This window comes from Anabrus simplex, chromosome 1, assembly GCF_040414725.1.
Source record: "Anabrus simplex isolate iqAnaSimp1 chromosome 1, ASM4041472v1, whole genome shotgun sequence".
Lineage (NCBI taxonomy): Eukaryota > Metazoa > Arthropoda > Insecta > Orthoptera > Tettigoniidae > Anabrus > Anabrus simplex.
Genome location: NC_090265.1, coordinates 810,223,773 through 810,367,951, shown reverse-complemented (window position 1 = coordinate 810,367,951; position 144,179 = coordinate 810,223,773). Strand labels below are relative to the sequence as shown.

General features: G+C 38.8%; 1 protein-coding gene across 2 annotated transcripts; it reads left to right on the top strand.

Annotated features, from left to right (window-relative positions):
* Positions 1–26,642: 26,642 nt before the first annotated feature.
* Caf1-55 (chromatin assembly factor 1 p55 subunit) lies at positions 26,643–143,105 on the top strand. Of its 2 annotated transcripts, none has more exons than XM_067146902.2 (10): positions 26,643–26,739; positions 53,610–53,757; positions 70,739–70,884; positions 75,902–76,106; positions 90,698–90,875; positions 98,714–98,908; positions 115,043–115,120; positions 120,606–120,740; positions 131,944–132,042; positions 141,762–143,105. In XM_067146902.2, the coding sequence occupies exons 1-10, from the start codon at positions 26,721–26,723 to the stop codon at positions 141,840–141,842; spliced, it is 1,284 nt and encodes a 427-aa protein (XP_067003003.1). In that variant the 5' UTR covers positions 26,643–26,720; the 3' UTR covers positions 141,843–143,105. The 2 variants fall into 2 exon arrangements, with proteins under 2 accessions (XP_067003003.1, XP_067002993.1); XM_067146892.2 differs by having other exon boundaries at positions 53,607–53,757.
* The last annotated feature ends 1,074 nt before the right edge of the window (positions 143,106–144,179 follow it).

Sequence of the window (144,179 nt, the reverse complement as noted above, 5' to 3'; positions counted from 1 at the left end):
GAGGAGGTAGAGTAGGCTCTGAGGGTAGTGTGAATTTAAGAAGTTGGTATATAGTTTATCGTTGATGGGTGAAATGCAGGGGCGGTGCGTGGTATTGTTGCAGGTTTGCACAACTCCCAATAATTTTACGCTTGATTTGTCGTCTTTTCTTCCTATTTTGCAGTTTAATAAACCTAACATGTACTCTAAAATGTGTTAAAACCAAGCACCTTTTATCGTTCGATGTACTAATACTTCGTAACGAACCATTAAACTCCGCCGTCTTTAAATCAAACTCAGGGGGTTGACTTTCCTACGCCAAACTCCCTAGCGCACAGCGCGCCGCTATTTAGTTTCAGCAGGGTCGAGCCTAAGCCTGTATACGATGTATAGCATCAGGTAGCAAGCCCGCCAGTATCGGTCCTAGGGAGTTGCATGAGACCAGCAAGTCCCCTATCGAAAAACAACTCCAAATGTCCCCGTTAGACTGCACCACTCTGCAGAGATGACTTCATCCCTGCTTTCTCTCCACTCGCAACGGTAATTTCTTTTCCACGCCACTAGGGTAAGGGTAAGCTGCACCGCACCATTCACAATGTTACCAACATTGGTAATTCATGGGCAATCATAACCTTTTATTAAATCCCAAAATTTGTTTTGAGGATATACTTTCGGAGGAAACGTTTTCTCATCAGCATAACTTCATGTTATGCATTTGCCAACCGTAAAACGAGCTTTGTGCCAACATTGTCACATGTTGGTAAACGGCTGGACTATTGCGACATGGAGTTGTTTGTGTTTATGTAGACGTTATGTTTACATTTATCACGTGCAGGCCTTGGCGTGTTTTCAGGTGATTGAGTATTTTGGTTCTAGATAATTTTTCTGTGCGTTATTATTAAAACTGATGGATTCTAAATTGTGAGTAAGAGTTCGTCACAAAGCTGCCGGTGTTTGTGTAGTTTAGTTTCAACAAATAGTGTATACGGTTTTGGACAAACTGAAACTACGCCATGAACTATCGTCCATCTATTTAGCACAAGAAAGCAAAGCAAAGTCACCTACGTACAGGCCATGAAAGCCCTTGTAGGAGTGGAAGGAAAATGCTTCCACCATTGTTAACCTCGGCACATGATGGGGTAGAGTGGTTAGCTCTACGCCTGGCCACCTTTGCCCCTAGAAATTAACCTGGTACTCATTTCTGGTGTAGGCTGAGTGAACCTCAGGGCCATGTGCACGCCCGGAAGAGGAAATCTCGTTTCTTAAAGTTTACTACTTCCTGACGGGGATTCGAACCCACGTCCTTCCGGGCGAACCGAGCACGCCTTTACCGCCTCGGCCAGACAGCCCCTATTTAGCACAAGAATTCAGATCATTGTCGGGTCCTGTTAGTTTAGCAGAGTTTATAATAACCAACAACCTGGAGAGGACGTTCACTGAACTGAGTGCTTGAAACTGCTGAAGTTTAATTTTACAATCTCTATGACGTCTGTCGAAGCAGAAATATATTTTTCTACTTTGAATAAAATAAAAACTTCCTTAAGGAACTCTATGACCCAGGAAAGATTGTCGGCCTTGGCGATGCTTTCTATAGAAAGAGATCTGCTGATGGAAATCGCGGACTTCAATCAACGGGTGACTGACAAGTTTGCATCAATGAAAAACAGGAGGGCGAATTTTCAATTCAAGTGAGATAAGAATAACTGTAGTTATATTCTTATTTCCTGTGTTTTAATTGCTGGATATGTATTTCAATTTTAATATGAATGCAGTTCATTACATACGGATACTAGGGATTCTTGTTATTTCTATTAGATTCTCATTTAAAATTGCAACATTGAACATGTTGGTGCAACACCCAGCCTCAGATACGACCAGCCGCCACTGGTGAAATGACGCTTAGTGGGAAGGTAGTAAGAAAGTTGTGAGAAGACTGAGTGAACTAACTGACTTGGAATGGAAAACTGTTTGTTTGTGTGTAAGTGAGGTTTGGGAAATAATTTGGGGGTTCAAGGGTATATGTGTGAGGAGGGAGGATAAAGAAGGTGTATGTAATAGTAATTAAGGTAGATTAAGTGCGGCTGTAGTTAAGGAGAAAATATTGGCAGTATGGAAACTGTGAAAGTATGTAATGATGTCTTTAAAAAAGTTAAATTGCTTTAGGTGTGTTGATGAGGGATGTAAAATGATTGATAGTTGATGTTTAAGTCTTAAGTTTAATAAGATGGAAAGAGCTGGGAAACGTCTGAGTGAACAAACTGTTTGGGTAAGAAAATTATTTGATGTGTGTAAGTGTGGTGCTGTAGATTATTGGTTTGTTTAGGTGGAAGCCATAAGATAACAAGATGAGAATAACTGTGAGAAGACTGAGTGAACGTATTGACTTGGAATGGAAAACTTTTTGCATGTGTATAAGAGCGGTGTGGTAGAATAAGGGTTTTTGTTTAGGAGTATATGTGTTGTAAGTGTTTTGGAATAGATAATTATGATAGTTGAAGTGGGTAGCGTAGTACAGTAAAATGGGTTGGTAGTAACATGAAAATTGTGAAAGTATGTGATGGAGAGTTAAAAAAGATAAACTGTTATATTAATGTAGCATGCAGCTCGCGGGAATAGCGTGAGAGAGGTGAGCGTGACGTATCAAGGGAAGAGGGAGGGGTGGGGACCTGACACATCCCAAGGAAGTTAGGCTTGAGCATGTCTGCACGTGAAGGAAAAGGAGAGTGAAGGAAGTGCGTTGACAATGGATCAGAGTAGGTGTGACGTACACATCGGAAGAGTGTGGCAGGCCGCGTGTTGGGTCTGGTTTCCGCCACAGGTGGCTTGCCACGGAAGATAGGGAAGGAACACTTTGTCAGCAAGTGTCGGTGAGATATGATATCCGATTTCACGTGGTGAGGCTGCTGGCTGCGTAAACGGTTTAGTGGGCTAGTGTTCCATACCGGGGATGACGCAGCGACCAGCCTATTAAATTTTTAGGTGGTGGGTAGGTGTAGGTGATTAGGGTAGTTTGTAGTGCGGTGGCATCCTGCATGTGTGCTGGCTATCCGCGCACGTGTAGGATGATACTGAGTAGATGTAGAGGTAGTTAATTTAGTTAAATAATTTTAAGAGAGATGTAGTGGCAATTTTTGTTTCCTTCTATCTTTATTACCTGTAAGCCGATGGTGTATACTAAGGTCGGCAATAAAGATATGTATGTATGTATGTATGTATGTATGTATGTATGTATGTATGTATGTATGTATGTATGTATGTATATTCGTAATCCATTTCTCCCTTAATGTTTTATTTCGTAGGAAAATTAACAATAATTGTATGAGAGGCATTGCCATAGTTAGACTAAAACCTGGTCAACCTGGTGCACTCATGTTCTTTAATGGGTAAGAACAAGAACAAAACAAGCACATTCTCACATTACTGCGTATATTTACAGATCCTATTGCCATCTCAGTCTAAATCAAGCTAGTGAAGGAAGCGAATGTGCTGAGTGGAGTGTGCAGAACAAGGGATAGTGTGGAGCAGTACCGAGCAGTGATAGGGAGGTGGTTATGGAGAATGAAATGGAAAAAACTGAGAAGAGAGAGCACACGAGTGACTTATGGAAGATAGGAGAGATGGTGCTGGTGGCTGTGCTAGTTACAACGCTGTTAGTTATTGGGTACGTGGACTTAATCCCGGCCGGAATATTAACGGCGATATGAGCTGCGGCGACATGGAGGCGATTAAAGGAAAATTCAGAGTGGACGTGAAGTGTGTTTGTACAACAGAACAACTAAATCAGATTTTTCAGAACCAGTCAAAGAAATTTGAAGAGGTGGAGAGATGGATAAAGGACAAAACTGAAGAGGTAGCAGCAAAGACGGGAAATGATGAAGAAGAAATAAGGAAACTGAGAGAAAAAGTAAAAAAAAAATCTGGAAGAAGAGGTAACGAAACTGAAGAAAGTAGAGGCGATCTGTGGTCAGGAACGTGTCAAGAAATGTATTTTTATATAAAATTTATATAAAGAAGCTAAAGTTGAACTCATATACAAGGTGGTCGAAGTAATTCAGACTAAAATGAAGATCAACTTTAGTGAAGTGGATATTGACGATGTGGAAAGTGCTGGAAAATAAGAGGGAGAAGGCTATCAGAGTGAAGTTGATATCAACTCTGATGGCGGAAATTATCGTAAGAAATGCGAACAATCTTCAAGGCGAGAAATTATGGGTGAGAAGAGATATTGGAAGTGAAGTCAGTAAGTGCTTAAATACTTCAAGATCTCATCTATGTAAAGCAAGAAGTAAACGGCTCAGAGCGCATATCAGGGGACAGCAGTTCATAGTTTCAAACGGAAAGTGGGTAAGGCGTTGGTCGGTGGAGAAGTTGCCGGTGATTGACGAAAACCTAAAATGAAAAGAAAACAGGCTAGGCGACTGGAAGACAGAAGAGTAAGCAGCGCCGGACAATGAGGCAAGTAAAGAAGGCACGTCAGATGTCAGGGTACCGATCAGTCCAGCGAGCAGTGGGGAAGCTGAAATGGGGAGTCAGCAAGTGCCAGCAGAAGTTGACTCACAAAATCCGGGAAGTTCAAACGTAAGTAGGCAAGTGTTCATAAATAACAAGGAGCACGCGAGGAAGTAAAAGGTCGAGACGCCCTGAATAGAGGGAGAAGTTTAAATTTAAAAGACTTATGGGGCAAGAAACGTAGGCTTGCAGAAGAAAAGGATGACAGATTGCGCTCCAAAGGACAAAAGAAGGATGAAATGGGAAGCAAAAATAAGGGTGATAACCGGGAGGGACGGGAGGGTAAGTCATAGCTAGACTGGAAAATAGGGTTTATAAACTTTGAAGGGTTTCTAAATAAGCTAGGTAATGAGGCAGTTATTACAACGGTAGAAAGCTTTGACATTGCTCTACTAGAGACGTGGCTTGAATTGTGGAAAGAGATAAAATGGAAAGGGTATGAGGTAAAGTATAAATCCAGAAGGAAAAGAGAGGAAAGGGGAGATTTCCTGGAGGAGTAGCACTATTGCTACAAGAAGAGATTAGTGAGCTAGTAGAAGTAATTGAAAACCAGATGGAGGAAGTAATTTGGGCCAGGTTTATTAGGGGGAAGGGATAAGGGAGCGAAAGGAAGATATGTTTGGCCTTTGCTTACTGCCACCCGCAGAACTCTGCTTACGCGAACGAAAAATTTCTATGAGGAATTAGTGCTAGAAACGAGTACCATGAGGGAAATTTGATGAAGATGGAATGTTGTTATTTGGGAACTGGAATGCCAGAATAGGAGAACTGTGCCCTGTTTACAGTAAAGAAAACGAGATGACGATGAGGTTAAGAAGGCGAAATCCAGATAAAGAAAGGAATAGGTATGGATCAAAACTGTTGGAGCTATGTGCCACAGGCAAATTTTATATTTTTGAATGCATGATGGGAAGGAGATTGGTGGGGGCGGGGGTAAGCTGACATTCATTACTGGACAGGGGGTAGTGTGATTGATTTAATATTGTGTTCAGAGGACATGCTAGAGCATATCAAGAAGATGCAGGTTGGAGACTGGGCTCAGTCCCATCATGCACCAGTATGGGTAATGATAGACAGAAGCGAGGGAAAAATAGAGGTGGGAGGTAAAGGGATGCATGGGGAAGGGCACTAGCTGTACTAAATGCAGGTGGACGGAAAAGACAGAACAGGAGCTAAAAGCCCTTTTAGAGAAGGAGCTGGATATAATTAGGTGTGGACGGGAAGAGGCCTTAAGAGAAGGTAATACTGATATAGCGCTAGAGTTAATCGAATACCCAATAAAAAGGGTAGCACAGGCGAATAGATTACCTAGGAGGTGGAAGAAGAATGAAGAGGGCTGGTACAACAATAAAAGGTAAAGAAAAAATAAAATTAGTGATGTTGGCGCTAAAAGAGTTTAGGAAGAAGGCAGGGTGCCAAAAAAGAATGGCGTTCTGTAACCTAAAAAAGAATAAATTAAAAATTGCAGAGAGAAAGAGAATATGGATGAGAGAGCAAGTAAAGTTAATAAACAAGGAGTGCACGATGAAACAATTGGATAGGGTATTGGACAGAATTAATAACATTAATAAGGGAGGGAAAAGGGTTAGCAAACCGATTGTAGCAGACGACCAATGGTTTGATTATTTCCGGGAGCTGTTCGGGTGTGAAGACAAATGGAACAAGGTAGAAAGTGAAATGACAGGAGGGAAAAAATTAGAGGTTCAAATCCAGGAACTTGATAAAGAGATTTCAAGGGATGAAGTTATAAGGGTGCTGAGTAATCTTAAGGGTAAATCAGCGGAATGATGTAATGGTATAAGTAACGTTTTGGGAAGAAATACGCAAACATGAGCAGATAGCAGAAGTTATAGTTAAACATTTTAACAGGATTTTTGGACGAGGGAATTGCCAAAAAGAGTGGGAAGTTGGTGTAATATGCCCTATTTATAAAAAGAAATGTTGCAGAAAACTACCAAAGAACTATAGTGGAATAACACTGCTGGATTCGCTGAGTAAGTTCTACACAGGGGTATTGGTGAACAGGTCGATTGGGCCGAGATGCAGTCGATATTGTCAATCTATCAAGGGGGTTTTGAAGATGACGTAGAACAACAGATAGTATAATGGCCGTCAAGGTGATCACAGAAAAATATGTGGATAGGAAAGGGGGTAAAGTGTACTTAGCTGCAACAGATTTTGAGAAAGCATTTGATACGGTTAGTAGAGGACCTCTATTAGAAACATTAGGGAAGGTAGGGGTATCTAGGAAAGTCATCAAAGCGATTCAAGCGTTATATAGCACGGTTAGATTGGAGGAAATCTGATGAGCAGCCAAATAGAATGTAAGGTGCGACTGAAGCAGTGTTGTAAGTTATCTCCCATATTATTTCTTCCGTTCATTAACGACATCCTCTAGGATCATTATGGAAATAACTGGGCAGTGCCAGCGGTAAATGCGTTGGAGATTCGAGGTATGACATTAAACAATTGAACATCAACCTTTTAAGAATTCCAGGAGGCAAGCGGCCCCCTTGAACCCCCTCCTTGCGTGCGCCCATGACCGATGATGTGATCCTTCTAGCCCTGTCAGGGGGAAGTTTATAGAAAAGCCTCAACATGGTTGAGGAGTTTGCAAGGAAATGGTCCCTAAAATTAATGGAAGTAAGTCGAATGTGATGGTAGTAAGTAAAATTAGGAGAAGGAAGAATGAAATGATATGGGTGGTACAGGGAGTGAAGATTGAAGAAGTAATCAAACTAGAATATTTGGGAGTAATTATAAACAAGAGAGGAGGCTGGGTGTACCAAATTAAGAGGGCGGAATGGAAGGGGGTCGCAGCACTCTCGGTGGTCAACATCCTAGAATCAAAATTCCCTGGTATAAATTACAGTTTGAGAGCTTGGTTTTAAAAACTTTGGTGCTAGGCAGAGTCTTGTACGAGGTGCAACTATGGCGTTTAGATGACGAAAAAGACATGTTGAAACGAATTATATCCAGATTCAGCAAAACAATAATGCAATAACCATAGTGCACGTCTAATGCCGGTGCATTACTAATGTTTGTGGAGTGTATCGAAGCAAGTTGTGTTAAAAGAGTACTAAAATACTGGATGTGACTTAAAATAGGAGCAGTGGGTGTTTTTTTCAAGCAGCGTATCTCCAACAGTTGAAGCATATGTGTACGGGATGTTGGCTTACAAAAGTTAAAGCGTATTTGGATAGGATTGGTATGGGGTATATTTGGAAGATAGTGTGGTACGCGAAGGAGAACAGTAGACTGAGAAAGATTGTAGGGAGAGTTAATGACATCCAAACGCAGCGCCTGATAGAGGAAGCTAGGGAGAAGTGTTCCCTTAGCCTGTACAATGAAGGCACCAAAGTTGCAAGGGTAAGCATGATTAATGTAAACAGTTTGTTAAGAATGAAGTCATGTTTTCCAGTGTTGACTTAGTTAAATGTAACAAATGTAAGCACACAGAAAATACAATGTAAATTATAACACTATAAACATACCTGTAAAAACACACTAACATACAAAGAATGACATGTTTCGTTCTACAAACACATCCTCAGATTCTATCAAATCACTATAAAAACAATCTTATATACGTACAGTATTGTTTACGTGGCATAAACTTGTCAGTGATAGAGAGTTTAGTGATAACATGAAACAGTAATGACAAATAAAAAATAAATATATATACAAGTATTAATACAGTGAAAACTTACGTACTTATCTAGACTGCCGATGTTAAGTCCGTTGTCACCAAATACTATTTCAGTACTGTGGTCATGGAAAGTTTTTGGTGAGGCACGCTGCGCGTGGAGAGGGAAGGGCAAGAATGGGAGGGGCCTTGTAGAGCGATGTGGATCTCTCCTATTGGATTATTGAATCGAGTATACTGTACAGTGGAGAGGGGAGGGAGAAGAGGGGCGGAGCGGCTGCAGCGCTGTGGAACCGTCCATCAACATTGGAGAGGGGAGAGAGGTTATTGACCTACTCCATGTTAAATGTACTTTCATGTAATATGGATGAATGCAAAATTAAAAATGTAGGTGAATAAAGTAAGGAACGGTATTATTATTATTATTATTATTATTATTATTATTATTATTATTATTATTATTATTATTATTATTATTATTATTATTATTACAAAAGCAATTTAATGAGTAGGTATTGTCAGATATTATGTGAGTAGAGCGAATAGGGGGAATTATTTAAATGTATATGCTCATTCAGGTTATTTGCATTAGCATTTTTGGGACGTAAATTTATATTGCTTCTTTTATATTCAAAGATTTACTTTTATTTTCGAAGTGTAAAATTTTTAGATCAGTGTTGATGTCTGTGAAATGGTGTGAACAGTCGTATATGTGCTCCCCGAAGGCTGAATGCCGATTATATCTGATCGCGTTTTTGTGTTCTTTGTATCTTGTATGGAAATTACGTTTTGTTTGACCTATGTATGTGGCGTAGCAGTTAGGTTCTTGGCACTTGAGTTCATATGCTCCTGACTTTGAGAAAGGGTCCTTTTTGTCTGGGTTGCATCTGCTGATGTGTCTCTGTAGTGTGTTATTCGTTCAAAAGGCTACTTTTAAACCGTGTTTCTTGAAAATGTTAGCTACTTTGTATATGTTATTGTTAACATAGTTGAGCACGTAGATTTCTTTGTCATGTGTGGTGCTTTCCCGACGACTTTTCTTATGTTTATTTAACAGTTTATCTACTGTGCCTGGAGGATGGTTGTTTTCTTTTGCGATTTGTTTAATGATTTGCATCTCTTCATCGAAATCCGTTGTGCTCATTGGTATGGTAATAGCTCTATGTATCATTGTATTCAGTCCTGCTATTTTGTGTGTATATGGGTGGTTCGAGTTGTTGTCAATAGTGTGCGACGTTTGAGTGGGCTTTCTGTATACACTGACTGACAGAGCAAATGCAACACCAAGAAGGAGTGGTCAGAACTTTATGCCAATTGCAGGGTAGACTGACGTCACTGAGGTATGCTCATGATGTGAAATGCGCCGCTGTGCTGCGCACGTAGCGAACGATAAATGGGACACGGCGTTGGCGAATGGCCCACTTCGTACCGTGATTTCTCAGCCGACAGTCATTGTAGAACGTGTTGTCGTGTGCCACAGGACACGTGTATAGCTAAGAATGCCAGCCCGCCGTCAACGGAGGCATTTCCAGCAGACAGACGACTTTACGAGGGGTATGGTGATCGGCCTGAGAAGGGCAGGTTGGTCGCTTCGTCAAATCGCAGCCGATACCCATAGGGATGTGTCCACGGTGCAGCGCCTGTGGCGAAGATGGTTGGCGCAGGGACATGTGGCACGTGCGAGGGGTCCAGGCGCAGCCCGAGTGACGTCAGCACGCGAGGATCGGCGCATCCGCCGCCAAGCGGTGGCAGCCCCGCACGCCACGTCAACCGCCATTCTTCAGCATGTGCAAGACACCCTGGCTGTTCCAATATCGACCAGAACAATTTCCCGTCGATTGCTTGAAGGAGGCCTGCACTCCCGGCGCCCGCTCAGAAGACTACCATTGACTCCACAGCATAGACGTGCACGCCTGGCATGGTGCCGGGCTAGAGCGACTTGGATGAGGGAATGGCGGAACGTCGTGTTCTCCGATGAGTCACGCTTCTGTTCTGTCAGTGATAGTCACCGCAGACGAGTGTGGCGTCGGCGTGGAGAAAGGTCAAATCCGGCAGTAACTGTGGAGCGCCCTACCGCTAGACAACGCGGCATCATGGTTTGGGGCGCTATTGCGTATGATTCCACGTCACCTCTAGTGCGTATTCAAGGCACGTTAAATGCCCACCGCTACGTGCAGCATGTGCTATGCCCGGTGGCACTCCCGTACCTTCAGAGGCTGCCCAATGCTCTGTTTCAGCAGGATAATGCCTGCCCACACACTGCTCGCATCTCCCAACAGGCTCTACGAGGTGTACAGATGCTTCCGTGGCCAGCGTACTCTCCGGATCTCTCACCAATCGAACACGTGTGGGATCTCATTGGACGCCGTTTGCAAACTCTGCCCCAGCCTCGTACGGACGACCAACTGTGGCAAATGGTTGACAGAGAATGGAGAACCATCCCTCAGGACACCATCCGCACTCTTATTGACTCTGTACCTCGACGTGTTTCTGCGTGCATCGCCGCTCGCGGTGGTCCTACATCCTACTGAGTCGATGCCGTGCGCATTGTGTAACCTGCATATCGGTTTGAAATAAACATCATTTATTCTTCCGTGCCGACTCTGTTTTTTCCCCAACTTTCATCCCTTTCGAAGCCCTCCTGCTTGGTGTTGCATTTGCTCTGTCAGTCAGTGTACTTTGTAAGCTAGGTTGTCATTATTCCTGTTGATTGTGATGTCTAAATAGTTTATTTTCTTGTTATTTTCTGGCTCCATTGTGAAGCTGATGGATTTGTGTAATGAATTTATAGTGTTTAATAACTGGTGTGCATTAGTGATGTCATTATCATATATGCATATGACGTCATCCACGAATCTGCTCCAATGTAAGTTTCCTTTTGACAGCTGGCCCATTAAGAAGATGTTTTCAAAATTATTCAGAAAAATGTTTGCTATTATACCTGATAACGGTGAGCCCATGGCTAATCCTTCTTTTTGGCCTTAGAATTTGTCGTTGAATGCAAAGCAATTTTGGTGTATTGTTGTTCTAAGAAGGTTAATCATTTCTTTGGTTTCTTGTAGGGAGGTGTTTTCTTTAAGAATGTTTTCGATAATATTAATGGATTCATCTATTAGTATGTTGGTGTACATGATAGTGATGTCAAAGGATATCATACGTGTGCTCTCTGTTACGGTATTTTAAGTTTATTTAGTTCTTTAATTAGTTCTAGTCTGTTTTTAAATTGATCTGTCTTCTTTAATTGAAATTTTCTCTTTTAGAATTAGGTTAAGTTGTTTTCTTAAATTGTAACTTGGCGCATCTTTAAAATTTACTATTGCTCTAATGCGACACGGCTCTTTGTGTATTTTGGGCAGGGTTCTTACAGTCGAGCCGCTGGCTGTCCGGCCCTGACGTTTCTCAGACAGTGTTGCCGATTTTGAACCATACGATATAAACAAACATACACACCTAAAATATTTCACGTATACGTAGATCAGATTCTGTGTTAATGCGACGGAAATGCGTACGGAAATGTGCGAAAATTGCCTCTAATATATTGAAAACCAACACTGGTGTAATCATAATAATAAAACGTTCCAATTAAAATTAACTGCACTCCAAAACAGCGTAAATATAACAAAACATTACAGTCGAAGTTATGCATATTCCAAGAACAGCGTAAAGATAATAACAAAGCACTGCAGTCAAAATTAAGCACACTCAGAGAATAGAATAACCGTAACTCAAAAACAGTAGGCTATAGACTTAATATAAAATAACAACATTAAAACCGAACTGTGTGAATAGTATCACCGTAATTTTAATAAGTCAGAATTTAAAAAAAAACTGAAAATAGTATCAACGTGGCGATAAAAACGTCGCTGTTACAATAAAACTTCAACATGCTCATAGAATAGTAGTGCCGAAATAATAAAATATTGTAATGAAATGAAACAAATTATATACTCACAGGGACTAATCCAAAGGGAATACGCCACACTCTCCGAAAATATCGGTGTCTTCTTCCTTGTCACTAATGTCACTGGAGTCACTGCTATCATCCTCACCCAGGGAAATAATAAGTTCTTCCACTCGACAATCAACAATTCCATCAGCTTCATTTGCCTTGTGTAAATCTTCCCAGGTGTGACTCACAACACTTTTCCGCTTATCCGCGGTAACAAGTTTGACTACCTCGTGCACTAAGCGTTCAACATCAGTCAGACGGGAAGATTTGTTATTTTCGGCAACATATCCTTTAACTTGTGCCCAAATTAAGTCGATTGGATTAAAGTGGCTGTGGTAAGGAGGAAGCCTAATTACCCTATGACCCTGAGCCGTAGCGATGGAGTCCACTTCGTAGGTGCAAAATCTAGGCTTATGGAGTTTTACACTTTGTAGCAGCTCCGCCTTTGTCATTTCTGCAGATATCCCCGGTACATTATTTCCCACCAACCACTGAAGAATGATATATTTTCTGTCTTTCATCGTCGGTGCTTTGTTTAGTTGCACAGAGTGATAGGGGGCATTGTCCATAATAATTACGGAATTGGGACTTATGTTTGGTAGCAAAGAATTTTTAAACCACGTTGTGAAAGTTATCCCATTCATTTCTTCGTGATGATCACGAGTGCTCTTTGATCTGAAAAGAAGCATAGCTCCCGGAACAAATCCATTAATGCCACCTGCATGAAGCAAAATAAGCCTACTTCCCTTCCCAATGGGTGCTTTGAAAGTCCCTGCTACAGTTTCATCTGTCCAGGCCACCGTTTTAGAATGTCCGGCATTTACCCACGTTTCATCTAACCACACCACTCTATCAGGACTAATCTTCAGAATTTTCATCAAAAATCTACCTAGGCATGCTACAATTTCACTTCTCTCCATCGCAGCTTTTCTCCCTGAAAATTTCTTCCAACGAAAGCCAAGTTCTCTCAGTATTTTACTTAAACTGGTCTTTCCTCCACTGAATAAGCGAGATTCTTTCAAATAATCAAGTAATTTATCACGCGTGGGAAATTCCCTCCTCTTATAATAACTATAAATATGTTGCCTTATCTCATCCTTTTGAAATGCATCTAGTGATGTCTTGGGACAATTTCTTGATCTTCGTTTTTCAGGAGTACGCAGCACTTCAGAGGGTGTATTAAGCAAAGACTTTAATATTACTTATCTAGACTCACAGAGCGCGCTGATACTAAGCGGAATATTGAACACTTTCGCGCATCGCCATGTTGCGGGCGCTTCAGCTTCGAATGCATGGCTAGCACGTGATAATGTTTACAGACCCTTGCATGTTTTCGATTTGAATCATGCCTGTAAGTGGATCTGGTTTAGTATTATATGTGTCGGAGTGAAAATATATTGTCAAATATTTTCAAGGAGTGTGGGAGCTGATACATTACGTTAGTTAAATTGATCGGCAATATTAGGCCTAAAGTTAGGCATTACCTGTGGAATGGAAAGATAATTCACGAGGGTGAATTCGTGTGCAGCCTTCATTTGTACAGACTGCTATCAGAAGGGATCTGGTATTTCTTTTCACATGTGAGTAGGAATTGAACTGTTAAAACGTAACTTTCATTTACCATAATCGAGAACTAAACAGGTTATAGGTGGTTGATTCAGAGAACGCATGGACATGAAATTTAGAATATTTAGGCTTCTTTTTCTTGTTTGCGTTTTTCCAATCCATCAGGGATAGTTGTTTAGAACTTAAAAAGCTGTTCTGAAAAAGACTACATATTTTTCATACAAACTGTGTAGCGGTAATACAAATTTGTTAAACCTGGGCCTAGAATCCGTAAGATATGATTGATACAACTTGATAAAACCTTCTAATATTAGGGTAAGGTACCGTATTGCTTCAAATTATCAATTATCTGAAAAATACTTTTTTAGTATCCTATGTCTTAATTTCTCCAATTTTTCCCACTTGCTTTGTAATAAAAGAATACAATTGTTAATACGCTATTCCAGAAAAATCTGACAATATAAAGTCTAAACAAAGCTCACTACAATCTTGTCAATCCTAGTCTGCATTACAAAACGCTAATCAAATTAACTTTTCACTATGATATTAATCATTTTTGTTTGTAAGTGCTTTACTTTCAATTTCATTTTATTTTCTTTCTGGTGTAAATCATGGTGCTCATATTAGAGAAAAATCAGAACGCATTTCAATTTTTATGTGCTCAGAGAATGTTAATTCAGAATGAGTTTGTAAAAGCAGTAATTTTTAAGAAGATAATATTATGAGGAGGGTTTTACATCTTAAATTAGAACATTCTTACTTAAGCCTAACCGGGCGAGTTGGCCGTGCGGTTAGGACCGCGCAGCTGTGAGCTTGCATCCGGGATATAGTGGGTTCGAACCCCACTGTCGGCAGCCCTGAAGATGGTTTTCCGTTGTTTCCCATGTTCACACCAGGCAAATGCTGGGGCTGTACTTCCTTCCCATTCCTAGGCTTTTCCTATCCTATCGTCACCATAAGACCTATCTGTGCCGGTGCGACGTACAGCAAATTGTAAAAAATAAAACTTAAGCCTAAACCACGCAGAGAAACTCAAACTAAACCTAGACATTAATTTCATTTTAAGAAATACACAATAGAAGACTAGCATCAGTGTAACGAATATCAGGCAGCATTTACCTAAATCCAAATCACACAAACATGATAATTTAACTTCTACTCATCCAATTACGTTATTTCATATGCAAACCAAACCAAACCAAAAAAATCCAAACCAAACCAAACCCCATGGCACAATAGGCCGAAAGGCCATGGCCTACCAAGCGACCGCTGCTCAGCTTGAAGGCCTGCAGATTACGAGGTGCCATGTGGTCAACACGACGAATCCTCTCGGCCGCATGCCACCGTCAGATAGCTCAGCAATTGTAATCACGTATGCTGAGTGGACCTCGAGCCAGCACACAGATACAGGTACAAATCTCTGACCTGGCCGGGGATTTAACCCGGAGTCTCCGGGTAAGAAGTAGACACGCTACCCCTGCACCGCAGAGCAGGCATTTCATATTCAGAAAATTAAAAAAAATACATGTATCTGATTGTTTTAGAAAGATTTCTGCAGTCATGTACTTTTTTAAACAGTCTGTTCAGATAATTGAGTAAAATTTGCTGTAATGACTTCTCTGAGAGAAATCATAAGCTATGTACCTTTCATAGAAAGATTTATTTCACAGGTTTCCTTTTTGTTGATATTGAAGATTATTGTTATCGGTACAGGAGAGTGTAAATATTTAATGTACGTGTTCTCCAGTCTGCTGAGAGACAGGTATTTTTTATCTCACGATGTGTAATCATACTTAAGTTGTAGACCGCTTTTTGAACACGTCTTCATATTTTCAATAAAGCTAAATAATTGTTGATCCTAGGTTTCTCAAGAGATTACCACGTGATTCTCGTCCTTCGAGTCTGGCCTTCTTGCCAGACGTACAATGTTCAAACACATCAGTTATAAACATGACCCTTATATTAAAGTGAGCGACATGATCATTTTCGAGGTACCGGTAGTGTATTTTTTGTAGTAGTGTATTTTTCAGTCTAATTTAGTCTGATAAAGGTTTCTTTTTTTTTAGGTGCGCCACCTATAGGCTATCCAAAGCATTTGTGTAGATTGTTCAGTTTTTATACAGAAGTATATTTTAATATTACCACAGTCTTGATATTATGCATATTTATTGCGTGTGTACACGGTAGTCGGTGTAGGTTGCCATTAATTTTATAAGGCGAATGTTTCCATGTGTGCGAAATGTAAGTTAAAGCATGAGTTCCATATGACCTCCGCGTCAAGCTGAGGAGCGCCCGCAACATGGCGGTACGCGCAAGGACATGTCTTCCCCAGCCACACGCTTCTGCGCAGCCAGCGGTGTGGGGCCTTGGTATTAAGATCCACTGGACACTTTTCTTTCATTCTTTCTTTCTTTCTTTCTTTCTTTCTTTCTTTCTTTCTTTCTTTCTTTCGTAACACTTTTCACAGTTGTCCTACCTACTTTTAAAGCGTCACAAACTCGATCCACCACTTTTGTAACAGGAAGTAAAGGAGAGTGCATATAAGTCTCTGGTAAGACCCCAACTAGAGTATGGTTCCAGTGTATGGGACCCTCACCAGGATTACCTGATTCAAGAACTGGAAAAAATCCAAAGAATAGCAGCTCGATTTGTTCTGGGTGATTTCCGACAAAAGAGTAGCGTTACAAAAATGTTGCAATGTTTGGGTTGGGAAGAATTGAGAGAAAGAAGAAGAGCTGCTCGACTAAGTGGTATGTTCCGAGCTGTCAGCGGAAAGATGGCGTGGAAAGACATTAGTAGACGAATAGGTTTGAATGGCATCTATAAAAGTAGGAAAGATCACAATATGAAGATAAAGTTGGAATTCAAGAGGACAAACTGGGGCAAATATTCATTTATAGGAAGGGGAGTTAGGGATTGGAATAACTTACCAAGGGAGATGTTCAATAAATTTCCAATTTCTTTGAAATCATTTCGGAAAAGACTAGGAAAGCAACAGATAGGGAATCTGCCACCTGGGCGACTGCCCTAAATGCAGATCAGTATTGATTGAGTAAAATCAGTATTGATTGAGGAAGAAGAGGCCCACCGTTATCACGCTCTTTCTCAAAATATTCACGTAGCCGGTATATAAATTCATGGCTTTGGCTTTTATAACAACTGATTTCTTTCTTAGTCGTTTTCGATGATCCACTGGCCATGTCACAATAACAAAAACAAACGGCTTACAACACACAGTGAACGCATACACTTCATGCAGGCTAGCGAGCAACTGAGGCCACGTGTTTCTCTTCAAAGAAGTGGCATCACCGCACTAGCAGTACAAGAGAGTCATGGCGACATGAACGGTGATTGGTGTTTGCTGTTAAATCTTAAATCTGGCGCGCCAGTGACGTCAGTCATTGCAAACCGTGACGATTATTCTACCACTAGCAGAACTCTTAGTATTCTTTGTGGTAACATAACTTTAATTAAAACAATAATATCAAATCGACGAGGGATGTAGGTTTCAATGATTTAATATTAAAATCATATGGCATATTGTAAATTTATAATAGTGTTTTCAAGGTTATATGTATAGTTTCAAATCGCCGCAGGTTGGCAATACTCTTTTCTACTCTTATTTTTTCTTTTCATCACAATCTGTCAAGGCCGGACAGCCAGCGGCTGGACTGTAGTGTGGGGAGTTTAGGATTTTTGATGGTGAGGCTTTCTTTTTCTTGTTTTGTGAAAATGAAGTCTGTTTCCTTGATAGCTTGCTTTATTTGGTTTTGAAATTTATTTGTAGGGTCGCGTTGCAATCCTTGAATACCGTTATTGTTGATAAATTCTATTGTTTTTTCTATGTATTCATCTTTATGAGTAACAACAAACTCGCGAATTTTCACCCTATATTAATTAACAGATTAGACACTACCTTTTCAAAGAATGAAATAAATCTGCTAGAGAAAGGTCTCGAATTCAACTGCCAGGAACGTCATAAGGAAAACAACATAAAACAGCTCATCACTGAGGTAGAAATTGCTTGCGACAAAATACCATCTCCACAGAGAGAAATAATAAAAAAACGTAGCCACCAACGAAGCCCTAAAAATAATCGCCCATGAAAATTCCACCAAACAACCGAATTACGCCACTCAATACTCGGCATTGAAAGCAAATAAGAACAAAATTAAAAACGACAACCTTATCATCACGAAAACGAAAACAGTCATGATGAAGAAAGACGGCTATTCGATTCGTCATCTTCGAATGATCGAGAGTGGCATTAAGGTCTGAAGATTGGAGTCGGCCTTGGTTCTGCGAACAAACTTTAAATCAGTACCAATAAAGCTACGTAGACAGAATACAATTCAAATTATGAAAAGAAGTTTCATACTAAGTTTTACATAAGCACAGTTTGGAAGAACTTCATCCAGGTTTGTACAAAAGCCTTTCAAAATATTTATGTGTTAAAAGAGGCAGAATTGATACTGTACTTAATAACTTTTGGAAATCTGGTTCTCGTTCAAAAGAAAACCGATGAGGAGACTATAAATCAGAGAAGTATAGTAATAAAAAGGAGAATGTTTTTTATGTTTAGAAGGGATGTAAAATGTGAAGGTTCACATTACTGTAGAGGTGCTATTGGTAGACAGTATTTAAGATCAAAGCTCAGTATCAACGAACTACATGCAATGTATAATGCTATGAACCTCGATGACTTAACCCTTTGGCACTCAGCGCGCCGATCTATCGGCGCGAGAGGTTATGGCGAAAACGCTCACTGCGCCGATACGTCGGCTCTGTCTTATTTACGGATTTTGGTCATTTGCGTAGCCGTTAAATCGTAACAGTTGATCGTGACGGTAACTTAAAGCATTGAATTTGCGTTTAACTCAACAGATATATCCACCAGCCCTACAAAATATTTTTATTTCCGACAAATGAAATCTGTTGACCGTGAATGTTTATGTTGTGGTTATTTGAAGTTGTTATTGCGTGGATCTGTTTTGATTGGCTTATGAATACAACAAGTTGATCTTGCTATGAGTTTTGTTTATAGTTTATTTCGTTTCTTTGGTATATCGTGTGTTCGATGTACTTCGTAAACTACAATTTAGTCCTTTTCATAACTCCGTTGTTGCACGTGCTTGCGTCATCTTCTTATCGTAATGGCTAGGCCATATTCAAGGCCGAATGAGGTCGATATCCTTGAAGTTTCAGATGATTTAGACAGTAGCAATGACCTTATTTTGCCGAAAGTGATTCCCGTTATGTGGGAAGTGACACTCTCGTAACTGCTCACCGTGCATCGGACCGCGAGGACCTGACATCGATGACCGTTACATGTACACTGAATAACTTTGTGCAATGCTTCATGAGTGAATTGCAGCACACACATCATATTGATATCAAATTATTCAGAATTAAATGTTCTTTCATTCAAGTCTAAGAGTAAAGAAGGAAGACGCAACAATGTCTAATTTTTCTGTCATTGAAAACAATAATTTATTTTTTAAATTTAATTTTCGAAATTTAATATTTTTTTTTGGGCTTAACCAATAACAATACGTCCAAAGTATATTCATTTTTGAAATGCTACTAGTTTCTTGTATTAGTGTGATTAATTTTATTTTAATGTGTGTTAAACTCTTTACGTGTTGAATTTTTGTAATTTGCTTTGAAAAATCACAAAAATTAGTCTGAGTGTCTTCGAGCAAACACCTGCATATAGGCTGAGTGCCAAAGGGTTAAACGTAAAGCGCAAATATTTTTTCAAGGTATTCAGTTCAAACTTCAATTTAGGGTTTGGTCATCCCGTAACAGATGCTTGCTCTGTTAGATCTGAAAATAAAAAGTGAGGTAAATGAATATTAAAAGGCAAACTGTGTTTCGACTGCCAAAAAATCTGCAAATGCCTAAAATTCCTGATCAGTCCTGCTACTATAACAGGCAGCTGTACGGTACCTGTATAATTTTACTATATCTATGTGTTTTTCTAAGGATCCAGTATCAAAAAATAGATTTCGTTATACATGGACGGAGTATGAGTTCATAAGCGATCTTATGAAATAAGCTTCAGCCTTGTTCCATAGACTTTCAAACTCAAACTTTGTAGGTAAATCTGTAGTTCGATGGGTGCAGTGGACAAAATAAGAACACCTCGGTTCTGACAGCTTGTTCAGTTTGGTCTGTGCAATGTGCTCCTGCAAATGTAACTAGTGTAGATCTTCTTTTCCCAGTAACTGGCCATTCATTCATACCACCTGTCCGAGTGTTTGGCAATATTGAAAAGAAACTGAGAACCATGGAATGTATTCTAACCCCTGAGCTGTATCGCGAGGTAATAGCACATCATGCTTTTATTTTTTTGATTGTTGCTTTACGTCGCACAGTGTGCCGAATCCCCGATCTAGGTGGAAAAAATTAATAACGTCGTTAATAGTCCTGGGATCCTATTAAAAGTTGGCACTATACCGTTTTCGAGGTCGCTGAATTCATATCTGACATCGTCTAAAGTGTACGATGTTCGGGGGTAAATATATAGGGGTGAGGGGCAAGGGGAGATTTAAAAAATGACCGAAAGCAACAAAAGAATCGTCCATTTACGGGAGTAAAACACGATTTGGATGTGTATATTATAGTTTATAACAGTGGTAAACATACTATTTAAAACTGGATAAAATATGAATAACAATGAGAATTTCAGTCCAGTATTCTTGTTACACCTTATTTGAGGGAATAGACGAAGGCATTGTATGTAAATTCTTCCAAATTGAAAACGTATTTTAAATACGTAGTTTTAGTAAAACACACCTTACACACGAAAACAATATTATATATATTATATTTCCATATAAAAAAGGTTAAGATTACACTCAGAAACATTTCATAAAAAACGTGAAAGGATCATATTACAGTATTTGCAAGTAATTGTCTCATCAATCTCATCCTGTTCATAATAACAACATGTCCAATGTCCAATCGTCCCCTGATTCGTCTGTAGAGTCCAGAGAATCGTAGTCGTTGCTATACTGGTCTTCTTCATTTGGTGTGAAAGGATCTTGGGAGTCAGTAAGTAAATAGCTTCCATAGGTAGATTACCAGGAGTTTTACGTGGCATTGTTCGGTACTTGTTTATTAAGGGATTTGATGTAATCAACAACATCTTAAGCTGCTACATTTTAGAGTATGAAGTTCACGAAACCTCCGACAATCTTTATTTCTAGCTTCTTGAGCTTCTTCAGATAAAGTTCCTATTGGCACAAGAAAATGTTTAATTACTTGAGTAATGTGTACTAATATGGTATGCACAGTTACGGGCATATAATTTCATGGATATAGTTTGACATACAAAGCCGCAGTTTGCGCACGAAATTCTTTGAATTTATTCACATTTATTGCAGATCCATAAGAAAGAGCAGCTAGTAATACACGATATCTTTTTATTAAGCCTTCATCTTTTCCCGCTTGATCGAAAAGAATCTTCAGCAGCAAACGCGACTTCCTCCAAACTACGCGATTCAGTAATATCACAAACATTTTGCTTCTTCATCTTTATGGAAGAGTCCTTAAATTCCTTAGGGTGACGGCCGGCTTTGTTAGGTACACAACTTGTTTTTGGATCATACGCTGGATCAATGTCGTCTTGTTCACTTAACACGATGAAATCCGTCACATTTCCCTAATCACCGAATTTTTCTCGGAATCGTTGTTCTCTTCTTCCTGCACTCTCCCATTTTTGTTGATATTACGGGATATCAATTTAATTTTGTTTCTTAGCTCCAGAAATTGAGTGTCAGTAAGATTTGTAGGCTCTAATTTATCCATAACATATTGCAATATGATTTCTAAATGCCCCTTTTTACGACAGGACCGCCACGCGTTGAAATATTCTTCTCGCGGTAACGCCCACATAGTCACTGAAAATAAGGAAATAAACCATCATGCACATTCGTGCGCAACCAAACCACTACAGATCCTGAATCTACATTAAATTTCCCATCGAATGACGTTTAAAGTAAAGTGGCACTATGAGGCACTCATAAAGTTTTTTTCAAGCAAATCGTAAAAACAATCTAATTTTCTACAACTGCTTCCTTTTACAACGCACTTTAAAGAACTTGTTTACTGCAGAACGCTTGTATTATGCTTAAAATGAGAACACATACCTCTTTTCACTATTCCATGAACCACAGAATACAACACCTCGTTGAACTTACTAGAAACACAACGTTCGGTTCTCTCCGACACCTCCTATCAACTGAGTTGATAACTGCAAGGAAGATGTTTCAGCACCTGTCCCCTCCATCCTACGTACCAGAAAGCGAAAAGAAAGACTGAAGGTCAACACCTGGTTTGTTTACTATCGAATGAGCCAGGTTGCGCTTTGATTGGCGACAGTGAATTTTTTCCACCTAGATATGGGATTCGACACACTGTGCGTCGCGCCGACACAGATAGGTCTTATGGCGACGATGGGACAGGGAAGGGCTGGGAGTGGGAAGGAAGCGGCCGTGGCCTTAATTAAGGTACAGCCCCAACATTTGCCTGGTGTGAAAATGGGAAACCACGGAAAACCATTTTCAGGGCTGCCGACAGTTGGGTTCGAACCTGCTATCTCCCGAATACTGGATACTGGCCGCACTTAAGCGACTGTAGATATTGAGCTCGGTAGCACATCATGGAACAGTCATTAAAATGGGAGAAGACTGAGATGTTGCAAACTGGAAAAGTTATGCGCAAGGTCTTACGAAATGCATCAGCTAGTTTCATTTTAAAATCACTGAGTACAAAAGAATTTTCATTAAAAGACTTGGAAAGACAGATGTTCCTGTTAAAGGCGAGCCTGTCTACTACACTGACGTAGGTATTTTTAAGACAGTTACGAAGAAGAATCGATATCTGAGAGAATTCAATCCATTCATCGTACAAAAGTTCTCAAATAAAGTAAATTGAGAGAAAATATTGCGTTGTTGCTAAAACATTTTGGTGGTGGATGGGAGCTCAATGACGAACTTAGGTACTACAAAGATTTGTGTTCTAGGAACACTTTAAATATGAGTGAAGAAAGTGAAGATGTTGGCGAGGACTTGTGTACACAAACGACCGAAACACCGGATTTTGTGGTTTAATGTGTAATTGCTCTTCTATATTTGTAAAATGAAGTTAATTTTGTAGGCCTATAACTTAAAATACAGTTAATTAAATCGCCTTTTAGAATGTATAGTCTTATGTCGCTTGTTTAATAATTTCCCTGGGGGTCGAAGGGGTGGTGTGTGGACCTGTGGGTTCATTTCTTGTTGGTGGAAGGGTACTAATAAAGCACAGAAAATGCAATTTATTCTAAGTCCGATACATTCACGTCCACGTCTTGCCCCTGGGAAACTGCGTGCACACGGCTAAGTCATGTAAGGACGAAGAAGCGAATTCCCGACGCTTCAAATATGGGACGCACTAGCTAAGAGAGACAACTCCGAAAGAAAACATCGGTCCTCCAGGATTGCTGGGCTTGTTGTTGGTCTGACAACCCAATCTGTAAAAAAAAAAACTCTCGTTACGAAATCTGAAGAAATAGCCGGCCTGGCCTTTTTACGACGACCTCTCAAACGTGTAAAGGACTTGATAATTGGTTTGTGGCAAGTTTTAAATCCTTACCAAGCTGGAAACCTAAGAAAGTTGCTCGATCAGCCGGATGATTATCGACTAGACATTACTGCTATTCAAGAAGTGAGATGGATTGGTGAAGGAGTGATACAGATAAAAATCATATAGTGTTCTATAGTTGCCACATAAATGATCACACGCTTGTTACTGGGTTTGCTGTCAATAAGCAGATAAAACATCTTATCATGGATTTTCGGGCAAAATCGCATAGATTGTGCAGACTTACAATTAGAGGGAAGTTCTTCAATTACAGTCTTATCTGTGCACATGCTCCAAATGAAGAGAAGAGCGACGAAGTTAGATCCATTTTACGATGAATTGGATGGAATTTATGTGTGCCCAAGAGCAGACTGTAAAACATTCTTCGGGGATTTGAATGGGAATATAGGAAAGGAAGACGAATACAGACCTTTTATTGGAAAATACAGCTTGCATGATATTACTAATGATATTGGAAACAGGCTTATACATTTTGCATCCTCGAGAAATATGGCAGTGGGAAATACAATTTTTAACCACAAGGGCATACATAAAATGACATGGAAGTCTCCAGATGGAAGTACTTTTGACCAAATTGACCACCTTCTAATAGAAGCAAGACACTACTCTTACTTAATGGATGTTAGAAGTTATAGGGGGGCCAATATTGACTCTGACCACAACCCTGTATTAAGAACTATTGGAAGTCGAATATCAAATGCAAGAAAGGTACGTGGATCTAATGCAAGAACGTTAAACAGTGCTGGGCTGAAGGAACCCGAAACTGCTTTCAGATATGCTAGCTTGTTTAATGAGGCCCTGACCGTTTAGCCTAATAGTGAGAGTATTGATGAAATCTGGAATAAAAAGACGCACTATTAAAAACTGCAAATTAAATTTTAAGTAGGGAAGAGAAAGTCTGGCACAACAGTTGATTTGATGAAGAGTGTGCACGGGCAACAACCTTACAAAATGAAGCATACAAGAGAACGCAACAGAGCAACCACACCCGAAAAGCAGTGGAAGAGTATAGAACTTCCAGAAGAGAAGTGATTGCACAAGAAAAAGAGACAGTATGAGAGGAAGGAATTAGAAAAATTGAGTGAAAATGACTGGAGAAGAATTTGTTAAACACTTTCACAAACTAGTTGCCAAGATATAGGTAGCTGAAACAGTCCCTGATGAATGGAATGTAGGTATCTCCTACCCGATACGTAAGAAAGGTGATATCATGATGTGTTCTAACTATAGAGGTATATGCTTATTATCCATTGCTTAATAAATATTTTCCAATATTCTCTTTTGCTGATTGGTACCTTACCTTAAAAATGCGGTTGGTGACTATCAATGCGGATTTCGCCAAGGAAGATCTACTATTGATCAGATCTTCGCAATCCACCAGATACTTGAAAAATGTAAAGAATTTGGAATTGATACACACCGTCTCTTCATTGACTTCAGTTCAGCCTATTACAGCATTGATAGAAGTAATTTCTATGTAGGAATGGAAGAGTTTGAGATCCCTAAGAAATTGAAAGCTACTATGGAAAATACTCGGAATCAAATTAAGATCCAGGTTATGTTATCAAGTGCTATAACGACCAAGAACGGAGTTAGGCAAGGAGATTCATTATCATGCCTTTTGTTCAATATAGTTTTGGAGAAAGTTTTCAGAGATGCGAGTATCAACACCATCTTATATAAATCAGTTCAAATTTTGGCATATGCAGATGATATTGATTTAATCGCAAGAACACTAAGAGCATTGAACTATGCTTTCACAAGCCTCGGAAAAGCAGCAAGAAAGATGAATTTACAGATTAATAAAGGAAAAACTAAGCACATGCCCGTAACCCGGAAAAACTACCCTAGTGGGTCTACTTCCATAGTAATTAGCTCGTATAATTTTGATGTTGTGTGGGGCTTTACCTACCTTGGAACAGAAGTTCATTCCAAGAACAATGTTAGTTCTGAAATCCAAAAACGTGTAATGTCTGCTAACAAGTGCTATCATGGCCTCAGAGTACATCTGAAGTCTAAGCTGCTGTTCAGGAAAACTAAAGTCCTGAAGTATATATTTTTAGTGAAGCCTGTATTAATATATGCTGCTGTGACCTGGACACTCTCAAAGTCTGATGAAAGACAGCTCGGTATATTTGTAAGAAGGATTTTTGAGGCAAATTTTTGGGCCAGTGGAACAAAATAGTGTCTCGAGAAGAATATGTAATCATGAATTGTATAATTTATATAACGAATTAAACAGTGTTAACTACATAAAGGTCAGAAGGTTGGTGTGGGCAAGACATATGCTGCGTGCTAACGACAGAATTATAAAAAACATATTTAAGTTAATGCAGTGCCAGAAGGAATCAGAAAAGTTGGCAGAGCAAAGTTAAGGTGGGACGAAGGGGTGAGAGGGAATGTAAAGATAATTGGAATCAAGAATATTGGAGGAGCTCTGCACTTAACAGGAAAGAACGGGGAAAACTACTTCAGAAGGCCAAGGCCCACAAAGGGTTGTCGCGCCAGTGTTGATGATGATGATGATGAATCATTTCCCTATAAGCCTTTAGTGGTTTTGATTCTGAACTTTACTAAAAAATCATAGCACACCGATCCATATCAACAATGCCACAGCAAACTTAGCAATGCCAATTTTATAATGCAATATATAATGAATAACATTTTATCTACGACAATAAGATCTGTAGTAAAACATCTGGGAGTAATATTTGTTATGAAAGTTGATTACCGTAATCATAAATTCACTGCAACTATGCAAAATAGTTTTTTTTGCCTCTGCTGAACATTTCAGCAAAATGGAGTTGGTTATGTTATGACACATACCAAATGTCATTCTCCGCCTTCTGTTTGTACGGTATTGTAATATATTTTTTGGATCTTTTGCAGGTCCTTTGGTTACTGTTCATTTTATGGAATTTCTGTTACTATCTGTAAATTATTTATTTATTCTCGATCCATAAAATAGTCCGATTTCTGAGTTCCCGTTTTCGTTTTGTAACACGTAATATTAACAAAATTATTTTCGTGGAGTTCTTGTTAAAGAAGTTTTACATGGATACCTTAACTAATTTCTCAAACATATATCTCCCTTCCTAATAAATGTTGAATTTTTTAAGCAAATGCTAAAGTTGAAAGGCTATTGTGTCTATATATTCTGCTGTTATGTCTTGTCTTGTTCTAAAGTAATTTTGTAATTTCATGCTGCTTGAGAAGATTTTATTGTTGAGCCATTGCCATCTAGTTAAGTTAAATACGGATACCGAAAGTAATTTTAACTCCAGCGTGTCTATTGCTTGTTTTTTGTTTATGCTTTGTAGCAACCTTGCTACTTGTCTGTTGTGAAAGCACTCCGATGAGCTTTGGCGCGAGGAATACTGAAGTGTTGGAGGAATTAGTTTGAAGTTTATTTGTGACTTGAATATGGGCGACAAGGATGGAGGTAATTCATTATTGATGATTATGTTATTACTGTTAATTCGGAGTAACCGAATATTGCTGACCACTTGTTCCTGTTATTATTGGTGGGTGTCTAATAGGACGCCGCTTTTTAGTCACGAGAGCAGGCCGGTAATTGTCTTCTTGCCGCGCGCTTGTAGCACACTTGCGGTCCATTACAAGTGATTTGGAGAGAGCGAGGTTTGTTATATGTGACGTACACGGAGCAACTTCTACTTTGTAATTTTAATTTTTTGTTGTTACCTAGATGAAAATTGTTATATGGCATAGTACAAGTTAAGGGCTAGATACTGAAGGTAGTTCTGACGTTTACATTTTTGTCGGTTTTCCGCAGGAGGGAAAGTTCGGTTTGCGAATTCTGTAGTAGTTTTCTTAAGTCTCGTGTTTTCAGTACCAGAACTGGTCAATATCATTGGTCAGTTCATGGTCCGTAGAGGGAAAAGGTGTGCTGTTTTAAAATGATCTTGTGAGTCTGTGGATGACTGGATTAGTTTAATTTAACCTCGTTAAAGTGAATTAATCAGAAGATTACTTATTAATGTTATGAACTTTTGAATTGTGTAAAAGAAAAAGTCTTAAGTGGAAAACTGTAGGTGTGAGTATTCATTTCCTCTTTAAGCTCAGGTTTGTATTAGTGATAAACATCGTGCCTTCATGGGCACCAGTGTACCCAGTACCACTGCTACCTCTGATGCCATACCAAGGCACTAGTGCTGCTGTACTACCAAGTACCCCGTCTCGGAGTAGCCCAACCCAGATCTCCACGGTTAATTTAGCACTTTTAGGGAAGTAGAGTAGACTTATTGGTGTGTTATAATGGTTAATGGTTGTGAATAGGTCGCTGCACAGTTTTGTCTAGTTCCTTCACAACCAGAACTATTGGACTTGCTTTAAAATTTCATCCATTTATTTAATCAAAAGACACTAGGAAGTATTTACATCCTGAGGGAAATAACCCCTCAAGGCCCAGTTTCACATTTATCTGCCATCTCTTATAGCTACCAAGCGAGTTGGCCATACGGTTAGAGTTGCACAGCTGTGAGCTTGCATTTGGGAGGTAGTGGGTTCAAATCCCAGTCGGCAACCCTGAAGGTGGTTTTCCGTGGTTTCCCATTTGCACACCAGGTAAATGCTGGGGATTGTGCCTTAATTAAGGCCACAGCTGATTTCTTTCTGCTCCTAACACTTTCCTGCCCCATTGCCACAGTAAGACGTATTTGTGTCGGTGTGATGTAAAGCAGACTGTAAACAAAAACAATCTCGTATAGCTAAGGGTTCAGGTCTCCGATATTTTTTAACCTAAAGAGCGAATTCTACCATGTCGAGCGAAAACTTAGATGCAAAAATAGATTTCTTCCACTTGTAAGTCATTAGTAAATGCAAATATTTGCCAAGCGCTTCAACTCTCTTGCTATGGTAGCCATGTTTATGATGTCATAGTTCATCCCTTCAACGATTGAAGGTTAGCTGTGATGGAACTGACATTACGAGCCAATATCTGACGTTTAAATTTAAATAAAAACGCAAACTAAGCACAGCATGGGTTTACAACAGAAAATGATCACATCACATATGTGGTTATGTACCATGAAACATGTAATTTGTATTATCATGTTGATACGATTCCGGGAAGAAAGGTTAGTCCGACAGCCTCTCTGTGGGTCGCCCGTTGTGAAATCGCAGCAGATCATTTGAAATGTACGGCTGGTGTAGAGATAGTGAAACTACAGAAAACAATCTTCAGGGCTGCCGATGATGCATTTCGAACCTACGATCTCTAGAATGCAAGCTACATATATATGGCCCGTACAACACATTTAGTTACACATTGCTATTGTTTCATCTTCTCTTTGTCGAAGCTATTTATGAGTAGATTACACTCAGGCATAGATATCAAGGAACAACTCTCATTATTGTTCCGTATTGAAGAAGACGTTTATGCCTAACGTCTTCTTCAATACGGAACAATAATGAGAGTTGTTACTTGTAATAGATTACACTCACCGTAACAACGGTATAGGCCTAATCAAAGTTTCACTTACCCGTAGGGTGGCGTGTCGCATTAGTGTCGATAATGTTATGAGATTTAATTTCCACCGAAAGCGATATTCTTATCTGTGGGCAAGTCGTGCTCATGCTTAGCCATATTTGAGTTATATGTAGGAAGACAAACAGCTGACTGGCGTTTGGCGCACGCACCGACGAAGTTCATTGGTAGTGATCAGGAAAGAATTGGGTAGAAATTCAGTAAGGTTTACATTACTTTTTTAGCATAAGGATGTAATATGTTGGAAATCGTAAGTGGAATATCTTGTAGAGGAGAGATGTGTTCACTACGATAGTTAAGAACCTACCCGCCGTCCCCCAGAAGTAATTTTGGTTTTATAACCTAATACAACTTATCACGCGCCATAGTTCATCGCCTAACTACGTTCCAGCATTTCGATTGGGTAAGACACAATAGGATATGATGTCACTCGTAGCAATGAAGTAAATGAATTCCGTTACCGACCCGTGCACAAGAAGCACACAACTGCCCAGACCAATGGAGGTGTCACACGGGATACTAGAGGCCTAGGGAGCGGCTTCTAACCTGGCGAAGCCCCCAGACCCCCTTTGCTTAATCCAGACCAATGGCTTTTTCACTGACCAATGGTCTAACCAATCCAGACCAATGGCTTTGTCACTGACAAATGGTCTAACCAATCCAGACCAGTGGTTTGTCATGCGGGATACTAGAGGTCTAGGGCCGCTTCGCGGCTTCTAACCTGGGGGCGTACGCCCTCAGACCCCCTTTGCTTCATCCAGACCAATGGTCTAACCTATCCAGACCAATGGCTTTGTCACGAGATTCGTAAAGTCAAAAGTAGTGCCGCTGCACAGGAATTAGTTCTTTATATGAACAGTTGGTAGCTCTGTCCACCGCATGATCAAGCCCTTTGCGAGATGCAAGCGAGAGAGAAACAAATGGCAGTGCAATCGCGCCTAGATGCGTGCGCTGGAAAATGTAACCTGTTCTGAACTTTTGCCAAGAGGGGCATGAAAGATACTTCTATTTCCATTTTCAAACGAATATTGAAACTTTAAACGAGTCCAGTTAAACACCGGCTGAACATTGTTTATGCAATGGAAGATCGTGCTTGATTTAGATGTTGTTTAGGTAGACATTGTCTAAGGCTTAAAACTAATGGGCCGATTGCAGAAATGGTATTTATACGGTGTCTACGGTTAAACAATGCCTACGTATGACTGCCACATTGCAGAGCCGTTATTTATCATTTAGACACTGTCTAAAACCGATGTTCAACTGGGTCATGTTTAAACACTGCTGAGAGCACTGTTTAACCTCAGATGAGAGGAGTGAATCACAATCAGAGGTTATGTACCATGAAATATGTAATTTGTATTATGTTGAGATGATTCCGGGAAGAAAGGTTAGTCCGACGGCCTCTCTGTGGTTTGCCCGCTGCTAAATTGCAGCAATTCATTTGACATGCACGGGGAGATGGATTTTAAAATACGGTTTCGTTTTTCAAGATTTGTTTCTTGAGACTGACAAAATGACAGTCCGGTAACTGTCGACTTGAATACAATTCTTGGCAACCGATATATTTTATTATATACATGGGTACTTTCATTGATCTGTCTCAGCTTTATCCTTCGCTTTGACAAAATGAAAGTGACTGAGGTATGAGTGATGCTAGTAATGCCATTCCTTCTGCAGCCAGTCCCTGCTATGAATGGTGTGAAAATATTGTTCATAGGGTCGGTTGATGCATGCATTTCAGTGGGCTTGGCAGACTGATATGTAATAGCAACTTCTGGCTTGGTGAGGAAAGCAACGGGAAACTACCTCACTCCTCATTTCCCTAGTACGCCTCTTCAGTGATGCCTAAGCCATCTATGACAGCTGATGGCGGAGCTGTTGAGGATCCAACCAGCTTTCGGGCTCAGGACTAAACATACATACACATATACATGGGGTAATTTCCATGGAATTATAGGTCACTTTGACTACATACATATCAGAATTACGTGTCCCGATCGTCAAAGGACTGTCACATACATCAACCGGGAGGGATTCACTTATATTTACTACCAAGTAAACACTAAGGGCCGATTGCAGAAACGATGACTAGTTTTAAGCTTTAGACAACGTCTACCTAAACAACGTCTAAAACAAGCATGGTCTTCCATTGCATAAACAATGTCCAGTCGATGTTTAACTAGATATCGCTTAAGTTCCAGTATTGGTTCAAAAATGGAGATAGAAGTATCTTTCATGCAACTCTTTGCATGTCACAACCAATGAAATTCGTCGGTGCGCGCGCCGAACACCAGTCAGCCGTTTGTCTTCCTACACATTACTCAAATATGGCTAAGCATGAGAATGACTTACCCACAGTAAAGAGTATCGCTTTCGGTGGAAATTAAATCTCTAATATTATCGACACTAAGCGACACGCCACCGTATGGGAAAGTGTAGATTTGATTATAACGTTACAGTGAGTATAATGTACTCATAAATACGGCAGCTTCGACGAAGTGAGGATGAAGCAATAGTAAAGTGTAGCCGAATGTGTTGTAAGATCGTAGGTTCGAAACGCATTATTGGCAGCCCTCAAGATTGTTTTTCGTAGTTTCCCTATTTTTACACCAGCAAATACTAGGGCTGTTATGTACACGTCTCTTCATCCCCAGTCCTCTTTAAACAATCGCCACCACTTGCCTTTTCCTATATGATAGTTGCCGAAAACTTACACGATTATTTATATATAAACCCCATACAACCTACTTTTTAATTTTCATTGTGTGCGTTTACTTGGTAGTAAATATAAGTGAATCCCTCCCAGTTGATGTATGTGACTGCCCTTTGACGATCGGGACATGTAATTCTGATATGTATGCAGTGGAAGTGACCCATAATTCCATGAAATTACCCCATGTATATAATAAATATCGCTTGCCAAGAATTGTATTCAAGTTGACAATTACCGGACTGTCCCTTTGTCAGTCTCAAGAAACAAGTCTCTCGAAAAGCTAAACCTTATTTTAAGATCTATCTCCCCGTATATGTCAAACAAATTGCTGCGATTTAGCAGCGTGCGACCCACAGAGAGACCGTTGGACTAACCTTTCTTCCCAGAATTGATTCAACATGATGATACAAATTATTTGTTTCATGGTACATAACCTCTGATTGTGATTCACTCCTCTCATTTGAGGTTAAACAGTGCTCTTGGCAGTGTTTAAACATGACCGGTTGAACATCGGTTTTAGACAGTGTCTTAAGTGATAAATAACGTCTCTCCAATGCAGCAGCCATACTTAGGCATTGTTTAACCGTAGACATCGTGTGAATACCATTTCTGCGATCGGCCCATAATAGTGAAAACTGACAAGTAGGTTGTATGGGGTTTACATATATATAATCGTATAAGTTTTCGGCAACTATCATATAGGAAAGGGCAAGTAGTGGTGATTATTGTTTAAAGAGGACTGGGGAAGAAGAGCCGTGGCCATAATAACAGCACTAGTATTTGCCTGGTGTAAAAATAGGGAAACTACGGAAAACAATTTTCACTGCTGCCGATAATGAGTTTCAAACCTACGATCTCCAGAATGCAAGCTACATCTATATGGCCCTTACAACACACTCGGTTACACATTACTATTGCTTCATCTTCCCTTCGTTGAAGCTACCGTATTTATGAGTAGATTACACTCACTGTAAGAACACCATAATGAAAGCTACACTTCCCCGTGTGGTGGAGTGTCGCTTTAGTGTCGATAATATTATGAAATTTAATTTCCACCGAAAGCGATACTTTTATCTGTGGACAAGTCATTCTCATGCTCAACCATATTTGAGTAATGTGTAGGAAGACACAGCTGACTGGCATTCGGCGCGCGCACTGACGAATTTCATTGGTTGCGACAAGCAAAGAGTTGCGTGAAAGATATTCTGTTTCCATTTTCAAACCAAAATTGAAATTTAAGCGATATCTAGTTAAACATCGACTGAACATTGTTTATGCAATGGAAGATCGTGCTTGATTTAGACGTTGTTTAGGTAGGCGAGGTCTAAGGCTTAAAACTAGTCATTGTTTCTGCAATCGGCCCTTGAAATCTAAAATACAGTTGTGCTGACAATAACGGAAGAGGTATCGTCTAAATAAACAGTTTTACAATATTTTTCATTTTGTATTGTATGCATTAATATTATATTATGTAACTACCACACATCTTGGTTATAATAGCCAGGCGGTCTAAAATTGGTAGGGGTGTGTGCCCATTGAAAAGTTTCTAGGGAGAACACTGGGTATGTCAGTATTCATTAATTGAAGTGTTTCAACTGTCGAACATATCGTGGATAGTGCACTACATCCTGCAAGCGCCATGACCAGTCACTTTTGAACTCAGCGGTTTCATTATTTTCACAGAATGTGGTAACAGTGGGCCAGACATGGTGCAAGCTGTATCAGAGACAATAGGAACTGCCCTAATGTCATAGTGTTGGTTTTAATTTTTCCATATAAATAGGAATACTTTTAGCGACAGGTTGGTGGTTCTCTGGCAAGCATAAAGGAAGTATCTCTACTCTCATCTACTTTAGGAATCCTTTCAAGTCATTTTGAATGATTTTCACCTTCCTAAAAATGCGAACTAGGTAGGAAATTGTAACCAAATCTAATCAAACCAGACCAATGGTCTTGTACTAGCCACCCCTAAGTTGGCAGCCTCATATAGCAAATTACGATGGCATGTGAGCTGTGTCATGTTGGATTTCTAACCTCTCTTTTGCATCAACGCTATTTAATTTTTACCAGATATCGTTTTGTGTCAGATATGCATAGGTCTTTGTATAGTCTGGCTTCCACAAATATTCTCTTCGATGTATGGGCATACATCTGATACAGATGTTGATTCCCATAGGGAAGCTGAAATATTTGTCCCGAATGAGTAAATTTATAATACCAATATAAATGGTCCATTATTGGACTTTATAAATTTTCCCAGCTAACGCATTCCTGGTTGCCAGTGCTTCGCCCCAGTGTGTTAAGTTGGGCTCATCAGTTGGTAAATAGCACACCCACAAAGACGCATGGCTAGTGCATACTGTGGAGGCCATTGTGTAGGCTACTTGGAGCTACCGGCAGTGCCAATGGACTATGAGAGAGTCTCATTACCAAAAATTGATGCCTGCCTGGTCATCAGATGATATAGATGTTGATTCTCAAAGGGAATCAGAAATATTTGTCCCGAATGAGTAAATTTGTAATACCAATATAAATGGTCCGTTATTGGACATTATAAATTTTCCAGCTCATTCCAAAGTCTCTCATAGTGCATTGGCACTGCCGGTGGCTCCAAGTAGCCTTCGTAGTAGCCTCCACGGTATGCACTAGGTATGCGTCTTGGTGGGTGTGCTATTTACCAACTGATGAGCCCAACTTAGCACACTGGGGTGAAACACTGGCAACCAGGAATCAGTTAGCTGGAAAATTTATAATGTCCGATAACGGACCATTTATATTGGTATTATAAATTTACTCATTCGGGACAAATATTTCAGAATCCCTATGGGAATCAACATTTATATCATCTGATGGCCAGACAGGCATCAGTTTTTGGTAATGAGACAAAGGGCCAAATTCATAGACAGCACTTATACATAAGTGCCCCTTATAAACCAGGTTTCAGGCCAAATTCATAGTCAGCACTTTTACATTCTTGGAACCCTTAAGTAATAAGGGATCACTTATAATAAGCATTCACTTATGAGTTTACATTTCATAGACAGCACTTAAAGAGCACACTCATTGATACAGTAAGTATCACTGGAGATGTGGCAATGGTGTATATTAAGCCCATGCTTCCTGGATTGTGTAGTTCTGGCTACTGAATAGTGGGATTGATGATCTATTGTGTTTTGTTTATCAAAGGACATCGCACAACTGCGTGCAAAATTTTATGAAGTTAAAAGATCGTCTATATTGTATTTGGTTATCAGAATGGATAACAAAATAGCGAGCTGAGATGGCACCTGCAAGAACTTGTGTCGAAGTACATGCACATAATATAGAACAAGTAGACAGACACAGTTTCTCATCAGAATATGAATGATGTGAGAAAAACTTGTTGTGGACAATGCAAACTACGCAAATGCCCAGAGTCTAATTTTCTTCTTAATATAATATGTTTATAGTTATCCAGGTGCTTGAACCTATACAAATATTCATCCAAATGTAGAATATCTAGCCTTACAACACTTTTAATGATTTGACAAATATATCCGTAGCTGTTACGTTGTAATAGGCCTAATTACTCCCCCATTAAAATGTAAATATGTTTTGATGTGCGATGCCATAATTTCAGAAACTTCTGATATAATCCGGCAAGCGATTGATTGACTAACCTGATATAATTAGCACAAATCAACCTTAAAATAAATGGTAGTTGTGCAACACGTTCATTTTTCTTATAACTCGGTATAGTTCTTTACTATTCCTTAGGCCTACAGTCTTCATAACTTATCAACTAGTAACACATTTCCAATTAAGCGAAATACCGGTAGGCCTAACAATGATGATGACGATGATGATAATAATAATAACCTGAAATTAAGAGGTGGCAAAAATCTCAAAACAATATCTTCATTAATGGTGAGGTAGTGCGTCCTCTAGAGGTTATGTTCTCTCTCTCAATCAAAGGAACAAGAATATTCATATACCGAGCTCGATAGCTGCAGTCGCTTAAGTGCGGTCAGTATCCAGTATTCGGGAGATAGTGGGTTCGAACCCCACTGTCGGCAGCCCTGAAGATGGTTTTTTGTGGTTTCCCATTTTCATACCAGGCAAATGTTGGGGCTGTACCTTAAGGCCACGGTCACTTCCTTCCCAGTCCTAGCCCTTTCCTGTCCCATTGTCGCCGTAAGACCTATCTCTGTCGGTGCGACATGAAGCCAATAGCAAAAAAAACAAAAATTCATAACTCTCACTTTACTAAAATGAAACCTTCTTTAAATTGTTGATCACATTACATTTCAACAGGATTTTCCATCTCTACTGTGTGCACGGAAAATATTCTGTGAATGAAATGCAACATATTCAGCAAAATCATCCTCCATCTTGCTGCAACATAAGTGAGTCACTTACGTGTGTGTGGGAGCTCCACTTGTAGCAATAAGTGGGACGCTTAAGTAGGTAATATGAAACATGGCTTATAAGGAGTACTTGTGTATAAGTGCTGTCTATGAATTCGGCCCGTAAACTCATAAAAAGTGAATACTTATTTTAAGTGATCCCTTATTGCTTAAGGGGTTCCACTTATGTATAAGTGCTGACTATGAATTTGGCCCAAAAAGGCACTGCTGGTGGCTCCAAGTAGCCTACGCAATGGCCTCCACGGTATGCACTAGCCATGCATCTTGGTGGGTGTGCTATTTACCAACTGATGAGCCCAACTTAGCACACTGGGGCAAAACGCTGGCAGCCAGGAATGAGAGCTGGAAAATTTATAATGTCCAATAACGGACCATTTATATTGTGTGTGCATATGTCGGATACCCATTTTGTTTCACTGAATGAAAACTTCCATTTTGTTTCACTGAATGAAAACTTCTGGAGAGCAAATTATTATTATTATTATTATCATTTCAAAGTAGAAACTTACCATGAATCACGTTTGAAAGCTGTTGTGTGTATTCGGCATAGGGTTTAAATGTTGCCAGCATGGATACAGGCCAGCATCGCATTTTTTATGGGAATTGCTATGAGAGGAACTGTGATACTGCCTGACTTGATGTAGAAAAAGCTCAGGACCACATTTATCTTTTTACTTCGAGAAAACATTGAAATTCTTAACTTCAGAGGTGTCCCAGGAGGCAAACACTGATGATATATCAATCGGAGCTTTCACGGCCGGCATTGTAAATCACCACAAAGTTTACACAAGGAGTAATTTTAATACCACCTATTCAATACAATTTATTCCACTATTGTGTGGTCAAATACACATAGAAATTACCAGAATTTTAAAGGTACATGTTTCACCCACTATTTATTGGGCATCATCAGCCTCGTTCAATCTTAAAACACACACTGGGCTGAGGAATCTTAACAATTTACAAAAAAAGTATTGATGAACACTTACAGGTGTTGATACTGCGGTTGCATAATGATTACAGCACAAAAAATATTGAATAAAATAGATGCATATACTAAAATCACTTTGAAAAATTAAAACGTTCGTCTAAAAATAATTGTCACATTGTATTTTAAAAATAATCCATGTCTGACACTGAAATAGATCTTTTTGATAAAAAGCTTGAACAATATATATCACGCCTGGGGAACAGATATCAAAACCAAGGCTTCATGAGATAAGAATAATACAGTTAAAAGATACAGTATTTGATGAAGTTGAAGGCTAATATTTAAAATTAGGATGAAAATAATAAAAAAAAAATAAAAACACTGATCCGTGTTGAACTAATAAATACAATACAATTGAATAGGTGGAACATCTTTCTCTTTTTAGAAAAAAGTGAAAATACGTAGTTAAATTGGGGGCGGTATAGATTAAGACATCTTGGAATGTTGGATAAAAATCGTATGTCTCTGCTAGCAGTGTGTGTTAATCGACTGATGATTTATCTGCTTGTCCCAGCCGGGTGCCAGTTGTGCTCCTTCAATCGTGTGGTGATCCTGTGTTTTGTAGTGCCTATGTATACCTGGCCGCAGCTGCTCAGGATCTTGTAGAAAACTGCTGTGGAGAGTGAATGGCGCTTGTCTTTGGGGGACCGAAGTAGTTCCTGGATTTTTTTCGTTGGCCTATATCTAGTTTTTACCTCATGGAACTCCAGTAGCCTCTCTATTCTGTCAGTTGTTTTCCCAGTATACAGCAGAAAAGCTTTGGCTGCTGGCCGCTCCTCTTCTTTCTCGCCGTTTGTTGGATATCTGGGATGGAGTGCTCGTTGGATATCTTTATGGGTGTACCCGTTCGCGAGTAGGGCCATATTTAGGTGGCTGAGCTACTCGTTTAAATGCTGAGGTTGACAAATTCTCCTAGCACGGTTGGCTAGCGTCTTGAGACAGTGTACCGCAAGCCGACCCACACAGACTGCTATTTTCAGAAGACGTCCAACCACCACCCACGACAAAATTAGAGTGATTAAGACACCAGCCACGATTTATACACTAATGAGCACATTATGACCACTCCAGTGCAAGAAAATTTAGTGTGCTTGGAGCGGGGAGAGTAATATCTGACGTGCTGGTAGCATTATATATTTAGGGCTGGTCCACAGGCTTGCTGTTAGTAGTGTCTCCAATGTCAGAATGGGAAAAGCGACCAATCTCTCAGTGTCTGATAGAGGGAAAACTGTGGTGTATTGGTACCAGTATCTGTGAAACTGTGGTTTGTAGGCTACTCTCATGCTGCTATTGTGAGCATGTATTGAAAGTGGTTCAGTGATGGATAAACAGCGATGCATCATCTAGCTGTGTGTCGACGGCGGCTCTTTGATGCCAGAGACCAATGGAGGCTGTCGCGCATGGTTCAAAGCAGCTGTGGAGCCACAGTCGAGAAATAGCCAACTGGAAAAACGACCTGTTGTACCCCAACACTGGCTGCGCTCCACTGAAAGCAGCGCATGCAGTGGGCACAAAATCATCACTGTTGGACTGTGGATGACTGGAAAAAGGTCACCTGATCCGATGAATCCAGGTGGTTGATCACATTGACGTCCGAGTGTGTGTATGCGGATTTCCATCCGAGGTTATGGCATGTGGGTGATGTTTCCATGGGACATTAACTGGGGCCCAACATTCTGGAACACCAATCCCTAACAGGTATTCATTATCTGGTCACTGGGAACATAGTCCATCCATTCATGTAAACTGTGTTCCGTGATAGTCACGGCCACTTCCAACAAGACAATGTGCCATGTCTCACTGCCAAGATAGAAGCGGTTTAGTGTTGCCCAGCAGTGTTCGCCAACTGGAGAACCTGCTGTTGTGTTTGTGGTACCAGATTCACCAGGAGGCCTTCCGCCGCTTCGTTGAGTTGATGCCTCACTGAGTAGCTGCGGTTCTTCTGGCTAAAAGGAGTCCTACATTGTATTAAGTAGCTTGTCATAATGTGATGGCTCATTGTGTATTAGCACAAGTAACTTCATGTGGAAACGAAGGACAGTGTTCACATGTTTGAGACGAGAAGTGGAGTTCAGGAATTAAGTTGCTTGTCCTCGCTACTAGTAATCATTGTGATCGACAGCCATGTTAAAGGAGATAGATTTGGCGCTACTGCCATGGTATTTGCATATGGTTACTTCCGGTTTTCCAGTCTATCAAAACACGAAATGTAACACTCTTACAGCACGCTGTAACATAATGTGAGCTGTGCCATGTTGTATTCTTAACCTCTTTTGTAAACTAGTTTGTAAAGTTCTACCGATAATTGGCTAGTCCATTGGTCTGGAGGGTGTAAACCCCCAGGTTTGAGCTGCAAAGTGGCTCACAGGCCACTAGTAAGCCCTGTGACAGTACTGGCTAGTGACAAGAATATGAGATCAGCACAGAGTGACTGAGTTGACATTGAACAAAAATGGCTTCCTTTTTAACAAAGGGAATTTTTGCAAGTTTGAACTCGATATAAACTGAAGAAAAACAGATTGCTTGACAAGCTCAGGGAGTGAAAAAGTGAAATTGGGGTAACGCTTGAAATTGTCAAACGCTTCAAATATCCTTTGTAATATACCACCATCATCATTTATCCACTCCAGCAAGCTGGGTGAGGGGGATTGACGAGCCTTTTCCAGTTCGTCCTGTCCATTCACAACTGTTAGTTGAAATCATGTTTTGCAGTGTCTTTGAAAATTTGATTTTCCCATCCATCACGAGGTCTCCCTCTGGGCCTTTTACTAACAGTACTCCTTTCATCCTAGTATCCTATTTGGAGCCATCCTCATATATCCATACCATCCTAATCTACTTAATTCTGAGGTTTCCAACAGACTCTTGACCAACCCAAGCTGTTATCAGATATTCTCATTCTGTATTTTGTTTCTCCTTGGCTTTTGGAGACAAGAATGAAGGAACTTCATTTCAGCGGCCTGTAGGTCGCTTTTTACAGGTCCAGTCAAAGTTGTTGCTTTCAGTCCATATATTACAATTGGTACAAAATATGTTTTGTACAGTGTGATCTTGAAAACTCAAGGAAATGTATTGTTCGAAAGTAGTTGACAAATGAAGTGGTGGAAGTTTGGTGTAGTTTGTACGGTATTGTGTATTTCTTGGTTTATGGTACTGTCAGAAGAAACAAAGCTCCCTGAGTACTTGGAGATCTTGTGTGTTTAGTTTTGTTAGTCACCTGCTTTGAGATGAAAATTTCCCTCATGTAGTAAAGCTCTCTGACAAGATGTCCTAGAAGCTGCAAGTCCTAGGTCGAGTATCAAGAAGATGAAATGTGACATCTGAAGTGAATCTGTCTCCAACCAGGACTTTATCAGATTATCGGAATCACAGTTGAAGCAGTTAGTCATCCTGAAAGAGTGGTGCTAACTAGAACACCTAAGGTTTACTTTGAAAGGCAGATAGTTGAAGGAAGTTCAAGAGTTAAAGTGACGGTTGAATGAAACTGGTGTGAAATAATGCCATTGTGGTAGACATAAAAGCAAGATTAGTGGCAAAACTGAGTTAATAAAAAAACTTGATCTGTTCTCCTTTTTTCGGAACATCAACCATGTGTTGATCGCCCTGCATAGACTTCTTCTTGTCGAGACATAGGGCCTATTCCCCGTCCACCATAACTTCCAAATTAGGCTGAGCAGCGAGCACAATAATAGAGATCACTCGTAAGGCAGTAACAGCCGACCAGCATCTGATATCACATGCTGTCCATGAATTGGGAGTAGGTGGAAAGGCTGTAGTCAGGAGGAAGGAGGGACGCAAGTAATACACTGTTACAAAGTGTGTTAGCATCAGTCAACTTGGTGAATGTTCACAAAGCTTTAAGAAAACTCATCTGCTCTCTCTCTCTCTCTTTTTCTCTCATACCACAGTTGAGTGCACTGCATGCACCTTGAGCAGTCACTTGCAGTCATCCTCCATTGAGCTTAATGACAGGAAATCTGTTATCAAAGAAGCCAGTTTGATCAGTACTGCAACAGTGGACGCAATTGGTGTGTATCATGGCCAGGGCTCAAAATCCTGTGCGCCAGGTGGCCATGGTGACTGAAAACATGAGTCTCATCTAGGTTTTCTGACTTTGGTATCCCCAGTTTTCACCTGCCAGTAGATCTGATTTTTTGTGTGAATGGATAGATTAATCTCAAATTACAATAAATTCAATACTGGATAAAGTCTTCCACATTTACCTTGAATTACAAATGTATTTAGTTTTGTTGAGTTATGAATGTGCAATTACAAGGGTAGAATAGTAGTAGTACCAGTTCTTTTCTTCAAGCTGACAAAGAAAGGTTTGGTGCAAGATAGAGCAAAACACCTGGAGGAAAGGTTTCTCAGGAGTAATGTAATCTTAGTATTGAAATGTGTACTAGGGTGTTTGGTACTTTTACCTGGCCATAAGGGAAGGAACTGGAATTTTGGAGAAAAGCAGATCAAAATATTGGTGCAGCATTTTAAGAACCGATTTGTGGGTTCTACCATAGACTTTGAATAAGTAAAGCAAATCACTCTAAACGAGTGATGTGAATTCAAAGTGTGTGGCAGGGGTATAAATTTAGGCAGGCTTTTGAGCAAAGTTGTGTCAAAGGACAGATTTTCAGTTTTAGGCAAGTTGCTTTGTAATATGTCAGTGTTATATGCTTTTGAGTGTTTCTTGTGATCATTTTGTTTAATGAACCTAGTAAATACAGTTCAAGCTTTAATGGGGTGGGACAGCTTCATCAATAGAGAATTTTGATCCATCCGGAATGGTAAACAATTTGTGTATCATTGCTCAAACTATAGTACGCGAACCTTTTCTTGAGCCGTGAGCTCCATAGTGCACAATGGGAACTGGTTTTCAGCCCACTGAAATGCATGCATCAACCAACTCTATGAGCAACATTTTCACATCATTTGTAGCAGGGACTGACTGCAGAAGGAATGGCATTACTAGCATTGCTCATACCTCAGTCACTTTCATATTGTCAAAGATAAGACAGACACAGATCAATAAAAGTAACAAAATTGCTGTAGCCTATACCAGAAGACATAGTGCACTGTAAACACTAGGTCTCGCCAGCAAAGGTATAACGTAACTGTCCCTATCAGTATTTATGACATCCACCAGTAATAAGTTACCAGATGGCTGCACAACCTAACCGGTCACGGTTTGTAATTTTGATACAACCTAGGACCTCGATCATTTTGTCACTAACAGTAACCTAACCGTTCTTATCAGTAATTTTGACATTGACTGTAATAAGTATTAAGCCTTTTCTGCGATTCTATTTCTGTATTCACATCATGAAAACAAGGTCAAATATGTTATCTGTGGAACCTCTCTCTTAATCATCACAAGATCAGATAGCACTTCGCCTACTATAATTCTTTGGGTTCTGCTTTGTAGAAATGTTGCCACCCATCCAAGCACTCTTTCTTTTTTTTTTGTCTAGTCTGGATGTACCCTGTCAAAAACCATGGGTAGGCTAATACCATCCAGTCCATTTGACCTCCTGCATCTAAAATATGTGCTATATGTCATTGGAATCCTGTAAGTTGAGCACACACTGCCTTCTATCAAACCAGTTTTTAATTTTTTAAATGTCTATCAGAAAGAATGTTTTACGAATTTGTATGGAACTCGTGTCTAGCTGACTGGCCTGTAGTTACTTACTGTGTTTATCACACTTTCCTTTGTATACTGGGGCTACTATATCAACTCATTAAGTTGGTATAGCTACTTCATGCAAACAGTTGTCAGACAAGTAATTCAGATATGGTACTACACTGAGTGGCACAAAACTGCAACACTTCAATTTCTTTCAAAACTGGAATTTATTTTAAATTTGACACTTTTATGACACTAATCCACTATCTTATGATAGAATATTGTGGTACGGTCCCATCTAAGTGTCTAACAATGAAAAAAAGACTATTATAAACAAATTGAACAAATTAAGTCAGATATGCACATTTCAAGGAAATATTGAGTAAGCTCATAAACGTAATGCATTTCTGTTTTGATGTTATGCACTTCACACACCTCAGAGATGATCTCGGGGACCTCTCTTCGCATCTTCAAAAAGGTGTATTACCAGTGATGGCATTCATCCTTTCAGGCATGCTCCTGATTATTGTGGTAATGTCCTGTTGAGGAATCCTCTCCCATTCTTCCAGGAGGGCGTTCTGTAGGTCCAGTAGGATGTCTGGATAGTGCTGACAGGCTTTTCTCCCTAGCTGGTCCCAAACGTACTCAATAGGATTCAGATCAGGTCTTCGAGCAGGCCAAGCTATAGCACGAATTCCTGTTTCATCCAAGAACTCTTGCGCAATTCTTGCAACATGTAGGCATGCATTAGTGCAAAATCATCACCAATAAATGGGACGAAAGGCACAACATGCTTTAGAAGGATTTCCTCCATATACCGAGGTGCGGTAAGGCTCCCATTTTCTACAAAGACCAAATCCGTCCTTGCAGCTGTATGGATTCCTGCCCACACCATCACGGAATCACCATAAAAAGGCGTCCTGAAAGAGAATGCCTTCTCCAGATTCTCTTGTGTCAGGTGATCGGAAGCCAAATCTCGACTCATCGGTGAACAACACTTGATCCCATTGTTGTACTGTCCAGCCAAGATGTTCCCTTGCAAAATGTAGTCAAGCTGTGCGATGCTCTCTGGTGAGTTTCAGACCTGTAGCAGATCTTTTGGACTTAGGATTGGCTTCTTCCAGTCTTCTTCGAACGGTTCTCTCACTAATGTTGACCCCTTGAACTTTGAGTCGATTTCGTGCTTCAACGGCGGTGGTGTGATGGTTGCAGAGAACTTGAAGTTGTAAGTAGCAGTCGCATCTCTTTGATGTTGCTCTTCTCGGGCCTGATCCTTTTCCCTGTACCTTCGTACGGTTATGGAAGTCGTGGAAGGTGTAGTCCTCAACACTTCTGCAACGTAATGCATGCTGGGACCATCTTCTACCAAAGCAACAGCTTTCGCAGCTTGTTCAGGGCTTAATGGCATGTTTACTCTAGAATGCTGATTGATACAATCACAGAAAGATCCTACAAACACATATGATTGAAAGGGGAACAACTAAAGGTACAACAATAAGTGCTACAAGAGCTGGAAAACATTATTGGCTCACATACAGCGATATGTTTTCCAGGTTGCATGGGAAAAACAGTTGAGGCTAGTGCAATAAAAAATCAACAATTCATTGTTTGCTTGCAAAGCAAGGCTAATAACATACCCCATCTTAAAAAATTGAAGTGCTTCACTTTGATTAAATAGATAATTACACATAATTTATTGGGTGTTGCGTTGTTTGTGCCGCTCAGTGTAGTTCCTTACCTATTGCCTTTAGTTTATCTCCAGCAATCTTACCAATTCCTATTGCTTTTCTAGTTTTCACTTTTTATGTCTTTTTGCAATTATCTTCCACGAAGATGAAGCTCGGTCAGTGCTGCAGTTGCAGTCTAGTTTCAAATAATACTGATATGTGCTACATTTCAGCATAATGGGAAGTAATTAATACGTTCACTCGACTGTATCCAACTTAAGGTGGATAACAGTTCGCCACTGCCTTAAGGCTTCAAAGTTAAATATGTGTTTAGCGTCTTAGGTTTACCATTAATTCTTATTTGGAGCTTATACCTTAACACTTGTATATGATGTAGTTTGCCAAGACTGATCATTCCTGCCTACTGGCCATGGGTATGTATTGCAAGGTGCAAGTATACTTGCACGACCGTAAATCGACAGCGTGTCTGAGGTTGAGCTACAGGTACTCCTGAAGCCTGTGGCAATATAATGGGGGGGGGCCCCACGGAAAATAAACGGTGCTTGGTATGCGTTGATGTTGACAGGGTGGAAGTAATACCTTTGGTTGTAGGGCTGTTTTGCTGCCTGTTCTGTATTTAAAAAAACAAAAATCCCAAGAAATCACTCGTATGTGTGTCTAATGGTGCAAGTCTTCACGGAGAGCTTACCATGTTGAAAAACATTGGGCATTGGAGTTGCTAGGAAACGGCCGAGAGTGAACTTAAGTTGGACTTTGATTATTCTATATTGTATATGTGTACACACTAAAATTGTTAAATTTTTAAAAACTGTTAGTCCTGCAACTTTTGCGTCGGAAGGTGAAGGTTGTAAAACTTCAGAAATGAGAAGAGGAATTAATTTAGTTTGTGATATTAAAGTAAGGTGCTAGTTTTTGCACAGTGTTCAGATATTGAATTTTTTTGATCCTTGTTTTTGATGTATCGTTACCTGCTGTGTGCTGCATGAGGTGATAAATAACATAGCTATTATTGGAATCAGTGTTAACCCTAGAACTGCTGCAGTTATTTTCCTCAATACAGCGTACAACTAGAAAATAAAACCATGCCTGTAATCGCATATTAATCCTAATAAATCCACTTCATACACCAATAGAAAGCTGAGACACTGATCTACATGAAGATGACAGAAGTAAAAAAATATTGTCTCTATTTTTAACTATCATAAAATACAATTATAAATATTTTTGGACTAAGGAAATTGATGAAATATTTTGCTCTAACAAAAGAATTTCTGATTGATAGTTTATTCCTGAAACATCGTATTCTGAAACACACAAGTATGTTCTTACATATTCCCTTATAGTTCTCCACTTTTTATTTTGAATGCTAAGTAAAACACTTTTTAACAATGGATTTTGAGTTCTTTTCACTTAATAGGAGCTGCATTATGGGGAGGCAAGTTCATAGGCCCAGGGTGATGAATTGCAAGTGGTGTATCTTGACCAGGACAATTACTTTCTGGCATTTCTATGTCAGTCCAGTTCACACTTATCTCTTCATTGGTTTCTTCAAATATTTTTGTACTGCCAATAATAACATAACCTGCACCGATTTGATCATCATTCTGGCTATCGGAATTTCCCATTACTTCCGAGGCACCTTTTACTTTGCTGTCCCGTTCACTACTTTCAGGAATAATTTCCTTGTCAGAATTAACGCAATATTCAATTACCAAGATTTTCGAAAATCAAGCACTCTGTTTCAGAATCGTCAACAAAGACGGCTGCCATCTTGATTCTAAGAACATATAAAAGTACTTTCAATTCTACAGCTAAATAAACTTTTCAAGGCCGTTGTTTGTTTTTCAAAGACTCAAAAGTGAAGATAAAATTATCAGTGTTCAGCTGGTGTCTATTAGTTCCGTCTGGTGTCCGGTGTCCAGTTATAAACTTACGGTGGAAGAAAGACACTCTCGGAAAGATTATCTGCAATTCTAGTGTTAAACTAATAAAACAGTCTGCAACTATTCTGAAAGAAGTTTACAGAGGTTTCCACATTCACACAAAAGTAGTGTTAGAGGTGGAACTAATTGCAACAAAAATGTTTCTTGTTGAAAATGGTAGGTAACACGTTCCTTATCAACACACTTAACCTTTCAAGTGGTACATTTTTCAGTAGCTACTAATACAGTGGCACATTTTCCATAAGGTACTGGGAAGTATCATATAGTGAGATACTCTTGTGTAGTATAGTCTTTTTATCAGGTTCGAAAAGTACAGAATGTGTATTAAGCTCTCAAAAATGATCATAGTACGAAGAGCAAGATGTCTGGCTCGCTGAGGAAAGCAACGGGAACTTACGGTGAGATATTTTCAATTGGTCAGGTATTTTCATCAGGTTAAAAAAAACATTCTCACTATCAGGCTGTTAAAATGATTACAGTGCCAAGGGCAAGGAAAGAGAATCTGTCTCAGTGAGGAAAGCAATGGGAAACACCTTTTGATCTAAATGGTTCATTTTTCAGAGAGTCAAACTGGGTCTCTTTTCCTATATACACCAAGGAATTTCACACGTAACCAGACGTAGATTCACACTATTCATATGATTTGATACCTAATCTTGAGCGCTTAGATGATATGAAAACTCTCCATGACAAACGTCCCTTCCACAACGTAAGAGACTCGTCTACATACACATCGCTTTCGGGTATGTACACACTTCGGAATCTGCTGTTCAAACCGTCCAGAATAGATTTCAGTTTGTACATGTGGTTTCATCGTATATTTCGTTATCGACAAAGTGTAAGAATTTGAGGAGATGAAATCTTTCAGAGAACAGCTCCAAAAATATTGGGGTCTCTAATATGTCTACGAGAAAAGTAGCTCTTGTCAGGTAACCAATGAATGCCTTGCAAGAGAAAGAATGCAAGTAAATCTCATCTTTATTCGTATCAGTCCACTGATTCACTCTCGAATATAGTTTCAAGGTCTGTGTGCTTTCTAAAAACTGTTGAGCATATTAGTTCTCCGAATTCAGGAGTGATAAACAATTGAAAATATTCTAGCAGATTATTTAAGTCTTCAGTTTGTACATCGTCTCGGATGCGCCATAAATGTAAATCTCAGCCGTTCAGATCCTACCTTTGTCCATACAGAGCTGAATATCACTGCTAGTGCTACAGTCACGTTCACTTGAGTCATTTTCACCATTGCGCTCACTATCTTCTGACATTTCTATATTTGTGTCACTATCAGATGACACATCACTCTCCAAATTGTCACAGTGTAATGAATCAAACAGTTCTTCTCGCAGACAATTCCGAGCTCCGCTTGCACCTGCCATAATGCACTATCTACCACTCTCAGCAGCCTAGTGGCTGGTACCAGCCAGCTGGCTGGCTGTCAGCTGGGCGCGGAACGAAAGCATTTCGTCCGGTCACGTGGTTTTAGGAGAGTGATAGGCAAAGCTCAAAAGTAACATACACGCACAAAGGAAACCGATCTTTATCTTTGATCCTGTGACTGAATAAGTTGTCTTACCCATTGCTGAAAGACATTTACAATGCGATGATAAAATATTCCGTCATGGCCACTCGAGGAAGCCATGTGGCTATGGCGATTTATTTCGGCATTACCACTTGAAAGGTTAAATATACATCTGTACTGTCATGCAAAATGCATTTTTTGGCTGCTATTTTGAAAACATAGAAAATCTTATGTGGTATCAAATTACAGGAAATTTTATGTTGAAAAGTAATATATTAAAATAAAATGTTTACAAAGATGAAGTGGGGGGGTTTGATGAAAACACTATACCAACATGACCCTGAGCGATCAGGTAAGTTTGAAATGCACTTACAGGCAGTTGAGCATATGTTACCTTCTTTTTGAGAGTTCAGGTCAAGGTAATTATGCTAAATTTGCAAGAATATACCTTCAACAAATGTTGGAACTAAAAACAACTAATCCAGAATGTACAGAATGCTGAATAAAGTGCATTTTACTGTACAAAGAAAGGACAGGAAGTTGTCTGGTGTTTAGGTCGATATGTACACTGAGCAAACGCTTATGAAATGCACTAATGAAACGACTTCTGACACTACCCATTACACTGCTCAAAAAATAGGCTCCTGAACATCAAACACTGAAGATATTTTGAACATGTTACTTCTCATTGGAGCCTGTTAATCTCAATATTACACTCCACAACCATTTGCAAGAAAGAATCAGTGACATAAGTTGAATCATTTGTGCAACATTCATATTTCGATTCATCAGTTGATGCGTTTGATGTTCATAAACCCATCAGTCGATGAATATGGGGGTGTTCTGTATGATGCACATTCACACAAAAATAGTGTTAGAGGTGGAATTAATTGCAAAAAAAATTGTTTTTGAAAATGGTAGGTAACACGCTCCTAATTGACACCCCAAAAATATGCATCCGTACTGTCATGTAAAGTCCGCCACTGTCTGGTTCCAAGTCCGGAATGAGAAAGGAGGAGGGTTGGCTGGTCTGGCACCCGGCTGTAAAACTTCTAACGCCGAGTGTTGGGTGGCGATAAATAACCTGACTCCCTGAAGGGGCCAGCGGCTTTGGGTGGGATGATTGTTCCCTCAGTGGAGGAAATGACACTGGAATCAATCACTTGAAGACCCAACGGCGAACAAGTGGAGGAAGAACCTCTCACTTCGATTCCCAATGGTTGTGGAGGCGGATGAGGTCATGTCAGGACTGGCTGTGAAGGCGCTACTCATGAACTGGTAGTGGTTAGGGTACTCTCCTCCCCTTGGGATGGGAAACTTCCCCAGGAAGTCCTCAACGGCGGACCAGTCGTTCGGACAGGGTGTCTTACTCGACAGGAATGCCGGATGAAGGCTGCAGTGATTAGGAATCCTTCAGTCATAGTGCATCTGTTTGCCATTGAACATATTTCCTAGTCGTCAAGTAAGGTGCGTTTGTTGATGTACAGCAACACTCTTACTCTGAAAGAATTCATGCACAGCAGTCTTCCACAAATATGAAGTTTTGAAGCTTCCACCTAATCAATATATTTATTGTTCTACAGTACCGGTTTCAACCTTGTGAAGGTCGTCTTCAGCTGACAATCATAACATACAATTAAAACATCACAATAAGAATGTCACATGATACGGGTGAAAACATAGTCATTACAATTGTTCTAGCTTAAATAATTGTCCACAATAACTGATATAATAATTAAAAAATTAACATTATTATATGTACATGAATGATGTATGTTAAAATACGTTTTTCGTGAAAATTGTTCCAAGCCACGAAAGCAGTTTAAGTGATCCCACCACCTTTGGTAGAAATCCACTCTGGTCCAGTGATAGGAGTACACTTCTAAAAGATCAGTTCTCCATCATGAATAGACGGAAAGTGCAGTTTGAAAGTCTCCTGAATCAGGAATCAGTTGTTGATAAACCGGTGTATGACAATAGAACAAGCACCCATCAAAGAAGAACTTGGCTCCCTACCAACACTGGATGAAGTTAAGCGTGCTGTTAATCAAGCAAGGCGACACAAGGCCATTGGTTTTGATGGTATACCTGCGGAGGCTCTCATAGAAGGTGGTGAAGAACTCATAAGGCACTAACATGAACTGATTGTTTAAATTTGGAACACTGAAGAAATGTCTCCTGATTTCACAGATAGTCTTATAGTTCCAATATTTAAGAAAGGTGATTGAACAGACTAATAACTGTCAGGGAGTATCATTACTGTCTTCCTTGGGAAAGCTCATTGCTCAAATTTTGACAAATCGTATACTACCCTTAGTGGAGGAAATGCTATATAACACCTTCAAGAGCCAGTGTCTCTTCAGGCCTTCTAGAGGAACCACGGGTGTGATATTCACAGCTCGTCAACTTCAGAAAAAATGTAGAGAACAGAATAGACCTCTTTATTGCCTTCATTGATCTCGCTAAGGCATTTGATTCTGTAAACTGTGATGCTTTGTGGAAGATTTTAGGATTGTATGGTTTTTCCACATGAATGTATTTCCATCTTGAAAGTGTTCTACACTGATATGACGGCAGCTGTTATTTGTGTCAACTCTGTTGGAGAGCCATTTCGTATTAATACTGGGGTTAAGCAAGGCTTTGCGATTGCCCTCACTTTGTTCTCATTATATATAGCTGCTGTTAAGCAGCTAGTCAAGGACGTTCTGCTTGCAGGAATACAGATAAATTATAGACTGGATGGGAAACTGTTTAATTTGTGCCATCTAAGGGTGAAGAATCTATTAAAGAAACTATTTAAAATAGTTCATGTTGGGTCCACCTTGTCAATACACTTTTAATTATTTAATATTATTTACTCTCATACATGTTTCAGGAACAATATGCATATCCTAATTCACCATGTCAAGGAATAAACATACTAGTGAAATATTATGAAAATTATCATTACATAAAATTTTAATATTTGGTACTTTTTCTAACCCTCACCAGCGCAGAACCGCTGTTTAATGTTCATTTATCACTGGGGATGTAAGTCAGTTCTTGGCGACTGGTACCAACTGATGTGACGTAATTAGTTCTTGGTACCAACTTTACTTAGTTCCTAGTACCAACTTTGGTTGGGCTGTTCACTTTATTCGTGGTTAGTTGCTTCGGTCATAAATAAATTCTTCATTGCTATGATAATCAACAAGGATGCTCCGTACGGAGGTTGCTATGTCAGAAGTACTGATTTTTGAGGGAACAAACTATTTTTTAGATGCTCTCCAATAAGGTACGCTAAATTTTGATATAAATCTTCCTTCCCTCCTCCTATGTATGTTAAACTTTATGCGCGTGTATGGAATAATTTTTCAGCATTCGTCTACCCCGACCATTAGTGTTACTTTTCAGAGGCCTGCCTAGTCAGAAAATCATTTGACTGGATATGTTTCAGTAGGTCTGGCTAGTGACAAAACCATTGGTCTGGATATGTTAGGTGCTAGTGACAAAACCATTGGTCAGGATATGTTAGGTCCAGCTAGTGAGAAAGCCATTGGTCTGGATATGTTAGGTCCGGCTAGTGACAAAGCCATTGGTCTGGATATGTTAGGTCCGGCTAGTGACAAAACCATTGGTCTGTGATCAAGAAAAGGTGGTCTGGGGGCGTAAGTGCACAGGTTAGGGCCGTGAAGCGGCTTTAGGCCTCTCTGTCTTATATTAAATCATAAGTGGCGCAATCTATGCTTTTGCAGTGTTGAGGTCCGTAGTTACCTCTCAACTATTTCAACATGTTATTTGTCTTTGGTATTTATACTTAATCATGGTTGGCGGTGGCACGAATGGTCTCTGTCATTGGCTGAAGATTTGCACTTTGAAACGTCACTCCCATAATTCAAGATAGCGAGTTATTCTTATTAATTTTATATGCTTATTCTTTCCATTCTTCCTCCACACTACAATGATGATTACTTTGTCGGTAACAGTGCCTCATCGTTTTAAGTCTTTTTATACCGCCTAAGTTGGTCATAACTTCTCACTATCTTGTAATTACAGGAGCGACGTTTCATTGGCATATTCTTCGACAAATGGCAGAGTCCATTTTCTCCACCGTCAGCCATGATTGTTACTTATCCTGGTGAGGGTTATAAAAAGTTTTACCTATTATTTTAATTAATTGACTGAGAATACCTAAATAAATTTAAGATCTTCAAGTTTTTCTTCTTTCCTTCCTCTTTTTCTTCTTTAAACACTTGTTTATACAATGGGGAAGAAAAACTTGAAAATCTTTAATTTATTTAGGTATTTTCATTCAGTTCATTAGAATATTAAAATTTTTGCTGATGATAATGAAGTTGTAACTCAGTCTGAAGAACTAGTGTTAATTCTGAATGCCTTTGGTCTTAAACTGAATACCAGTAAGTCACAGATTCTGTATCATCCAGTTCCTGGAGAAAGACATTGATCAGTGTCTCCATCGACGGAGTGAGCCTTCAAGTAGTAAACTCCTTTCCTTACCTTGGCAGCATCCTCTCATCTAGCACAAATATAGATTCGTAAATCCAATTTAGAATCAATCGTGCTGGAGCATCCTTTGCCAAACTACGATCCCCAGTATTTGACAATCATAATGTCAGTGTTGCAACAGAGATCCTCGTATACAATTCAGTTGTAGTTCCCAGCTTACTGTATGGATCTGAATCGTGGACATGCTACAGGTGCCATATTAAAAAGTTGGAACAATATCACCAGCTACGTTTAGGGAGAATTTTACATATAACCTGGCAAGATAGAGACACAATGTCAGCATACTTGAAAGAAGCACAGACCACCAGTATAGAAGCCATGGTTTTAAGACGTCAGCTATGATGGACAGGGCACATAATACACATGTCCGACAATCGCATTCCCAAGCAAGTGTTTTATTCTGAGCTAACAGTGGGTCATTTGGGAGGTCAGAGGAAGCGATTTAAGGATGTAATTAAGGCTAACGTGAAGATGTGCCACCTTGATGTCAACAACTAGGAGAAGACATCCCTGAACCATTCATTGTGAGATCTATAGTTCACTGCGGCACACTACTTTTTGAAGAAAACCATAGGCGAATAGCCAATGAAGTAAGGAAAAAGAACAAAATAGGTGAACAATGGCTGCTCCATCTGGGACTGTCTGCCATCTGTGCGGAAAATTCTGTGCCTACCATATTGGGCTGTTCAGTCACCTACGGACTCGCAGATGAAGAGGAGTTCTGATTGGAAGACCAACCTACTTGTTTTTGAGTGTTTGCGATTGTATTGTTCATGCCAAGTAAGAAAGTAATTTATGCATGCGTGTAGATAGTATAAATCAGATTGTTAGAAACAAGGTAATTATTAGATTGTACCTTAATTTATAATAATTGCTATATTTAATCAATAAATCATAAGTGGCGCAATCTATGCTTTTGCAGTGTTGAGGTCCGTAGTTACCTCTCAACTATTTCAACATGTTATTTGTCTTTGGTATTCATACTAAATCATGGTTGACGGTGGCACGAATGGTCTGTCATTGGCTGAAGATTTGCACTTTGAAACGTTGGCTATGCAATTTGGGTCTTGTAGCTGTGAGTTAGCAGTTGGGAGATAGGGGTTTGAACTCCACTGTCAGTTGCCGTGAAGATAATTTTCCATGGTTTCCCAGTTTCACACCAGGCAGATGCTGCTGTACCTTAATTAAGGGTATGGATGCTTCCTTACCAATCCTATCCCTTTCCTATCCTATCATCGCCAAAAAAAGTCAGTGTGCCGTAAAGCAAATAACAAAACAAAAAAGTGATTAAGTTATTTCATGTAAATTAACAGAAAATATTGCTTCAAAATATTTCTTTCCTGCTAGGTTGTACATTTGGTCCACTTTACCTTTAACTAGTGTTGTTGATATAATTTTGTATTTTGTTCAGCAGAAACGTTTGATGATGCTGTGGAGGAACGTGTTATTAATGAAGAATACAAAATTTGGAAGAAGAATACACCATTTCTCTATGATCTGGTTATGACACATGCCTTGGAGTGGCCTTCTCTCACAGCTCAGTGGCTACCTGATGTAACAAGGTTAGTTCATCGCATTACTGTGTTAAAAGTGACTGGATCGTACAGCTGAAAAGGATTTAGTCTTTGCAAATCTTAATATCACCTTAGCAAGTGCAATTACTATTTAATATTTGTTTCCACTATAGTTTATAGCTTCTCTAATTAATGGAAATACAGTGGTTTAAATAGTAAGATTTTGTGTATGGGTGTAACGGTGACAGCATGAATTAAGCGATCTGGAAGTGAAAAAAAATATTATGCATGTCTCAAGCATCTTTAAAGAAATATGCAGAACCACGAATCAGCATTTAACTGAATAGTTCCCAAAACGACCTGTAGATGTTCATTTTTCTGTTAGGATTTATAATTGCAAGTCAGATGGGGATCAAGGATTGTACAACTGTAGTTTCTACCGAATGGTGGTGAAGAATTAATTTGTTATCTGGTTAAAAGGAATCAGTGTTTAAGCTCTAGGATGTTCATAACCTGAAGTGAGAGAAAAGTTGTAACAGTTTATTACAATGATCCTTCATCACAGTACATCAGTAGTGAAAGAAGGAAGGTTTTCCTAATGTGAATCAATGGATTGACAAGAGAAGCAAGAATAAGAAGAGTGCGGCAAGGCTATTCCTTATCACCTTATCTGTTTAACATCTTCATAGAATTCGCTAATAGAACAGTAAAAGAAAAAACTAAAGGGATATATTTTAATGGTAAACAAATTTGTGGTATTCACTTTGCAGATGATATTGCATTGATAGCTGATTCAGAGCACAAAATGACTAGGATGCTCGGTATACTAAAGAACACGTTAGAGAAGTTCAGGCTAAAAATAAACACAAAGGAAACGAAAATGATGGTCGTTGAAAAGAAGACTGAATTGAAAACAAACATTAAATTAGGCTGTGCAAAAATAGATCAGGTTAAAGAATTTTATCTGGGTAGTTTTATTACCAATGATAATCAGTGCCTGACAGCACTCAAAAGAATTGCTATGGCAAAACAAGTGTTTCAAAGCAAGGAAAATCTATTGTTAAATAAGCACATAGGAGTTGAAACCGGGAAGAAATTTGTTAAAACCTTTGTTTGGAGTGTGCTAACGTACGGTTGCGAGACCTGGACTTTGGGAAAACAAGCACTATCAAGACTAGAAGCTGCGGAAATGTGGTTCTGGAGAAAACTGACAGGGATGAGTTGGACAGAAAAGAAGACTAATATCTAAATATTGAATGACGTTCATGAGAAACGGACCTTAATTTATTCAGTAGAGCAGAGAAAAGCTAAATTTCTTGGACACATCCTACGACACGACACCTTTCTCCAGAAGGTAAGGTCCTAGGGATGAATTCGAGAAGAAGACCGCATCTATCATACCTTAGGAACGTAACCACTCAGCTGGGTTTTGCTTCTTATGTCACGATGAAAAGGACTGCTGAAGATTGTGGGATGTGGCTGCAGCGACAAGGCTTAGCCTTTAGATAATGGATGGTTGGATGGCTAATACACTCTTTCATTGACAACAAATGCATACACATATATATCATCGTTGCGCCTAGATAAACTGCTATGTAACGTTTCAACTTAGAACTCTGACCAGAAAGGTTCTGTCATCTATGGTTCAGTATTGTATGACCTGTATCAACGAATTTTCATTCTAAGCGATATATGTACTGCGGGTCAGTATTTCCCTCCTCAACATTGTCACATGGCGGTATTTCTAGGCGCAGCGATGAACTGAGCAAGGTTACATGTGTTTCACAACTGAATGTCCAGTCCTTCAGTCCACAGCACAGCCTCTGGAGTTGGCAGCAGGAAACATTCTTCACTGTCATGATAGGCACTAATCTTGTAGTCACTGACAGTGAGGTAAATGGTTTGGCAACTTATTCCATTTGTGTAGATCATTGTTGCATCTGCCATGGCCCGTTTGATTCTGTTGAGGGCAGTCCAGGTCTTGCACGGTAGCTGAAATCCATGTACGAGTTCAGCATCTGAGAAGATTTTATGCAGGTGCACTTCTGTTGCTGCTATCCATTTACCTTTTCATTCATCTAGAGGTTTAAAACCCCTGGCAGCTATATCAGCAATATCACACAGAGTTGGATGACATGATTGTAGCCTGTTTAAAAGTGGCAGATCCCTTATGAAGTTCTCTGATAAGGGCAGTAGATCTGTGCAAATCAGGTGCATTATACCTGTCCACAGTGGAAGCCAGTAATCTGGGGTAAATGTGATTGCGCCAGAACCCCTGGGTGGGGGACGCAGACGAAGAATGCACCCACAGTATCCCCCTGCCTGTCGTAAGAGGTGACTAAAAGGGGCAACCAAGGGATGATATTAGAACCATGAGACTACTTGTAATTAGTACCATTATGTGAGGAACGCCATGGCTCAACATTACTTGCGATCACTACTACCATGTGAGGAGCTCCATGGGGCTATGTTACCTGGGAGCAGTACCATTATGTATGGCACACCATGGATCTGGTCTTTGATTGGACTTCAGTGATGAAGGGAATGCATAATGTTCCTGGAACATGTAGGAATGAATTAAAAAATTTCAATTATAATGAAGTGTGTTAGCAGGGCGGACCCAATTTAAGCTATTTTAAGTAGTATTTTAATAGATTTAGACAAGTCAAATCAAATACCTATCTCTTATGGTTAAGTTTATCAACAGTGAAGGACATTGTTCGGTCCAAGATGGCACAAAGATATTTTGGGTTCCAATTATGACTAACTCTGCTGCTGAAAGTGGTGTTCAGTTTAACGTTTGCCAAAATATTATTCAAATGAAAGCAAGACATGGTAAAATTGCCTGATTTTGAAGCAAGTCTCCACCATAGACAAGTCTTCAGTCAGCATCTCTGCTGTCTTTTCCAGTTTCTTGTGATGTACAGTTAGATCGTTGGCATAGCAGAATTATCTGGACAAAGTGTGAGGAAGGTCAGATACGTACAAGTTGCAAAATAATGGTGAATCAATTGGGGTAATCAATTGTAAAGCTTCCTCTCCTTGTTAATCTTGCTTCCAAAGATTACTTGGAACTTCCAGTCGCTCAGCACGTTATCAAGTTGTGCCATGTTCTGCAGGGTATGATTCTTAGAATTTTCTAGGTTAGGCTTTCCCTCCAAACAGTGTTGAAGGCAGCAGTAAGGTCAGAAAATGCCATAGATGTTTTAAACTTCATTTGGTATCATGCCTGTGTGAAGGATGTCAGAGAGAAAATTTGGTCACAGCTTGCCTGATAAATTGGAATATGCTCTAGTCTAGTGCTACTTATTCTGTTATAGACCAGCCTTTTGATAAGCTTATAGCTGCAACTAAGACTGGGGCAGTAGCTTTCTACCTTATTTCATCCTTATTGCTTAGTTAGCAAGGTTTCAAAATAGAAGTTATCTTCACCTTAAACCCCAATGGGATGTGACGGTTCAACAGGATGTTTGCGAAGAATTATGCCAGCCATTTCTTACAATTTCCTCCTGCATGAATCAGAAATTCGGGATGGATGCCATCGAATCTAGGAGCCTTAAAAGATAAGGGAGATGTCGTCATTTTCAGGTTGTGAATCTGTCAATTTAATATATCTGGAATGTTTCTTATCAGGAGGTACTCTTGATGTAGTAATGATGTGAGAAGGCAGTTTGGTTTGGTGTGACTTTGAATATTTTCTGCATACTGGCGCACATCTTCCCATTCTTCTAAGAAGACTCCATGCACCTGTGCTTGAGTGGGTAATGTTCATCTCTTCAACTGTTTCTGTCCATTTTTGCTCCTGAGATGTCCAAACTGGACAAAAGTTTGGTTGCTATCTCAGGGTACAGTATTTCACTTCCCTAGTTCCATCCTGGATTATATTCTTCACGATATCTGCGTAGCATATGCATTTTTATTTATTTGCTGCAACTGGACCAATGAAGCATTGGTGGTTCGTATGTGATGGAAGGATCTGGTGAATGCACTTAACAAGTTCCACAGAAAAATTATTCTAGCCAGCTTTCTGAAGGTTCCATTGGGCGTGTGGTGTTGGATGGAATGACAGGTACTGCGATACTAATTTGTATTAATACAGGTCTGTGTTGGCTGTGAGGAAATGCATCTAAGACATCTCATGAAGTTCATGGGATATACCGGGTGAGTTGGCCGTGTGGTTAGTGTCATGCAGCTATGAGTTTGCACCCGGGAGATAGTGGGTTCGAACCCCATCGTCGCATAAGACCTATCTGTCAGTGCAACGTAAAGCAAATAGCGATGGGGGTTCATGGGATAGCCACTTTCCTTGCAGCAAACAAAACACAAGTCAGGATTTGAATCCTTGCCCCAAGCAGCAGACCTGAAAGTACCCTGATATTTGGCATAAAAAACTAGATATTGTACTCCTCAGCTTATTCTGCAGTCATGCTTCTACTTCCATCATTGTCACAATACTTCCAAAATTCACGATGACTGTTGCAAATCGGCTGCGTAAATTGCAGGATGTTCTGCAGTTTGTATGACATAATGAGGCAGGAGTGTCTTGTTTGGCTTGTAAACATGTGACATTGATGCCATGCAATTGTATGACAACTGTATATATGTGTCCACATTTTCAGAAATCAATGAGGCTTCATTTATATTGCTCCGGACATACGTGGCAACTCCATACACCTTGTGGTATGTTGCTCTAAGTGCAGTACACCTAGGAATTCGACCTTTACTTCAGAACTGTTCTTCACTGGAAACATATGGTGACAATATCAGTAATGTTCTCCAGCAAGAATTTTGGGAGGTAGTCGGACTTCACCTTTCTAATACTTTCAACGTTAAGTTGGAGGAGACTAATATTTGGTCCAGTGTTTCTCGGTAATGAGCTCTGAGAGGAACTCTTTACTACTTGGATATGTCATTGTGTGCGATTGTCAGGAGTTCCTATGGATAGTCCGACTGCCTGTATCACCGATCCTCATTTAGCTATCCAGGAGGTACTTGTAGCTTAAACCCACTCCTGACCTATTTTATGAACGTTAACTCCCAAGAGGTGTCTCTCAGACTTCTATCATTTTAAGTTTGGTAAAATTCAGTTTTACTGCTCATGCAGTAGCATAACTAATAGTTACTTCTACAAAACACAGAATTTTTATTCAATTTCAACCTACAGTAGAAGTCCGATATAGCGAGAATTCATAATGATGAAAATTTCCTTGCTACAACGGATTGTTATATACGATTTTTTGTAAAAGTCGGGAAAAGCGCTATACACAATAAAATGAGTATGAAACGGCAATCGGTTTTTCAAAACTTGCATTTTCGCAGATGATACCCACACTACAGCTTACTCGTTCGTTATTTTTCAAATTTCAATACTACATGAAAGTGTACTTTCATTCTGAAGAAATTATAGTATCCCTCCAAAGGCCTCTGTGGCAAACGTTCCAGTTTTCTTTTTCAAACAGCGTCATGTAACCTAACCGTATATGTATCATGAAAAAATACTTTTGAGCACACATATAGAAACTATAACCTCCTCGCTACAAAGGAACAGCCTTCCCAAAAATTTACTAGATCCAAGAAAATACAAACTATCCTTTGAATCAGTGATGTACTCTGCCATTATCCCATTCTTACTTAATTTCAGTATATAACATTAAAAAATACGCAATCGTTTACTTCAGCTTTTATCTCTAACGAGTTAACAACAGCTATCGGCCACGTTATATGTGCATTTATTACAAAAACTTGTCCTTACATTTTGAATTTTTTTAGAGCACCATAGTCGAGGGGCATTACTAATCGACTCCGACATCGCCTTCGAACGTCGAGGAGAGAGCTCACAAGTATACGCAGTGAGAAAATACGGTATCGAAGATGATCTATCACATTTTGTGGCAAATGTTTCCGTACTACAGTAGAACCTCGATAATTTGAAATCGGTTAATTCAGAATCCCTCCTAATTCGAAGAAGCTCTCGTTTCCGGAAACGTGAGATACGGTTTTGCATGTTATTTAAATTGTTTAATTCGAAGTACGGATAATTCGTAATTCGAAGTACAATGTCGGCCCCATTACCGAAATTCAGACTTTTAATTCGAAACTGCCTTTACATTTTAAAACAATAGTATGTTACAGAGTAATTTAAATTCAGTATTTATCCGCGTCATGATAAAACGCATGTTCCGGACATGGAGGGGTAGCTTTCTGCACTTACTTCGGTCGATCTACATTGTGCTTCATAATATCTAAGTTGAATGAAATCTTTTGTATTCAACCTTTTAAGGAACGCCGTAATATCACGCAGAAGGTAGTGTGCGGAAAGACAGAATCCGCGAACACCTGCGATGCCGACAGTTGACGAAAAAGCGTGGCTCATATTCAGTTCGTAGGTACCGAACAATATTGTCGTTGCCAATGAAACTGCATTGCTTTCTTTTAATGACCAGCCCAAACGGTCTTATGGTTTTAAAGGAGAAAGTGCCAGCCGAGGAATCGTACAAGGGCGGGGGTCATTGTAATGTGGTGCAAAGTTTCAATGCACACGGAAACGAGAAACTTTATCCCCCTCGTCATGTGAAAGTTTGATAAGCCACAATGTTTTAAGGGCGTCAGGCACTTTCCGTGGAAGTACAATGCATTTAAAAATGCAAACAGTACAGTAATCTAAGAAATAATGCATTTCCACAAGGGAACCAGCATAATTTATCCTCGTCTTTGAATTGTGTGATTTCTGTTTCTTTCGTTGCGTGAGGTTATGTTTGTCAGTGATTTATCCAAGTGAATTATTTGAACATTGTAAATACACCTTGTTTGATACATTTCGAAAATAGTTTTTTCCATGGCATTTGAAAGGTTTAAATTGTGAATCGAGGTGATTGCATGCATTAATGGGTCTTAGAACACTTTGTGACACGGCAAGTGTTTACATATCTGAAGTACGAGAGAAGTGCCATGGCGGGAAATCGTACAAGGATAGTGTCATAGGAAAGTTCGATTAGCCAGGATGTTTTAAGTGCGTAAGTACAAGGCATCTAAAATGCACACAGTACAGTAATTCAGTGAATAAAGCACTTGCACATGGGAGCTAGCACAGATTTCTCCTAGTCTTTGAATCATGGGTTTTTTTTTTTTTCCGTTGCGTGAGGTTATGTTTGTCAGCGAGTTATCCAAGTTCATTATTTGAATACTGTAAATGCACCTTCTTGGATACATTTTGGAAATAGTTTTTTTAATGGCATTTGAAATGTTTCAACTGTGAATCAAGGTTAACTGCATGCAGTAACGGGCCTTAGAATGTTTTGTAACGCGGCAAGGATGGGCACTTCTGAATTGCGAATTGGCGGTTAATTCGAAATCATGTAATTCGAAGTCCGATTTTTTAGTCCCAATGACTTCGAATTAACGAGGTTTTACTGTTTATACTGTATGTATCGCGAAATATTCCAAGCGCCAGTGGAGAAATGTTAACATCCTCGCTATAAATTTAGATGGGAATAGCCTTACCGAAATTTAACCAGACGCGAGAAAATCTAATCTCATCTCAGAAATCAATGATGCACTCTGCCATATCATGAGGTGTATCCCATTCTTACTTAATTGCAGTATTTGGCATTAAAATTAAGCGATCATTTACTTTAGCTTTTATTTTTAAGAGTTAACAACTGCTATCGACCATGTTATTTACGTATTTGTTACAAAAACATGTTCTTCGCTTCCTTTTCTAATTTTCTTTACGGAACTGCGGATGATGGGTATTACTAATCGACTCCAACGCCTTTGAATGTCGACGAGAGAGCTTGCAAGTGCACATAGTGACTGAATGATACCAAAGGTTGCATTTTGTGGCAAAGCCTTCAGTTTTCTTATTCAAACAGCGTCACCTAATCTAACTTAACCATGTATGTACCATGAAAACATATATCAGGCGCCAGTAGAAAAGTGATAACCTCCTAGCTATAAATTTAGACAGGAATAGCTTTACCGAAATTTAACCAGGCGCGAGAAAATCTAATCTCAGAAATCAGTGATGCACTCTGCCATATCATGAGGTGTATCCCATTCTTACTTAATTGCAGTATTTAGCATTAAAATTAAGGGGTCGTTTACTTCAGCTTTTTATTTTTAAGAGTTAACAACTGCTAGTGGGCATGTTATTTATGCATTTATTATGAAAACATGTTCTTTCATTTCCATTTTCCTTCACGGAACAGCAGTCGACGGGTATTACTATTCGACTCCAACATCGCCTTCGAATATTGATAAGAGAGCTCGCTAGTGAACATAGTGAAGGAACGATACCGAAAATGATCGATCGTATGCAATATAGTTGCTGGGTGCATAAATGTTGGTAACAGAAAAAATCGTGCGAGCCTAATCGCTCGTAATAATGGATGAGTCAGTGATAGGGTTCTCGCTGTAACTGAAGGATAATACACAGTTCAGTATAAGAATTTTGAAGGGGCAGACAAAAACTGTCATTATGGATATCTCGTTATATCCCATAGGCCACTGATTATAGCGGACTTGTACTACTGTATTTATTTGGTGTGAAGGAGAGTATTTTCAAGTATGTCTGATGTGAAGTCAAAAGTATCTGGGAGGTTCACTTGTTTTCAAAGGTGGCAGCTTGACAACTCTAGTCTGAGATTTGAGGATGTTAAGCTTCCTTACCTTGCTTTGTTTTGGAGGGTGTACATTCAAAAGCAAAGCCAAAGTGTACCAACAGTATCAATAAGATCAGTATCAACAAGTTTACTCATATCGTTTATTTCACTCGCTACATTGACATGATCCTCCTCATCACTGCAATTTTCATCACTTTCTGATATAAAGTCTGATTAATCTTCACTGAAAACACCTTTACTCGAATCGTCGCTATGTAAAATCACACAGATTTCAGATTCTGTCAGCTTCCTGTTATTCATTTTGAATGAACGGTTATTTGTAAGAGCCAGTTATTACTTGGGTACTATTACAATAGAAACTAGCACACTGTCACAACAGAACAGCCAACAGAATACTGCTGGTATATTCTAGATGGGCCAGAGAGTACTTGAGTCCATTAGATTCAGCCTGGGTGTCAGCGTAACCATGTGAAAATAAAGGGCATAATAATGAAGAATGACTAATAAAATAATGAACGAAGCCATTATATTATAAAAACATGGTATTCGTGAGCATAAATAGAACAAGTTCCTGCAAAGAAAACGAAAGACTAAACAGCAAAAAATATGACGGGAGTCTGAGAGACTCCCGTTAGGAGTTCTAGGGTTAAGGAGGAATGCTATAGATGTGTACAACTCTATCCTGTACCAAGAATATAAACCATCCTTGGGATACAAGGTCGGAATGCACTGGTTCACAGGGTTTATGAAGACAGATAATGACTTGAATTTCTTTCTAAAGCAAGGACTGAGATAATCAACAAAAAGGCAGTAGAAAATTATTTCTCACTTGACCAGAATTTTGTATTACTGTTCCCACTCCAGGAAAAAGTGAATTGAAGAAGCACCAAAAAACATAACAAACCAAACATGTGAAACCAGATTACAACTTGAAACCTGAGTCAGATGAAAATTAAAGATAATCTCCATTTCCCGTATCCAGCTTTCCGGGTCGGGTTGTGCATCAAGGACCTCCATCGCTGCCTGTCTCTCCACCACTCTTCTCCTTTAAGTACATTTTCTGGTTTTCCTCCCCTCTTCTTTATGCACTCCCACACTGAATCTGTTCACCTCTTTCAGGGTCTTCCTCGTGGTCTATTTTCTGTTAACTTTCCTGAAAAAATTTTTTTTTTCTTTCGGGGGGGGGGGGGAAATGTGGGCCCAGGCCTGTTGTTGAGTGACATCTAGGGATTTGTGAGTCAAGTGACAAGTTATTGCCAATCCAAATTGTTGACTGACTAGGAAAATGCACTGTGGATTCAGTGGGTTAAAGTACTCTATGAATTAAGCATCCAGGGGTTACTGGATCAGGGTGAAACATGGTTTTACAAAGAGTATGTTGTTGCTATTGGCAAGAAACACTTCATTTGTGGCAAACACCTGCAATATAAAATACTCTGAAAGAAATAGCTCCAGGTCCTGGTGTACTAACCCTGCTAATTCTGAGATTTTTTTTTTTTGCTTCAATTTTTGATTTATTGTAACACAACTGTAAATTGCCAGAGCTTTTAATATTTATAATATGTGTATACTGTAGAGGATTAATAAGGAGTGTTTTGTCGTGTGTTCATTAGAGAAATTACTTTTCGCATTTGTTTTATTGCACCTTAAAGCTGACATGAACAGAATAGCCCTGCTGTACCCTTAAAGTGGATATTTTAATACTCGATACTATAACCGTACGTGGATGGTTCGTAGTAATATATTTTGTTTTCAATTAAACCTCGGCTAGTGTCAATGGTTTGCAAGAGATTCCGCTCACGGGCATGGTCATTCGGCGAGTACTGGTTATATCCCTTTTCATTCAACGTCAGGTTCATGTACACAGAGTAAATTCTACATCCTACCAAACTACATAAGGCTATTAAATCATAATTTATGAAATGAGAAGATCGCAATATAATTTTGGAAGGATATTCCACTTTAACTATTCATGAAGAGAAAATAATAATATTAATAATAGTAATAATAATAATAATAATAATAATTCAACTAGACAACATGAGGGAGAATACAAATATCACATTAATTAACCTTTGTTGGTTTCATTTAACATATTATGAACATTTATCTGACGATAATTCCGTAAAATTCTATACATAAATTCATCATAGCATTTCTGAAATCTTGACCATAAAATCATGATTTATTGAATAGTTCTTTGAAAATCTGCCAATCATAAAATAATTAATTTTTAAAGACATTCACTTTGTTCATTCATCTGTGTCACATATCAGCATACAGTTTGCCTTCCCATATTCTATCTGTTTTGATCGTTTATCTATCTGTCTAACATACAACTTGAATATCCCAACGATCCAGTCTTCCTATCGTTGCATGATAATGTAATCATCTGTTAATCAGCCAAAGTGACCAAATTCGGTAAATAAATCAAACATGATAACACGTATCTGGAACCTTCAGCTTTGCCGTACCTAAATAAACAATGTCTAACTACTGACATACTCATTGTAAACAGTAATGCTAGGATGTCCTCACTCCGTCTGCTTTCCTCCAAAGATTTCCTGTAAGAAACACTACTGCGTAAAAAAATCAACTGCTACAAGCAACTACTCTGAATGCTAACGTACTGCAACAGGTGACATTAACCTCTTAAACAACACATCTCACTGTTTATTCGTATCATTTATCGCAGATCCTCTCAAATTTGTTCTTTAATACACTCATCTTACCTTCTTCTTCTTCTTATTCTTCTTCTTTTCTAGCCTATTTCAATCCACTGCTGGATATAGGCCTCTTCCATACCTTTCCATCGTCTTCGGTCTTGAGCCACTTGGAACCAGCGTGTTCCAGCCAACAGCTTTACGTCGTCGAGCCATCTCTTCTGGGGTCTTCCAATGCCTCTCTTGTGTCCCTTCTTGCCATACCATAAATTCACATTTCGATGATTTTCACACGCTCGAAATTTAAAATCTCCGGGATACCTTTTGAAATACTATCAGCACATCATATCGCTTGCCTATTCGAAAAATCCTTAAAACATTGCTTGATGAACATCTCATTTAAACCATCACCAATCTAGATTCATTGACATTCTCGAAAACTTACTACATTGCCGTAGTATCAATCTCAACAAACCACATTATCATAATAATCACATTACATCACCATAATATACTCAACGACCCTATAATTTACCATACCTTACCTCGAAATGTGCACCATGCCTACATTATAATTCTAAATACACAAGCGCATGTATCCGAAGAACCTCAACTACTCGCGTATAAAATCATCTCATAGTTGACAGCATAATCGCACTTCACTAAATTATGTGACACAAATCATTCTATAGAAGATCTCAACACTGACATGTTAATTACATATGATCACTCACTAGAATTACATACGCAGCACTCAGTATTACCTTATTTACGAATAGGCTCTTGCAAACATTCAAACAGTATCAGGAAATTCCAAAAAAGTATTACCACTCTTGTATGCCTTCATCACCTGAACATTCACGGCAAACCGAATTGCTACTCTTACCAATGATCGGGTTATCACTCTCTGGCAGATAGACAATGACGATCACGTTAGGTTACTCAAGCTGTATACCCTTATAGTCACCTGATTAACATGGTTTAAAATCTAATACAAGCTCTCTACAGATAGAATAAAGGAAGACAATGCCTGGGTACTTATCATTGACGACTCTGGTGTTCATCCCATCTTCTTGGTTGCTGTAGTCCTGGACATTCATTTCCATATCCTGTCATATAATTCCATCTGAACTCAGACCCATCAAGACACTAGTCTTGATTTAAGCACACATCAGTGCCTTGTTTGGATTCATGTTAATGATAAACCAGGTCCGTTGTCCTTCCAATCTGAAACTCGTACAAATGATATTCAGTGCAAATAGATTTTAAATTATCTCAGTTTTATTTACAACACTTGCTTTTCGTATATTACTATTATGCGATATGTTGCCGAGCTCTTTAAACCTTACAATATCATTCAATTCCTTATAATTTCAACAATTCCTTCTCAACATGTACCAGAGCTGTTTAGTCAAACTTCTTCGATGTTTTTTTTCATTCATTGTCGTTAAAACAAAATCTTATTTTTATAATATTACAATAATACATCAGTTCGCATTTCATGATTCCTACTAAAATTACCACACTGTAATCTCCCATCTGTTTTTGACATTTGAGGAACATTTTGTCTAACATAGTCGCTCTCTTCATTCAAGAAAATATGCAAAGGAACACACGCTGCCATTCATTCATCTTCTTAATGCATACAATCCATTACTCCGCACACGTCTTCCTGATGATTAAACTTGCACTATTCCAAACCGTTCCATGGCCTCTGCCATGTGACGTTCCTGGACCTGAATGTTACATATGAGATTTATCTTCTCAGCTGTTGATGCAATCTTTTATTTTCTGGTCTCTATTTGTGTCCCAGCTCATGTTTTCTTAACTCACGTCATCCGAATACCATGGGGTTCTGAGCTTATGAATTTCCTGATTTTATTTCCATCAAATTTCCTCTTAAATGAGCGAGTTATCTCGGTTTACGGACGTAGTTGGGCGTATTCCTGCTGGACGTGTACTTCTGCACAGTTTCTGTTGATCTATTCTTATAACTTTCAATGGTTCATACTCTATCTAGAGAGCATTGAAAGGTTATAATACCTATTTTACATATCAGCTGTAAGTTTGGTGGTGTATACAGTATATTTTGATATACCTATTCTATCTAATGTACTGTGTAGTGTGATACTCTCTAGTTCTGATTGCATGCATATAGGAAGGAGAAGGTAGGTAGGTAGGTAGGTAGGTAGGTATTAGTTGTATTCTATTGCTCAGATCACAGGATCATGCTTTCAAACCTGGCAAAGGTAGTCAAAATTTTTAAGGGCGGATAAAAACCCTTTGACACTCCGTAGCTAGTCAGCATATAATAGACCTCAGATTATTGGTAACAACATGAACAGGGTATATGAGCGTTAGAGGATGGGTCATGCTGATAAATAATTCAATATCTCGCACCATTGTCATTTTATCAGCTGCTGGAGTTAGCCAATCAGATCACTTCATGGGTGGATTCAAATGGGCTTTATGGTGGCGCTGTTGCTAGATCTGCATGTGACTTAAGACTGGCTTTAGAGTCATGCCAATAAATCATCAAACACACTATTGATTTCAGCCAGCTTCACTGTAGCATACTTGTTTTGACGCAATCCTGTCAGCTCTGAAGTCTGTATTCGTACCCCTCCCCTGGTGGAATTTTATTCTTCAACTGGTGTTCTCATAATACCAATATAAATGGTCCGTTATTGGACATTATAAATTTTCCAGCTAACTCATTCTTGGTTGCCAGCGTTTCGCCCTCGTGTGCAAGGGTGGGCTCATCAGTTGGTACCTAACACACCTACCAATACGCTGGCTAGTGCATATCGTGGAGGCCACTGCGTAGGCTAACTGGAGCCACCGGCAGTGCCAGTGCACTAAGAGAATTCGTCTCATTACCAAAAGTTGATGCCTGCTTGGCCATCAGATGATATAGATGTTGATTCCCATAGGGAATCTGAAATATTTGTCCTGAATGAGTAAATTTATAATACCAATATAAATGGTCCGTTATTGGACATTATAAATTTTCCAGCTAACTCATTCTAACTCTCGATATGCACTAGCCGATGGCCGATGAACGTCTCCATCCTATCGCATAGAAGTATAAATTCATCACTGACCGCAGAATTCTAACGCAAATCGCATGACAAACGCCTTGCAAACTAAGTCGGTCTACCCACAACTACTACAAATTATCACTCACTGTATTAGAAAACAATAAGAAAACATATTTATTAAACTAAGGAAAAATAATAAAGAACTGAAAACTCGTGTTATTATGAACTTTCACAATCGTTGATTCAAATCAATAATAATTTGTAAAATTCAACATTTAAGTCAGCGCTGGCTTACTAACAAAATAATATGATATAATGAATTCAGTATCTGAAATGAACTCAAGTTTCCATATCCATAATCATTTTTGAATAAATCAATCATTCACATTTATCACTGTATCACAATTACATCGTAGTTTTAAAAAAAATTGAATTCCTCCTTATAATTTATAAAGTCTGAAATCATGACATCTGAATTCGTTAATGTAGTATATCATTGGTGAAGAACTGTATTATGATGACTGACGTGCTAAGGTTTTCATCCCTATTGCCTCTTAAATCACGGCTCCTAATTTACTATCTTCTCATTTAAAATTATAACATGAATTATAAATCAACACTCAAAATATAAAATATTCTATCTCACTATTCTATCTAAATAATTCTTGATTTACTGCTATACGGTTCAATATGCATCCATTCGTTAAATTTATCTCTAATTTATCGTATGTGCAAGTAATTCAATAAGTATCTACGTTATATCTCGGTACTATTTATATGCATCACTTCTACTATTTATATTGGCTTAACATACCTTACACTTCACATATGTTACGAGAATACGTCATAAGATACATATATTTTAATATTAACAGCTGTATTTGACGTTACACCATCTCTCAAATCTCGACTATTTGTAATATTCACCATTCATACCTTATTTTATGTCACTCCCACGGTGTATTTCTTTCCTTGTGCTTGCATCGTCTAACTGATCCAATATATTCATATTTAGCATCTACCATCCATATATACATCTCATAATTACCGTAACACACTTTATCATACTTAAATCAATTCATATATCTTCTTACTTCATTATAAAACCGTCAATTAATTCCATTTCATCTCTCTCAATACCATTTCTAATCATTCATAACTTCATAATAAATGCAATTACTAAGACGTAACCCTCTTCTCTATGTAAATACTCCTTTACATAGATCAATTCTCTTCCAAAATTACGATGCTTAACCTTAAATATTGCGTTCATACATTTAACAACATTACAAGGAATAACTCGACTATATGTTTCACTTCTTCTCATGCGATCCACCTGTGACGTAATCCTTGACTGAATGGTTTCGCGAAATTCATAGATATTATTCACCATATGATCATCTTTGCATTCAGCTGTTAGATAACTTTTCTTCCTACTCTTATTCTCAATTACTTTGGTAATTCACTTATTTCATGCATAGCCATACTCCACAAGATATCAATCTAATTATACACTTAGTATAGTATTAGCAGCTTAAATGTATCGCACTTCACTTCACTGTTTCACTTGCACTCATAAATATTTCACACTTAGAATACTCTATTCTAATGCACACGCCTAGCTAAATTAAGAATTATAATACTTATGGCAAACACTTAGCTCGTCTTTCATCATATCAGCCGTCAGTTGCTCTCCTCCTGCTGCTCGTCACATCGCTGGTTCATTGGCCATGGTTTGAGGTTCGGTTAGATTCCTCATCTCATCTTAGGTAGGTTCAGCTGGGCGGATAATATCTCCCTCCAGGTTGGTCCATCTGGATGCTTAGCAAGTCATCTTCTCGGAATAACTGCCAATATAATCAAATAATGTCAACAAGTAAATGTTCATCTTAAGTTTTTCTTAGAGCAATATTTTTTAAAAACTATTCTCTTAGTCTTCTCTTGTGTTCTAATAAACCAATTCTCTAAATCTGCGTAAGATCTTCTGTCTTGTCTCACGAAAATCTTCAATTTTAAATTGTTTTCTAAAAATATTATTCCTTCCTTGATTTTTCTTCTGACGGAGTTATTTTCTCCTATCCTTTTCTTTTCTTACGGCTTCCAATTAATGATTTCCGAAGTATCGCTGATCTTGTGGCTCGGGTCTATCAGTATACTATTTAAATAAATTCTCGTCTATCCCGCTGTATCTATATTTTTCACAGTGTTTCTGCAGGTATTTTGTCATCTTCTCTTAAATTATAATAGCTATTCTTCAAAACTTCTGCTGTAATTTTTACAATTTTTTTTCTTCTACGCAGCAACAGCAATTTGCTTCCTCTCTTCTCGAGTTCAGTTTTTCAAGTAAGTTTTTCAATAATCTCTATTATTTTACTTGTTTTTTTTTTAAAAACAATCCCCCTGACATTGCTCTGTTCTGCACTGCCTTTGAAAGGTAGTTGTTCCAAGTTAATCATGGCCTCCTATTGTATCCACATGTCAAGACTTCCTTGTATACTCTCTTGGGTCTGAGTGGTCTATACCTTTCCTAGGCGCCATTTTGGAACACGTCCGAAAATGCAACGGGCACAGAGTTTTGTCCTTGATTATTCGAAGAGAAAGCACTAGCAGTGTCATCTTAGGAAATTTCTAGTATGGTTATTATTAAATAGTTCTCACTAATGTACATTTTGGGTCATGTCTTGGTTTTCTTTTTTTTTCTCAGGCCAGAAGGAAAGGACTACTCAGTGCATCGGTTGATCCTCGGTACACACACGTCGGATGAACAGAACCATCTACTCATTGCTAGTGTGCAACTGCCAAATGAAGATGCTCAGTTTGATGCTTCACATTATGACAATGAAAAAGGCGGTAAGTACAGCACTGTAAATAATTTTTCTACAACTGTGCGCAAATGAGAGAAATATGTTGGTAACGTGTTTGTACTGTAATTGGCTGTGTCCGTGTTACAAGGTTACTTTTTGTGTGGAATGCTGTTAATGTTCTCAGGATTCATTGAATTATGTAAGGTATGATTGTAAGACTTGATCTAGATTGAAGGGTTGAGATCAGGGGGGTGAAACTCTAATAGGGCTTTTGGTTCCAATCTGTAGCTAGCTTCAGGTAGTTTCAGTCTCTTTTTCTAGATGGCGCTGGAGGTCATTCATAACGTGTAAATAGTTATATACACGTTCTGTAGATGGCACGCAAGTAAGCATGAAATGAGCGTTGTTAATAATTAAAGGCAGTTTGTCTCGAAGTGAAGTATTTAAAGTATTTCAAGTCTAACCTCAATCAGTGGGCACTTCTCACAAATTAATTAGTCATAAAACGTCAAGCATTGTGGAGATAATATTGCTGAATTGCATCGAATTCGACTTTACCCAATCGATTAACCTTGTTCGAACTTATATCGATTTTAATCGATAGTTCCCATGATGCTACAGTATTTGTGTTGTTTGAATTCCAAGTGCTCATGTGCTTGTGATGTAAATCTTAGTTCCTTGTGCTTGTTTATTTGAAATAATATTTTCGCCAGTCCTCCTGAAATCCTGTATTTCCTGTTTGAGTACACATCAGGGGCTGAAAGGTGAATGGTTCTATTAATGTAGTTCTATATATTTCCTGTCTCAGTGCATTTAATTGTTATTTTTATTTTCATGTGGTACTTGGATATTGATGTGATACCCCATTGTCTTGCATATGGTGTGCTCTGTTGTCTTGCTTTTGAAGGGATTTCTAATTTGTTATAATATCAGCTTTGTGTTAATGTGTCAATCATTCATTTGAAGTTAAATCTGCTTTGAGGTGTGTGGTTATGTTCTCAGTAACATAGTATGCCATACGAACTAGGGGTATCAGATCATTATTTACAACGTAGTAAGTACTTGGAAATAAAAATATATGAATTACAATGTATTGGGCATGGAAGTAGTAGAACTGCATTATTATCTCCGTTTGCGGGGGGTGGGGGAGGCGAGGGGCAGGGAAAGGAGGGGGGAGGACCCGTAAGCATACCCGGATGTGCGTCACTGCTCCGGATGTTAATTCTCCGCGCTATCTGTTGATAGTAATACTAAGGTATTGCACCAGAATGCACACTGTGGCGCTATCTCGGAAAAGAGACTAAAACTACTAGCGCCAAGTGGCTTGGAACCGAAATTTATCATTGAGTTTCATCTCTATTCTATTCTATCCTCTTTGGTTGAGATTCTTTGTTGAAGAACTTGCACTTTAATGAAACTGATATTGAACTTCAGTTGGCTGTTTTCTTTAGATATTTAAAGGATACTATGGGGAGTAAGAGTTAGTTTCCAGAAATCGGTAAGTTAGTTTGACAGAAACCTGTTCTATCTTGTTTGTAATGTGCAGACCTATCAGAGTTGCTAAAAATTTATTCCAGAACACATTAATGTCATCTCAAAGTGTGGGGTAATATATATATATTTTTTTCAAAACTGCACAATGTCAGATTGTAATGTCTTCCAAAATCTGCTAAGTCTATATGTAAGCTCCTGTTTCCTGCCAGTAACCTCTTTGCTCATTCGTGTGATGCGCGTTGACGAGTTGTGGTGAAGGGCAAGTTTGCACATACTAGGCCTGTGTACAAGATGAGACTTTTGATTTAGAAGGTTCAGTGAGTCCTCTATACTACGGGTCACCTTTTGAACAGACCAAAGCGGAAGCAACGTCATTGCCTCATCACAGTTGCCTTGGTTGCCAAATTAAGCGGTGAGCCATTGAAAGTTGTGCATAGACACTATAACACAGCACAGCTTACCAAACGTAAATTGAGCACATTCGAAAGAATTAATGCATTAACGTATTTATATTAGTGGAGTCCCATACCGCCACTGCTGTTTTAAACTTAATGTGGTAGTAACTGCACTTAAGTGGTCAAGACATCTACTGAATTAGTATGGCAGCTCCTCATTGGGTACACCGTTTCCGCAACTCGTTCTGACAGATAACATGAAACGCACATCCCTCTTGCCCCTGTCCTACCATGCTACGACACCGTAAGCGCAGTCCCACTCACCCAAGTCTTTCCCTGGCCTATACCCTCTCTTCCGCTTTAGTCTGCTCAAAAGGCCCAGAGAATAGAAGATTCCAGTTGAAGCAGGAAGACGACATTCGTAAACACCTGGTATAAAACCAAATCAAGCATGCATATTGTACCACTTGTGATCGTGCTGGAAGGCCGAACTGCAAATGCAAGTTAGCCTTGTTGAGCCCAGAAGACATCACTCATATCCGTGACAAGCTGTCAAATCAAAAGCAGAGCAAGATAATTTCCTTTTATATATTATGATCACGGAATCAAGAACTTGTACCCGTTCGTATGCCTTGACTAACGTGAAACACGACGATAATTTACTATCTTTGTTAACCATTTTTAGACCCCTTTTTTGGTCTCTTCCTTCGATTTTTCATCCAACAAACATCAAGATCTATCCCCATAGCAAGCATATCGTCTGCTGGAGGATCACACGCCATACTCTTTCCACTAAATTTAGCAACAAATCTCAGCGTGTATAGTGCCACGAAGACAAGAGACTTGTATATAGAGTCCACCTCATGAGACAATCTCTTGATATGTATCTCAGCGCGCATGGCACGTTTAACTGAGACATCGTAAATAATTTAATTTGACTGGCTGTGGGCTGACGAGTTCCATACAAATCTATATTATTGTCTTGGATTTCTCCTCTTGTGTAATAACGCAGGGCAGTAATATTTCTGTTCTCTATAGAAACAAGCAGCTCTCTATTGGAAGTGTGTTCATATAGGTTAAAACACACAAATTTTTATCAGATTTCTTGTATTGGTCTTGGTAAAACGATATCAATCCTTGAAATTAATACCTTCATACTTCAGGAAGATAATCGGTCCTTTTTCTCATATGTCTTCTTGTGTCTCCTATTTTGCACACTAATGCAATTTCATGTACAAACTCCATGTTACTCAGTTAAACTACCTCTGAACCAGGACTAAAGTTAGTCCAGACTAAAGCCAGATCATCCTTGGTCTAACGGAACAAACAGTCTATGAATAAGAAATATGTTCGTCTGCTCTTAGTCCCCGGTTGGTACCTGCTTAGTCCAGACTATGTATGTTCAGTCTGTCAGCAGTTCAGCTGGTGGGATCCTCAACAACTCTGCCATCAGCTGTCGTAGATGGCCTAGGCATCACTGAAGAGGCGTACTAGGGAAATGAGGAGTGAGGTAGTTTCCCATTGCTTTCCTCAGCGAGCCAGAGTTGCTATTACATATCAGTCTGCCAAGCCCACTGAAATGCATACACCAACCGACCCTGTGAACAACATTTTCACACCATAACAGGGACTAACTGCATAAGGATTGGCAGTACTAGCATTGCTCATACCTCAAGTTACTTTCATATTGTCAAAGCCAAGGATAAGACAAGAGGCAGATCTTGGAAAGTAACAAAATTGCTCTAGCCTATACCAGAAGACATAGTGCACTGTAAACACTAGGTCCTGCCAGCAAAGGCATTTAGTCCAGACTAAATGACTATAAATAGCACCGTTTATGATCTTAATCAAACTTAACAGGAGGCTTTCCGCTGTGAACATCTGCGTTGAAGTCAAGTGAAGTAAGGAAGCAGCCAGTGTCTGTGTTGTCTTTGAAATGCCGTTTACGCAATGTGAAGTTGTGTGGATGCTGCCAGAAATCTTCTAATATGAACTTCGATGGCCCAGACAACACAAGTTACTGTGACATCCTGAAGCATTTGCTGGTAGCAATTTGCAGCAAACTGTGGATTTCTCTTGGTAGGCTTTGTGTTGCTGCACTAAAACACCAGACCACATGCAGGCAACAACATATGTGAATTGTTATGACTCATCCAGTAGAAGGTACTGGACTATTCTTTCTACAGCCCCAACCTGGTGATTTCCGTCTCCTTGTACCGATAAAGAAGCACCTGCGCGGTAAGCGATTCAGTGATGATATAGCCATTTGTCACACTGTCATGACATGGCTTCAGGGAATGGACACACATTTCTTCCATGCCAGCATCAGTGTCTTGGTATACTGATGGAAGAAGTACGCAGGCAAAAATGTTGACTGAATATTAATGCATGTTAGTGCCCTCCTGTTCTGTATGTATCTGCCTGTAAAATAGTTTCTCCATGTGAGCTCTTGTCACTTTTTTTAAGCTCCCTTGTACACCAAACTAATGAATCAGTCCTGATACGGTTAGACGTAAGATTGTCAACCTTTTGAGCCAAAAACAATTTGGGTACCTAGGTAATATTGGCAGGAAACCAGAGGCAGTGGAAAGATTATCAGAGAGGGTAAAGTTGACAGCCAAAGACCCAGAGGGCAATAATGTGATGGATGGACGAGATAAATGTACTGGCTGGAGTGAACAGGTAGCAAGCAAGATATCATACACAGAATGGAACCTCCGTTAGACAACCTGTCACTGGTATTGTAACACAATGCTATCACACACGTGCTAGAGTTGGGCAGAGAGAGAGTGTGTTCCCTGGGAGTGTTGTGATTGTATTTCCTCATAACACTTCTTCCTGTAATTATGGAGCAAGTTTGAGCAAAGGCATATTTGATTAGTAGAATATTTTAATGTGTGTGTTTATCTGGAGGGTTAAGAAGGTGGTGCTTTTTGTTTATCAAAGCAACCATTGATACACCCCTCCAACATCAACAGGAAGGACGAACAACCTTGTGTTCAAAGTTCAAACTTCAGGGCTACAGTCTTTCCTACATTTGGATCACTGCATTGTTCTAACATACATTGGGATGTAGAGTAGTTTATTGTATCATCGATATTTAGAAAAATGTTTTGATTTGGTATACTTTCGAAAATTGTGAACCTTATGTTTGACCAGTAGTATATTTTGCAGAATTTGGTGGCTTTGGTTCCGTGAGTGGAAAGATCGAAATTGAGATCAAAATAAACCATGAGGGTGAAGTAAATCGAGCTCGTTACATGCCCCAGAATCCATGTGTAATTGCAACAAAGACTCCTTCAAGTGATGTCCTCGTATTTGATTACACTAAACATCCATCAAAACCTGATCCTAATGGCGAGTGTCATCCAGATCTGAGGTGAGTGGTAACCTCGTTGAGTTGTGGAATATTGTATTAGACAGTCTTGTTTTGTTTTTTCATGCCATGAAAAGTACTGCATGTTTAGTCTTGTAAAGCTTATGTGAATTTGCTTTTATTTTGGGTTAATCCGAAAGTTCTGAGCATTTATTTTATTGAAAACAAAATCAGTTTTTTCCATTGACCCCTTCAGTTGTACGCTCATAGCGCGACCACCCGATAAATTCTTGTTTAGTTGTAGTGTTTCGTGATCACCCAATATTTTCTCTGGTATTGTAATCTCTTTGAAAACAGTTTTTCAGCATTCTCAACAGGTGGTACGAAGGTTTCCAGCCGCATTCATGAATTCCTTAGCAAGTGTGAAATGGAAGAGATGTTCCAGTTTGTCTAAAGACAAAATAAGGGACTACATCAAAGATGACTCTTGAAATGATACCATAAAAGCAGAAGTACAAGGGACTGGAAATTTTTTCTGCTGTATGCAGGATTCAGTTTCATAAAGATGGTTAAAAAATAAAAATCCTAAGTATATATCTCCGTTAGATAATCCAGCAATAGATTTATATGATTACAGTAGAACCTCAAATTCGAAATCGGTTAATTCAAAATTCCATCTAATTCGAAGAAGCTCTCGTTCCCGGAAACATGAGATACAGTTTTGCATGTTATTTAAATTGTTTAATTCGAAATACGGATAATTCGTCATTCGAAGTACAATGTCGGCCCCATTACCGAAATTCAGGCTTTTAACTCGAAAGTGCCACCCGTATGGAAAACCTGGGAAACAGGGAAATGTCAGGGAATTCGATAATTAACGGGGAAAACCTGGAAATGTCAGGGAATTCAGGAAAAAAATCTGGAAATTCATTCTTCTGCCAGATAAAATTGACATACCGTATTTATCCGTGTAATACAAACACATTTTTCAGTTTTTATAACATTAATCTAGGGCATGTCTTTTATGCCAGGAATAAATTTTAATGAAAAGTTAAAGTATGATCTCGAATGTGAAGTAATCAGTAATATCAATAGCTATATGATTGATCGAATTTTCACTGTTTTGATCTGCTTACTATTGGATATTCTGTGTTGGTGAATGGTGAGCTCGATGAATTAGACCTATATTGCGTTCTCAGTTTTTTCCAGTAATGTTTCCACTCTCTGAAACAGCTTCGAAAATTCAACTGCACAGAACAAAAGTTGCATATACAATCACTCATGGTTTGGCTCTCTATTTCCATAAACATGTTCTTGAGATGGGTAGTAAGTGCACACATTTCACCGTTGGGTTTGATGAGTCGCTGAATAAAGTTTCTCAGATAGGCCAAATGGATCTTGTAGTTCATTGTTTCAATCCTGATACTAATGAAGTATGCACTTCTTATTTTGATTCCATGTTTCTTGGTCACTCTACCTCAGATTTGTTGAATGGTTTTTTGCAAGCACAGCAAGGACTTTATATTTTAAAAAAATTACAAATTTCAGTGGATGATCCAAATGTTAATAAAAAGTTCCTTCAGGATTTTGGTAATTTATTCGATGATCTGGATGCTCCTATTTTGTTGAACATTGGATCTTGTGGCTTGCATACTGTGCACAATTCATATAAAATGGCAGTAAAAGAAACCCAGTAGAATATTGCAGAGTTTCTTCGTGCTCTTCACTTCTTGTTTTGCTACGCTCCTGCAAGTCGTGCTGATTATATACATTATTCAGGTTCAAACGTATTTCCTTCGAAATATTGTGCTATAAGATGGCTTGAAAATTTTCAAGTCATTGAACATGCTGTAGATATCCTACCTAATGTCGAAAAATATGTGGAAGGAACAAATAGACAAGAAAATCCCAAGCTGTAACAGCATCAAAATGGTATCAACTTCACTTAAAGATAAGGTTCTTAAGGCCAAGTTGTCATTTTTATCATCACTTGTTGGAGATTTGGGACCATTCCTAAAAGTTTCAGACAGATTTCCCATTTGCATCACTCGTTTATGAATCTTTCATTGATGATAAATATCATGACAAGGTTTGTTAAGTCTGAGTCACTGCAGTCTTCAGAAAATCTCCTAAAATGTATTTAGACAGTAAAGAAAATCTTCTGCCTGCATCTAAAATTGACATAGGTTATGCTGCTAAAGCAGCACTTCATGGCAATCCTGGATTAAATGATAGAGATATATTAGTGTTTTGCACAGATTGTCTAAGAGGAATGGTAGCTTTGTGCAAATAGTTACTGGAAAGGTCACCGCTGGCATATCGTCATCTGCAGTTTCCAGCTGTTGGCCACATCTGCTCACCGCTAGCATATAAACTGACTGAATTAATTTCTTGTTTCGATCCAAGTGTAGCGAAGTAGCCTCTAAGCAGCAGACTGCTAAGGATAGCTTTAAATGCCTTTGTTGAAAACAAATGGATCTTGGGTAATGAAGCCATTCAGGGAGTTCACTTTTGTTTGTGAGAATGATACTTTGAAAGAAGTGAATTCTTTCTATTCTAAAGACGAGAGGTTAGATCACTTTTGGCTTTGCACTGTTCTTCCAATAGTAAATTTGAAAACAGAAAAGTTGGCTTCATTTCTCAAAATGATACCAATATTGTTTCATGGAAATGCTTCACTTGAATGTGGTTTTCCTGTTAATAAAAAAAATTATATTAGAGAACATGCTACAAGTAGCACAAAGAATAATATATGATTCTATCCCAAACCCTGGTGGAATTGAAAAGTTCTCCATTAAGAACAACATGCTCCATGCTGCAAGGAGTGCTCATGCTTTGTATGTTCAAAATCTAAAGGAGAAACATGAAATATTGGAAGTAGATCCTTTGCAAAAAATAAGAGAAAGGTCGCTTTGTTGCTGAAAGAATTAGAAAAGAAGTGGAGGGTGATGGCAGAAGCTCGAGTCGGTGGCTACAAAGAAGTTTCTTCGCTGAAGCAGTAATGGTAATACATTTAAAAAAAACTTAAAGTGAATTTAATCAGACTAAATTAAACTTCCAAGTTTTAATATTACTGACACTTTCTTTATAATTGTTTTTTGTTATCATGTGTCAGGGAAAAAACTGGTTTTTATGTCTGGAAAACAGGGAAATGTCAGGGAATTTTAAAATCTGGATTTGGTGGACACCCTGCTTTACATTTTAAAACAATAGTATGTTACAGTGTAATTTAAATTCAAAATTTATCCGCATCATAATAGAACGCGTCTTCCGGAACGTGCAGATGTAGCTTTCTGCATTTTCACTAACTTCGGTGTGTCTACAGTGTGCTTCATAATTGCTAAGTTAGAGTGAAATTTGAATTCTTTTGTATTCAACATTTTAAGGAATGCTATAATATCACGCGGCAGGCAGTGTTCAGAAAAACAGATTCCGCGAACACTGGTGATGCCGACATTTGATGAAAAATCATGGCTTATATAATCAATTCGTAGGTACCAAACAATATTGTCATTGCCGATGAAACTGCATTGCTTTCTTTTAATGCCAAGCCCAAACGGTCTTATGGTTTTAAAGGAGAAAGTGCCAGCCGGAAAATCGTACAAGGGTGGGGGTGGGGGGGTCATTGTAACTGTGTTGCAATGCACATGGAAGTGAGAGAATTCCTTCCCTCGTCATAGGAAAGTTCGATAAGCCACTATGTTTTATGGGCGCCGGGCACTTTCTGAGCAAGTACAAGGCATATAAAAATGCAAACGTAGAGTGATCCAAAAAATAATGCATTTGCACAGGGGAACCAGCATAATTTATCCTCGTCTTTGAATTGTGTGATTTCTGTTTCTTTCGTTGCATGAGGTTATGTTTGTCAGTGATTTATCCAAGTGCAGCTTGTTGGATACATTTCGGAAATAGTTTTTCCCATGGCATTTGAAAGGTTTAAACTGTGAATTAAGGTGATTGCTGCATTAATGGGTCGTAGAATACTTTGTGACAAGGCAAGTGTTTACATTTCTGAAGTACGAGAGAAGTGCCATGGTGGGAAATCATACAGGGATAGAGTGACTGTATTGTGTGCATGCAGAAGGAAGTGAGACTTTCTCCCCTTGTCATAGGAAAGTTCGATTAGCCACAATGTTTTAAGGGCATCGGGTACTTTCCGTGCAAGTACAGGACATCTAAAATGCATACAGTACACTAATCCAATGAATAAAGCACTTGCACATGGGAGCCAGAATAGATTTCTCCTCGTCTTTGAATCATGCTTTTCTTTCTTTCTTTCTTTCTTTTCGTTGTGAGACGTTATGTTTTTCAGTGAGTTATCCAAGTGCATTATTTGAATACTCTGAATGCACCTTCTTGGATGCATTTTGGAGATTCTTTTTTTTCATGGCATTGGAAAGGTTTAACTGTGGATCAGGATTAACTGCATGCAGTGTTGGGCCTTAGAGTATTTTGAAACGCGGCAAGGGTTGGCAGTTCTGAATTACGAATTGGTGGTTAATTCGAAATCGCATAATTCAAAGTCTGGTTTTTGCGTCCCAACGACTTAGAATTAACAAGGTTTTACTGTATGTGCGGTAGTAGATAAAATAATGGCTCTAATCACACACTAGTTCATCAGTACTAACACATCTGTTCTTGATTAGAACTTCCTCACAGTGCACAGTAGTACACTACGTGCACTTATTAAATACACATTACATGTTTTGTAGAAATAACACCCAGTAATACTGTAGGATATTGTCATATACTTCTTCCAGCAATCCAAAAATGTATGCTGGACACTATTATCCCTTGTAACACGGTACTCAAAATGCGGGCACAACAAATAGTTTGAACAATTTTGCGTCATTTTTCAAAAGTGAAAGACAGACCATGTCCCGGTAATTTTGCATCATGCATGATATACTAACAATTTGTTGGTTGTTTTGGTCCACCTTTTCAATACAAATTAGTTTGTGTTGTTAGGTCGTAATGTTACAACACTAATTTACCGGGACATGTTTCGCTTTATTCACGAGCATCATCAGCCTATACAATTGTCTCAAGGTTTGTCATATTTGGATTGTTGTTACAAATTTCATTACATTGAATGTAAATCTAATTTCAGTGATAACAATATTTAAAACATAGGAATAATATACACATTAAAAATTATGACAATATGATTTGCAATGTTAAAATGGAGTAACTCTTAATTCTAAAACACATTGACGTCCAAAACAGTGTTTTTTACAATTTGAAAATTTGGCTAAAAATTGTTTGCAATGTTAAAATAAAATTGATTCAACTATAATTTGGCATTAAAATTTGAGTCATAAATATAAATATTGGATGTTAATATATAGGAGCCATAGTTTCAAAATTGCGTTGGTTTCTAGAATATAGTAACATTTCAGTATTGAGAATTTTAGTTAAGAATTGTGCTCTCTAAATAATGTTATTTAAAAAGACTGTAATTTTGCATCATGCATGATTAGAGTCATGAAGATAATCTAGAATTGAAGTCTTGGGTTCGTTGGAGAATGGCTTCTAGATTTGAAGAGGCTTGCTGCTGCAGTTTGGCAATTTGATCAGAGGAAGTATTGACTTATTTAATTCTTGTTTGTAGCGACCAGACTCTCCGTTGGAAGTTGATTGTTTTAGTAAGTTATGGTTAAAAGGGGCTTCAATCCAAATTTTGAGCGTCTGATTTTGTTTCTTTCGAGATATAGAATGGGAGAAGCATCCCTTTGCTGCTACAGAATCTTGTGGACCTTATTGCATTACTGTGACTATTGTGTTGTGGTTCTACTCCTCATCATGACTCTAATCACGCATGATGCAAAATTACAGTCTTTTTAAATAACATTATTTAGAGAGCACAATTCTTAACTAAAATTCTCAATACTGAAATGTTACTATATTCTAGAAACCAACGCAATTTTGAAACTATGGCTCGTATATATTAACATCCAATATTTATATTTATGACTCAAATTTTAATGCCAAATTATAGTTGAATCAATTTTATTTTAACATTGCAAACAATTTTTAGCCAAATTTTCAAATTGTAAAAAACACTGTTTTGGACGTCAATGTGTTTTGGAATTAAGAGTTACTCCATTTTAACATTGCAAATCATATTGTCATAATTTTTAATGTGTATATTATTCCTATGTTTTAAATATTGTTATCACTGAAATTAGATCTACATTCAATGTAATGCAATTTATAACAACAATCCAAATATGACAAACCTTGAGACAATTGTATAGGCTGATGATGCTTGTGAATAAAGCAAAACATGTCCCGGTAAATTAGTGTGGTAACATTACGATCTAACAACACAAACTAATTTGTATTGAAAAGGTGGATCAAAACAACCAACAAATTGTTAGTATATCATAGCATAGTTCAATACGGGTCTAACCATGAGATTAGTTACATGTAGCGATAGGGCATGTCGGTAGGACTTCACATTACATAAACTATCTTCATAGTCTTCATTCTCGTCATCATCACAATCCATTTCTCATTTCTCATTTTGGAGGGGACTGGTGTTGATGTTTTCTAACCCCACTTCTGTCTCAACTTCTAGATCGATGGCCATGTAATCTTCTGCGTGACATTACCATAATTACTCTGTTCGAGGGTTTGTTGTAGCACATCCATATTTTCATTTAATATGGTTCCTTCGCCAGGATGACACAAACTTGGCTTTGTGAATGCACTGATGTACCGTATTTGGTGACACCTTTCACTGCTTCTGCAATCCAAATTACAGCGTAAAGCACAAAGGCAGAAATTTCTTGACCGATGGCTGTCTCAGCTACCTTAGATCCATTGAGAATAAACTTGCACTATGAAAGTTTAGGAAGGAAATTTACATACTTTTTCAGTTTTATAGTAGTAAAATTTTCTTCCGTTTCTGTGTCACAGGTTCCACTTAATACAGGTAAACTTGTATGTACAGTAAAACCTCGTTAATTCAAAGTCATTGGGACTAAAAAATTGGACTTCGAATTACGTGATTTCGAATTAACTGTCAATTCAGAAGTGCGAAACCTTGCTGCGTTACAGAATATTCTAAGGCCTGTTACTGCATGCAGTTAACCTTGATTCACAGTTTAAACCTTTCAAATGCTATGGAAAATTTTTTTTTCCAAAATGCATCCAAGAAAGTGCATTTAGAGTATTCACATAATGCACTTGCATAATTCACTGATAAACATAACCTCTCACAACGAAAGAAAGGAAGAAAAAAGCACGATTCAAAGATGAGGAGAAATCTATGCTGGCTCCCATGTGCAGGTGCTTTATAGTTTATTCACTGGATTACTGTACTCTATGCGTTTCAGATGCCCTGTACTTGCACAGAAAGTGCCCAATGCACTTAAAACATCGTGGCTAATCGAACGTTCCTATGACGAGAGGAGGAAGTCTCACTTCCTTCTGCATGCACACAATACAGTCGCTCTATCCCTGTACGATTTCCAACCATGGCACTTCTCGCATACAGTGAAACCTCGATTCTCCGTTTCTGGAGGGACCTGGGGAGAAAAACGTACGATACGGGAAATCGGAAAATCCGGGAACGAATTAAAACCGTCAACAGTTTGACTGTACTTCACAGTAATGAAATATATATCATTTTATTTGTACAAAAACGCCTGCATTAAATACATTAATTTAAAAACTTTATATTTTGAATTCAGTTTTACCGAGAAACTTCGTCACTTTCCCGTGAAAACGTCTTTCAGGCCAGCGACTTTCATCAGTCAAGCGCATCGAAAAATATTCTACTAAATAAGTTATCAGAATTATATTGATATCTAAAAAATTTAAAACCACATCTGAGACTCCAGTTTCACTATTGCTGCAAGGAGAGTGTATCGGAGTTGTTATGCCGATCGGGAAAACATTATAATCCAGTCACTTAAAACGTCTACGGTAGCTACCTCTTTTTTTTTTTTTTACCTTGAATAAATCTAACTGGAACAGGTACAGTTATTTACAGTAATCGTTATCTGACGACACTCTCATGTAAATTAGAAGACTTTGTTTTTATAACCTAAAAAAGAACAATGTAACTTATTTATCAATAAAGGTTTTCGTGCTGTATTACGAACTTACGGCGCGAAATTTAACTTAGAGTTCACCCATGTTTTAGGCCTCGGTACTTTCCATTAATGATTTTTTTTTTACCGATAAACAGGCGAGAAATGTGGCTTGCATGATAGGCATAATTACTGGTGCAGTTCACATGAACCTACCTGTGGTATTATAGTTAGCAAAGATCGCTGAAAACACGTAAATAAGCATAGGTTGTAACAGGTCCAGTCACATAATCGAGTAAGCTAATCACAACGCACAAATACAAAAATGATACCAAAATGCATTAAATCCCAGAAGAGGTAATGAAACACTCTCGCACTCACAAAAATAAAGTGTCACATCGCACACATATAGGTTACCTGTATTTGAGGTTACGTACTGCACACACACAAAACACTTAAATGGTAATTTCTTCAGTCACATAATACAGTAGTCACTTTGTAGTGAAAAAGTCTTTAATCGTCAGTTGTTTTTTGTTTTGTCGTGCCTTAACACGGTACAGTGCTCCCTCAATATTTAAAAACGTTCTGTAGTTCGCTGCTGTCTGTGTCATACGCAGTAATATAGTCACGAATTTTGTCGAAGGCGGCTAATGCTTCTGCAAACGTTGGCAGGGGTTCAATTTCATCTTCGTCTTCCCCCTTGCTCGCGATCTCATGCACGGCGCTTGCACTGGCTGTGGCAGTAGCATCATCACACAGCTGTTCTATGCTCTTTACACCACAAGTGGCGAGCTCACTATCGACTGTAGCGTACGTCTCGAAGTTAACATCTCTCGGCGCGAGCTTCTCCCAGTCCTCACCGAAAAATTGTTCTTCGCTCCCGGTGTCGTTCGTGTCTCTGCTTTCGCCAAAGCCACATTTATGAAAACAATTTTGAATGGTGGAGGGCGAAACGTGGAACCATGCTGACACAACAAAGTGGATTGCCTGTAGAATAGTGAACTTCGTCTTCACTTCTTTCCCGGCGTCCAACATACACACAGCCCTTTGCACCAGCTGCTTGCGGTAGTACCCTTTAAAGCACTTTATCACCCCCGCATCCAGAGACTGAAGGACACTGGTACAGTTCGGGGGATAGAAAATAACTTTTCCATTTCGTAAGAAAGAAAGTTCCTGCGGGTGGGCGGCACAGTTATCTACAAACAAAACTATTTTTCTCGCTTGAGCAGCCATAGAAGCATCCAGTCCGTGAAGAAAATCCAAAAAAATGTCTGTGGTCATCCAAGCTTTACCGTTCGCGTAGTTTCGCACTGGTAACTTATTCACGTTCTTAAAGTATCTCGGTTTCGCTGCTTTGCCTATAACGATAGGGATACATTTGTATGACCCGTCACTGTTACAGCACAACAAAACAGTTATGCGGTCCTTCGCATTTTTGCCTCCATGACAAGATTCTCCTTTAAGAGCCAGCGTGCGATCCGGTAAACAGTTGAAAAATAGGCAGGTTTCATCCGCGTTATAGATGTTCTTTGGTTCGTATCCTTCAAGCAGCTCTGGAAGATTTTTCCCCCAATCTTCCACAGCCGAACCGTCAACTGCAGCACTCTCGCCGGCGAGCTTTTTATACACCAGCCCGTGACGCTCCTTAAACCGGGAAATCCATCCATTCGAAGCGGAAAAATTTTTGATACCCATTCTTGCAGCGATGCTTCGAGCTTTTACGCGCAAAATGTTACCATCCACAGGAATTCTCGACGCCCGAGCTTGCTGATACCAAGAAAAGAGAGCTGCTTCCATTTTAGAATATCTTGATTCCTTCCCCGTTTTTCTATTCTTTGAGGAGGATCCACATTTTTTTACTTGTTCACGTATCTCTTGTTTTTTCCCTATTATTGTATTCAGTGTCGAAGCAGGTAAGCCTAAACGTTTCGCGATGTCAACTTTTTTTTCTGTTGGATTTCTTTCAACTTCCTCTATAATCTGAATTTTTTCTTGCAGGGTTTTCACATGCTTTACAGGTCGCGCCATTTCAATACTGTACTGTGTAAGCAAACCGAAACTCGACTGCGTAAATTGTTGGTTTTCACCAGCTAGTAACACAGCCAACTGAACAAAACATTCAACAGAAAGCTCTTAACAAAGCGCAAGTTGGCAGAGGCCTTCATTGTTAGCCTGGTACAGAATGTTCCGTAAGTATGATCGCGCGAGATATCCGACGAAATTAAAATACGCTAGACTTGCAGATTCGATTCCTGCCGTCCATTCTCGAAATCTTGAAAAACGCTTGATCGAGGATTTAGCGTTGATGGGACTGAAATTTCTGGACGGTTGATGCGGTAAATCGTTTCTTCGAGGAACGGATAACGCAGGATTTTTAATACAGGTTTTAAATGGGATGCTCGCGGGACCACGTAATTTGAACGAATATTACGGGAAAACGTAGTTTCGGGGAACGGATAATCGAGGTTTCACTGTACTTCAGAGATACAAACACTTGCTGCGTCACAAAGTATTCTAAGACCCATTAATGCATGCAGTCACCGTGATTCACAGTTTAAACCTTTGAAATGCCATGGAAAAAACTATTTCAGAAATGTTTCCAACAAGGTGGATTTACAATGTTCCAATAATGCACTTGGATAAATCACTGACAAACATAACCTCACGCAACAAAAGAAAATAGAAATCACACGATTCAAGGACGAGGATAAACTATGCTGGTTCCCCTGTGCAAATGCATTATTTTTTTTGGATTACTCTATGTTTGCTTTTTTAGACGCATTGTACTTTCACGGAAAATGCCAGACGCCCTTAAAACATTGTGGCTTATCGAACTTCCCTATGACGAGGGAAGGAATTCTCTCGCTTCCATGTGCATTGCAACACAGTACAATGATCCCCCAACCCTTGTACGATTTTTTTCGGCTGGCACTTTCTCCTTTAAAACCATAAGACTGTTTGGGCTTGGCATTAAAAGAAAGCAATGCAGTTTCATCGGCAATGACAATATTGTTCGGTGCCTATAAATTGATTATATGAGACACAAGTTTTCTTCAACTGTCGGCATCACCATTGTTCGCGGATTCTGTTTCTCCACACAATGCCTGCTGCGTGACATTACGACGTTCCTTAAAACGTTGTATACAAAATAATTCCGATTTCACTCGAATTTAGCAATTATGAAGTAGACACACCGAAGTGTGTGAAAATGCAGAAAGCTACCTCTGGACGTTCCGGAAGATGCGTTCCATCATGGCGCGAATAAATTTTGAATTTAAATTACTCTGTAACATATTATTGTTTGAAAAAGTAAAATCAGTTTGGAATTAAGTCTGAATTTCGGTAATGGGGCCGACATTGTACTTCGAATTACGAATAATCCGTATTTCGAATGAAACATTTTTAAATAACATGCAAAACCGTATCTCTCGTTTCCAGGAACGAGAGCTTCTTTGAATTAGACGGGATTTTGAATTATCGAGGTTCTACTGTATATTAAACCATAATTCGTGGGACCATGAAAATTTTCTGTTATGGACAGTTTTCCTGTACATGAAGGTTCTGCTATATGCAGATTTACTCTATTAGTATTTCTGATAGTAATAATGATTAGATTGATTTTGTTGGTTTTTGTGGTGAAAATGTTACGTTGGAAGCAACAGTGCTTGTACCATAGGAGATGTAGAACATACAGGCGTATGGAAAAAGTATAAGCCTGGAAATACTGCATGATCTAATATACCGCATTTATGCGAATAATCCCCGCATATTTATTTTTAAAAATTTGAGGCATGAAATTGGGGTGCGGGTGGTTTTATCTGTGTCGAGGTTGCCAAAACGCTTCTGGCTCACCTTGTTTTCGATGCTGAGTGTACAGTTATGCTTTGTGCAACCGTAGATGGAAGAAAACTGTCCCCATATTTAAACGGAAAACAATTCAGACTTTTAATTCTAAACTGACTTTACATTGTTTTTAAATAGTACCGTATTTTACAGGGTAATTTAAATTCAATATTTCTCCGCGTCACAATAGAACGCGTCTTCCGGAACGTGCAGGGGTAGTTTTCTGCACTCTCACTCACTTCGATGTGTCTGTAGTGTGTTTCGTAGTTGAAAATAGTGTGAAATCATAATTCTTTTGTATTCAGTGTTTTAAGGAATGACACAATATCACGTAACAGGCAGTACGCGGAAAGGCAGAATCCGCGAAAACTGGCGAGGGTTGGCATTCCTGAATTACAAGATGGCTGTTAATTCGAAATCACACAATTGGAAGTCTGATTTCTGTATTACAAAGACTTTGAAAAGTAGGTTTTACTGTATCGCAAAACTAACGTCAGATTTTGCTTGTGTGTCTGTTTCAAGTGATTACATTGCACGAAAAGAATTATCCACCATCGGTCGTGTTACTGTCTAAAAAGAGACCACGTGTGAGAAGTGTTTTAGGCCCATGTTCACCAACGTCGGTAACTTTTGCTGTTATCTTAGATTTCCAAAACTCGGATAACTCTCACTTCCGTATTCACCACAGAATTTCTCGGTTTACCAAAACTAAGTTTTTGTTTCAATCTGAGATTGAACCGCAAATTCTTCATACTGACGTACGGAGAACAAATGACTATGTGCTGCCGCCACTATCGAATTGTAAACAAGTTTTTGATTCCATTCGGGGTTTGCAAATAATTTGCATAAATTATGTCTGCTATTGAGCAGAAATGAAGAAAGAAGCCTAATAAGACTTTACAAGAGAGTGAATTGTTGTTGAACTTCGTGGCAGAAAGCATTAGCAAAGGGAATAAGAAAACCAGTTATAGCCTACACATTGTACGTCACTCAAAAAAATAAGGCAGTATTCCTTAAATCACCATTAAAAGTCACCCAGTCGTGTACCGTACAAGATAATAGCTATAATCGAGAGTTCATTTTAGGCTTACCTATGTGTTGGGAATTCCAGGTTATGTTCGGACGCTTACCTAAAATGTGTCTGAAGATCAGAGTTGTCGTAGTCCTGGAAATATGTCGCACGTTCTTTTATCCATCTAGGATGTTTAAAAATTGCATAATCTTTATCATAATACTCGTCGCTGCGATTTTATCTTTCAATTAGATATTCCAGCCGCCTATGGGCGTTAAACGTGGAGTGTGACAAACTTGAGATAACGAATCATCCCATGTACAGGGAATCGAGCCTATTGCAAGTTCAAATTAATGAGATACCTGTCACTTAACTAGGCCTACTTGCTGATTTTCATGGAAGATATATTTCATAGCAGTGCTGTATGCGTGAAGACCACGTGGACCTCGCAGAGTGATACGAAATATTTGTTTATGCCTAAGTTACTCTTCCGATGGAAGGAATTTTAGTTCATTTCACTTTTTTCAAAACGAGCCTTCCTAAAATGAGGGTGCGGGCATTACACGACGGCAGGGATTATTCGGGTAAATACGGTAATTCTATATTCAGGAAATCCTGGTGTATATATTGGATTATTACCAGAGGCGAGTGTGATTGACTGTTTCAAACTATTTCTAATTGATAAAGTTGTAAGTTTGGTAGTGATCGAAAGCAATTCTTACTTTAAAAAGTGCGCTGTGAAACTTGTTAATAAATCTCTGCATGCAAGGGCACGGTTTTGTAGAGAAATAAACTCTTGTAAAATTTGGCAGTTAATTGCATTAGTTTTGTTGATGGGAAGGAGTAATTCAAAGGCTGAAGATTATAACTGCCACTAATTGTTTGTTTCCTACAAATATTAATTTTCCTGTGAAAAACCTCACCTGTCTGGTATAAGACCTGAAGGAGTTAAGGAAAAAATTTTCAGAATATCTTCCACTTGTACTGCCTTGCCTGTTCTAGATCTTTTCCTGTTTATATTTGTGCTCTTGTTGCATTAATTCTTATCATTTTCATACTGTCTTACTAAGTGCATCTCAAGTGTGGTCGTCAGAGGGACTCAGATCAGCGGTGAGAATCAGGGATAATGCTTCTCAGTGTTAATTTAATAATTAACTTCTGTGTAAGTATACTACACTAAAGCATCATTTATGTCTGCTGCTTGTGAGACAACATGGAGAATATGAGTGTTCTTTTTTTTCACCTCTTGGCATCAAATCTATAATATTCACCTCATCAGTATCCTAAAGCATGGCCGTGAATATTCCATTTGGAAAAAATAATATTTTTGTTGAGTTGTTCAAAAGTTTCATTACCTTTAAGAGTTTGAAACAGTAGAAATCCATTATCCTTCAAATACAAACTCCCCTTTTTCTACTGCATCCAGTATGGTAACAGATTTGGTGAGCTCAGAGGCAAAAGACTGGTCATCAAGGTTTGCCTCAGTATTACTGATACTGTTAGTCTTTTGACATGGATAGAACCATGATTGAATATACTTCACGCTATGTCTCTTCTACTGTCTTACCTGCTGGGGTATGCAAACACGTTTAGCAGTTGCGAGTATTGCTTGCAACACTAACTGGCAGCTGACCCACTAACCACCACGGATGAGTGGGGGAGTAATGACACTTCCTCTTAATCATTCTGTAACCTTTATTTTATTTTCCTTTAAAATTAACTGTAACATGGATAATTATCACTCTATAATCATTATACAGGTTACGAGGCCATCAGAAGGAGGGTTATGGGCTTTCATGGAATCCAAATCTCAATGGATATCTTCTGAGTGCATCAGATGATCACACCATATGTTTGTGGGACATTAACGCTACTCCAAAAGAGAATCGCATTATAGATGCGAAAACCATCTTCACGGGCCACACAGCTGTTGTTGAGGTATGTACTCAGAAGCTTGACTCTCTCTCCATTGTAGACTGTGCTGTATTCACAAAGACGCACATAAAATGCTGTCAGTTGTGTACACTGTTTTGTTCCCAAAAAATATTTGCATCTTCTACATACATGCACTAATAAGCTGCCATCATAACAAAACACTACACAAAGAATCAGAAGAAGACTGCAACAGATGCATGTCAACTACCAACCCAACAAAACCAATTCACATACTTGACTTCAAACACTCGGTTAACATGACTTCCACACAAGTCTCACAACTTCACTTTACCATCAACGCTGCATTTTTATATATGTTGTCTAGCCAGGTTTCTAGAAGAATATGACAACATATTTTCTCGTAAATTTGAGAGTTTCCAAAAGTCTAGTTACAATGTAAGGAACTTCCTCCATATTTCTGGTTTCACATAGCATTGTTCTGGACTTATTACAGTGTGTTGCACAATGTTACGTTGGATTATACATCGTATATACAGGTACTAATAATTTATATACTATTAAGTGTTCTTGCATTAAATAAACTCATCATTCCTTCGCTCCAGCAAGCCGGGTGCGGTTGTGTACGAGCCTCCTCCAGTTTGTTCTATCCATCCACAGATGCTGCTCGTATATGAGACACCATATAAAACTCATATTAATATGTATACAGCAGATGTTTCATGATATAACCTCACAAATAATACGATCGTGATTATATCAATTAATGTTCGTACAGTAAATACAGTGTAATTCCGCTATAGTGAGTATGGCATATAACGAGAACCCCGTTATAACGAAGAATTTTGTCTGGCCCCTTCAAAATACCTATATTAAACAGTGTATTAACATTCAGGTACAGCGAGAGCCCTATCACTGATGCATCTGTTATTACAAGCGAATAAGTGCACACAATTTTTTCCGTTACTGATATTTATGCACCCCCAGTGATTACGTTGTGTACGATCGATCACGTTAGGTATTGTTTCCTCGCTATGTCCACTAGTGACCTCTCGTTGACATTCAATGACAATGTTGGAATAGATTAGTAATACCCATTGACTGCTGTTCTGTAAAGAAAATTCAAATTAAAGGGAATAGGTTATCTTTATAAGTGCGTAAATAACATGTCCGATAACAGTTGTTAACTCCTTAAAAATAAAGGCTGAATAAACGATCTCTTAATTTTAATGCTAAATATTGCAATTAAGTAAGAATGGGATATGCCTCAAGGTATGGCAGAGTGCATCATTGATTTCAGAGGTTAATTTATGTTTTCTTGTGCCTGGTTAAATTACGGAAAGGCTATTATCATGTAAATTTATAGCAAGAATGTTATTTCTCTACTAGCGCTGGAAGTATGTTTTCATCATACGTACAGTACGATTAAATTAGGATAGGTGACGCTGTGTGAATAAGAAAACTGAAACGTTTGCCACAAAAGATGATCAATAATCGTCGGTACGGTATATTTTTCTCACTGTGCATTTGTGAGCTCTCTCGTAGACATTCAAAGGCGGTGATGGAGTTGATTAGTAATACCTGTCGACTGCTGTTCTCTATAGAAAATTTGAAATGAAAGAGGATAACATGTTTTCATAATAAATGCGTAAATAACGTGGCCGATAGCAGTTGTTAACTGGTTAAAAATAAAGGCTGAAGTAAACGTTCTCTTAATTTTAATGTTATGTACTGAAATTAAGTAAGAATGTGTTACACCTCAAGATATGGCAGAGTAAATCGCACATTTCAGAGGATAGTTTATATTTTCTCGCATCTAGTTAAATCTCGGAATGGCTATTTATTCCCATGTAAATTTTTAGTGAGGAGGTTGTCATTTGTCTACATGCGTTTGAAATGTTTTCATCGTACATATACAGTTAGGTTAGATAACGCCGTTTGAAGAAGAAAACTGAAATCCCATCCACTACTTAAGACATTCTAAAATTAGACCAACACGCCATTCGACTTGCGCACAGCCTCGGACCTAAAACTAGAATAGAAGCAATAAATGATTTATACACATTCCCTACCATCCGCTCCTACCTCCATTCTCTCAGATTGCAATACCTTAAAACTGCTAATTCCCACAACCTCCCACAATGTTGTGTAGGATGTGGTACCACTGAGTTTGAAAATATCTCCCGAAGACCAGCATAAGGATGACCAAGAGTGACATTTGAAAGAGAGGACAGTTATTAGGCTGTAAGGATGACACAGTACAACCAGGGATTGCACGGCAGCCACTGCAAGATTGTGTTGAGGCAAACTGTGTACAGAAGGCTTAGACAGAGAAGCCTATACTGTTGGCGATTGGGTGTATGTATACCAGACACTTGTGTGCAGAAGTAGTTGAGAGTGAAGTCTACAATATTTCAGCTGGACAACTCAACATTTGAGCAATGTTTTGTCTACAGATGAGTCCTGATTCAATCTTCAGAATAATTCACGGTTAATTCACTGATGCTGCTCTCTATATGTTTCCTGTACTTACATGAACTAAACGGATTACAACGTGCTATGAACTCTTGTACTAGATTTATCTTTTCCTTACGCTATGATGTTCATGTTACCCCTTATTATTGACAACTTTCCCTTCTAAAATTTGAACAATATAGAAACCTCCACATAGCAGTATTAATCTTTCAAGTATTAAAAGAGAATATCCCATACTACTTTTCTTCACAACTCAATTTCCTATCCTCTTTCCACCAGCATAACACACGCTCCGGCAGTACACTTGCTACCCCTCTCAGCAGGTCAGCAGCATTTAGCCGTTCCTTTGTTGCAAATGGAGCTACAATATGGAATTCTCTCCCCCGCAACATTAGAGCCATAAATTCCTTCAATTCCTTCAAGTTGTCTTGCCGTGAGCATCTCCTCGATGTGTGCTGCCAGGCTGAATGAATCTGGTAGGGTGAATGTGTGTATGAATGTACGTTTACTGTGCTTATGGTATTTTGTGCCATTCAACTTTTAATTTGTAACGATAGTTTTAAGACATGACTAAGAATATTTATAGAGTTTGTTACAGTCGAACCTTCCTTCTGCGGACACCGTCGGTTCCGAGGAAAGGTGTCCGTTACGAGAGGTGTCCGCTGAAACAAGTTTGTAAAAATAATAGAACATTTTAACGGCAAAAAAATCTAATCATCCATTGCTAGTTACAAAAATTCTCAACTTTCAGATTATTTGCAGTTTCTATAGCTTTTTCTTGTAACATTGGTCTAGTCACACACGGTTTCTTCACTCGAGCGCACTCGAACCACTCATATACTGTATCGCAACGTTCACTTCTGAAAAAACTGACTCCCGCTTTCTTTTCACTCCTCGATTCCTGTTTTCCTCCCATTCCTTTAAAATTTCAGTTCTATTCTTCACAATAGTGTTTACTTGAGTTTTCCCGCAGTTGAATTTTTCGGCAAGCTTTCTACTTGAAAGTCCCTTGTCACTTCCTATAATCACATTTCTTCTTGCCTCGAGATCTAAACACGATCATCCCTTGTTACTCATGTGTCGTCTTCATCTTCATTTCATCCTCATCACGACGCGCAGGTCGCCTACGAGTGTCAAATCAAAAGACCTGCACCTGGCGAGCCGAACATGTCCTCGGACACTCCCGGCACTAAAAGCCATACGCCATTTCATTTCATGTTTAACAGACAACTGAAATGCTACGGTTTTTCTGTCTCACTAATTAGCACCTGTACTGTCTTTTCCTTCTCAAGTTGACTATCTGAGCTCGACCTTATCAGCGACAATCCGAGTTATGAATAGAATGATGCAAGAAGGGAAGAAAATCCCCAGGTAACTTGTGAGTCAACAGTCTCTGGCAGCATTTCTGGGCAATTAGATATCTCGGAATAGGCCTATACACGACTAGGTAGAAATGCATTCCGATGTACCTTCTCTCACCTTGCAATCGAAATAGTACCAACATTCAAAAGGTATTTCTTTATGTCTGAAGAATGGTTTTAAAAGAAAGAATGACATTCGGCCCGGCGTAATAAATTGTCCTGCAACGTGTAAAGTATCCGTTTAAGTCAAGTGGACGGGACAAATGGCGATGTCCGGAGTTCAAGGTGTCCGCTTAAATGAGGCCAATTTAACACCTGTCTTATGTAAAATAAAATCGGTTCCGAGGAAAATTGTCCGTATAGGGAGGTGTCCGTTGAATAAGGGTGTCCGTTAGGGCAGGTTCGGCTATTTTGTTTCATAGTTTGTAATGGTAGTTTTAAGATAAGATTATAAATATTTCTCTGAGATGTACAATGTTAGTGAAGTGTGGTTAAGTGTAAGAGAGGACCATGAGTCCTAACTTCGCCACTACAAATAAAGGCAAATATAATTATAATATAATATTTATTTTCTTACCTGAACATTCAGCAGAGTTTCACAGCAGGTTGATCTGTTGATGAAGGGATCTAACTGTTGAGGAGGATTATCGTTCACAGGCACAGGCATGCATCATTCTCTCGCAGCTCGTGCTAGGTTGGATCTGGTGGGCTAGCTTGGCATCAGAAACTCCAAGCGCTAGCTTGCATGCACGATATCAGCGTGCTACATGTGTGGACTGTGTGGTAGCCATGGTGCCAGTTGCAATCTAGTTCCGTAGTGGCAAGATGAGATATGCCGTTGAAACGATCTAAGTTTAGCAATCCATGAAATGAATGCTTCTGCCAAAAGAAATTTCAGAATGGCAAGACTAATTAATCATCACTGAGAAAAGTAATTAAATTATTCTTAGACCTATTAGTACATATGTTTTTCAAGACTGTTGCTGATCACTTTTGTACTCATTTGTGCTGTGAATAATTAGCATGTCTCTCTGTTTATAGAGCATGTTGGATTCATTATTTTATGAGAAACACTAGATACAATAAGTGAAACCCTCCTACTCACCTTAATATTTTGTTGCAGTATGCTAAAGCAAGATCACATTTTTAAGTGAAAAGTATTTACTTTGTATTTAAGAAGATTTGCTTTCTCCATATTTATATCTAATACACAGTACCGATACATTATTTGTGTCATAAACCTATAGGTTTGAAACTGAATATGTATTACACCTAGAATTCGCCTTTGCTCATAGAAATATTCAAGCTGCCAGGCAATGGATGACAGAACACGGTAAAGTATACACACTACTCCTCATGAACTAATTGTCTCATTAACCTGGGATTTATGCTAATTGGATCTTTGAAGTATTGTTTCTGGTTTTTCTGCTCAAAGTTCCTGGTTTTCATTGCATTGTGAAACAACCCACGCAAATACAAGAACATCGCTTTCATTCCGTACAAAAAGTGAAAGGTCTCTTCTCCATTACTACGCTATAAGGTAGTTAATGAATGTAAACTACATTTGAGTTCCTACTGTACCACCTGTGGGTGGGGGACGCAGATGAAGAATACACCCACGGTATCCCCTGCTTGTCGTAAGAGGCGACTGAAAGGGGCCCAGGGGGCTCTCAACTTGGGAGTGTGGGTTGGCGACAATTTGTGCCAACTGCAAGGGGCCCTTAGCTGAGTCCTGGCATTGCTTCCACTTACTTGTGCCAGGCTCCTCACTTTCGTCTATCCTGTCCGACCTGCCTTGGTCAACTCTTGTTCTTCTCTGACCCCAACGGTATTAGAGTATTCGAGGCCTAGGGAGTCTTTCATTTTCACGCCCTTCGTGGCCCTTGCCTTTCTTCGTCCATTACTTCATTTTTCGAAGTGACGGATCCCTTCATTTTCCTTTTTTTTTTTTTCTCTGTACCCGCTATGGGTGCGGGATGCAGACGAAGAATACAACCACGGTTGTGATTAGTACCACTATATGAGCTACACCGTGGGTTTGCGCTACCTGTGATTAGTACCTACTATATGAGGAGCACCACGGGAATACCGGCGCCCGTGATTAGTACACATAGGTGAGGAACGCCTTCGGTTTGCGTTGCTTATGAGTGACGCCATTATGTGAGAAACACCATAGGTCTGCGTTACGTGTACTACTAACACAACTTGTGAGTTGTACCATCATGTGTGGAACACCATGAGTCGACGCTACTTTTGATTAGTACCCCAACATGACAAATACCATGGTTCTACTTTACTAACGACATGTACCATTATGAGGGGCCATTGACCTGGATTTTGGACCCCTTTAGACAACAAGCATCATCATCAGGATTGTGCTTTAGAAGTGGTCCCTTGGTCAGTAATACTATTTTTTATGATAGTTTGTGGGTTGGATCCACTGATTGTTTTAAATTCATATCCATCCATTTATTCTTCATGACATTTTTTATTTTGGTCAGTGGATGATTTTGAACTTTTAATGTAATTTCATTTCGTACCATTAGGGGCCGATGACCTAGATGTTAGGCCCGTTTAACACGTTCAGTGCAGAGCACGCGCCTAGGAAATGTGAATCACAGGTTTCCTGCATGGTAAGAAAGGCTCTAATTGTCATCCCGCACATCTTGTAAGTCCAGTCTACTAGCAGATTCATCCGTAGCAATATTTGCGCATGCGTATTCCGTTTCCCGCATATTTCCTCTCCAGAGTTGTCGCCATACGTTATCATTCATTTATGGGATCTTCGAGCAGCAAGACCACTTCATTGCAAGGTACGACACTGCATTTCCTGTTTATTAATTCTTCAAGAGAATTACAAATTCTGAAATAAATAAATTCCACTACTGCAATATGTTCAGTAAAAGAACTGAACTTGTAACTGTCATTATTTATTCTTGCATCACATTTATAAGTAACATGAAAGAACTTGCAGTAATCATTTTTGACTGCATCGTGATACTTATGTTATTTCATTTATATTTTTTTCAGATGGCTGACAATGTGGTTCCTTTAACATCACGAGACCCACCCATTTAGTCAAAGTATTTCATTTTTGTTTGTCAAATTCTGTAATAGACAAGTGTAAATATGAATATATTTATGTCTGTAACATACTTCATGCATTTGTTTGCTATCCACTGTAAATAATGCACAGTAATCCACCAACGTGCATGGTGCGTGATCCGTCTGGTGACCGGTATTACTTCTCGATTTTAGCCACAGCGCGGCTCACGCACCAGGCGCGTAGTGGGCTAAGTCCACGAGTTCTATAGAACTCATCCTACCAACGTACAAAACTTTGATAATTACAACTTTAAATAAGAGTCCCACACAAATATTTTGCTCAGGTTGGCTGGTATGTCACGCTTTGCTAGTACACAGTGATCTTGTTAAACAACAAGCATCTTCATCATCAGTCTCTGCTGTAAACATTTGAAAATAATTTGAGCTAAAATGTTGTAACAGTGAATTTTGAAAGAGAGCGCTGCATTCACGTAGTGCTCACATCTGAATCACCTCTGTTCGCTGGGTAAGCAACACTCACATGTTCCCCGTTGCTGAAGGGTTAATATTATCCAACAAACCACTTCCATATGACTGTGAAAGGAGCTAGCTTGAGAAAAATGATGAGAATTTTAAGAGAGTTCAGCATCACAGGATTCAAGACTTCTGTAAGTTCATAACACAGTTCCACCACATTCTCCTTTGACACTTGTTTCACAATATGAAGTATAATGTTAACGTCTGTTCCATTACTAGTTAATTGACTGTACTGCTGCGAGAGAGGTGCAGAAATGCTGCTCGCTTCTCACCTTAACCTGCATTTCTAGAGCTTGAGATGATGTGTTCACGTTGTATTTGCTTCAAGTTATATTAGCTTTGGTAACTTTGAACCAAAACACTATATTGGTTTCTGTTTAAATATAAAATTACAAACCTGCTGTTTGAAATAATTTACACTAATTGGAAATGTTATTTTCAGACATTCTTGTTCAATCATTTCAGGATGTGGCATGGCACTTATTGCACGAGTCATTGTTTGGATCTGTTGCTGATGACCAGAAATTGATGATTTGGGATACTCGTTGTAACAACACAAGCAAGCCATCGCATACTGTTGATGCCCACACTGCAGAAGTGAACTGCTTGTCCTTTAATCCATACTCAGAGTTTATTCTGGCTACTGGGAGTGCAGATAAGGTAAATGTGCATTTATCATATTTTAGTTCTTAAGAAAAGATCAATGTACATTTGTGGCTGATTTTGGCCTGATTTATCATGTATGTGTGTTGTTGAACTATACTTACTGTATTTATATGATAAGACAACCGTTTTTTCTCAAAGTCTCCAATCCAAGAAACTGATAGTCTTAAAATCATAGATTAAAGAATACCGTTACACCCGTTCAAGGTCGATGTTTTTATATTGCATAGTAGAATGTTATTTTCAGACATTCTTGTTCAATCATTTCAGGATGTGGCAGGATTTCAGGATCCTTAAATGCTAAAATTCCTAAGAGTTCTGACAGGGAAAATTTACTAAAGCAGTGCATTATATGAACATACTCCAAATAAAGAGCGTGTTGTGTAGGAAGTTGGTGTTTCAAAAGCCTTTGTCCATATGGTTACCAAACTTCTTAAACTGAAACCTTGTAGAATGACTTATGGCCTTGTGACGATGCCTGCTAGGGAAAGTTTATTTCTGAAAGAATGGCTGCATGTGCAGCTGACGATAAAAGTATGGTAGCCAATAGGAATTCAGAATGGTACGGCGGGTTGTACAGCAGCTCTGTTCAGAGGTGAAAGAGCCAGAAAGGGGTGGGTTGTTTTTTGAGGTTTTGTTGCACAGCTGAATCTGACTGGGGCTTTTGGAAGATGGATCATGGGTGTGGGGTGAGCATGAGAGAAGATTGAATGCTTGTTTTGTAATGTGATTGATTTTGTGATATGGTAATGAAGGCTTCTGTATTAGGCTGCTTGGGGAGTCTAGGGACAGAATTCTTTGCTGCAACCCAATATTAAGTCTTACGCCCTTATTGTTAAAATAAGAAATCTAGGTTACTCTGATTTAGAGTATAGATTTTCATGTTTTAGTCTGTGATTTTTAAGTATGCTCCCGACGGGGATGTTTGAAGTATTACGAGGAACTTCCTAGGCTTTGCTGCTTTATATACTTCAGTTTATGGATTTTCGTCAGATGGAACAGGTCTGAAAGATAAAGTGCACTGAAGATGTCCGTGAACTATAAATCACGGAAATCATTTCTTTTGTGGAAGTCAGGTGAAGAATTATCTATCTGTATCTTAACAGGTACAGAACTGTTAGCTTGACTCTTGGGCTGGAAGAGTCCATACATGCGAAGTAGTAGCTTCTGGAGTTGCCTGCGATAAGGTAACAATTTGAATCTCTCCTGTGAAGGTCGCAGTCCTGCACGCGTGTCCCTTTCATTCATTTGCTTGACCGTGCAGTGTAAGGTTCTTAAAAATAATTGATAAAGTTTTTATTAGTGTCTTAAAATCTAGCATGTACCCTAGAAGTCCGCTATAGCGCATACGGCATAGAACGAGAACTTCGTTATGGCGACAGTTCCTTTCTGTCCCTTTATATTATATAAAACTGTGTATCGTCCTTCGGTTACAGCGAGAGCCCTATCACTTGACGCATCCGTTATTATGAGCGATTAAGTGCGTGCAACTTTTTTCCGTTCCCGATATTTATGCACCACAACGATTATATTGCATGCGATCGATTACCTTTGACATCGTTTCCTCGTTGTGTCCACTAGCAAGTTCTCTCGTCAACATTCGAAGGCGATGTCAGAGTCGATTAGTAATACTTGTCAACTGCTGCTCCATAAAGTTCAAAATGAAAGAGAATATATTCTCATAATAAATGTGTAAATAACGTGTCCAATAATGGTCGTTAACTCGTTAAAAGTAAAGGCTGACTAAACGACCGCTTAATTTTAAGGCTAAATATTGCAATTTAGTAAGAATGGGATACACCTCGAGATATGGCAGAGTGCATAATTGATTTCAGAGGTAAGTTTATATTTTCCTGCGTCTGGTTAAATTACGGAAAAGCTGTTATGAAAATTTATAGTGAGAATGTTATCATTTCACTACTGGCGCTTGAAGTGTGTTTTCATCGTACGTATAGTGAGGTTAATTTAGGATAGGTGACGCTGTTTGAATAAGAAAACTGAAACGTTTGCCACAAAATGCGATCGATCATCTTTGGTACAGTATAGTTTTCTCACGATGTGCATTTGCAAGCTCTCTCGTCGACATTCGAAGGTGATGTTGGAGTAGATTAGTAATACCAGTCGGCTGCTGTTCTCTAAAAAAAAAAAACCATCGAAATGAAAGAGCATAACACTGCCGTTAGCAGTTGTTAACTTGTTAAAAATAAAGACTGAAGTAAACGATCTCTAAATACTGTTACATACGGAAATTAAGTAAGAATGTGATACGCCTCGAGAGATGGCAGAGTACATCACTGATTTCAGAGGACAGTTCATATCTTCTCGCATCTACTTAAATTTCGGAGAGGCTATTTACATGTAAATTTTTAGCTTTTCAAATATGTTTTCATGATATATATACGGTTAGGTTAGGTAACGCCGTTTGAAGAAGAAAAAAGAAGCGTTTGCCACAGAAACTTCTGGAGTAACACCGTATTTCTCCAAATCCAAGACAACATTTTTATTCTCAGAATCTCAAGCGAAAACTCGAGGGTTGTCTTGCATTCGCAGCCTAACAGTAAGTTAATGGATACCCCTGGCAACTACCGCGATAACTACGCTGCTTCTTTTCACACGCACACACAAAACTCGTTGACAATAAGTGACCACCTCCTTATTATACAACGCTAGCCGCGACAGCCGGTTGTACAGTGCCTGTGTGCAACGTCTCTGGATCTCGGGAAATAGTGAAGAGAGAATGACGTTCTATTAGCCTATACAAAAATGTTTCTCAAATCTACAGAATGGCATCAAAACATTCGAGCCTTCGAATTCTTAGAAAGGCCGGCTACTCAGTGGCAGAGTTATAATACGACTATTTTACTTGACGCTTAGTAAAATTAAGTTTTCTAGACAGAGAGAATATTTTCGTGATGGCTAGTCGTATTGTAAAGATACGTGGAAAAGGTATTGCCGGCAAATTTTCAATGGGTTCTAGTCGATATTATGATGACAATTTTAAGTTAATGGTTATTAAACACTCAGAAATGTAGCATAATTGTACAGCCTCAAGAAAATACAGCATAGGCCTAACTAAAGCCAATATTTGTCGTTAGACTAAGAGCTTAAAAAATGCGTACTGTACAAAAAATGTATTCAGTGGTCTGCAACAAGGACGCTTTAAAGAAGTCGAAGATAAATTTGTGAGGTATGAGCACGAAAAAAGAAAGGTCAGAATTGCCATACTCTGGCGTAATAAACTCGTTCATTGACATTCAGCTTCCGCGATTAGGCCTATACATCGCTAGCCAGCAGCGAGATGTGCGTGTAGCGGTAGTCAGTTATATCTGACGCAGGGTAGAAGTAACAGTTTTATGTAATTTCCTGATGGATCACTAGCCGCGGCAGCCGGTTGTACAAGTGCCTGTGTGCAACGTATTGTAGAGATGCATGGATTAGGTATTGCCGGCAAATTTTCAACGGGTTCTCTTTGGTAATATGATGCCAATTTTAAGTTAATGGTCGTCAAACCCGCTGAAATAAAGAATAATTGTGCAGCCACAAAAAAATATATGGCATGACGAAAGCCGATGTTCGGCGTCTAAAAATAGTGTAAAAATGCGTAGTACTACTGTGCAATAAAGGCATTCATATGATTTTACAAAGTACTTTTTGAGCCTGATTAAAAATTTTTGATGGAAAAAGTGGGGTTAGTCTTGGATTCGGAGAAATACGGTACTGTATTTTTTCAGAATGAAATTAATATACACTTTCACGTAGTATCGGATTTCGAAAAATAAGTAAGCCGTAGTGTGGATATCATTGGCAGAAACGCAAGTTTTGAACAAACTGATTCCAGTTTCATACCGATTTTTAATGTGTATGCGGTTTCTTTCAGACTTTTATACAAAAATCTGATATAACGACAATCCGCTATGAAGAGTAAATTTTTCGCTGTTATGAATTCTCGCTATAACGGACTTCTACTGTATGTGAATTACCAGTTAATTAGCGTGGTGAATAATCATATTAATCTATTGTAATGTGAACTGGAAAGTTCACGCTGGATCAAGGAGTTTTTATGTACGACACATATTTCTTGGATCTCATATTGGGTGGTGTGTTGGCTGTTTCAAGTGAAATTAAGTGACGATGAAAAATGAATTAATTTCTGTAATTGGGGTTTCAAAAGTGCTGTGGTCCACATTTGAATTGTTCAGATGAGGAGTGGTTTTATTTGCATGGTCACATGAAGTTACAGTGAAACCTCGATTATCTGTTTCTGGAAACTTAAGTTTTCCCGGATAATGCATACAAATTACGTGGTCCCGCAAACATCGTAATTAAATAACGTTGTAAAAATCCTGCATTGTCCATTCCTCCTGGATCAACCGTCCAGAAATTTCAGTCCCGTTAATGCTAAATCTTCGATAAAGCATTTTTCAATAAACTGTATCTCATGAAAGGACGGTTATGGCATACTTGCGGATCTTGGCGTTAACGCCTCGTCATTGCGATCATTAGAGCAAGTCCTGTACTGGAAAAGCGATCAGCGGTGAACTTGCATAAGTGACCATCTTAGCATCGCATTCGGGTGGTATTGTTTAGAGAATCTCGGAAATCGTAAAGCAGAGAGTGGCCACAACAATTGTAAGGGGACACAGCGCATTTCGACAGCTCTGCTTGAAGACGGAACGAGTTTCGTCAAATTTCTTACTTATAAAATGTCCACATTATGTCTAGGGTTAGATGTTTATATTTTTAATTTTTCGATTGTATTGCTGAACAGGTTTTCGGCACTTTCCTCAAGGCACTGTATAGCAACTGGGCTTTCAGGCTGGAATTGAAACTCCTCCTTAACACAAATCTAGTATTTTAATAACATCGTACAGTACGCAATTTTGTTATAGAGAGTAGAACAGATGTTGCACCTTATATTAAAAAGAGCCATGGGAGATCTTGGGATTGCTTATTACTGTTTACGTTACATTTAAATGGTTTGTATCATTTCTAACTCGTACTGACACATGCTGCGAGCGCGCTTTCCAGCTGAGCTCAAGGTCACGAATTCCAGTAATTTCTGAGGTTTTGATAATATTTCTTTTCCCTCTTTCCAATTTGATTGGTTTAGTGATGGGCAGAATTGAATGTAATGCATTCGAGAACTTTGAGAATCGATATTTACATTCGAAACCGTGTTCTTGAGTTCAACACAACCTTTAAAGTCTATGTAGGCCTAATTTACGCGGTACAAGATTTGTAGAAACTATGTACAGTATACCGGAGACCAAATTACAATGGAAGATTAAGAAAAGAAGGGATTTTACCATCATGTTGGGCGCTTTTGTATCTGATGTGATTTATTAAATGAGAGAATTAAAAACGACTTGTGGTCTATTGTCGATCGGCTTGGAGTCGCCTCGTTATTTGCAGGCCTTCGGGCTGAGCAGCGGTTGCTTGGCAAGCAAAGGCTTATTGGGGCTGTAGTTTGGTTTGGTTTAAGAGTTTTTGTATGATTATAATTATACATATTTTATTTTTGTGATGTTCAGCCAAATTGTTGACGGTTTTCATTCCCAGATTTTCTGTTTTCCTGTGTTGTACACTTTATTTTCATGGTCCCTCCAAAAACAGAGAATCGAGGTTCCACTGTATGTTGCATGACAAAAAAAGTAGATGTATGGTGTTCTGTGGCTACAAGGCAAATAATACAGTAAATGGACACAGATACTGTATAAACATAATCCGTACTGTTTTTTCAAAATTAGCCTCTCAAATGATCAAAGAAACAATGGCTATTTCCAGTAAGATTCTGCTACAGCCCATACTGCCGGTGTTTCATGTGACAACATAAAATTTTCTTGTGTGACAGGCTTATTTCTAAATGATTGCGGCCCGGTCGTTCCTCTGATGTTACCGTGCGAGACTTATTTTGTGGGGAGCTATAATTTTTATAGTTTTTAAAGTTAATTTTTAAAGTTGAGAGGAATAACAGTAACAGAATGGAGTAACTGCAGGGAAATATTACAGCTGAAATTTAGAACTCATGGGTGTACGGTAATTTCATCAATAGATGTAAAGAATGTGCGACTGCAGATGGTTATCACTTGTTCCTTGTTCCTATCTAGATATGACGTGATAGAGCAAGTTTAGTATACAGAAACTGATTACCGTGCATAGGATCAATAGATTGAGTGGGATATTAACAGATCTAAGTCTTCCTGTCCTCTAGTGTACAGTTTGTTTGTAATAAAATACAGTCCAACCTCCCTTCTGCGGACACCGTCGATTCCGAGGAAAAATGTTCGTTACGAGAGTTGTCCGCTAAAAGAAGTTCGTAGAAATAACCGAACATTTTAACGGTAAAGAACATCCACCTTAAATTTAAGCATACATATATTTATTTTTATTATTCTAAGTCATTTTTGTGTTAGTATTTCATAGAGAGTTATTACAGATATGCCAGCTATTATGATTCAATTGTAATAATTACGAATTACCCATCACAATTACGCCTTTACGAATCACACACCTCAAATTATGATCTTTGTTGATTTTCAAATCTACGTGTATAAAGTGTTCAAAAGTATAGACAAGGAATGCCATTACAGCTTTAATTCTCAGAATACTATTTTCGGATTTCTCGGTAATCATTTATACCCCTTTCCTGTCCGTCATTTGAGAATATTTGGAGTTTTCTCGCGCCGAACTGTGTGTGCTTCCATTACCGGAGAAATCGGCACCTGTGAAGTGGTATATCTTGCGGAGCTGTTGTCTTAGTCACATAAGGAGACTTCCATTTCAAATATGCGAGTTGTTTTGCCTTTGTTTACATTTACAAATATTACAGCTTCATGAAGTATTCGTGAAGCTTCATCTGTGTAAATTTAGCACGTATTTCCTTAACTGGGATATTCTCGAAAACTCCTTTAAAATTTCAGTTCTATTCTTCACAATAGTATTTGAGTTTTCCCGCAGTTGAATTTTTCGGCAAGCTTTCTCATTGAAGGTCCCTTGTCACGTTCTATAATTACATTTCTTCTTGCCTCGAGATCTAAACACGATCGTCCCTTGTTACTCATGTTTAACAGACAACTGAAATGCTACAGTGGGTACTGTATTTCTGTCTCACTAATTAGCGCCTGTACTGTCTTTTCCTTCTCAAGTTGACTACGTGAGCTTGACCTAATCAGCCACAATCCGAGTTATGAATAGAATGATGCAAGGGGAGAAGAAAATCCCCTTGTGAGTCAGCAGTATCTGGCAGCATTTCTGGGCAGTTAGAATTCTTGGAACTAGGCAGAATTGCATTCCAATGTACCTTCTCTCCCCTTGCATTCGAAATAGTACAAACATTCAAAAGGGATTTCCTTATGTCTGAAGAATGGTTTTAAAAGAAAGGATGACATGTGGTCCGGCGTAATAAATTGTCCTGCAACGTGTAAAGTGTCCGCTTAAGTCGACGGGACAAATGGCAATGCCCACTGTCTGGAGTTCGAGGTGTCCGCTTAAATGGGGCCCATTTAACACCTGTCTTATGTAAAATAAAATCGGTTCCGAGGAAAATTGTCCGTATAGGGAGGTGTTCACTGAATAAGGGTGTCCGTTAGGGCAGGTTCGACTGTATTTTAAAATATGTAAGTGAATTTGACAACATTCACATTAACTTGATGAATTTGTCCATGTGAAGGATATTTTTGTACTATTAATCACTGTGTTCAATTCAATTAGTGATACTCCCACGTGGCGCGTCACATGTGGCGGATAGGGGGGTCCTAACCGGCTTGCCGGCGGACTTTAGGGAAATAAAATACCTCTCGCGGACCACACACCCAACCCCCTGTGGGTGGGGGACGCAGACGAAGAATACACCCATGGTATTCCCTGCCTGTCGTAAGAGGCAACTAAAAGGGGCGACCAAGGGATGATTGGATTAGAACCATGAAACTACTTGTGATTAGTACCACCACGCGGGGAACACCATGGGTCGCTGTTACTTGCACGTAGTACCACTATGTTCGGTACCAAATAGGTTTGTGATTAGTAGCAATCAGGAGCACAGTGCAGTCAGGCTTTTACGGTACCTGTGATTAGTAGCACTATATGAGCGACACCAGGGTTCTGGCTTGCCTATGATTAGTACCCACTATATAAGGAGCACCACGGGATAGTAAGAGTCCTTGCAGTTAGTACACATAGGTGATGAAAACCATAGGTTTGCGTTGCCTGTAAATGGCGCTGCTATTTTTGAAACACCATAGGTCTGTATTACATGTGCGAATTTCTCTACCTGTGAGTAGTACCATAATGTGTGGAATACCGCGAGTCTGTGATACTTTTGATTAGTACCTCACCATGTCAAATACCATGGTTCTACTGTCCAAGTGATAAGTACCATTATGAGAGGCCGATGACCTATATTTTGGACCCCTTTAGCTTGCAAGCATCCTCGATTCAATATTGAGCTATAGAAGCAGTACCTTGGTCAGTATTACTATTGTTTTCCGTCAGTTTCTGATACTGAGGCATTGCGGGTCGGCTCCACTGATTGTTTTAACTTCATATCCATCCGTTCATTTTTCGTCCTCATGCTTTGAATTCTGGTCAGTGGAGGATTTTGGATTTTTATTATTTCATTTCATTTCGTCTCATTTCGTACCATGAGGGGCCGAAGACCTCGATGTTAGGCCCCTTAAATCAACAAGGATCATTATCATCATCAACAATTATGATTATAAGCAATTTATCACAGAAATAATTTATTGTATTATCACAACCTATTCAATACAAGCCACGTGCTACGTGGGTGAAATCTACATAATACTATACCGTATACACTTCTCAAGTACACATTTCGTCCTTTGTTAAGGGCATAGTCAGCCTGTAGGTAACCTTAAGGTCAAATGTCTGAAACTATCTTCATACAAGGATTACACTGAAAAATACATTACTCATTAAAAACATCTTAAGTTAATATGTTACTATTGTAATATTAAAAAATGCCACATTACACACTAAGAGTATTGAGATTTGAAATTGTCTACACTTGTGACAATGAAAAATGAAAATGAAAACTTAAAAAAAACTTTAAAAATTTAGAATTTGCAGATCATTGGGATAGTAACTAATAATAATACTGATAATAATAATGTTATTGGCTTAACGTCCCACTAACTACTCTTTTGCGGTTTTCGGAGACGCTGAGGTGCTGGAATTTTGTCCAGCAGGAGTTCTTTTTAAGTGCCAGTAAATCCACCGACACGAGGCTGACGTATTTGAGCACCTTCAAATACCACCGGACTGAGCCAGGATCGAACCTGCCAAGTTGGGGCAGAAGGCCAGCGCCTCAACCACCTGAGCCACTCAGCCCGGCTGGGATAGTAACAGTCTTGAGTAAAGATTGTAATCTTCTTTGGGTACATTTATCCCAAATATTGTGTATCTGAACTTGATAAAAACAATGTCCATTAGTTAGAAACAACAGCTGGATATTCTAAAATAAATTAGATAAGTTGAGTGTTGTGATTAACATGTTGTAAATTTGAAAAATTATTGTATGTTTTCTGTCGCGTAGAGCGGTGTCACATTCCAGATGTGGGCTGCTGCTTAATTGATGAACTGTGTCTTGACGTTACGAACAGTTGTGTGTTAATATTCTTACCTGTAGATGTAATTATTAGCCTTTGAGAGGGATAATGTTTGTCAAGGTAGTGCTAAGTAGATCTGACTGTTCCGGCAGCTCCTGCCTGACTAACATTTCTATTTCTGGTGTTATACTTGTGCAGTAAAGGAGGGGTGGGGTATAGTGGGGAGGGGGGGGGGGGTTATGTTGATCTTTAAGCACCTGTGTCGTTACTGGAGGGGCTTTCATGAGGGTAGTGTGGGTAGACCTGACGTTTGGTTTGGTGGATGAAATATTTGGATGAAGGGATTTAAAAAGATTCAGAATTTTATTCTGGTGTAAATTCACGATGTATAGTAATTTGGGTGTTAATTCGTATAAAGGATTTTTATTTTCTGTGGCCTCATCTATATATTAACATTTTTCATGAAAACTAAAGTCAGTTGGTCTGGCCATTCTATCCGGTGAATTTCCTTCATTTTTTTTTATCTGATAGGTATTCATGCGCAGATTTGTCATCAGGTACTATAAATCACTTAACTTCCACCTTCCTCAAATTATTTGATTTTATCATTTTCTCTCTTTGAAGCAATTGTATCTTTTTAGTTGTAATTGAGGTATGCAGTTCGTTTTGGTCTAAAAACACTCAGTGGATCAAGCGCTTTCTTTTGAGGTAATAACTATTTAAAGTGGTAGATTCTGAGAAAAGTCACGAGTACATTTGTTTCCATGACGAAGATCTTTGGAGGACTTTTTAACAGTTTGGCGTGTAGTGTTGTTCCAAGGAACGTTTATTTCAATTTCTTTGTGTGATTTATTTTCAAATGTTTTGTTGACATAATATTACATTCTATTACCACAGCAGATCATGTGCTTTATTTCATTAGGTTTGGTACAAAAAGATGTGTAAATTTTCTATTTCGTTCATTAACTTTCCTTTACTGATACATTTAATAACAGTAAGATCCTTCTCTATAGTTTTAAAGTGATGTCCTATCTGAGTCGTGCTGGCTCGTGGCCAAGTACTTGTTGTGTTTAAAGGCATTGTAGTGTTCCATGTATCTCGCGGAAAAGCTCCTCCCGGTCTGTCCAACATACGAAAATCCACACTGTGAACATGTTAATTTATATACACCAGATCTTGAGTAAATGAGTAAAGTAAATTGACCTTATTGTGGTTAAGAAATATGTTTTGATTGTTGTTGTCCGTCTTGAAAGCTATATTAATATTGTGTTTCTTTAGGGTATTAGTGACCTGGTGGATGGCGAGGTTATTAAAAGTAAATATAGCGAATTTGTTTTTTAGGCTTGTCTGGGATGAGGATCGTGGATAATTTAGTTTTACTTTATTGATTAGACGATTGACCATGTCAGTTTTGAAATCGTTAACTTTGGCAAGATTTCTTATATAATTCACTTCAGCCTTTAAGTTGTTCGCAGAAAGGGGAATTTTCAGAGCTCTAAAAATCAAGCTGTAGAATGAGGCTTGTTTTTTGGCCTTAGGGTGTAGGGAGGTATTCTTAGTTGTAGTGGGAGAGTGTGTAGGTTTTCTAAAGGTATGAAAATTGAATGCATTATGAAAACTTGTGACTGTTATGTCTAAAACTTTTAGGGAATTATTCATCTCGTCTTCTTTATTAAATTTAACGTTAGGGTCAATTTTATGTAAATGATCTAAAATCTCATCACTACTGGTGACGTCCTTGTCGATAATTATGAACGTATCATCCACGAATTTGAGCCACAAACATATGCCTTTCATTTGTGGTAAAATCTTCGTATGCTCTATAGTTTCCATATAAATTGTCTGCTAGGATGCCAGATAGAGGGTCGCCCATAGCTAGACCTTTTTGTTGGTAAACCATACCCTTAAAATAGAAATAATCATAATTGAAGACAAATCTTAAGATCTTCATAAATTCTTCTATTTCTTGTTTACTAAGGTTACGATGTTTATGATATCGTTGATGTGTCTTGCGTATATCGATCGTCAATCTCTCATTCTCGCGTGCTATGTCATGGCTGTGTTCATGTTCATTCACATCAGTCTAGTCGATTCTAGAGACTAGTCACTAGATGTGGATTCTTTTTTAGTAATTTAGTGACTGAATTTAAATGATAACGACTAGTGACTTTTCTAGATTTTAGGAACCATTTGAGACAATTCTGACTGATGTTAATTTATCTCAATATATATAAAATAAGAGTGTCTGTACATTGCTCAGAATTGAAAAAAAATAATGTATCTGTACCGGTCGTGACCACAGTAACAAGGATACATACTGTACACGTTTTAATTTTCCGTAATTTGTCTGTATGTACGCCCATCACGAGAAAACGGCTGAAGAGAATTTAATTAATATTTAGGTATATAAAGTTGGAGAATAAGTCGCTACAATCTAGGCCAGGCTGAGTGAAATGGTAGTTTAGGGGAAGACCTAAAATTTAATTCTCAAATATTTGTTATTATTGGCCCTATCGATAAATACTACATAATGTAAGTTATTAAATTTCCTATCATTTATGTCTCATACATTTCTACCATACCGGCTATGATAACAGAGTTATTCATGAATTTGGATTTTTGTTGCTAAGTCCATATCAAGCCCAAAGTACGAGAAAATGAGTGAACAGAATTTAATGAAAATCAGTATGTGAAGTTATGGAGTAAGGAACTACAATCTACGCTGTAAATAATTTTATTTACTCTGTTCAAAATGGTAGCGTAGAGGAAGGTGCCAAAAATATTTTAAATTACCTATCTTGGCCATATCTAAAAGTACTACATAACAAAAGTTATAGAGAGTACAATGTCTGGTTATTTATATCTTATTCAGTTTTACTGTGCTGACTACAATAATATTGGTGGTGATGGTCACTGAATTGTGAAGATGATTATAAGAATGAGAAAAAAAGTCACGAAGGAACGATCGCTTAAATAATAACACAAGACCGAGTCATGAAAGAAAGGACTCGCTTTACATTAGATGCTCTAATATCACAGAGTCAGAAGAAAACTACAGTAAATGTGAAGGCCTGCAATATAGAAAGCTCATAAACTTGATCAACAATAACATTACCTTGACCATTGTTTGTTGTGATGTGCTTTGTGTATTCTGCTGCAATTTATCTCCATTAGATGGGATTACTGCTGCGTACCTAGTATAACAGCCTGCCTGAATATTGGCGGAAAGTAGCTGGGAAGTTAGACCTCTCTCTTCTTTAACATGCTATTCCTCTGGTTCATAAATTTTCTGATACTGCTGGTATGTAACACACTGGATCATCATAGTATTCCAGCTTTTCGATCCCTACTCTGAGGCAGTGATTGGAATGAACAGTGTGCACACTTAACGGAATAACGACACAGGAGTGTTCACAGCTGTCAGTGGCCTGGTTGTTCTAGCTCTGGAACTTTCAACTGTTAGATCATGGGCGCTCGATGCAATAAATTAATCTATGCATTTGCTAAGTAATGGCATCTAAGTGCATAACAGATTTACATGTGTGGGGTATGAGTTCATACTATTTTCGGAAGGCTTATCAGAGACTGATCATCTCACTCACATACATTCTGTGAGGTAACAGATGTGTAATTTTTAGCCTTGTAGCCTCGTATAGCAGCAGTCGGGCTTTGAGACAATAAGTGTTATAAATATATCATAGTACTGTATTATGCAAGACATGTAGAATGAGCAGTTTTGACCAATTATATCTCCTGATTTTCATGTCAAAATTCCTGATTGTTTTGTTTTGTAAAGTTGGCAGGTATGCTTTTATCTGTCTCTCCACCTCCTCTAAAAAAGTCCTCTAGATGTTTCATCTATGCAACCTGTTTGTGGGGCATACAACTGAAATAGATTTTTCATACCATTTTCAAACTGGAGTCTCATCACCATCATCCTATCGCTGACGCGTTCTGTATATTCCACACTAGCAAATGTACCCGTGCTTCGCTACGGTATTCTACATTGTATACGGATTTCTCTGTAAATTACTGTAAAGGCAGTGAGTAAGATTATATTAAATTGTATCTACAAATGGATTTCGCTATCAGACGCCTCATTCACTGTTCTACATGGTTGGTCCTGTGATATTTTCTCGTATCTCCTATATTTATGGGTGAAATTTGGTACAGTTTTCACATACTACTTTATTTTCCTGACACTCATCTGACACTCGAATCATAAAATTTGGAGAACATTTGGCAAATGGTCGTGTCAATGTCTATGCCCTATGTCATGATTGCATCTTTCCTATAAGCGTGCCAAACGATAACATATACATGTAAAAAGTACAAAATTAACTTGAACTCGAGAAATGCGGTTCTATTCAACGTGTAAGGGACAGAGATACGACAAAACGTCATAGGACCAAAGTTGTAGATCACTCCAAGTTGAAAGCGTTTGTGCTTTCTCTTTTGTGATACGATTTACCGTTTAGCCACCAATTATTCCGAAACGAAGGTCTGCACCGTTGTTAAAATTGCATCGATATTCCGATATTTTCCGGGGCCAAAAGTTATACATTTGCATAGCTTGGAATATTTCATCAAAGAAAAGTGTGTCCAGGTTTCGGGATTAGCATTCGCATACATACGGAGTAATTTAGGAAGAAAGTAATACAGTTGAGAATAAATTAATAGAAAATAGGATTATAACTGAGGTCAGCTGGATAGGAGATTGGAAAATCAAATGTCCCTCAATAAACTATGATGGTATAAGTTACGGATATAAGAAACCGGTAACAGAGGAGAAATTTAGGCGCGGGGATTCTTAGGTAAACAGATAAGAAGATGAATAATGGTGTTATTACTTAAGCTGTTAAGGGAGGGTTATAACCTCCTACGATATTCCGCTTGTATCCCACAGAATGGCCGATTGACGTCTCACTTTCTTTCTACCCAAGAAACAACCACGAATTTACAGGAATGATGACGAAAATCGCAATATGTCACTTCCCTGCTGGCCAGCAGTCAGACGTTGCCATGGTAACCTGTAGTTTCGTTGTCGGTCTGTCGGTCACTCAATACAGAGCATTATACCTGCAGAAATTAGTAATTTTCTCTGTCATTTGAATAGTAAGGGAAATTATGAACATAACAAAAGTTGTTTATGATGAAGAGTTGTTTCACATACAGTCCACGGAGTTTACAGAAAATCAATAGTTTAAGAGAAAATGGGAGAAAACCGTTCTGGTTTTCCTATAAACCCCCCGTCTATTCAAAGATTTAAAATGATATGCATATCAGAACCTTCCCCGGGATGAGTATACACTAAATGACGTTTGGTCAAGATCCACCCAGCCGTTTCACCGTGATGGTGGAACAGACAAACGGACGGACAAACAGACACACGAAAAATAAACACCACCGATTCGGTCTTCAGTTGACCTAAAACGGATAAATATTTGAAAATTTGTCAAAACAAACGAAATTAGACAGCGGACCCCCTACAACTGTATTTATATAGACATATTCTTGGATTTATTTTCTAAGTATGATGGCCACTCCATTTTTTGCTTCAGGTTCTCCGCTGTAATACAGCTTATATCCTTCTTTCTGAGGAATCTCTCCCGTACCCCTCTTCTTGGTCTCACACAGTCCAAGTATGGCTGTATCTTTTTCTTTCGTAATGTCAACCAGTTCTCCTGTCTTTCCCGTGAGTGTCAATACATTTACTGTCACAATCTTGTTGTAGTTTGGTGCTGGTTGCCTATTTCTTACATTTCCTCCAGCACCTGAAGAGCTGCGCGTCGCTTTTAGCATGGGACGCCGTAACCTTTTCCAAGGCACCCTATCTGCTTTGTCCATATAGGCTATTGTTACGATGGGCTCGCCACACCCAAAGGCACTTTATACCTACTGCCAGGTTCAAATTTAGGCCGCCCCTAACATGGAGACAGATGCCTTTAGTAGCCGCCCGTCTGGAGTACAGACGCTACGGGTTTGCCCCTCCCACTATCTCCACCATACTGAAGTCCGCCTTCTCCGCCGTAGATGACGTTGGGGTCTTCACTTGTAACCCTGAGCTGGGACCCATACCAGATATTACACACCAGGTCAGTGTGGTCTGGGACTCTTATAGGCAGGGGTGCCACTCCCTGGATAGGGCTGCCTCCGAAGAGGGTTCCTACCTGCTACCACAGTGTAAAATAATATATGTGTAATAGGTATGTGTATCTTTTTAACGTTACATGTCAATACGGAATCAAAGTGAAATAGTGGGTTTGAACCCGACTGTCAGCAGTCCTGAAGATGGTTTCCCTTGGTTTCCCATTTTCACACCAGGCAAATGCTGCTACTTTAATTAAGGCCATGGCCACTATCTTCCCACTCCTAGCCCTTTCCTGTCCCATAGTCGTCATAAGACCTATCTGTATCAGTGTGACATAAAGCATCTTGTGAGAAATCTATGTAAATCTGTTGTTCCACACCTTACTATGATGTATAATTTTATAAATTGTGCTTCTTAATTGTATGCTTTGTTAGAGTACACATTGCTGAGTAATTGTTTTTGCTGTACTTTCAGACTGTAGCTCTATGGGACTTGCGTAATCTAAAGCTTAAACTGCATTCATTTGAATCGCACAAAGATGAAATTTTCCAGGTAAGTGAGTTTCGTGTTGATCGAATTTTAATAGCATGTATGATTTGAGTATAGTCCTAATAAGGTGGTGATTAAAACTTGTGAAATTGCTTTCTGTTGACGGATAATGAGACCTTAAGGTTAGTTGGTAGATTTGTGAAGTTTAGCATGATCAGTAATCTGAAACATGTATAGGAGAATCTGATCAGCACGCCGGCAACAGAGTTCAAGGTAGCGATTTTCCCTTTGAAATAGCCCACAGACAAATGTGCACTCTACACCTGTGTGGGCAGTAATGCCAGGCATATAGCCCAGATCCCTCAAACAGATTGAATACGACAAAGGTCACTGTGGCTCACTCTGTAGAGCATCAGACTGGAAATCGGAAGGGGGTGACCTTGGTTCTCACCAGTGTCTAGTTGGCCATTTTTGTTCTGTACTTAACATCTATTTGGCAAAGTACTTTGTGTACTGTACTTAACATGATCTGATAAGCTGAAAGCCTATTTCAAGTACAGTTTCAGTTGTGAAATCTGAATGTTCACTAGTACTACCACCACACACAGACACAAACACTCTCTCTGAGGCATGCAGGTCGCCTTTGGGAGTCAGCTAGAAAGACCTACATCGGGCCTCTGGAGGTCACACACTATCGTTGTGACTAGAATTCTTGGGTAGAAAACCCACATCTCCAAAGAAAGACAGAAACCGTGTTTTATGGTTGCAGAATTTATTTTCTCTTTCAAAACATCAGAGAGAATATCTAAATATTGCTCAATAAATTTGAGGTAAAGGGAGCAAAATGTAAATTTTGCGTATAAAAAATTATTTATTTAATGGGTTTATTTTTAAATCATGTGCATAGTTTAAGCTAAATGATAGTAAACTTAGTTAATGTCCTCAAAAATGAAAACATAATCTTAGTTTTAGTTAGTTATATGAACAATAGTTAATGTCCTGTCCATAGTTGTTCACTCCAGAAAGTGGGGTAAATGCTGTTCACCTTCTCTGTAATCCATTACTAATGATGTTTGTGGCACTATAACTATCACCTTCCAGTATATGACCACTTTGAGATGTTGGTAATCTCTTTCCTGGTGTTGACAATGATTCTACTTCCTCATTTTCAATCATTTTTTACTTACACCACAATTTTCATGGACCGCTGGGGTACACGTTTCTTCATCCACTTACGTTCAAATATTCTTATTATGATGAGCCCCTGCTTTGTATTTCATGAATTTATACACATAAATAACTTCTCTACTTGGAATATTTCTAGCAGTTGCTAATTTTGACTGCAACATGACATGGAAGCCTTCTTCAGCAAACATTCTTTTAAGCCTGCAGAATACAGCCATAACTGGTGAAGACATTTTTGTAGGGACTGAAAAAAGTTATAAAGAGGGAACATGCTAAAAAAATGAAAAAACAACCAATTGTGCTGTTAAATTTTAGGTGGGGTTTGTACATAAAAATAATTGCAGTGAAAACAAACAACAATTATAATTAATGAAATAAATAAAGAAATTATACATTTTAAGAACACCAATCTAGTAAAACATCAAGGGAAAACGTTCTTAGAAACGTAAACTATACACATTGCTTACAATTCTGTTTAGAGTTGTAGGAATATCCAGCATCTGAGCGATTTTTGCACAAGTTTCATGTGTGGATTAGCATCCACTTTCTCAATAAACAGTAGTTTTTCATCATTTCTAAACTGTCTAGCTTTCTTCTCAATAACTGAATGTCCTGCAAACCACCATGCATAAGTACACTAGGCAAGTGAGACGAAATGTGCTATCCAGGTTTCTTTAGCATGTGTTTAATAGGACATGGACTGGGACATAGGAATAATGACATAACCAGGGAAACATGCTAGAGAGTTAGGTCTTAACCAGTTTCGCCTGTACATAGTACAGTATACACATAAATCATATAACTGTTCTCCACTCTGCATACTAGATAGGACAGTTGTCTGTTAAAGATTGTTTTGTTCTGTGCATTGGTGAAACAGGCAAGCTCTTCTTGCACTGCCTTTTATGAGAAGTGCCTTAATTACTGCAGAGATCTGTCTGTTATCGTGCCTCCTGGTCTGTTTCCCATTCTTGCTGCAGTGCTACTGATAAGTTCAACCAGGGTGATGAAGACTCAGTTGTGCAATCTAAGACCAGTAATGTCCCACACACTCAGCTGCATTGAGGAAGAGATTGCTGGTAGTTTCAGAGTGGGAGTGCTGACCTCTTGGAGAGGCTCCTTGACATATTGGGCAGTATGAGGTAGTGCATTGTACATCAAAGGAGAATGCAAATGGCATTTCTTGATTAACAGGAATCTCAGCATACAGTTGTGCCATGCCATATAGCTGTATTTTCAACAAACAGCCAAGCTGAGTGGCTGAGGTAGTAGAGTACTGACTTTGAGCCCAAGTTAGCAGGTTCATCACCAGCTCTTTTGATGGAATTTATTAAAGATGCTGGAATAAGACATCACGTCTCCAGATTTACTGGATCTGCAACTAAGGACTCATTCTTCCAACCCCAAGAAAAATAATCATTGGAGAATTTTGAACTGTTTCATTTTTTCAACCCCAAGAGGAGATTATGGACACAAACTATCAAATAATTATTGGAGAATTTTGAACTGTTTCTAAGGTTTCTAAATGCAAAATCAGTATGAATTAGGTTACGTGGCTGCAGAGAGATTCATACATCAGACTCATTACTCCTCTGTTCAGACATATTCAGAGCGAATCTGCTTTGAAAGATAACGTTCCTGATGTATTAGCTATTATACGTGTCGTAAAATCTCTGGTTGCATACTGAGTGAGATTAGTTATCAGTAAAATAGTGTGTTACCACTTGGTGGAACAGCTATTTTGACACAACTCTGCCAGTTCACTCCTAGACAGATGTTGTGAAAGTTGTTTTAGAGAATGGAGGTCCCTCTGATAAAAATGCTAGGTGATGATCATAACATACTGACCAGCTTATAGGAGTTCAAGATATTGAAGGAAGCCTTGATTTATTGATTTTGAGGGTGAAAAGGAGACGCTACTGCTACATTTCATAAAAAGGTAGGAAGAAGAAAGAAATCAAGCTAAGTTGCTGTAGCCTGCCCAGCTTGACCTGGGCAGGAGTGCAGCAGCCTGCCGGAAGTGTTCTGTACATGCAACCAGCTCGCCTGCCTGCCTGCTCTCCAAGGAAGTGTGGGCAAGTTAACAGCAGGATCTGTACACTTCTGGTAGATAGTTCTCTTGAAACGGTGATTGCAGAAGTTTTGAAAGAATTCAACTTAGAAGAAAGGGAATTAGCGCTAATGAAATCCAGAGACGGGAATAACTGCCTAATGTATGCAAATTTCGAGTAACAGCCAGGCTGAGTGGCTCTGATGGTTAAGGTGCTGGACTTCTGACCCAACTTGGCAGGTTTGATCCTGGCTCAGTCTGGTGCTATTTGAAGGCACTCAAATACATCAACCTTGTATTGGTAGATTTCCTGGCACATAAAAGAACTCTTGCAGCACAAAATTACGGTATCTTGGCATTTCCAAAAACTGTCAGAAGTAGTTTTAGGGATTTAAAAACATCAACAATATTATTTTCAAGTAACATGCATAAGCTAAATTATTTTCTTCATGAGCCTCTAAGGACTCCACCCCACTCCCGCCTCAATTGGTAATGCATGTAACAAAAATTTTGGTATTGCTAGAGTTAATATTCCAAATAGTTATTAAGTAATACCGTAATTACCCGAATAATCCCTGCCGTCGAATAATGCCCGCACCCTCATTTTAGAAAGGCTCATTTTGAAAAAAATGAAATGAACCAAAATTCCTTTCATCGGAAGAGTAACTTAGGCATAAACAAATATTTTGTATCACTCCGCGAGGTTCACGTGGTCTTTACGCAAATATCACTGCTATGAAATATATTTTCCATGAAAATGAGCAAGTAGGTCTACTTATGTGACGGGTATTTCATTAATCTGAACTTGCAATAGGCTCAAGTCCCTGTAGATGGGAAGATTCATTGTCTCTTGCATCACTAGAATCCTCTCCTAAATTACTTACAAGTTCGTCACACTCCACGTCTAACGCCCATAGGCGGCTGGAATATCTAATTGAAAGGTAAAATCACAGCGACGAGTAATATGATCAAGATTATGCAGTTAATAAACGTCCGACACATTTTAGGTTATCTAAAGCTTCAGAACATAACCTGGAATTCCCAACACATAGGTAGGCCTAAAATGAATTCTCGATTATAGCTACAGTAATATCATGTACGGTACAAGACTGGGTGACTTTTAGTGAAGAATGAAGGAATACTGACTTATTTTTTGAGTGACGTACAATGTGTAGGCTATAATTGGTTTTTCTTATTACCTTTGTTAATGCTTTCTGCCACCAAGTTTAATAACAATTCACTCTCTTGGCAAGTCATATTAGGCTTCTTTCTCCATTTCTGCTCAGTAGCGGAAATAATTTATGCAAATTATTTGCAAACCCCGGATGGAATCAAAAACTTGTTTACAATTCGATAGTGGTGGCAGCACGTAGTCATTTGTTTTCTGTACGTCAGTATGAAAAAATGCGGTTCAAACTGAGATTGAAACGAAAACTTAGTTTTGGTAAACCAAGATAATAAATTCTGTGGTGAATACTGAAGTGAGCGTTATCCGAAATAATGACATATGCGAGTTTTGAAAATCTAAGATAACAGCAAAAGTTACCGACGTTGGTGAACACGGGCCTAAAACTCTTCTCACACATGGTCTCTTTTTACTGGACAGTAACACGACCGATGGTGGATAATTCTTTTAGTGCTTTGTAAACACTTGAAATAGACACACCGGCAAAATCTGATGTTAGTTTTGCGATACAGTAAAACCTCATTAATTCGAAGTCTTTGTAATACAGAAATTGGACTTTCAATTGTGTGATTTTGAATTAACAGCCATCTTGTAATTCAGAAATGCCAACCCTCACCAATTTTTGCGGATTCTGCTTTTCCGCGTACTGCCTGCTACGTGATATTGAGGCTTCTCTTAAAATGCTGAATACAAAAGAATTACGATTTCACTATTTTCAACTGTGAAACACACTATAGACACACCGAAGTGAGTGAAAGTGCAGAAAGCTACCCCTGCACATTCTGGAAGACGCATCTATCGTGACGTGGAGAAATTTTGAATTTAAATTACCCGTAAAATACGGTACTATTTAAAAAAAGTCTGAATTGTTTTCTGTTTAAATACAACATATGGGAACAGTTTTCTTCCATCTACGGTTGTACAAAGCATAACTGTACACTCAGCATCGAAAACTAGGTGAGCCAGGAGCGTGTTGGCAACCTTGACGCAAATAAAACCCGCACCCCAATTTCGTGCCTCGAATTTTAAAAAAATATGCGGGGATTATTCGTGTAAATATGGTATAAAAATTTATCAGAAGTTTGTTTCGTGTCCTCTCTGCTGAACACTATTTCGTTGTATGATTTCAGGTCCAGTGGTCACCACATAATGAGACTATCCTAGCATCAAGTGGAACAGATCGCAGACTGCATGTGTGGGACTTGAGCAAGATTGGAGAAGAACAGTCGGGTGAAGATGCTGAAGATGGACCGCCTGAGTTATTGGTTTGTATTACCCTGTACCCTGAACTTACCTAAATTAGATTCCAGTTCGTAGAGGTTCTCACAAATAAATTGTATCACGTTTTATCAGTTTTCTCAAAAATTTAATGTAATTCAGTGTGTTGCAAATGGCAAGTAGCAGCATTTCTATTTTGAAATCTGGTTATTTCATATTGCAGTGCTAGACTAGTTCGGTGTGCAAGTCAGTAGTAATGCTCTTTGCAGTCTATTACAAGCATATTATATTCTTTACAAGTTTCTCGCATATTTTCTGTAATCTTGTAACACTTAATTCCCAATGAGCCTGTAATATATAAACTTGTGGTATGGTAGACATTTCTGCTGAAATTCATGGCAATAAAACAGCAGGTCCTAGAGTATAAACTCGTTGTAGGTCATCAGTTACACCAGAAGTTTTCAGTGTCTTAGTACAATGTGCGATACTGGCAGAAGCAGAAAAACTTACTTCGAGCTGCCAGTGAGAGTTGTCAAGCGTTTTTTAGCCTGAAAATTGGTAAGTTTCTGCAATTAGAAGAGGAACTTCTGAAAACATGATATTGTTCTATAATGATGGTTATGCTGTTTCTTGTGACATGATTTCTTTGGAGATAATTCAAAAGGGAATGACAAATAGCATATAAAGCAAGGATTTTCTTCTTTTACGGTCATGACTGGTGCTTTAGCTAATTCGTATATACCGTATTTACTCGTGTATTAAACCCCCTCACATATTAGACCGCCCTTGGCTTTTCAAGACGAAGAAAATTAATAAAATAAATCTTGCATACAAGACAACCCCCCTCCCCCCGAAACGTAATTTGTCAGAGAAGAATGATTCCACTTTGAAGTGGCTAAAAGCCTTATGCAGCTCTGATGACTTCACAAAATTTGTGAATAGTTTCTTCCGTATGACCCATGCAATGAAAACATGCGTCGAAGTCGTGTGGTACATCTGTGTTTCGTAGTTAAGAAATGTCCACCTCTGTAGCGTAGGCCTACTGCAGCTCTGATGACGTTGCACAAATAGGTGAATAGTTTCGTGTCCGACCCGCGCATTGCAAGCACACATCAGTCGTTGTGTTTTGTAGTTAAGAATGTCCGCCAGCATACCGTATTTCCCGGCATAATCGTCGCCACCGCGTACTCGTCTCGTCCTTTATTTTCACTACAAAAATCGGACTTCAAACATTTAATCGCATAATCGTCACACGTCCAAATTTTGTTCACCAATCTGGTTAAAAGGTAAATGGAACTGCAACGTAAGTTGCACATGAATGCGCAAATTAAATATGTGTATGGTTTATGGGCAATTCAGCAACACAGTCACATTTGCGAGATGTTGTACAACGCAACGGTCAGCCGAATTATTTACGATTAAGGGGTTCATGGCTTATCGGTAGGCTATCGGCAGTTGACAACGTGGTCGCGAGACAGTGTACAATTTATTCACCCCCTACATATTATGAGTTCTCATTTGAAATATGTAAGGCTGTAAGTTATCGCTTATCGGCAACGTCGCCAGGAAATACTGGTACCAACACACACTTGTCTTCTAGTAAACAAGAGGTCTGAAAGAATTCTGTTATTACAACCCCCCCCCCGATGCGCAAGTTGCAAAGGACCTTGGCCTAGCAAGCGAACGCTGCTCAGCCCGAAGGCCTGCAGATTACGAGGAGTCATGTGGTCAGCACGACGAATCCTCACGGCCGTTATTCTTGGCTCTCTAGACCAGGGCCGCCATCTCACCGTCAGATAGCTCCTCAATTGTAATCACGTAGGTTGAGTGGACCTCGAACCTACCCTCAGATACAGGTAAAATTCCCTGACCCGGCTGTGATTTGAACCCGGGGCCTCCCCCTACACCATGGGGCCGGCTCCTGCGTTATTGCGCACGAAGTGAAATCCAAGACGATAACGCAGATTTCCACGGAATTATTCAGCTCATGGTCAGCTAAATTATTTGCGATGTCTCAGTTGTCATCGCTAGACCCTTATTTTACTACTACGTCATAAGTGTCCGGGCATGTGGTGAAAACTTTTACCGAAGCAGTCAAGATAATTATTATCCAATGGTATTAAAGTTTTATTTTATAAACTCGTCAGTAATGTAATGTAAAATCATCAATAACTGGGAAGAAATATTAACCTAATTACCGTATGTTTAAAAATAATTGAAAAAAATGAATATTTGTAACTGACGTCTTGGAACACGGTCAACTACAGTAGATCTACACCACGCTAGCTAGATCGATGTATGAAGACGTCTATGCTCTGGTTTGCATGCTTTGCGCAAGCGCGCTAGTGTGTCGCAACCAACGAGCTCAACTGATAAATTGCTGCATGCTTCCTTGCTGCCTAACAGTACCGGCATTGGCTGCTCTGGAATGGACAGATCACAGATGCATTTATTTGTTTGTGACTGACGTGATCACTGTAGATATGTGCGTGAGAATTTGTTTTTAATTTGTGTTTGGGGTGTTTGTAGAAAGAATTTGTTTTAATAGTGAACAATTACGGAAAGTCATTTATATTGCAAAACATTAATGTGTGAAGCGTTTATAAGTGATTATGGGTAAATATAAACTATTCTGTGGGCTTCAAGCTAAGCGTAATTGCCTTCGCTGAACAGCACGGGAACAGTGCTGCAGAAAGAAAATTTTCAGTGAGTGAAAAGTTCGTGCGTGATGGCGGAAATTAAAAAACAAGCTAAAAAGCACAAACCCTTCTAGACGCGCATTTAGAGGTCCTAAAACAGGGAAGTTTCCTATAATTGACGAAGAAGTGTTTATGTACGTCAATGAACTACGTAGCAATAGCTGCAGTGTATCGTATGAAATGTTACAAATTAAGGGACGGGAGGTAGCGCGCAAACACAGCATAACTCAGTTTAAGGGGAGTCGTGGGTGGATTAAGGGGTTCATGCGACGTCACAATCTGTCAGTGCGAAGGAGAACGCTAAGCCAAAAGTTGCTTGCTGATTACACGGACAAGATTCTACATTTTCACCGATTTGTCATACGTTTGCGCAAGGAAACTTTGTACTTGCTTTCTCAAATCGGTAATGTCGATCAGACTCCAATCTTTTTTGATATGCCTTGCAACAGCACTATTGCGCTAAAAGGATCACGGAGTGTATTAATGAAAACCAGCGGTAGTGAGAAGTTGCAATGCACGGCAATGCTAGCCATTACAGCCGACGGAAGAAAGTTGCCGCCTTACATCATTTTCAAGAGGAAAACGATGCCTAAGAATATACAGTTTCCCCGTGGAATTCATGTACGAGTGCAACCAAAGGGTTGGATGGACGTGGAACTCATGCTGGACTGGGTTAAAACTGTGTGGGATAGAAGACCCGGTGCACTACTAAAACAACCAGCTCTGCTTGTTTTAGATAGTTTCTGAGGTCGCCTCGTGAACGAAGTGAAGCAACTTCTCGGTAAAAATAAGACATGACAGTCATTCCTCGTGGCCTAACTTCTGCTTTGCAGCCACTAGACGTACGTATTAATAAACCCTTTAAAGACCCCTTACGTCCATTTTACCACGAGTGGATGATGAGCGGCGATCAGCAATTGACGCCCGCTGGAAATATCAGGCGTCCACCCTAGGACTTGTTATGCTTGTGGGTGTTGAAGAGTTGGCATCTTATACCACCTGAACTAGTCTCCAAGAGCTTCAAAAGGACTGGGATTTCGACTGCACTAGATGGATCCGAAGGTGACACAGTGTGGCAGAGAGACGAAGAATCTGATACTAGTATTAACAGCGGCAAGGACGGTGCATCAGATACAGAAATCTGCGATAGCGACACAGAAGATTTGGAATAAATTGTGTACTGGTAAGTCCGTATTTCACAACAAAGCGATAATTTTTTACAAGTGTAATATTTTAACTTTAATACTCAAATTAATGACAGTTAACTTAATAGTTCATCAGGTTGGAAAAACTTTTACCGAATTGTTGCGAATAATTATGAATTTTGTTTTAGACTATTTTCATTATTTTGATGTATAAACGCGAGTATTACGTGCATCTTAAATTTGAATCAAATACAATTTAGTTATAAATACATTTTTTGAGTAATACAAGTACTGGTATTAAAATTTCTTCGTGTAATGGTCACACCCTACTATTTTTTTGAAAATTTTGGTATAAAAAGTGCGACGATTATGCCGGGAAATACGGTAATGGTTAGCACAATTCGCTGCCGTTCCCGGGAGTCTGAGTTTGATTTGTGGTAAAAATGGTACATGCAACTCCCTTCCACTGGGGAAGCTGCACCACCTCGAGATGAGGAATAATGATTTTTTTATGTCCCCACTTACTTTCAACAATTTTCGGAGGCTCCAAACGCAACATACTAGGGTATGCTTTAATAAATAGTGGGAGACAACAAACGTACCAAATTAAACATTATGATAATAAAAGTCATTACCGCCACACCTGGAGATATCCATAAATGCGGCAAACTTTCCTGTTGTTTATTTTTATTATTTCCGTCGTGGAACTTTTGGCACTATCTGGGCGATACCATACCTAACCTAAACAGTGTGGTCTCTCTTATCTCATTTACACCTATTTGGGGCCTGTACTACGATAGCCAGACAAAAGTGCTGTTAAAATTTATGTGGCAGTTTGAACATTTTTCTGGAAGTTTGGCTGGAAACGCGTACTACGACTTTCAAATATGTGCAGTCTGGGAGAATATTCTCGAGGTTAGCTATGCTAAAGTTGTAGAGGCAGTTAACGCTCTTATCTGGGATTTCGCTCCTATCGGGGACGCTACTGTAAAGATCAAGATGGCTACACATCAAGATGAATCTCCATCTGCATGATGATATATGAAATTAAGTTGTTACAATGTAATCTATGTATATACAGTTGAACCTGACTTACACGTATATCAAGGGGAAGAGAAAAAACTACTTGTAACTCAGAATTACTTAGAAATCAGACTTATGCAATACATCACATATTTACTGAAAAGCCAATGGAATAGACTTACATGTGTAAATCCTTGCAAATAATAAATACATTAAGACAGAAAATATTATTTTGAACTTGGTCCGGCCTTAAAGAAATCAGATAGTTTGGCTTAAATTTCACTTTTCTTGCATTAAGAACATAAACCTCCTTTAACAAACTTGGTAATGCATTCAAAGCATTTTCACTTCAACTTTTCGCACTGATGTAACAGCTACACACTTCGATTGCACTTTAACACTTCACTCAGTTCAGGTGTCAAGATTCAAGTCGTTATCTCCATCTCCAATGTCACTATCGCTTGTAGCTGGTCCATCACCGCCGCGTTGTTGGCATACATCAGGAATAATCTCTTCATCCGGTAGTTCTCCACATACAGCCAGATTGTCATCGAAATGCACAAAAGTATCGCATTCTATTTTTTACATACTCACCGGTAGCGTTAGCTCATTACCAGACAAAACTTCGTCCCCATAATCACATCATAATTAGAGACAGCCTCTTCTCGTAAGACACCAGTTTTGCAGGAACGGTTGCTGATTGTGGAGGATGACACCTGCTTCCAGGCAGCCGAAATAAAGTTCATGGCTTGTAGCAAATTAATGGAGAGAGGTTCATTTCCTGCATCACTCAGTGTTATTAAATGTTGAACCAGCATTTTTCTGTAATGCACTTTGAAATTTGCAATGATGCCCAAATCAAGCGGTTGTAGAACGCTGGTACAGTTAGGAGGGAAAAATTCCATTCGGACATTCTCCAGAACAATTTGAGGTGGATGTACTGCACATCGATCCATAAAATGAAGGATCTTCTTCTGTTTCTTTTTCATTTTAATGTCCAGTTTTTTCAACCACTGTTCCATTGGATTCAACTTCCTTAGGTTTTGTTTTCGCACCCTTAAAACACCTCGGGTTCTTCGATTTTCTTATCACAAGTGGAGGAAGTTTGTCAGATCCACCTGCATTGGTGGAGAGAAGTACTGTTACACGAATTTTACTTTTCTTCCCTCTGTGGCATGAGTCACCTTTTTCGGCTAATGTTTTATTAGGAAGGAGATTGTAGAAGAGACCGGTCTCATCACAGTTGTAGATGTTTGGAGGCTGATAATCGCTTACAATACCCGGCAGAACCTCCTCTTTCCAGTGTTGCACTGTGACGTCGTCTGCAGATTTTGATGATACAGATGTAGATTCCCATAGGTACCAACTGATGAGCCCAGCCTAGCACACGGGGGCGAAACGCTGGCAACCTGGAATGAGTTAGCTGGAAAATTTATAATGTCCAATAACAGACCATTTATATTGGTATTGCAGATTTTGAGTCGCCGCAAATTGTTCTCCCTGTAATTCCATGACGATATTTAAATCCTTTCAACCATCCCGATGAAGCCTTGAAAGCAGCAGTGATACTCATCATTTTACCTAAATCTATCGCCTTTGCCTTCAGCATGTCTGCACTAATTGGTAGAGCTGCAGCCTGCTTTTGCTGGAACCATGTGAAAAGTGCTTTCTCCAAATCTACGTACCACCCTTCTTGCTGACGGCTGCGCTTTGCTGATTTTGAACCCAGTTTTAAGAACTCATCCAAAATAGCGTTTCTTTTGCTGATACCGTACATAGCGTGGTACAAGCAATCCCTAAGTCTGATTTCAGTTTTCGTTTTGTGTGGATTAGCGTCCACTTCTCGTATAACGTTTCCCTTTTCTGTTCTTCATGGCTAATCAAAAGCAACTACTGTTCAACAGTAAACACCAGATACCGGCATCGTGGACATTTTATTCTCCGTTGTTCCCACGAAAGAAATTCTCATATTCAAACAAATTTACTGTATTTTCTTTTGTTTACGCACCGAAACCGCCCATTTTGCTTACAATGTACCTTAATCTTTGACGGCGTGTTAAAAATGACGAAGGTAGAGGAGGAGCGAAGGGGGCTCGTCTTTGTTAAGCCGCCAGTAAGTAAGGGTCAATACTGGTACTCAGCGAAACTCTGTGTTCTGTTTCAGCACCGAAAACCGATCGCTCTATTTCCGCCTACGCGGACAAAGAGGGAACTTCGTAAATACAGTAGTTTCTTTTTAAAAAGCACATTCTCATTACAATTACGCAAAACTCAGTTATATTTCACTGGCACTTAATACGTATAACAGCGAATTACGTATAAATAAGATTAATTAACACGCTTTTAAATTATATTTTGCCGGGACCTAAAGGAAATTACGTACAAATGCGAATTACGTAGAACAGAGTTACGTATAAAGCAGGTTTAACTGTATTTATAAAGTATATCATGCTTTGTGTCCAGCTATCACAGAATTCTTTAAAATTTCACAAGCTAGCAAGTTGTTGCTACCGACTATATGAGTTGCACACAAGCTAGTTAATAGCATGCTTCATGGGTAGCCGTGGTTGTTACGGCAACATTGTCTGCTGCGATGCAGTTTTTCGTGGGTTCGAGTTCCAATAGTCGTAACATTTTTTTACCTTCTAAATGTTAGTCGGTAGGGTACTAGAGGTGATACTACACATTTCCTAATCATTAGAGTGTGTGTCAAAAGCGTGGGTTCCATTCCAAATTCATCCGCGATGCACACATGGAGTAAAAGTATGAGACGTTCATGGCGATTCGTCCGTCGAATGAGGATGTTAAGGAGGTTATATTTCTTTGACTTCATAACAGCTTGCTACTAAATATTTACACCAAAGTGAGATAAATGCTTGCTAGTTACTATTCTCACATTGTATTGAAAAGAAAGAAACTAACTACTTATTCAATGAGCAAACAATAAATTGGATTAATAATAAAATTAATGATCCTAGCTGCATCAGTGGCATTAATTACGAATATAAACTTTACTTTCGCCGTAACGCGCATCCTCATAAATAGTACTAGACCTAAAAAGATTTTTAAAATTTGCGTCCCGGTTACATTTTCAGTCTTTTTAATTTCTATAATAGTTTGTTTTGTTATATAGTTAATTAATTTTAACATTTCTTCATATGTGTAGATTTCAGTCCTAATTTTGTTTTTGACCTGAACTTCCACATTATAGCTTAATAAGAGTCTGATATTGGATTCTAGTAATACAATTTCAAAAGTAATAGAGCTAAACTAACAAAAACACCATGGAACACGTATACCACCGCGCTAAATTTCACTATATTTTCAGTAACCTTATTATCAACCCAATAAATATGTTACTATATCTTCCGCATTACAATACTGTTGTTAAAATCCATTGGTAGTACGCAAGAAAATATTAAACTTCTAGTTTGCAAAACTGCAGCCTGCGTATCTGGCTGTTTACCGGACAGTCGTAGTACAGGCCTTTAGGTAAATCCTGATGTGATAAATGTAGAGAACAAGCATGAAATGTACTTAAAAATAAGGGCCTGGCTTTCAACGGCCGCAGTTATCAAAAGAATTCCAGTCGCCATATATTACATTCGGAAATGTAACTCGTAAGATACGCTAGTTATCAGCTGGTGGTTTGGCACACTTTCAACAACACGGCTTTATTCAGCGGGAATATCAGAGACCATCTCCAGAAACCATTTGGGAATAGCTTCATGCACTTTGGACTCTATAGTCGGGAACACAACTGTTATTAAAAGGTTCAAAAAGACGGAACCTCGAATGCTCTCGGTCTTAATTGCAGTGCAGGGCTGACGAGATGGCAGTGAAGATGACGTCGCTTTGAATGACGACACGCCGGTAGCAGGGAAGTTAGAGGCGCAAGACAATTAGAATGAAAGCAGTGGTCAGGTTTACTGTGTGGTAGGCCTACTGCTTAACTGACAAATGACTGGCCATCGAGTTATTTTGTATCAATATTGCATAATATGATAATACGATACCCTTATCCATTTTCTCTACAGGGTCGAGTATGAAGAGAGATTAATCTTTGTAGAGAGTTTTTATGACCATAAGCCCTTCCTGACTTTGACCTCATCGGAGGAATTAATGAGATGAAACGAATGACGTGAGATGAGCAACTAAGACAAATTATATTTACTTTATATGTAGGCCTAAAAGTAGTGTTCACCATTTATTGACTTTTTACATTTAGAAATGAAAATAGCCAGTATAACTCAAATACATTCATAGGTTTGTTAAAGAACAGGGTAGAATGTTTGCATGTACAATTTATAGCTCTTGATAGCCTACAAGTCATGTGTTCACTGCATAAAATTTGAGGTTATCGCATATTGGACCTCCTTTACTTTTTTTTTTGTTGTAAAAATCGGGAAAAAGGGGATCTAATACGCGATTAAATGTTTCGGGTGTTACTAGCTCACAATGGAAAGAATATCTTTCTGGTACCTAAAGCTACTTCAAACATGTATTCAACGTGCCAGGTGTACTGTGGTAGTCTGACGAGGTAATAGGTGCGAGGGGTAAGCTTGGCTGCCGCGCATGCACCTATCTCAAGTCTCAAGGCCTGTTCTGTCCGGGGTGACTCGAGAATTGAGGTACTGTGTGAGGTTTACAACTTGTAGTGCCATTGTGCCTTAGTTACACATAAACTGTGTGTGATGCATAATGAACAGTTTGATAAGGAATATGCATTGTCCATCACGACTGTATCTGTTACTCCAGCCGTACTTATAAGCTGGTGCAACTTCTCATCAGACGCAGGTAGTAAGTTAATGCTCTTGACTGTTCATAACAAAACTGACATGATAATTTGACACCAAATGACAATCAGTTTGAGTTTTTCCTAAGGTTTATACGTCATTCTCAAAAAAAAAAAAAAAAAAAGGCAAATTTGTGTGTCAACTGGTTTTCTGGCTTAAAATATGTTTTTATGAATTGTAAATTATTATTATTACGAGTTCAACATAAGATGTATTTGGTCCATCTATTCAATGAAGGTTTTAATTATATAATTTTAGAGCACAGTATGTGAGATCTCACCTCCATGTCATGTCCCCATGCTTGACTTGGCATTTTGATCATTTCATACTTGACAGATTTTAGTTTTAAAGCCATTTTTGTGTTATAAGAAAAGTGCAGGTAGCAGGTGGGGACCCTCTTCGGAGGCAGCCCTACCCAGGGAGTGGCGCCTCCTCTGCCTATGTGAGTCCCAGAGCACACTGACCCGGTGTGTAACATCTGGTATGGGTCCCAGCTCAGGGTTACGAGTGAAGACCTCAACGGCATCTACAGCGGAGAAGGTGGACTTCGGTACGGCGGGGATGGCGGAAGGGGCATACCCGTAGCGTCTGTACTCCAGAGGAGCGGCTACGAAAGGCGTCTGTCTCCATGTTAGGGGCGGCCTAATTTTGAACCTGGCAGTAGGTATAAAATGCCTTTGGGTGTGGCGAGCCCATCGTAACAATAGCCTATATGGACAAAGCAAATATGGTGCCTCGGAAAAGGTTAGGGCGTCCCCTGCTCTTCAGGTGCTGGGGGAACTGTGAAAAATGGGCAACCAGCACCAAACTGGACTGGGACACAGTGTTGGAAGAGGAGTGGTAAGAAAGTGGAGAGGAACCATATTTGCCCCTACCCGGCTACAGCTGGATAAAGGGAAATGATGATGATGATGATGAATAAGAAAAGTAGCTGAAAAATTACTCATAAGCACTTCTCAAGAACATTTGTATTATTTTTATAAATGAAACTTCTTGCATTGAATATGCCTGCCTTGTAGTGAAGTGTCACCTCTGTGAATAATGTAAAACTTTAATACCCCCACAGATAGCACTGTAGGTCTTCCTAGTTTCATTGAATTCAACTATTGGCAGCTACCTTATAAGCTGCCTGAAGCCATGTTGTACGTGTACTTCTCTAGGTATATGAAAGTGCTAGTGGAGATATGGTAATTTGACTTTCTCGCCTCCGAAACATCTGAAGGAAAAAATTTATAGCTAATAATTTATACTACAAATCATAAATAATCTGAAAGTAAGATTTCCTAACCTTAAATGTTTTCAAATAGTTATCCTTGAGTGTTGTTCATGGAGGTAAAAACAAGTAACTGAGTTTGTGTGACACGCAGTCTAATTGCTTGTTACTTATAAGGTAGAATGCTGACTTGTCATTCTCAGGGTTATCATACTCCATTTCTTGAAAGTAATTAAATTGTTTCTCTTGTTACATATGTACTGCACATTAATAATTAATGTTACAGATAGTATAAAACTGTGGATGATAATGTAAGTTTGGAAGGAAAAAGAACTATTTATACATGTCTAGAATTACATTTTCTCTTTTTGCAGTTCATTCATGGTGGACATACAGCAAAGATTTCAGACTTCTCATGGAATCCTAATGAGCCATGGGTGATTTGTTCTGTATCAGAAGACAATATTATGCAGGTAAATACTAAATTCAATTCTTCAAAAAAAAACTATATTATCATTTTGAATAAAGAAAATGTCAGCAGGATGTTAAAGATGGCTAATTAGTTTTTTCTTCAACCTGATACAGTGGAAGTCCGATATAGCGAGTACGGCACTTAACGAGAATCCTGTTATACCGACAATGTCGTGCTGTCCCTTCAAAATTCCTATATTAAACTGTGTATTATCCTTTGGTTACAGCGAGAGCCCTATCACTGACGCATCCATTATTACGAGCGATTAAGCGCGTACGATTTTTTCCGTTACCGATATTTATGCACCCCAGTGATTATGTTGCATTCGATTATCTTCGGTATTGTTTCCTCAGTATGTCCACTAGCGAGTTCTCTCGTTGACATTCAAAGGCGATGTCGGAGTCTATTAGTAATATCCGTTGACTGCTGTTCCGTAAAGAAAATTTGAAATGAAAGAGAACATATTTTCGTAATAAATGCGTAAATAACTTGTCCGATAACAGTTCTTAACTCTTTAAAAATAAAGGCTGACTAAATGATCGCTTAATTTTAATGCTAAATACTGCAATTAAGTAAGAATGGGATACACCTCGATATGGCAGAGTATATCACTGATTTCAGAGGATAGTTAGTATTTTCACATGTAAATTTTTAGCGAGGATAACTCGTTTCTCTACGTGCGCTTCAAATATGTTTTCAAGACATATATACGGTTCAGTTAGGTGACGCCATTTGAAGGGGAGAACTCTGGAGTGATACCGTATTTCTCAGATTCCAAGAAGACTTTTTTTCCCCTTAGAAACTCATGCGAAAAATCAAGGGTCGTCTTGCATTCGCGGCCTAACAGTAATGAATACCCCTCGCAACTCGCAACTCTCGCGGTAACTACGCTACTTCTTTTCACATGTCCATGCACACACAAAATTTGTTAATAAACGACTGCCTCTTTATTATACATCACTAGCTGCGAGAACCAGTTGTACAGTGCCTGTGTGTAACGTCACTTGATCTCAGGAAATAGTGAAGATAGAATGACATTCTGTTAGCCTCTACAAAAGCATTTCTCAAATCTGCAGAATGGCATCAAAACATGCGAGCCTTCGAATTTTTAGGAAGGCGGCGGCTACTCACAATCAGTGGCAGAGTTATAACGCGTCTACTGTACCTGACTCTTAGTAAAATTAATTTCCATGGATGGCAAGAATATTATCGTGATGGTTAGTCGTAAAGATACTTGGAACAGGTATTGTCGGCAAATTTTCAACAGGTTCTCATCGATATTATGATGCCAGTTTTAAGTTAATGGTTTTTAAACACTCGGAAATGTAGAATAATCGTGCAGCCGCAAGAAAATATGGCATAGGCCTAATTAAAGCCAATGTTTGGCATCGGCGTGAAGACAGATAGCTAAAAAAAATGTGTGCTGTACAAAAATTGCATTCAGTGGTCCGCAGCAAGGACACTTTAAAGAAGTCGAAGATGAAATTGTGAGGTATGTACATGAAAAACGCAGGGCGGAATGGCCATATCATGCTGCAGTAAACTCGTTCGTTGACCTTCAACGTCCGCAACTGGGCCTATACATAGCTAGCCGCTGAAGTTGGCCGAACACGGCAAGCGAGACGTGCTTGTAGCGGTAGCCGGTTATATCTGACCCTGAGTAAAAGTACCGTAACAGTTTTATAGACAGCAAGAATATTTTCCTGACGGATCGCCATATTGTAAAGGCGCGTGGAATAGGTATTGCCGGCATATTTTCAGCGAGTTTTCTTCGGTATTACGATGCCAATTTTAAGTTAATGGTCATTAAACCCGTGGAAATAAGGAGTAATTGTGCAGCCGCAACAAGTGCGGCATAACGAAAGCCAATGTTCGGCGTCTAAAAATAGTTTAAAAATGCGTACTGTACAACAAAGGCATGTTCTCTGGTATTCTCTCTCCTGGCATTCTCATCATGTGTCCAAACCATTTTAGCTTTGTTATATCATTCTCTTCTTGAAGTTTATACACTCCCACACATCTCCTTATTTCCTCATTTCATGTTCTATCTCTTATCTTTCCCTGTATGTTCCTCAAGAATCTAATTTCAGCTGCTTGTATCTTACTTTGGTTCCACTTAGTCAACGTCCAGGCTGCTGAAGCATAGGTCAGTATAGGTTTATAATAGAACGAGTATAAAACCCTCTTGCACTTCATTGGCATATCTTGTTCCATACAATTTCTCTTACACACTGGTAGAAGCTTGCAGACTGCTGTGTTCTTAAATCAATTTCTCCATCCAAATTTCCATCTTGTGACATCACGCTGCCCAAATATTTAAAAATTTTCACTACTTCAAGAGGTTCATTTCCTATTTTTATCACCCCTGGTTTTTCTGTTACCTCTCGTCATGATCAAAGTCTTGCTTTTCGCAGTACTAATCTTGATTCCAAAATTTATCTCCTCATTCCATATATCAACTTCATTTCAAATTCGATACTACGTGAAAGTGTATGTTTAATTTCATTCTGAAAAAATTACAGTACCGTATTTTTCTGAATCCAAGACAAACCCCACTTTTTCCTTCAAAAAATTTAAATCAGGCTCAAAAGGTGCGTTGTAAAATCATATGAATTTGCTAAGTAATGGCATCTAAGTGCATGACTAATTCACACATGTGGAGCATGCTTTCATACTATTTTCGGAAGACTCGTCAGACACCGATCACCTCTCTCATAAACTTCCCGTGATGGAATGTAGCCTTGTATAGCAACAGTCGTGTTTTGGGACAGTAAGTGTTATAATATAGTCTACCATAGTACTCCTGTATTGCGCAAGACATGTAGAATAAACATTTTTTACCAATTCTATCTCCTGATTCCTCCTGATTTTTTTCCTATTTTCCTATCTAAATCTCCTGATTTTTGGTTTTGTAAAGTTGGCAGGTATGCTTGTTTTAATGTGTCCGGAAATCTTCATTTATTCCCTTCTCCTGCAATTTCCACATCCTTAGCTTTCTCTGCCTAATCTGTCATCTTTTGTATCTTTCCAATCTTTAACGTAGCTACATCTCCTTTGAAAGATTCACTTTGAAGGACTGTTTCATCTACCAACATTTTCCTGTTGGCTTTCTCGACCAAAATGTAATCTATCAGAGTTTTAATTTTGTTATCCCAACTATATCTTGTTACCTTCTGACTGTTTTTCTTTCAAAACCATGTGTTACCAATGATCAGCTCATTTCTTCTACAATAGTCTACCAAAATATCTCCAGCCTTGTTTCTCTTCCCATATCCAAATGGACCTATAATCTCTTCATCTCCTTTTCTTTCCTGCCCTACTTGGGCATTCATGTCTCCTATGATCACAACTTGTTTGTCCTGTGTATGGCCTTCCAGATATTCAAGGTATTCCTCTAGATCCATATCTGTATTTCCTGTTTGTGGAAATACAGAAAATACAGATGCGGATCTAGAGGTATACCTCAAGATTTTGAAAGATAAACACACTAGACTACAGATAAAAATAAGCAGAGAATAGGAAGAGTGATTTCAGAAGCAGAAAGAAAATTACGTTCAGAAAGAATGAAACAGTATTGGGCTGACAAAGAAAAAAGAAAACCCTCCACAAACCCAACTAAAGTAGTCCTATGTTAGCTAAAAATTAAAATAAATAAAAGCTCCCAGTCATGAGGATTTATTCAAATGGTGTGCTGCTTATTTACTACCACCTACGAGGTGGGATACTTGAATGGTTGCTGCGTGCTATTAAGTTCCACAATCATGAAACTTGAAAAGAAAAATGTACTATACTACTTTTCATCAGGTCTGCAGGACATTCTTGAAGTCTGAGAACGGGTTTTTTTTTTTTTTTTTTTTTTTTTTTTTTTTTTTTTTTTTTTTTTAAAATATAACTTCGGTTTTTCAGTCTGCCAAAACTAACTTTGAGTGATAAATTTATATAAACTACCTGGAAAAAAAAACATGGCGAGGAGTATTTTTCCAAATGTGAAGAGTAATAGCACCCATAATGAAAGTGTTCATTAGAGGAAGAATAATATGAGATGGATCACAGAACTTAACCTTTTAAGTGCTGAGTTACCAGTTGACTGTTTGGTACCTCAGTGCTGAGTTTTTCCATTCGTATGTAAAAGAATTTGTAGAACCCTCAATTTTTAACTTATCAGTGGGGTGATTAGCTTAAAATGTTCATAAATGTTGGTTCTTTATATAATCTAAATGCAAATGGAAAATCCTACACTTACGTGTAATATCTGCCTGCTGTCGTTTCTTAATGGATACAGTACTTTTGCATCCATCTCTTGGCACAGGCCAGAGTAAAGTGTAGCTTCCACCAAAGTCCCAGTCAACATCCATGGCTGTGACAATATGGAAGCTGCTGGGGTATGGGTAGTGCTGAGTAATGACTTTAAGAACACGACTAGTGTATATGAGTGTTATGAAAGGTGCTGCTCACAGGGTCACTTGTGCTGCAATAGTACTTTCTGATCCAGTGAGGAAAGCAGTGGCAAACTACCTCACTCCTCATCTTGCCTAGTATGCCTCATTTTGGTGCTGCCATTGGTTTTGGGGGTTTCCTTATAACTGCATAACCTTTGGTGGTGCTATTTGAGGATCCAACCAGCCTCTGGGCTGTTGACCTAACAGACAGACATGTGTAATATTATTTTAAGAGAAAACAAAATTACACTTATGTGCCCATGCCTGCAGTATCTTTTATACAAAGTAAAGAGACCAAAATAATAATATTTCCTAAAATCTGTAGTAGTGATGGGTAGTTCTCAAACTAGTTCTCGGGAACTACTTCACTCCCACGAACTGTGAAGTGTTTACTCGTCTCTCGAGAACTACTTCGCGAACTACATATACACAGACCAAAGAACCTAACGAATGAACTGTGAAGGGTTCGCTCGTCTCTCGAGAACTACTTTGCGAACTGTAGGACTTCACGAGTTTGAAGGGAATGGGAAGGAACATGTTCACCTACGAACTACTTTGGCGGTTGCAGAGTGCTCTGGCGGGAAAATTACACATTTTAAAGTAGTTCGTAAAGTAATTATTTCTTGGGAATGGAGTGTTGGAGTCTGACGTTTAGCGCCACCGGCGAGAAAAAGTTGACCAACGCTCAGAAGTTATAAATTTATGTTTCAGTCAGGGGACGAAATCACCACCAAGAAAAAGGTTCTCTTGCAGTAACAGATCAGCGTTTAAAACATCTCATTTTGAAAACAAATAGTTTTTCCTACACTTACATTCCGGAGTGTTTTGGGGCGGGGAGTGTGTGAACTAACATTACGGGTAACAGGAACATTCATCTCTCTAGCATCTATGAATGTTACAGAGAAGTGCACCTGCGTGCTACCTGTTGTCCACTTTGTGTACTTCCTCTTTCTGGAAAGCTTGCAAAGCAATGAAGCCTTGTGTGAAGGGAATGAGATGGAACTTGTTCGTGGACGAACTACTTCAGAGGTTGCAGAGTGCTCTGGCGGGAAAGTTACACATTTCGAAGTAGTTCGTGAAGTAGTGCTTTCTTGGGAGCGAGAGTGAATGAACTAGTTCCCAGAGGTGAACTGCTTCTTCCCATTACTAATCTGTAGGCATCTAATACATGTACAGTAAAACCTCGTTAATTCAAAGTCGTTGGGACTCAAAAATCGGACTTCGAATTACGTGATTTCGAATTAACCGCCAATTCGCAATTCAGAAGTACCAACCCTTGCTGCGTTACAAAATATTCTATGGCCCGTTACTGCATGCAGTTAACCTTGATTCACAGTTTATACCCTTCAAATGCCATGAAAAAAGAACTATTTCCAAAATGTATCCAAGAAGGTGCATTTACAGTGTTCAAGTAATGCACACGGATATCTCAATGCGCGCAACCAAAGAAAGAAAAAAAAGGCACGATTCAAAGACGAAGAGAAATCTATGCTAGTTCCCATGTGCAAGTGCTTTATTAATTGCATTACTATATTTTATGCATTTTAGATGCCCTGTATTTACAAAGGAAGTACCCGATGCCCTTAAAATCAAACTTTTCTATAACTCTATCCTTGTACGATTTCCCGCCATGGCACTTCTCTCGTACTTCAGAAATGTAAACACTTGCCGCGTCACAAAGTATTCTAAGACCCATTAATACATGCAATCACCTCAATTCACAGTTTAAACCTTTCAAATGCCATGGAAAAAACTATTTCCGAAATGTATCCAACAAGGTGCATTTACAACGTTCAAATAATGCACTTGGATAAATCACTGACAAACATAACCTCACGCAACGAAAGAAAAAAAAATCACACAATTCAAAGACGAGGATAAATTATGCCAGTCCCCCTGTGCAAATGCATTATTTTTTGGGTTTCCGTACTGTTTGCATTTTTATATGCTTTGTACTGGCATGGAAAGTGCCAGACGCCCTTAAAACATTGTGGTTTATCGAACTTTCTTATGACGAGGGGATAAAGGTTCTCGCTTCCATCCCTTGTGCATTGCAACCTACTACTATGACCCATTTAAAACCATAAGACCGTTTGGGCTTGCATTAAAATAAAGCAATGGAGTTTCACCGGCAATGACAATATTGTTCGGTGCCTACGAATTTATTGTCTGAGCTACGCTTTTTCGTCAACTGTCGGCATCGCCAGTGTTCGCGGATTCTGTTTTTCCGCACACTATACATCGCTAGCCGCTGAATTTGGCCGAACCCGACAAGCGAGACGTGCGCGTAGCGGTAGCCGGTTATATCTGACGCTGCGTAAAAGTAACAGTTTTACAGACAGCAAGAATAATTTCCTGATGGATCGTTGTATTGTAGAGACGCATGGAATAGGTATTGCCGGAAAATTTTCAAAGAGTTCTCTTCGGTATTATGATGCCAATGTTAAGTTAATGGTCCTTAAACCTGCGAAATATAAAGAATAATTGTACAGCCGCAAAAAAAAAAAAATTTACGGCGTGATGAAAGTCAATGTTTGGCGTCTAAAAATAGTCTTAAATATGCGTAGACCTGCTGGACAACAAGGCATTCATATGATTTTACATTCTTTTTGAGCCTGATATAAATTTCTTGAAGGAAAAAGTGGGGTTCATCTTAGATTTGGAGAAATACGGTACTATATTTTTTTCAGAATGAAATTAAACATACACTTTTGCGTAGTATCGGATTACAAAACATAACAAACATGTAAGCCGTAGTGTGGATATCATCTGCGGAAACGCAAGTTTTGAACGAACTGATTGCCGTTTCATACCAATTTTAATGGGCATGAAGGGTTTTCAGACTTTTATACAAAAATCTGATATAATGACAATCCGTTATAGCGAGTAAATTTTGCGTTGTTATGAATTCTGGCTATAACGGACTTCTACTGTAATACGCCCACCATGAAAATAGTGATAAAATATCTTTTGTACTCACCGTGGTTTACTTCTTTCGTTTAGGAGGCGGCTCTGTTTCTCTCTCACATGCAATATTTTCGGCACTCACTGTAATACTCTCGCTTTCAAAATCACTTAACGATTCATTAAAATCATCTCAATCACTTTCTGCTGTGGTTAATAACTGAAAGATTCTGTGATCCGAAATAACATTGCTGTAAGAGCAACTAGATTGTTGTTCTGCCATGTTTGTTTACATCACAGATGAACTCCACACGTCTGCAAAAAGCTCTGTAAGTTACTTCCTGAAGCGATAATCTCTGATCAATTAGTTCTACATAATGCCCAAACAGATGGCAGAACATGTCAGAGATCAAATTGACACTCAAGTGAACCGGGAAACTGGAAGAAAAATAAAGAATCTCGTGCACTGTCTATAGGCGGGCGTAGCACTCAGCGGGTTAAAGAAGGCATGAGAGATTTGCATATCGCAGTAGATTTAAAATACACAACAAAGAAACAACTTAATTAAGTTTTTCAAGTTACCCTGTTTTCTTTTTTAGATAGTTCGTCAATTTATTATGCAAAATTAGTTTTGACAGACTGAAGAACCTAAGTTATAAATTAAGTCAAAACTGAAAATAGATGGCTTCAGGTATTTTACAAAAAAAAATCTGTGAGAAGCTTAAAAATTCTCCCAGTGCTGCCAGACACTTTAAAATGGCAGGAAGGTTGATATGCATTAAAACTGGTACATGCAGCTCCCCTCCATTGGGGGCGTGCCTAAAAGGAGCTGCACCACCTTGGGATGAGGAAAAGAGTTTCCTTAATTCAGAAATATTCACGGTTGTTGCTGTTAATATAGCAGGCGAGATCATTAACAGAGTGATATTTTAATATCTCGTAACTCATGCCAATGTAGGAAATTTTTGGAGAGATATAGGTTTAAAACTTCATGAAGACAATCCAATCATAACAGTTGTTTTACTCGCCAACGTACTGAACAGATGATGATGATAATGTTATCGTTTTTACGTCCCCTCGATAACTACGTTTACAGTTTTCGGAAGTGCCAGACAAAACATACTATGGTATGTGTTAATAAAAAAATGGAGACAACGATCGTACTAAATTAAATATTATGATAATAAAATGCATTACTGCCACTACTGTAAATATCCATAAATGCGGCAAACTTTCCTATTATTTTTTTATTCTTTCCGTTGTGGAACTTCTGGCACTATTCGGGCGCTTGATAGCATACCTAACCTAAATAATGCGGTCTCTCTTATCTCAATTGCACCTGTTTAGGTGATGTTATAAATGTAGAGAACAAACATGAAATATACTTCAAAATAAAGGTCTGGCTTTCAACAGCCGCAGTTATCCAAAGAATCCTTCCAGTCACTATGTATTACATTCGGAAGTACAATTCATTACACACTAGTTATCAGTTGGTGGGTTGGCACACTTTCTACAGCACGGCTTTATTTAGTAGAGGTGGCTTCTGTTACACATCAACCAACTGGGAATAAGAGACCATATCCAGAAAACATTTGCAAATAGATTCTCAGTGTGAGGCTCTGCAGTCTGGAACTAAACTATTTTTAAGTTTCAAAAAGACTGGATCTCGAATGCTCTCTATGGCAGTAAAGATGACGTCATTTGGAATGATGACGCACCAATAGCAGGGAAGTTGGTGGCACAAGACGACGACGATAATTCAAATTAAAGCAGTGATCAGATTTACTGTTGGGTAGGACTGCTTCTCAGCTGACGAGACAAATGACTGGCCATTCATTTCTTTTGTATTAATTTTGCATATTACGATACCCTTATCCCTGTTCTCTATGGGGTTGACTATGAAGTGAGATGAATCTTCATAGTGAGTTCTTATGACTGGATGCCCTTCCTGACGTCAACCCCATGAGAGGAGTTAATGAGATGAAAATGAATGACATGGTATAAGAGTAACTAAAACTGATTATATTTACTTGATAGATAGGCGTAAAAGTCATGTGTTCACCATTTGTCTTTTGAAGTTTAGAAATACTGCCTTCCAACGAAAATAGCCAGTAAAATTCAATACATTCATAAGATTGTTAAAGAATAGTATAGAATGTTTACATGTACAATCTATAGCTCTTTATAGTCTAGAAGTTGTGTGTTCACTGCACAAAATTTGAGGCTGTCACATATTGGACCCCCTCTTACTTTGGCTGTAAAAGTGGGAAAAAAGTGGGGGTTCTAATACGTGAGTAAATACGGTACATAGAGTGTAGAATTAACTTTCTGTGTTAACTTCAATGCATAATTTTTATATCTTCCGTGCTTGTTGTAGGTATGGCAGATGGCAGAGAACATCTACAATGATGAAGAACCTGAAACACCAGCCTCTGAACTGGAACCCGGTGCATCATAATTCTGTTTTCAGTGATAAAGTTCTTGTGTGTTGTAAACATTGTGATCATGTTAAGGAAAGTGAACTGTTAGCAGGCTTCCTTATAGACAAAGATTTGTGCACAATACATTCGAACAGGATCTATAGTTACAAGGTGGTATCAAGTGGTTCCTGCTTGAACCTGTGCTCTTGTTGTAATTATTCAAGATTATCTTTCTAATACATTGTTTTCTGGTTTCTGAACATTTCAAGTGTTGGTCGGTTATAGCATTGCTGTATAGTATTATGGAAGAAAATTGGCCAAGTTTGTGGTTTTAACGAGAATGAAAATATTTTATCTTGAAACTTTTGCTCATTTTGTTTTGAGTAGGACTTGGTCCCAAAAAGATGGTTTCAGCTTTATTTTGAGTGCCCCTTTGATTGCAATTACTGATTTAAGTTAATGTGGTTGGTTTCTCGTGAACGTCCAATAATTTTGAAACCAGCCATTGTTATTTTAATTGTTTCTGTCTCTTCATTATGATACTGCAGTTTTGTTCTTCTCATGTTGTGAAGAGTGAGTGATATTAGCAGTGATATTATCCTCCTCGTAAAGCACCTTGTTCTTCAAACCATTTACTTGAACGTTTCTTAATTGGTTCCAGATTAAAATGGTAAAATATTCCTCATAGAACTGTATTATGTTTTGAATAGGTAAGTCAGGATGTCCAGAGTTGGTGTAAATTAAGCAAAGCAACAGGAATCTTTCATACTCTTGATATTGGGGACTTGACATATTTTCTTTAGTTCCCACTGGAACATAGATTATCCATGAAACTGTGCCATCTCACCCTATTACTTGTTATCCTCTTCACCTCTCTCCAACTTTTTCCCTGTTGTGACCTTCATCCTCTGCAATGTTGCCACACGAGTTTTGGCCTTCTCCTTCTGTGAGTACCCTGCAGTATAAGGACCTTGACAAAGAGGTGAAGCGTAGTGCCCTTAGTGACAAACATAACTGAATAGAACAGACAACAGTAGCAGCAAGTAAAGGTGACCTAAAACAGCTATATCAGACATATTTGCTATCAAAACTACAAATTAAAGGATAAGAGTAGTGGGTTATTAACAGGTACAGAAGATTAAATAAAGAGATGGAAAGAATACTTCCAAGATACTCTAAACAGGAACAGGGGTACAGGTGAAAATGAAATGGATATTAACAATGAATTCGAACAACCTGAACAAGATCTGAGAATTTTTTATCTTTCCCCTACAATTCAGGATGTTAAAGGGGTAGTGAAAGTGTGGAAAGGCAGTAGCAATAAATCAACTCCAAGCAGAAATCCTGAAGGCAGACACAGACTTGATGGCAGAACTGTTAATCAGATATTCAAGAAAGTGTGCAAAAAAAGGAAAAGATCCGGAAGATTGGAAAAGAGGACATATTTTCGAATTCCAAAGAAGGGAGATTTTACAAATTGCAAAAATTGGAGAAGAATTATATTGTAGTCTGATTCAAGTCACCAGGATGATACAAAACCGAACAAAGAAGTGGAATATAAGATTGACAGAACAAGCAGAATTTCATTCTAACAGGTCTTGAATAGACCAGATCTGTATATTATAAGAGCAACGTATCGAGTGGAATACTAGGCTGTATTTGTAGAACCTAAAGTAGGTTTTTTTTTCTTTTTTTCTTTTTTTTTCCCCTAGTTGTTTTACGTCGCATCGACACAGATAGGTCTTACAGTGACGATGGGACAGGAAAGGGCTAGGAGTGGGAAGGAAGCGGCCGTGGCCTTAATTAAGGTACAGCCCCAGCATTTGCCTGGTGTGAAAATGGGAAACCACGGAAAACCATTTTCAGGGCTGCTGACAGTGGGGTTCGAACCTACTAAAGTGCCTTTGATTCGGTAACAAGAGAAAGTATGTGGATATATTACAGAAATATGGTATACCAAAGAAGTATAATCGAAGAATCTTACCATCAATATAAAAGTTAGGAATGAAGGAGAAGTAACAGAGCTCTCTGACACAGAAACTGGAGTAAAACAAGGTTGCATCCTGTCAACTCTCACTTTTCTTCTGTCATAGATACTGTAATGAATAATACCTCTGCAAGATGAAGAAGAGGGGTACAGTGGGGTCTCACAGACAGATTACAAGATCTGGACTTTGCTAATGATGTGTGCTTAGTGACAAAATAATACAAAGATTCCAAAACTAAATTAGAAGATCTAGTGAAAGAAGCAGAAAATGTTGATGTAATACTCAATAAACCCAAAACTAACACAATGAGATTAAATGCAGGGATAGAAGGCCCTAACAGATGTGGAATATTTTAGATATTTAGGAGCCGTTGTTGCAAAGGATGGA

Coding starts and splice junctions, on each gene's coding strand:
- Caf1-55 (XM_067146892.2), top strand. Junction 70,885..75,901: donor TTATGACAATGAAAAAGGCG/GTAAGTACAGCA, acceptor TATATTTTGCAG/AATTTGGTGGCTTTGGTTCC. Junction 98,909..115,042: donor CTACTGGGAGTGCAGATAAG/GTAAATGTGCAT, acceptor CTGTACTTTCAG/ACTGTAGCTCTATGGGACTT.